This window comes from Canis lupus, chromosome 14, assembly GCF_003254725.2.
Source record: "Canis lupus dingo isolate Sandy chromosome 14, ASM325472v2, whole genome shotgun sequence".
In the NCBI taxonomy this organism is placed as follows: domain Eukaryota; kingdom Metazoa; phylum Chordata; class Mammalia; order Carnivora; family Canidae; genus Canis; species Canis lupus.
The window spans coordinates 57,648,808-57,792,986 of record NC_064256.1 but is presented as its reverse complement, the minus strand read 5'-3'; the positions used below and the strand labels follow the sequence as shown (position 1 = coordinate 57,792,986).

At 35.4% G+C, this 144,179-nt stretch overlaps 1 long non-coding RNA gene across 1 annotated transcript; it reads left to right on the top strand.

Moving 5' to 3' along the window:
* Nucleotides 1–56,072: 56,072 nt before the first annotated feature.
* On the top strand, nucleotides 56,073–127,164 carry LOC125752501 (uncharacterized). Its single transcript, XR_007402144.1, has 3 exons — nucleotides 56,073–56,212; nucleotides 57,107–57,257; nucleotides 127,028–127,164. It is a non-coding gene; the product is annotated as an uncharacterized LOC125752501 (long non-coding RNA).
* The last annotated feature ends 17,015 nt before the right edge of the window (nucleotides 127,165–144,179 follow it).

Here is a 144,179-nt window from a genome sequence, read left to right as displayed (position 1 = left end):
AAAACTGAACAGACAAGCAAGGAAAACCTTGCTTATAGGACAATAGTTTATTGCAAGAACATATGGATATGTTCTTGCTTTGCTCCTAATAATTATCTCCATGTTATCGAAAAGCTTTGGGCTGAGAATATTCAGTAAGTTGTAGTGTATTGAAATATACCCACCACTCATTAAAAAAAATGGCAGGCTCATGGTTTTGCTTTTGTGAAATAAGTAGTAAAATAAACCACAAAATAAGTAACACCTCAGATCTTTGATATGTAACAATCATTAGGTACTTTAATGGATTGCACAACTGAAAAATAAATAGGTAAAACAGAGTCAAAATTAATCATTACTTTAAGTCCCTTTCATCAACAAAAGATGTCTGCTAGAACGATCATCTTGATTCCTAGTCATCTCCACCTCTTTCCATAGTTTTCCATATGCTTAAATTAAAGATCACAGATTTGGGATGAATACACTCCATTTGCTTTGACGTGGATGGAACTGGAGGATATGATGCTGGGTGAAGTAAGTTAGAGAAGGACAATCATCACATGGACTCACTCATATGGGGAATATAAGAAATAAAGGGATTATAAGGAAAAGGAGGGGAACTGAGTAGGGAAAATTAGAGAGGGAGACAAACCATGAGAGAATCCTAACTCTGGGAAAGGCACAAAGGGTTACAGAAGGGATTGGGGGGATGGAGTAACTGGGTGACGGGCACTGAGGAGGGCACTTGATGCAATGAGCACTGGGTGTTATATGTTGGTAAATAGAACTTAAATAAAAACAAATGCAAAAAATTAAAAAAAATTCTCTTGTTAGGAGATACTTTATATGAAACTTTTAAAAAAAGAACACATAAATTTGACTGAAAAAAATATATACACTGTCCTCCCACTCTCTAGATTTCTATACACATGTAGTTTAGAGAAAATACCATATTTTCATTAATCTTGTCATCTAATTTCTATTTTGTTCTTTAATCATCATTAGTCGCTGAATTTAGACAAGAACATGTGACTCTTGATTTGTCTAGAAGTTATCACACAAATATTGTCCTAACTCTACAGCAAAACCAAACAGGAAAAATAAGATAAGCATCACAATTATCCTTCTAATTAGTTTTCAAAATAAAAACTGTTGATCACCTACATACTGCTGAAGTTAATACTTGCCACTGATATTTCAGATCATGGTTCAGAGAGGACTGAAATGTTTAATAGATGTTTTGCATTAAAGGCAATGAGACAGTATCCTAAAAACATTATTTCTTTACTGAGACTCTGAAGTGGTAATGATCTGCATGTTTGGATTTTCAGGTACAATGGCAAAATATCATCGTCAAAACCAAGTGAAACAAAAAATAACCAAGATTGCATACAAAAATGGTTTGTCATCTCAAAATCAGTAACATTTAATGACTAATAAATTTTTTTAATTGATACAGCTTGCCAAGATTTTATACTCTCCAAGTTTTGATTGCCAAAGTAGAGCATGTTTTACAAATTAAAGTCTAGATTTGCTGCCTCTTATACATTTCCTTCATTGCTCTCCCCACCAGTCTCTACCCATAGTGTGGACAACAACCAGGCTATTCTTAGTTTAAAGCAGATGACTTGATGCAGCCATAGTCCAGTCCTGTGCCTGCCCATCGCTTTCTCTTTCTCATCAGTGTCACAAAGATGTGCTCTGTTCTTTGAAGCTACTTTATCTTGTTCTGTCTCCATTCCTCCTATTGCTTTTAATGGTTTGTATCTTTATCCTGCATTAAAATATCCTATGAAAACTATTACAACCTTAGTATTGAATTATTTTAAAGCATATTATTTGAGGATATGACCAACCATATTATTTATAGTTCCCTTTATAACAATTCATAAAATAAAAAGTTTTATAGACTTAGATAACAGGGAAATCTTTCCTCTTGTCTAAATACACTTTGTTTTTTCTTTTTCCCCTCAGGCAATGGAACTGAGATTCCCCCTATTTTCCTTTGTATACCAGAAGACTACAGAACCAGATTTGCAGCCATATTTTAGGATACTTGTAATGTCCACATCCACAAACTGTCTTATTCCTGGTATCTTCTTTTTTTAAAGATTTTTATTTATTTATTCAAGAGAGACACAGAGAGAAAGAGAGAAAGAGAGAGGCAGAGACACAGGCAGAGGGAGAAACAGGCTCCATTCAGGGAGCCCCACGTGGGACTCAAACCCGGGACTCCAGGATCACGTCCTGAGTGGAAGGAAGAGGCTCAACCGCTGAGCCACCCAGGCGTCCCATTATTCCTGGTATCTTCTATGTACACTTCTCCTGCACCTATTCTGTATTGGTATTTTTCAATTTAATTGGCCATATTTAGATAATTTTGTAAATGACTTCTCCTCTCTGGTGTAATAAGGGGATTATATATAAAGAAACTACACAAGGATCCCTCTTGAACCACTGCTATTCAATGTCATATAAGGAATTTCCAGCCAGAACAATTAGGAAAAAAGAAAAAAAGTAAAAAACATTCAAACTATTAAGAAAGAAGTAAAATCATCTCTATTCACAGATGACATATTCCTATATATATATATATATATATTCCAATGAATGCAAAAGAAAGCCACTAGAACTAATAAACAAATAGAGCAAAATAGGCAAGTATGAGATTAACACGCAAAAAGAAATTATGTTTCTATAAGCATGCAGTGAATAATCGAAAATGATTAAGAAAGCCATTCAATTAATAATAGCATCTAAAAGAACAAAATACCTAGGAATAAATTAAACCAAGAATGTGAGTTGTACACTAAAAACTACAAATCATGGCTGAATGAAATTAATGACCTAAATAAATGAAAAGACAACCCATATCCATCTATTACAAAGCTTAATATTGTTAAAAAGGTAATACTTCTTAAATGATATATAGACTCAATTAATCCCAATCAAAATTCCAACAATCATTTTTTTTTCAGAAGTGGAGAAGCTAATCATCAAATCCATATGGAATCCAAAGGGATCCCAAATAACCGAAACAGTCTTTAAAAAGAAGCACAAGTTTGAAGGCCTTATACTTCTTGATTTCAAAACTTAATACAAAGCTACAATGATCAAAACATGTGGTACCGGAATATGTAAAAATGCATGGGGAGATGGAATTCAGAAATAAATGATACATCATTTATTACAGAATTGTTATATCCACAGTCAATTAATTTTCCACAAGGATGCCAAGAGCACTCAATGGGGGAAAAATTGTCTCCTTAACAAATGGTGCTGGGACAACCAGGAAACTACTTGCAAGAGAATGGATTTGGACCTCAACTTCTAACATATACAGAAACTAATTCCAATGGATTAACAGTGTAAGTATAAGATATAAAACCATAAAAATCTTATAGGAAAAACTAGGGGGTCAAAAAAAAAGAAAGGAAAAGAAAAACTAGGTGTCACTTTTTAGGACCTTGGATTGAGCAATGGACTTTTTAGGTTTGAATAAAAAAGTACAAGCAGCAACAACAAAAAAAGTAAATAAATGATTTCATCAAAATTAAAAGCTTTTGTATATCAGAAGATATCATCGAGAAAATGAAAGACATCATACAAAGTAGAAAACATTTGAAAAACATTGGTCTAGGATTCATTTTATCAGTTTACAACTCAATGATAAAAAGACAACTCAATCCAAATGTGTAAAGAACGTGAATACTCTGTATTTCTCCAAATAAGACACACAAGTGGCTAACAATATTTTAAAAGGTATTCAACATTTTAGTCATTAGGGAAGTGCAAATCAAAATGACAGATACCACTCCATGCCTACTAGGATGACCATAACAACAAACAAACAAAAAATCAAGAACTTAGCAAGTGTTACCAAAGATGCTGAAAAACTGAGAGCTTTGTACATTGTTGTTGGAAATACAAAATAGGGTGCCTGGGTGGCTTAGTGGTTGAGGGTCTGCCTTTGGCTCAGGGTGTGATCCCGGGGTCTTGGGATTGGGTCCCACATCAGGCTCCCTGCAGGGAGCCTGCTTCTCCCTCTGCCTGTGTCTCAGCCTCTCTCTCTGTGTCTCTCATAAAAAAAAAATAAATAAATAAAAATAAATAAATAAATAAATAAATAAATAAATAAATAAATAAATAAAATCTTTTTAAAAAGAAGAGAAAGAAAAAAGGAAATGCAAAATGGGATGCAAAATGATTCAGCCATTAAGAAAGCAGCTTGGAGTTCTCTCAAAGTTAAGGGTGGAATTACAAACGACCCAGTGATTCCATTCTGAAGTGTACATTCAAAAGAACTGCAAGTCCACACTCAAACACGTACAAGGGTATACAAGTTTATAGTAACACTATCCGCAGTATCCAAAATGTAGAAGCAGCTCAAGTACCTGTCAGCTGATGAATGGATAAACAAGTTGTTGTACATGCCTGTGATGGAGTACTAAGCATTCATAGCGAGGTACTGATACAATTATAATTTAGAGTTCCTCATTGGAAGACAGGAGTAGGAATCTGGTTAAATCATAAATAGTGTTCAGGGTAAGCCTCCATGAAGAATGTCCAAAGATTAGCAGATCTGAAAGCTCTGGGAGAGACTTCAGCAGGAAGTCCTTCCAGGCAGGAGCTCTCCAGGCAGAGGGGACAAGGAGAACGAGGTTGACACTTGCCTGGCATGTTTTCCATGAAAGCCAATGTGGCATAAAGATGCATTTAAAAAGGAGAGCAGTAGGAGATGACATCACAGAGTGCCTGACAGGCCAGGATATGTAGATAATTTGGGGCCATTTTAATATATATATATTTTTTTTTCTTGAGAAAAGAGAATCACTGTAAGGTTTAAACAGAGGATGGAAATGATCAAACTGATATTGTAAATGGACTATTCTACTGATATCTACAAGACAGATTGTAGAAAAGCAAGGAAATAAAAATTAGGATCCCAGCTAAGAAAAGATGCTAGTTTGGACTGTGTTAGAAGCAGAGAGGAAGTGGGACATGGTCAGATTATGGGTAGTTTGTTGGTAGCATTTATTTTGTGGTGTGAAAGGACAATGACATCAAGAATAATTTCATTATTTATTGGACTGAGCACCTGGATGGTCTGAGTTGCCATGAACCAAAATGAGAAAAGTTGTAGGTGAAGCAAATGGTCTAGAGAATACTAATATTTTTTAAAGATTATGTTACTCTACACTTCATAGACTTTTCCCTCAACAATTTATTCCTTAAACAAGTCGCCGTTATTTCTTTCACTCTAGAAATTTTGTATCGTTATGCTGTTTCACTACTTTTAGTAAGATCTTCAATATATGCCATTCCATCTTCCACAGTAATACCATATTGAGGGATTTTGAATAATGATGTTACTTTAATTTGTTGCATATTTGAAGGTGTACACCCTTCTAGATTTTGTTTTCCAAGTAAGAGTAAAGAGTGTTCATTTGTATTCTTCAGACTTTTATAGGTCAGTATCATGACCCAATGTTTGTGGTGCAGCCTTACGCCATAAAACAGTTTCCTCTTGGGGGGGATACAGTTCTAGTTTACCGTCTTTATTAAATCCTCTTCAACCATCTATTAATCAACTGGTCTCTACTACAAACCTGTTTAGGAAAATACATTGGCTCACATTTTATATTTCCTACAAGAGATCTCCTATAATACAGTCATGTGTATATTTTGTGACTATAATGATTTGGGGCCTAGACAAATCATAAAAAGAAAAAGTTTAAAAATATCTAAAATAAATATACTCTATTAGCACTCCCAAGGGCATTTTTTCTTATTTCAGTGACCAAACATGCATCCAGGAATAGAGCTCTGGGGCTATTTCAGCTGAGAACCTAGTTTGTGGTGTTTACTCAACCACGGATAAGGCTTAACTTGATTTGAAAAGGGAAATAAAACATAATTGTTTTTCTCTCATATATATCCTGGATTGAAACTTACAAAGATCAAAAGTGAAAAGAATTAACTGAATCTGCTACTGTAAAAGAGAAGAAAAAATACTATTTTCATTGGCTTTTTTGTTCTTCATTATGCTAACTTCAAAAGTTACTGAACTGTTTTCAAAAATTACTTTAAAAGATCAAATATAGCAGCTAAGTAGAATAAAGATTACTCATTATGAGAGTCAAAAATTCAACTGAAATGAAAATGTAGATTTGAGTAAAATATAAATATTATTGTATTTTCTCTGACAGGGAGATTAAAGAAGTGAAAATTCAATGCAGAACTGAAAAATAACATACTGATTCTCATGGTTTTTAAAAATAAACTTATATTACAAAACTCTGTATATAATAATAAATGATATTTGCATTTTTATTATCTCTTTCACCACATGCAAACTTAAGAGAACCTATTCAGAAATATCAGTACTATATTTACACTTTATAACTCTTTACTCCTCCTCCATTTACACAGAAAGCATTTTAGCAAAATTCCTCAGTGCATGCAAGGTGATCAACAAGGATGCAAAAATAATATAGTTGTAACAGTATCTGGCACCACCTTTCCACACGTATAGATCAAATGGGTTCCCTAACCACAATTCTGACAGCGGCTGAGTAGCCTGTGATTCAACTAACTTCTGACACTATCCATGCAGAGATAACATCAGATCCCACAGTTTAAGGGCTCAGTCCCCCAAGACTCTCCTCCGCTCCGGACCCCAAGCACAAGCCTAGGTTGCTACATGCGTTTCTAACCAACTGGCTGTAATCAGAAGTTCCAGCAACTCCCTCCTTGGGTTCGATTAATTTGCTAAAGTGGCTCACAGAACTCGGAGACGCATCTTACTTACCGGATTACCAATTTATTATAAAGAAATATGATTCAGGAACAGTCACATGGAAGAGATTGCATGGGTCAAGGTAAATAATGAAAGCTTCCATACGCATTCCTAGTGTACCACTCTTTCTCATGTGTTCACCAACCTGGAAGGAATCTGTACCCTGTCTTTTGGATTTTAGAGAGACTTGATTACATAGGAATGATTGACTAAGTCACTGGTGATTGATTCTACCTCTACCCCCTCTCTCATCCAGAAAACCAGGGAATGTGACCGTTCACAATTGGTTCGGCTGGCAACCAACTCTTGTCCTTAGGTGCCTTTCAAATGTCACCTCATTCATATAAACCCAGTTGTGGTGGAAAGGAACTTGTTACAACTAATGAGATACCTATGTTTCACTATTATGGCACTGAAGAGATTTCAGGAACTGAGGGCAAGAGATCAAACATCCAGATAAAAGAGTCTCCCAACTGGCCCAAGTGTTTCCTAAGGGAAAATCCCAAGGGTTTTGGGAACTATAAGCCATGAACCATAGATAAACACCAAATATACATGAAACTTGTACTTAGTCATCTCAATGACCAAACATACTTTTCTCATAAATCACAATATCACAATTCTCATTGCATGTAGAGTTTCATTGTCTAACAATAAGAAAGAAATGTTTGAAAATTTGAATTACCACTAACAATAGGAAAGCTGACACTACCCTGTATACTGTTAAAAATGATTAAATAAAACAATTTAGGTGATGTATATTTTGTGACTATAATGGACACTTCATGAAATGGACAGTCTCCTTTCAGAGAATTTTAAAATAGGAGCGAAAGAAGGAGGCTTTAATAGGATAAAGGCTTAAAAAAAAGGAAGAAGAAAGTAGAAATCCTTAATTGGCTGGGGTCATAGAATTAACTTTGTTTTGTATAAGAACAAAAAAAGAAATAAGTATAAACCCCAGAATTTGGTTCATACTTGACAATTGGTGGACTTGATAAATGTTGTTTCTGGTCAAGTAGAACACTTAGTAGGGGCATAAAAATTACTTAAGTTCTGTTTGTGAATGTGACATCCTAGCAAAGAGTGGCTCCATCTTGGACCTAGAAAGTTAGTTGAAGGTCCAAAAGATTTCATTTAAAATTGGGGAAATTTGGGGATCCCTGGGTGGCGCAGCGGTTTGGCGCCTGCCTTTGGCCCAGGTGCGCGATCCTGGAGACCTGGGATCGAATCCCACATCGGGCTCCCGGTGTATGGAGCCTGCTTCTCCCTCTGTCTATGTCTCTGCCCCTCTCTCTCTCTCACTGTGTGCTTATCATAAATAAAATTAAAAAAAAATTTAAAAAAAAAATTGGGGAAATTTGCCAAAAATATCCATACAACCAAAGTGACAAAAATTTGAAGGCAAATATAGAAAGCTACATAGTTGTGAAGGAAACTTAGCTCTTTTAATACTTAGAAGACAGTAAAAGGAAGCCAAATTTGGATAAATATATGTTCAGTAATTGATGCTTCAGTATTTTATCTTATTTGAAAATAATCTGGATATTCAATGACTATTCATCATTTAACTTACCTCTTGTAATTTTAAGGTTTCAAGTTACCAAAAGATATTGGAAACTATTTTTACGTAGGCATACCATAAAGCATATTTTTTGTTAAAAACTCATTTATAAACTTTTATTTTACTAATATCTATTTACTTGTTAACAGTTATGTTGAGGTTAGAAAATTTCATGAGACATTAAAATATCTAACTATATTCAAGTTATCCTTCTTGCAGACAACTTATGTAACAGAGGTCACAAAGGATACTAAGATACTATCTCACTAAACTCCAGAGCCACTCCTAAAGATAGCCCAAAGGAGTGGTGGGGAGGGTGCCGGGCACACACCCAATTCCCCTGAGAGCTGGCAATAATTAGTAGGACTCTAGACACAAATGAAGTGCAACACACATTCTTCATATTCTTGACCAGCCATATTTTTGGATCTTCAACCTCACACCTGAGCTGTCTGCATACACCACAATGGACAATCTGTAAACCTGACACAGGCAGAAACCCAAACAAAGTTCTCAAGACACAAAATAAGACAAAATACAGGCTTCTAAGACAATGGGGTTTAAAAGAGAGAGTGTAGTCCCAGTGAGTGTACCAGGATTTGGCAAGGTTTTCCATTAATTTTAATTTTTAGTTTTCCTTTGGCTGGTCAAAGGAATAAAAGATGGCAGTTTGCTGGAGAATCCTTTGGGGTTCTATCAACTCTGGGAAGGGGTCTATATGGAGACCTCTGGTCCTCCTGTGAGAGTATAAATGCAGGCATTTGAGTCAGTGTCAAAGGGTTTGCACAAAACCTTGGAAGAAAATCTCTTTCCCAGTATCTTAGTTGATTGCAAGTAAGACACCAACTTCCAGGACAGTGTTTTAATGATGAGCCTCCTCAGAGGGTGCAACAGGGGAGGCGCAGGTTTTGCATTAGGTTTCTGGTCTTGGAGCTGCTACAGTTGGTAAGCCACTAACTTGGGAAATTTTTGTTTACAGTTTTCAGAGGAAAAGGCAACTGAGATAAAGGATCAATAGACTGAGTACTCAACTAATACAGGACAGAGTGGGGCAGGAAGAATCATTAGTCTTATAGTTTGGGTGGGGGCATTAGGTGTCTCATATCTTTAATTTTTCAATAAATTTTTTTCACTAAATCTTCAATTAAGCTAGCTTGGAATACTGATGACTTTTGGATCCCTCTGCATGCCAATTACAATTGGTACCCCATTCTCTTTGTTTTATTTATTGGCCTTTGCTTTCAAGAGAATTTTACAAATGGACAATCTTACCTAATCAGAATGTTCCCCATAACCACCACTATAATTCTAAGTAGTCTTAGTAAGATTCTACCATTTTTGTAAATGTCTGCAGCTTCTGAAATGACAGTTCTTAGACAAAGAATACACAGGTATTCTAGAACGTGGCACTGTCAATTCTCTGAAATTGAGGATCCCATGTCTTTAGCTAAACCGTGGGTATTTCAGAGCCAAATTGATACCTAAGACAGATACGCCTGTAGGTTGGAAATTTTGTGGTGTTTATAGTGTACCTCATTGCACAGAAATTTTCTTGAGATTGGCAGGTGACTCGGTGTCAATCTAACCCATTCTGTGTTCAACGTATCCTAGGACAGGAATCTTAAAGTAGGTGGTAAGCATTCTAACAGCTTTTAAATGCTCCATCTATGTCTAGCAATTTTTCAGCTTTGGCTTCTGAGATTCCCACTAGGGATACATCTATTAGCCATTTCACTAGAAGATTTCTTTACAGTGGCTGATGCTCTAATGGCTTTTAATAGTTCAAATTGTGCCTATTTCGATTTTGAATTTGATGGTCAAAACAATCCAAATTTCTTGTCTTTATTTCCTCAAGTTCCCTGGGTGCTTATGCTGTAGACTTACCTTGAGATTGTGAACGTCCTCTGATGTTTGGCACCATAACAGGCTCCCTATATAAGCACCTCAGAAGCTTTCCAGGAATAACAATTTTCAAATAAAGTTTCTTTGGATCAGAGAGCTGCACACTAGGGAGCTCAAATCTGAGACTTGACTTACCCAGCACCCTTGGTAATGATGAGAGGAACAGGGAACTCAGGAAGTTCAGTGGACGCCTTGTGTGTATATCTCTTGTTGGGAAGGCCTTCAGATCCCATACACATCACCAAATACTGTTAAAAAATGGTTGAAGGAGGGATCCCTGGGTGGTGCAGCGGTTTGGTGCCTGCCTTTGGCCCAGGAGACCCGGGATCGAATCCCACGTCGGGCTCCCAGTGCATGGAGCCTGCTTCTCCCTCTGCCTGTGTCTCTGCCTCTCTCTCTCTCTCTGTGTGTGTGTGTGTGACTATCATAAATAAATAAAAATTTTAAAAAAATGGTTGAAGGAAACAATTTAGGTGATACAAACAAACTTTAATACTTCATGAAGTGGATGGTCTCTTTTTGGAGAACTATAACATGAGGTAAAAGGCAAGGAGCTTTTGTAGGATAAAGAATAAAAAACAAGGAAGAGAAAAATAGAAAATATCTGATTGGCTGGGGTCACATAGTCAACCTTATTTGGGGTGAGGAAGAACAAGGAAATAATTACAGAGCCCAGAGCCAGCTGACTGGTTATTCATACTTCTGGTCAAGTGGAGCATTTACAGGGACACAAAAGTTTCCCATAGCTAATGTGGCACCTCAAGCATAAGCAGTTCCACCTTGAGTATAGAGTTATTTCTATTTGATATGTGGTGGGTAAGCTAAAGAAGAATCCTCTGAAGGGCATTTACATCCTAATACCTGGAAATTGTGAGTATTACCTTATATAATACCATTTTTGTGTATATGATTAAATATTTTATGGTAGGGAGATAAGCTTTGATTACCAGTGTGGGCTCTAATTGCTGTCACATGCTTCCTTTTAAGGAAAGGCCATAGGGTGATTTGACAACACCCAGAAGAGAAGGGGATGTGAAGGTGGAGTAGAGAGATTTGAAGATGCTGACTTTGAAGACTGGAGTGAAGCCAAGGAATGCTGGCAACCACTTGAAACTGGAAAAAGCATGAGATGAATTCTCCCTTGAAGCCTCTCAAAAGATGGAAGCTGCACTAACACCTTGATTTCAACCCTCTGTTACTGATTTTGGACTGGCTTCGAGAACTGTGAGAGAATTAACTTCTTGTTTCATGTCATCAGATTTGGGGTAATTTGCTGCAGCACCCATGAGAAACTAATATAAGCTGCTATCCAGCCAAATCTGGATCTAATTATATCTGACAAAGAGTCAATGAAGTTTCAAAGTTTTCAAGAAGGTAATTATATCCACTATTATTTATGAGGGATCTCATCTTCATTAATATTGTGAATCGAGTTAAGTGCTCATATAATATTAAGTAATTAAAACCTGTAAAACCTGTAAACCATTTACTTATAAGCATCCAGAAAATAAATAGAATCTTCAGCACTTTTTTTTCAGGATTTTAAGAATCATGATATTCAATTTCATATGTTACAAAATTTCATTAGGCTTATTCCTTTTTAGATTTTCAACTTAATCATGGAGAAGTGACACATCTCTTGAGAAGCACTTGTACTTTCTGTCAGAGTAAAAAATAGCCCTAATGACACACGCACACACAGACAGTGTGGATACAGATCAAAATACATTCTTTTGTTAACAAATGTTGTTGGAAATTGAAAAAACAAACATTTGAAGATATCACTAATTAGAACAAAACATGCAACATGGAAAGTGTGCTATGCAGATTGCTCAAAAATGTAGATACTTAGATTGCCACAGGATTTTTAAAATGGAATACTAAGAGTTCCTCAGGAATATTTTCAGCCTCAAACTCATGCACACACAGATTGCACAACATATATGTGCATGTGTACAGGTGCATGTGATGTGTGTGTATTTATGTATATGTACATGTACATATGACAGGGTAGATACAGCTGAAGAGAGAGTTAGTAAACTTAGAGCAGACGCCCAAGCCCACCTTCCGGCTCTTCCCCGACAATTGCTGTTGACCACAGATCACAGAGAGGGTCAGCTAAGACAGAAATAATTGCGGATCACTGTGAGGACGGCAGAGGAACAGGATCCCCAAGTCACCCGGTCCCACCGACTCACCTGGATAACTATCAAACCATCCTGAACACCTGCGAATCCGACCTGAGGTTTAGAGAGAGAACAGCGGGAATGCCACAGAAAGAAGAGTCTGTGCTTCTAACAAGGTAGGAAGGAGGAGAAAATACAAAAGAATCCAGAGGCGGAGGGGCCCCTGCGAGGAGCCTCGGGGACAGGAGAGCCCTGCCCTGGAGATGCGGGGATTTTAACACCCTCCTCTGCACCAGTTTCCTCCCAGACGGAAAGGCGCTCAGCAGGGAAACTGGGCAGGATCGCAGGAGGGGCAGTGGGGCTCCAGGTTCTGGGGGTCACTAACACAGGAGGGCGCCTGGGGGAGAGCACCCCACACCCCACTGGCCGAGCTCGGTAAAGGGCTGGAGCACGTGCCCTGTGGCTCTGCGTGGAAGGGGCTGCATGGTCCGGGGAGTGAATCCAGTAGCGCAGGCCCCAGATCCCAGGGCACCGGGGGACACAGCCCAGGATCCTGCGCTCCCCCGGGACAGGCGGAGGCGGGGAGGGCACAGGACAGCAAGGACTCCCCCAAGCTGTGCAGATCAGTGCCCCCCATCCCTGGGAGCATCCAGGCCAGCACACTGGGAGACTGTGGTGGTTACTGCAGGAGCTGACTCCAGGGCTGGAGACCTGGGTGCCATCAGTGCGGTTGTTCCTCTTGGTGTCATCCTGTGCCTGGGGGGAGGGGGCGGGGGCGGGCCACCAGGTAACAGGGGCCTTACAGGGTAAACAGCTCCCACTGAGCCATGCACCCAGCAGGGGCCGGGGCAGCTCCCCAGGTGCACACACCTGAGAACCAGCAGAGCAGGCCCCTCCCCCAGAGACCAGCTGGAAGGACAGGGGAAGAGCAAGTTCTTGACTGAGCAGTGCTGGAAAGCTCAGAGCAAGTCGAGGGATTTACAGTATATAGAACCAGAGGGTACCCTGCCTTGTTTTCATCCTTTTTCTAGCACAACTAGTTTTTATATCAAACTGTAAATTTCCATTTTTTTCCCTCTTTTCCCACCTTAACTACATATCTTACCACTCTCCATTTTTAAGATTCTTCCTTTTTGACTTTCATATTTCTACAATTACAGGTCATAGATATATTTACCACTTCCAGATTCCGTTCAACATACTCAACTTAATTTTGGGAGATGCATAAGATATGGTTTTGTTGTTGTTTTGTGTTTTCTCTGCCTATTTTGTTCTACAATGGCGGAAGTTAATACCTTCTAAACATGACCAGCATGCACCCAGAACCAGATGGAACACCATGCTGGTTCATTCTGTGAGATTATATTCTCTCTTCAATCCCATTCTGTCCCCCTCTTTTATCTCATTTATGTTTTGATGATCAATGGTGGGGCCTTCTACAAGTATTTCTGGTTTATATAAATTTGGAACTGAGCATCTTCTAACATACATATTAATATACTCAGAACCAAGAGTATCACCCTCTAGAACTCCTCAGGTAGACTACATTCTCGCTCCACTAGCTTTGTCATCACCACCATCTCTCAGTCCCACCCCCATTTTTTTTCTTTTAGTTTTTCTTTCTTCTTTGGGATTCTTGGCCTTTTATTTCTTATTACTTTGTTTTAAAATTTGAATTTCACTTTAGTGGTCCTTTTGTTTTATTTCATTCTGATCTTTGTTTTCAAATTCTGGTCTCTGACCTCGGCAGAATCATCTAGAGTGAAATTTACTTAGGTCGTTGTTGATATTCTTGACTCAGCCCACTCATACAGTCACTGCACTGAGCAAAATGACTAGAAAGAAGAACTCACTACAAAAGAAAGAATCAGAATCAGTACTCTCTGCCACAGTTACAGAATTTGGATTACAATTCAATGTCAGAAAGCCAATTCAGAAGCACAATTATAAAGCTACTGGTGGCTCTGGAAAAAAGCATAAAGGGTTAAAGAGACTTCATGACTGCAGAATTTAAATTTAATCAGGCCAAAATTAAAAATCAATTAAATGAGATGCCAAACTGGAGGTTCTAATGACAAGGGTTAATGTAGAAGGATGAGTGAGTGACATAGAAGACAAGTTGATGGCAAGGAAGGAAGCCAAGAAAAAAGAGAAAAACAATTAAAAGACCACGAGGAAAGATTAAGGGAAATAAATGATAGCCTCAGAAGGAAAAATCTATGTATAATTGGGGTCCTAGAGAGCACCGAGAGGGCCAGAGGGCCAGAAAGCATATCTGAATGAATCATAGCTGAGAACTTCCCTAATTTGGGGAGCAAAACAGGCATTCAGATCCAGGAGATAGAGAGGTCACTGCAAAAATGAATAAAAACCATTCAACAACTGGACATTTAATAGTGAAACTTGGGAATTCCAAAGATAAAGAGAAAATCCTTAAAGCAGCAAGAGATAAGAGATCCCTAATGTATATGGGGAGAAATATTAGATTAACAGCAGATCTCTCCACAGAGATCTGGCAGGCCAGAAAGGGCTGGCGGGATGTACTCAGGGTCCTAAATGAGAAGAACATGCAGCCAAGAATACTTTATCCAGCAAGGCTCTCATTCAGATTAGGAGAGATAAAGAGCTTCCAAGATAGGCAGAATCTGAAAGAATATGTGACCACCAAACCAGCTCTGCAAGAAATATTAAGGGGAACTCTGCAAAAGAAAGAGGAAGCCCAAAGAAATAATTCACAAAAACAGGGACTGAATAGGTATTATGATGACACTAAATTCATATCTCTCAATAGTAATGCTGAACATGAATGGGCTTAATGATCCCATCGAAAGATGCAGGGTTTCAGACTAGATAAAAAAGCAGGACCCATCTACTTGCTGTCTACCAGAGACTCATTTGAGACCTAAGGACACCACCAGCCTGAAAATGAAAGGGTGGAGAACAATTTACCACTCAAATGGTCCTCAAAAGAAAGCAGGAGTAGTAATCCCCATATCAGATAAATTAAAGTTTATCTCCAATATGGTAGTAAGAGATGAAGAAGGACACTATATTATACTGAAAGAGTTAATCCAACATGAGGACCTAATAATCATGAATATTTATGCCCATAAAGGGGGAGCCACCAAGTATATCAATCAATTAATAACCAAAGGAAAGACGTACTTAGATAATAATACACTTATACTGGGAGACTTCAACATGGTGCTTTCTGCAAATGACAGATTTTCTAAGCACAACATCACCAAAGAAATAAGAAATGATACACTGGACCAGATAGATTTCACAGAAATTTACAGAACTTTACATCCAAACACAACTGAATACACATTCTTCTCAAGTGCACATGGAACTGTCTCCGGAATAGACCACATACTGGGTCACAAATCAGGTCTCAATCAATACCAAAAGATTGGGATCATCCCCTGCATATTTTCAGACCATAATGCTTTTAAACTTGAACTCAATCAAAAGAAGAAATTTAGAAGAAACTCAAACACGTGGAGATCAAAGAGCATCCTGCTAAAAGATGAATGGGTCAACCAGGAAATTAGAGAAGAATTAAAAAGATTCATGGTAACTAATGAGAATGAAGATACAACCGTTCAAAATCTTTGGGATACAGCAAAAGCAGTCCTAAGAAGGAAATACCTCACGATACAAGCATCCCTCAAAAAATTGGAATAAACTAAAATACACAAGGTAACCTCACACCTAAAGGAACTGGAGAAAGAACAGCAAATAAAAACTACACCAAGCAGGAGATGAGAGTTAATAAAGATTTGAACAGAACTCAATAAAATGGAGACCAGAAGAACTGTGGAACAGATCAACAAAACCAGGAGTTGGTTCTTTGAAAGAATTAATAAGATATATAAACCATTGGCCAACCTTATTAAAAAGAAAAAAAAAGACAAATTAATAGAATCTTGAATGAAAGAGGAGAGATTACAATCAATACCAAGGAAATAGAAACATTTTAAAAACTTACTATAAGCAGCTATACGCCAATAAATTAGGCAATCTTGAAGAAATGGACGCATTTCTGGAAAACCATAGACTACCAAAACTGTAACAGGAAGAGATAGAAAACCTGAACAGGCCGATAACCAAGGAGGAAATTGAAGAAGTCGTCAAAAACTTCCCAAGACACAAAATTCCAGGGCCAGATGGCTTCCCAGGGGAACTCTAGCAAATGTTTAAAGAAGAAACAATACCTATTCTACTAAAGCTGTTACAGAAGATAGAAAGGGATGGAATACTTCCACACTCATTCTATGAGGCCAGCATCACCTTAATTCCAAAACCAGACAAAGACCCCACCAAAAAGGAGAATTACGGACCAATATCCCTGATGAGCACAGATGAAAAAATTCTCACCAACATAGTAGTCAATAGGATCCAACAGTACGTTAGGAAGATTATTCACCATGACCAAATGGGATTTATCCCCGGGATGCAAGGCTGGTTCAACACTCATAAAGCAATCAACGTGATAGATCATATCAACAGGAGAAAAACAAGAACCATTTGATCCTCTCAATAGATGCAGAGAAAGCATTTGACAAAATACAGCATCCATTCCTGACCAAACTCTTCAGAGTGTAGGGATAGAGGAAACATTTCTCAGCATCTTAAAAGCCATCTACAAAAAGCCCACAGCAAATATTATTCTCAATGGGGAAAAACTGAGAGCCTTTCCTCTAAGATCGGGAACAAGACAGGGATGTCCACTCTCACCACTGCTATTCAACAGAGTACTGGAAGTCCTAGCCTCAGCAACCAGGCAACAAAAAGAAATAAAAGGCATTCAAATTGGCAAAGAAAAAAAAATTGGCAAAGAAGAAGTCAAACTCTCCCTCTTTGCAGATGATATTATACTGTATATAGAAAACCCCAAACACTCTACCCCAAGATTGCAAGAACTCATACAGCAATTCGGCAGCATGGCAGGATACAAAATCAATGCCCAGAAGTCAGTGGCATTTCTATACAATAACAATGAAACTGAAGAAAGAGAGATTAAGGAGTCAATGCCATTTACAATAGCACCCAAAAGCATAAGATACCTAGGAACAAACCTAACAAAGAGGTAAAGGATCTATACCCTAAAAGCTACAGAACACTTCTGAAAGAAATTGAGGAAGACACAAAGAGGTGAAAAAATATTCCATGCTCATGGATTGGAAGAATTAACATTGTGAAAATGTCTATGCTACCCAGGGCAATTTATATGTTCAATGCAATCCCTATCAAAATACCATGGACTTTTTCAGAGAGTTGGAATAAATCATCTTAAGCTTTGCGTGGAATCAGAAAAGACCCCAAATAGTGAGGGGGCTATTGAAAAAGAAAACCAGAGCTGGGGCATCACAATGCCAGATTTCAGGTTGTACTCCAAAGCTGTGGTCATCAAGACAGTGTGGTACTGGCACAAAAACAGACACATAGATCAATGGAACAGAATAGAGAACCCAGAAATGGACCCTCAACTCTATGGTCAACTAATATTTGACAAAGTAGGAAAGACTATTCACTGGAAAAAGGACAGTCTCTTCAATAGATGCTGCTGGGAAAATTGGGCAGCCACGTGTGGAAGAATGAAACCAGACCATTCTCTTATACCAGACACAAAGATAAACTCAAAATGGATGAAAGATCTAAATGTGAGACAAGAATCCATCAAAATCCTAGAGGACAACACAGGCAACACCCTTTTTGAACCTGGCCACAGCAACTTCTTGCAAGATACATCTATGAAGGTAAGGGAAAGAAAAGCAAAAATTAATTATTGGGACTTAATCAAGATAAAAAGCTTCTGCACAGCAAAAGAAAAGTCAACAAAACTAAAAGACAACCTACAGAATGGAAGAAGCTATTTGCAAATGACATATCAGATCAAGGGCTAGTATCCAAGATCCATAAAGAACTTATTAAACTCAACAACAAAGAAACAAACAATCCAATCATGAAATGGGCAAAAGACATGAACAGGAATCTCACAGAGGAAGACATAGACTTGGCCAACAGGCACGTGAGAAAATGCTCTGCATCACTTGCCATCAGGGAAACACAAATCAAACCACAATGAGATCCCACCTCACACCAGTGAGAATGGGGAAAATTATCAAGGCAGGAAACCACAAATGTTGGAGAGGATGCGGAGAAAGGGGTACCCTCCTGCACTGATGGTGGGAATGTGACCTGGTGCAACCACCAGAGTGGAAAACTGTGCGGAGGTTCCTCAAAGAGTTAAAAATAGACCTGCCCCACGACCCAGCAATTGCACTGCTGGGGATTTACCCCAAAGATACAGATGCAGTGAAACGCCAGGACACCTGCACCCCGATGTTCATAGCAGCAAGGTCCACAGTAGCCAAACTGTGGAGGGAGCCTCGGTGTCCATCGACAGATGATGGATAGAGAAGCTGTGGTCTCTGTATACAATGGAATATTCCTCAGCCATTAGAAACGACAAATACCCATCATTTGCTTCGACGTGGATGGACCCGGAGGGTATGATGCTGAGTGAAGTAAGTCAGTTGGCGAAGGACAAACATTATATGGTCTCATTCATTTGGGGAATATAAAAAATAGTGAAAGGGAATAAAGGGGAAAGGAGAGAAAAATGAGTGGGAAATATCAGTGAGGGAGACAGAACATGAGAGACTCCTAACTCTGGGAAACAAACAAGGGGTAGTGGAAGGGGAGGTGGGTGACTGGGTGATGGGCACTGAGAGGGGCACTTGATGGGATGAGCACTGGGTTATATTCTATGTGTTGGCAAATTGGACTCCAATAAAAAATATACAAAAAATAGGTTGCGAGTCATAGAGGACTGAGGAGGCATTATACACATTTAATGTTTTTTACATAGCTAGAGATAATTGGGTAGTGAAAGTATTTGTGAGATATGAGCTTGACCTTTTCTTAGAAATAAAAAAAATTGTTTTCAGTTTTAAAAAGCCAAATTACTCCCAATTATTACCAATAAAAAAAAATTCTCACACCACATTAAGGGTAATACAACCAACGTGTTGCCATAAAAACGCAAATGAGCAAAAGCGTCCAGAAAAAAATGATTATAATCAAGGATAATATTCTTTGAATTCATCTTTAAATTGTCTTATTGAGGAATCCCTGGGTGGCGCAGCGGTTTGGCGCCTGCCTTTGGCCCAGGGCGCAATCCTGGAGACCCGGGATCGAATCCCACGTCGGGCTCCCTGCATGGAGCCTGCTTCTCCCTCTGCCTGTGTCTCTGCCTCTCTCTCTTTCTCTCTGTGTGACTATCATAAATAAGTAAAAATTTTTAAAAAAATTGTCTTATTGAGCTACAAGTGATCTGTAAAAACCTATATGTATTTAATTATACAACTTGGTAAATTCGGAGATAAGTATACATCTGTGAAACCATCACCACTATCTATGCTATTAATATCCATCATCTCCTGAAGTTTCACTCCACCCTGTTTATTATTTTTTTATAAGTGGAATTGTTTTGGTGAATGGTGGTAAAATTAAGATATTTTCAGACAAACATAGAATGTAGTACAATTATGAAAATAGTTTTCTCCTTTGTTAGGTTTATATGTCAATATCAAGAAGCAGAATAAAACTAAAATCTGAACAATAGCATATAATTCTGTAAAAGCAACTTAAAAGCAAAGACAAAAGAAACAATTAAAAATACATTTTAAGAATTAAATCCATAAATACCATAAAGAATTATTTGTGTAGATAAATGAAAATAAATGTAGTAAGTTAGATGCATTTCTTAAAGTTCTGCATATGTCAGTATATCTAAAAGATAAAGTTCAGAAAAGTCAAAGTAAATTAATAGCAATAAGAAGATGAATGAGGCAAAAAATCAGGAATATGAAGACAGTATATCACTATCAGATGAAACAGAGTTGAAGTAAAAAAAAGGTAATGATCCCATATATTTGAGAAGTGGTTAAATTGGTAAGACAAAAGATTTCTAAACATGTTATGTATCAAAAAGCAAAACATTAGTAATTAATATACAAGGAGATACAGAAGTATACAAAATAGGTGAAGGGAATTAAGATGTACAATCTTTCAATTATCAAATAAATAAAACACGAGGAGGGATAGTGCAATGTACAGTGTGGGGAATATATTCAATTCTATTCTAAAAACATGGTATGGTCACAGATGATAACTAGACACTTAGCGATCATATACAAATACTGGATCATTATATCGTACACCTGACCCTAATATAATATTGTATGTCAATTATACTTCAACAACAGAACATGCAATGGACCCTTGAACATCAAAGGTTTGAACTGCATGGGTCCACTGACGCGTGGATTTTTTTTCAATAAATACAGTACTATAAATATATTTTCTCTTTATGATTTTCTTAATAATATTTCTTTTCTCCAGCTTACTTTGTTGTAAGACTACAGCGTATAATACATATAACATACGAAATATGTATTAATTGACTGCTTATGCTATTGGTAAGGTTTTCATTCAGGTCAACAGCAGTCTATTGGTAGTTATGTTTTTTAAGAGTCAAAAGTTATATGCAGATTTTCAACCACACAAAGGTTGGTGCCCCCATCCCCTGTGTCGGTCAAGAGTCATCCTTATATGTAATGTTTGAATGACAAAAATATAAACTCGATCAAAATGTCAAGTGCATTACTCAGTTTGCAGTGCAGTGTCCATTATATTTTATTCAAATATGCATAAAATAATTACAAATATGACCAAATTCTTGATAATAGAATTTCAAAAAATAAAATATTAGAGCATTAATCTCCGATTACATTGACAGAATCATAATAGTCACAACAAAGACATAACAAAAATATGTTAACTAAGATAAAATCTCTAGTCATTGAGTCAATGAAAAAATTACAATGGTGATTACAATATACTTAGACTAAAAAATGATAAAATATAAAATTTTTCATTGAAATTTAATATTTAGAGGAAAAGTAATAGCTTTAAGGATTTTCTTTTTATCAAGAAAGAGCAAACAAAAACAAATGATCATAGTACCCAATTTATTACCAGATAATTAAAAAATTCTCATGGAAATGCTGAGGTCACTTCATCTTCAACTCTGTGTTTTTTGCCTCGGCATCCAACATTTAAGTTCCTTGTGTACTCTCGATGTTTGTCAAACTATATATTCTTTTTAAGATATTTATTTTCTTAATATTTTTCTTAATTATTTTTCTCTTAGTATTTTTCTTAATTATTTTTTCCCTCACAGATACTGTCCCAACCTAAATAGAAATATAATGTAAAGTTCCTATTACTACAAATAGAGGTTACATTCCACAGCTTTCTATGAAATTTCTTTGTACAATAAAATAGTAAGCTTTAAAAATATGATGGGTAAAAATAATTCCTTTATAATTATGCCTTTTTATTTTTATTTTTTAGAAGATTTTATTTATTATTTATTCTTTCTTAATGGCTGAATCATTTTGCATCCCATTTTGCACTTCCTTTTTTTTTTTTTAAAGGTTTTATTCATTTATTTACGAGAGACAGAGATTGAGAGAGAGAGAGAGAGATAGGCAGAGGGAGAAGCAGGTTCCCTGCGGGGAGGCAGCCCATAGTATGTGTCTTTTAGAACTGATTTGATTAGGTTCATTTATGGCTTCTAATTTATCTATTTACCTATCTATTTTAATAGCATTTTTTCAACCCAAAGTTATATCTTTTATTTTATTTTAAGTTATATCTTTTAAAATAAAGCTTTATCATTGAAAATCTACTAAAATTTCACAATGTCTTGCAAATCAATGCCACATAACTATTCTATTATTTTCTCTCTTCATAGCTTTTTGAGTATATTTTAATTAAGTTTAGTTTTCTTTCAGTCTCTCCTGAAAGCACTTCATCATTTGCTGTCTTACTTCAGTGTCATTTCCATTTCTACTTATTTGCTACTATCACCTTTTCCCTCAGGAAGTAGGCTGTGTGCAAAGGCATGATCTTCAGAGAACAAAGTTGGCTTTAAAATACCTTCTCTGCTACCATTCAATATCACTTGAGAGGCTTGTCGAATACTAATGTTTACTCAGGTAAATAATAAATAGTTAAACATTACTGGACTTGTTTCAAACATTTTTCATGGTTTTAAATCTTTTTACAGCATAAACATACATATTATGTAATCAAGGATTTGTACAGCTAATATAATGATTTCAAATTTTCAGCTACAAAATAAGCTAGGCAAAATTATTGGAGCATTTTTTGTTGTTTTTGTTAGGCTTTTAGACCGAATATATATATATATATATATATATATATATATATATATATATATATATATTATATATTATATATGTTTTTTAAAATTTTTATTAAGTGAGCCCTTGTATTTTAGGTTGTTGCATCCCATTACTATGTTTAGTCATGAAAATGTAGCTACGAATTAATATCAGCTATAACAATTTTTCTTGGACTAAATGAATCTCTCTCATTTCAAGCTTAGAAATACAACTTAATATGATAGTAATTTCTTTGACATTAAATAAAGGTATCTTAGAAACATTTACTGGTGGCTTTAAGGAGGGATATAATTCTAAAGCAACAATCTTTAAAAAAATATTTAATTAATGTATTTATTTATGAGAGACTTAGAGAGTCAGAGACACAAGCAGAAGGAGAAGCGGGATCCCTGCAGGGAGCCCGATTTGGGACTCGATCCCAGGACCCTGGGATCACCACCTGAGCCGAAGGGAGATGCTCAACCGCGGAGCCACCCAGGTGTCCCTAAAGCTGCAATCTAACAACGCTTAAAATTGTGAGAATTAAGCAGCTCATTTTAGGAGCCATTGGCCACTATGTGCGTGTGTGTGTGCATGTTAAACAGAGAAGAAAGAAACAGAGGTGACAGAGAGAAAATGTGAGGAAGAAAAAGAGAATGAGAATGTGAATGATTGATTGATGGTTCTGAATTTGAAGTGTGTTTTTGCCCCAGTCTTTCATATCTGATACATCTTATAAGAGGTTTTGAAGAATGTTCAAGGCCAAACTTTCATCAAAGTCAAGCACAGAACTGGTACTGCAGTTTGTCCTGATAAAGAGAACCAAGATGCAGAGGATGCTTTATTTTGGTTCCTGAATTATCAAATTAAATATCTTTAAATGCATGCTTATAAATATGAGCTCCTTTCATAGTGTATGTTCTTAACTTTTCCTATATGATCATGTGCTCTGCAATGTTTCATGTAAACACAATGATATATAACATTGCTTACTGATAAAAGAAGTGTTAAAACATATTTGCAATTTAACAAGTTTATTTGAGCAAAAATCAGCTTGGATTGGGCAATGCCAAACCAGAAGTGGTTACAGTCCTCTGCCCACAGGAACCAGGGAGGAACGACTTATATTAAGAAAGGTGGGGATCCCTGGGTGGCGCCACGGTTTGGCGCCTGCCTTTGGCCCAGGGCGCGATCCTGGAGACCCGGGATCGAATCCCACGTTGGGCTCCCGGTGCATGGAGCCTGCTTCTCCCTCTGCCTGTGTCTCTGCGCCTCTCTCTCTCTCTCTCTCTGTGACTATCATAAATAAATAAAAATTAAAAAAAAAAAAAAAGAAAGGTGGATACAAAGAGAGGAAATTATTTTATTGACTGAAGCTTAAATCCCACTTGGGTATCTGAGATTGGTTGTTCTTAGGTTTCCATTTTGTGACCTTGAGGCATCTATGGGCTTAGATTTTGGGTTACTTATGTGGATCAGCATGGCATCAAAGCCGCCTCAGTCTAATGACCTCCCTGATCAACAGATGTTAGTATCTGAAACACACTAATCATGAGTCTAGATTTTAGAGATGGCTGATGCCAAATTATTAAAGTATTAAAATATGTTGACATAAGAGTTAATTAATTGACATAGAATTTTAGAATAATTTTCCTTATTCAAGATATGTGGCTGTTCTGGGAAAAAAACATTCTGGGCTCCGGCGATCATACATATTTGAGGTTTATGAATCCAACAAAACCAAAAGCCTAATAAACTACAGAATAGAACTATAGTTTGACAGCATTGTCTGGTCCTGGGACTAATACCTCTCGGTTCTATTCTGATTCTGGAGAGAGACGCATTTTCTTACAGAAATGTGTTTTCATTTAACTTAGGTAGATTCCTAGGACTAAAAATTAGTAGGTTATACACTCATACTGATTTTTAACTTTTAATTTTTTTTAGAGGGGGGGAGGAGGAGGAGGAGGAGGAGCGGAGCCAGCCGCGCCCCCCTCAACTTTTAATTTTAAAATCACATACTTAGAACTTGCATTTCTGCTATCATTGTTTTGTAGTGTTCAATGTACAATCCCTGTAGTTCCTTTGTTAAATTTATTCCAAAATCTTTTATTCCTTTTGGTGCTATTGTGAATGGAATTTTTTCTTGTATCCTGTGAAGGTACTCATATGAAATCCTGAATCATGTCACTTGTGAAGTAAGCCAGTTTTACTTTTTTTTTTTCTTCCTTTCTTTTATGGCTGTTTTCATTTGTTTCTTTGTTTATTGTTTCTCCCTTTTTGCATTGGCTGGAACCCTTAGTGCAACATCAACTAGAGGCAGTGAGAGACTGGACCATCATGTTCTCTTTGGAACAAAAATCAGTTTTGTAAGTAGGATGTGAGCTCTAGGTGATTGTCATGCATTTTTTTTTCATTTTAATTTTTGTTTTCTTTTTCCAGTAGGTGGTTTTTATCCTAAAGATAAAGGATGAAGGCCTAAAACGTTCCTTCTTTTTTTTTCCTTGTTTCTTGAGAATATTGTCCCGAATAAGTTTGGGATTTGTCAAACGCTCCTTCATTTTTTTGAGATGACCATGTGACTTTTGTCATTCTTTTAAGCAATTTGATAAATGACATTAAATTACTTTTTATGTCAAGCCATATTTGCCTTCTTGGACTAAATATCACTTGGAAATGGTTCAAAAATTGTTATGTACATTGCTGTATTCAACTTGCTATATTTTATAGAATTGTTGATTTATGTTTATCAGAGGTCCCTGTCTGTATTACTTTTATTTTCTCATGATGTCTTGGTGTTGCACTGGTGTCAGGATAGTACTGATTTAGTAGAACAATGCAGGAAGTGTTCACTCCTCTTCTGTATTCTCTAAGACTTTTTATGAAGACTGCTATTATTTTTTCATTAAATATTTTATATATTCTAGCAATGAACTCATCAGGGCCTGGGACATTTTGTGGAGAGATTCTTAATTAGTAATTCAATTTATTTACTTGTTGTGGCTGTATAATAATATTCTCTTCTTGAAAAAAATCAGTTTCAGTAATTCCTATTTTTTTTAGAAATATGTCCAATTCATCAAGTTGTCTTGTTTGTTGACATACAATTGCTTATAGCTTCCTGTTATAATGCTTTTAATTTCTTCACAGTTCATTGCAATACCTTCTTTTTAAAGTTTGATTTTAGTATTTTTTCCCTCCTTTTCACTTTGTCAATCTGGTTAAGGTTTTTCAATGTTGTTGATCTTTAGAAAGTATTAAATCTTTTTTATTTATATTCTCTATTTTTTTTCACTTTTCCACTTTAACGATTTTAATATTTGTTTGCCTGCTTATATTGGGTTTAGTTCTTTTACCAATTTCTCAAGATTGCAATTGATTTTGAGTTAGTTCTTTGCTTTTACTATAGGCATTTAAAACATGTTATGAACTGAATTCTATCTCCCCCGAAGTTCATATGTTGAGCCCTAATACCCAGTGTGCCTGTATTTGGAGATATTTTTAAGAAGGTCATTAAGGTTAGATGACATTATAAGAATGGAGATCTAATCCAATAGGAATGGTGCCCCTTTTAGAAGAGGAAGAGACGCCAGAGATATGCATGCACAGATGAAAGGCCCTGTGAAAACAGCAAAAAAACAGCCTTGACAAGCCAATGAGATAGGGCACGGGAGAAACCAAATCTGCCATATCTGGTAGTCCTGCATCTCCATCCTCCAGAGCTGGGAGAGAAAAAGCTTCTAGTATTTAAACTATCCATTATGTGGCCTTCTGCATGGGAGCCTGAGCATACTCATACTGAGCTATATATTTTTCCTGTAAGTATTCCTTTAGCTGCATCCCATTTATTGTGATATGTCGTGGTTTTGTTTTCATTTAGCTCATAACATTTTCTGTATTCCCTGTGATTTCCTCCTGAACCCCGGCATTATTTTTAAGTGTGTTGCTTAATTCTCATCTTTGCTTGTCGATTTCCCTAATTTCCTGATTTTGTTGCTGTCTAATCTAATTCCGACTTGGTCGGAGAACATACTTTGTATGATTTCAAAGATTTTTACATTTATGGAGGCTTGTTTTACAACTTACCATACGGTCTATATTGGAGAATGTTCTTTATCAGCTTCAGAAGAATAAGTTTTCTCCTTTTGCTGGGTAGAGTGCTCTATAGATATTACTTAGGTCTGTTTGGTTCACAGTGTTTAGAAGTCTTCTGAATACTTACCATTTTTTTTCTGACTTATTTTTACTCATCCCTAGGAGACAGTTATTTATGTGTCTTAGTGTTATTGCTAATTTGCCAATCTTTCCAATCTATTCTATCAGGTTTTATTCATGTATTTGGGGTCTCATTTGTTAGGTGCACATATATTTATAACTTTTATATCTTCATGATATAAATTGGCCCTTTAACATTGTAAACTGTCTTTTATCTTAGGTATTTTTTTTCTTTTTGTCCAATGTATACATATTTTTTCAGATATTAGCAGTCACTCAAGGTTTTTTATGGTTACTGTCTGATAACATTTTTCCTATATTTTATTGCCAATTTATTTCTGTCTTCAAATATGTGAACTGTATGCTTCTTTTATTTATTTATTTTTAAGAAAGCTTTCCTTTTTTTTCTTAAGACTTTATTTATTTATTCATGAGAGACCCAGAGAGAGACACACACACACAGGCAGAGGGAGAAGCAGGTTCCCTGCAGGGAGCCCTAGCGGGACTCGATATCAGAACCCCGGGATTACACCCTGAGCCAAAGGCAGATGCTTAACCACTGAGCCACCCAGGGGTCCCCGTGTGCTTCTTTTAAACAGCCAGCATGGAGTTATATCTTGCTTTTTATTCAGTCAGACAAATATGTCTTCAGTTTACAGTGTTATTCCATTCACATTTAATATCATTACTGATGTGGTTGGATTCATGCCTGTCATTTTATTGATGAAAATATACATAAATTGTGTATGAATATATACAATATACAAAAATGTAAATTACATATAAAATATATACAAATCTGTTATATCTCCTTTTTACCAGCTCCCCAGCTTCTTTTATACTTAAGTGGATATTTTTAGTATACCATTAACATTTTTCTTGTTTCATTTATGCTTTATTCTACCCTGAGTTACTTTCTTTGAGGTTGCTTTAGGGATATATAAAATATATAAATATAAAATATCTATATATGTAACTATAACACCTATATCTATGGAAGTAATATATTTGAAAATGATAGTCCTAGGAGGGTGGTCACTATATATATATATATACATACATTTTTTCATATCTTTAAAACCAGTTCAGATATGAAGAGATTTCAGAAAAGAGAAATTATATTTATCATCAATTACAGAACTCTACATAATTACTATTTCTAGCACTCTATTTCTTCTTGTGGTTATGAGTTACTTACTGATGTCTGATGGTGTTTTTTATAAGCCTCAAAATATAATTTTATAATTATTGTTTCACACAATTTTCTTTTAAATTTGTTAAAACAGTAGTTATATTGCCTCTTACAATTATCTACATAACTACCTTTCTAAATGATCTTTATTTCCTTGAGAGGATTTCATTTGCCATCTAATGTCATTTTCTATTATCTGGAATAATTTCCTGTAGCACTTCTTCTAGAATAGTCCATTATGAAAGAATTATCGTCTGTTTACCTATGGATATCTTTATTTCACTTTTGAAGGATAATTACACTAGATATGAAACTATTGGTTGATACTTTTTTCTTTCTTCTGTGCTCTGAATATGCCATCTCACTGTCTTCTGACTCCCACTGCTATTTCCGGGCAGCTACTATTCTTAGCTCCCCATGCCTGTAGGACTTTGCTTTCCTCTTATGTTAAGGTTTCCTTCTATCCTGTGCCTTTACAATGTGACCGTGAGGAGTCTAGTTGGAAATCTCTTTCCACTACTTGAAATTTGCTGAGCTTATTGGAAATACAGATAAATTATTTTCATCAAATTTGGGAATTTTGTGCTTCTATATCTTCTTTCCTCTTTATCTCCATTATGCATATGTTTGTGGATATCTCATATCATCTAGGAGTTCCTATTTACTATTCTCCATTCCTTTTCTTTTCTTTTCTTTTCTTTTTTTTCTTTTTTCTTTTCTTTTCTTTTCTTTTTTTCTTTCTTTTCTTTTTTTCTTTTTTCTTTTTTCTTTTCTTTCTTTTCTCTTTCTTTTCTTTTCACAGGATAGTCCCTATAAAGACACTCTAGCTTGTTGATTCATTCTTCTTCCATTTCAAATCTGTTGATCTTCTCTGGTAAATTTATATTTCAGTTATTGCAATTTTTTAACTCTAGAGAATCCATTTGGCTGTTTTTAAAATGCTTATCTCTGTATTGATTGTTTTCTATTTGATGAGTCATCATTGCCATACATTCCTTTAGTTATTTAATTGTGGTTTATTTCAGTTCTTTGGAGATATTTCTAACTTCTTGATAATTTCAACATGTAAGACCCCTCAGACAATTGTTTTTTGTTGATTTCTCTTTTTTTCCTGTGTTAAATTTTCCTGTTTATCCTTTTGCACATCTAACTTTTTTGATGCTGTTATTGTTGAAAACTGGACATTTTAGATGACATGTCATAACAAATATTGACTCTGGCTTCCCATTCTAGGGTGGTGCCTGTCACTCTTTTGATCGTTGTTTCCTTAGCAACTTGCCTTGCTCAAATGTGTGTAGTCTATTACCCTCACAGTTTGCCTCTGTTTATTTTTTGTCCTTTTAGTCTTATTATTAGTCTAGCCAGTTTCCAGGGTTGTCGTTTGATTGGTATTGCTCAGTTGTCAGCCAATGATTCAGAAGGAATTCTGTTTAAACATCTTGAGCCAGTTAAGCGTTTTACCGCCTGCCAGTGGAGCTGTACATAGGTTAGGGAATGCATTACAGATTAAAAGAGAGTGTAGAAATAAACATTTTGCAGGCACTACCTCCTTCATTCACAAGGCTCCACTTTTATCCATAGATGAGGTGCTGACTGGTCTCTCTTGAGCATGAGTTTAGCTTTGTGCATGCACTAATTTTCCATAGAAACATGGATAAGTGGAATATTTGACACTATTGGGCTCTCTTTCTCCAGGTCTCCCTTCTAAATTCATGATTTGTTTGTTATTTGATGTTTTGCTCCAACTGGTATAGAAATATCAGTATAGTTATTATGGCCTACACTGATTATTTGCTATTATAATTATTATCATTTTTGGTAACATCTCTGGGAGTGAAATCTTCCATGCTTTGATTCCAGTAGAGTTATCTCCTTCTTCACCAGTTCTATCTGCCTCACCCTTGTAGAACTAAGAAGTCCTGAAAAGCTAGGGTAAGAAGTACTGGGAGTGGGCCAGACAAAACACTATATACTTCCATTCTCCTTACTGTAAATCAGATTTTAAATAGGTTCTTTGTCCTATGACTTCTTTCAATTTCCTGAGGCTTTATTTATTATTATTACTGTTTTTTAAAGGAGGTTCTACGCTCAGCATGGAGCCCAGTGTGTGGCTTGAACTCATGACACTGAGATCAGGATCTGAGCTGAGATTAAGCGTCAGACACAAAACCAACTGAGCCACCCTGGCGCCACAATTTCTAGAGTCTTTTAAATGGTTGTTTGAAAAATTCTGCCCAGTTTTGTCATTGTTCTTTTTAGACAGGATTTGCTAAACCCTCATTTAGCCATTCTGGAAGTCACTTATGCCCTTTTAATTTTTGTAATCCCAGAGTCTCTCATGGCGATGGTGGTAATTTACTATCATTCATCAGATTTGTAATTTGTAAGTGTCTGAGCCAGATAAACTTATTTTCCTGGTTTTTATTTATTTATTTTGTGTTTGTTTCTGGTTTTTTTTTTTTTTTTTTTTTGTTTTCATTGATTCTTTTTGAAGATGTAAGAAACTATGTTGTAATGGTCAGTTCTTTGTATTTAGATTTATAATATCACTTTCTAGAAATTATTAGTTTCTGTGTCTACAGAATGCTCTGTAGTTTTATTTTTTTTATTTTTTTTTAGTTTTATTTTTTAAACCTACATACTGTTATTCCAATTTGCACATATCTATGAAATGATAGATTTAAAGATTTTTTTTTTTGCAAAATACGAAAAACTGCATTGACTTAAAAATTATTTCTGTAATACAACATATTCACTCTCTCCCTTTTTAGAAAATATCTATCTCATGTTTCAATATTATATTTCTGGTTTTTGTTGAGGTGAGCCAATGATATTATTATCAGGAAATACACGATTTTGAGATGATCTGAAATCTGAGAGAGCCTTCCTCATCTAACAGAATCTAAAGTTTCTTTGTTACATTGATTTTCACAGGATGCAACTTTCCTCTTAGCTACTAAACCTCAGAATATTTCTTTTTAGCCACTTCATGAACATTTCCATATAAACTCATTTCACATTTTGGTTGCCACTCATTTGGTTGGTTATGATCTTTTTATTTTGAATCACATCTTCTTTTTTCCCCCTGATTGTGTGTGGAGAAAACATTTTAGAATGCAATGGCAAATCATTTTATTTATGTATTCACTTATTATTTCATCCAGGAATATTATTAGATATATACTATGTACCAGCATAGTGCTGTGCTCAGGGGCTATCCTGACAAATAAACACTTTCCCTGAATGTGTATCTATAGTTAAAAAAAAATGGGATGCACAGACATCTAATTTCCAGAAAACTGAAACAGGTTGCATTAAATATACATATTACTTTGTCTGTTATGAAGTTTTAATGTGCATCTGATATTAGCTACCTAAAATTCTTAGATATAATTGGAGATCAGCTTCAATTTTAATGCCAACTCTGAAAGGAAAAAGCCTAAATTTTAGTGCAGCCTAAGAAGTCATTTTTATACAGACATACAACTATAAATATTTAAGTCCATATGATAGGATAATGATGTTTATTAGATTTTATAAGATCTATAAGAATAGCATACTTGTGGCCTTTTCTAGAATTTTTTAAATGAAATCACTTAAATTCTGAATGTTAGGTTTTACATTGTCAAAACAGCATGGTATGCATTATGCTCTTCCAAGAGTAATATTTTGGGGGGAAGATAACATGAAAAAAATAAGCATTTAAAAACGAAGATAGCAAATTAATTTGGATTGTTACAAAAGTACCAAAGTCATTTTATTTATTATGTTTCTTGTCATCTCAATGTTAGGTATATTATGTACTATTTTTAAATTTTTAATATGATAACGAACTTTACAAATATAGCAATAACATAAACCAAACCCAGCTTTTGTATTAAAAATGTGTCTTTTAATTCTTTTAACAAATCACTCATTTCATTGTAATCAGTAAGTCTAAGTTGGACGCATCTTTTTTTTAAAAAATGCTTTCTAAGGAAAGGAGGAAGATTGTGGGCACTGTTATTTCAGGACAAAATATACAAAACCTCTCTAGTACTCCAAGTTTTAACTGTGGTCCTCTAATTTTGAGCTCTTCACTGTGATGACAGAGTCTATTCTTTCCAAAAGCTTCTGCCTTCCTCTGCTGCCACTTCTGCCCATAGTTCTTGTTACTCTGTCAGTTTCTCCTTTGCTAAATTTAAAACTGAATAATGAGGTCACCCACAGGGCCTCCTTCTCCTAGGACTTTTGAAAGCTAAGACTTTTTTAATGTTCAAACCGTGTCTCAAATTCAATTCTTATGATGACATCATGACACTGAATAAAAATAAGAATGGCTTGTCTGGAATTTTATTTTAAATTTTAATAAATGTATTTCATGGTAGTTTGATTTTTGTTTGGTGAGAATTTTTGTTAAACGGTGTAAGAAGTCTGATTTTTATTTGAGTACACTCTCTTTGAACAGATTATTTTTTTTCTTAGAGATGCTGTTTATTTTTAAATTCTCATATGGTAAGATTGGCCTTTTATATATATATATATATATATATATATATATATATATATATATATATACAGGCCTGTGAATTTTAAAACATGTATAAATTCATGTAACCGCCAGCACAGTCACGATACAGTATAAATTCCAACATCCCCCCAGATTACCTCATGCTGTCCCTTTATACTCACACCTGCCCCCCTAACCCTGGCAACCACTGATCCCTTCTCTATCTAGTTTAGTTTTGTTTTTTGAAGAATATCACATAAGTGGAATTATAAAGTATAATTTGAGGCTGGCTTTTTGTACTCAGTGTAATACCTTCTTGTACTCAGTGTACTACCTCTCAAATTATATACCATAATTTGTTATTTTATGTTTTTGGAATATCATAGTATGGTTGTACCACGGTTTATTAATTATTTTAATGGAAAATTTTTATTTTATTTTAAAAATGTTATTAAATTTTTAAAATTTTAATTCCAGTATCATTAACATACAATGTTATATTAGTTTCAGGTGTACTATAGATTACTCAGGGCTCATCATAAGTGTACTCTTAATCCCATTCATATATTTCACTCATCCCCCACCCCCCCACTTCCTCACTGGCAACTATTAATTTGTTTTCTATAGTTAAGAGTCTGTTTCTTGATTTCTCTCTCTCTCTCTCTCTCTCTCTCTCTCTCTCTCTCTCTTCCCTTTTGAACAGATCCTTAAATGGATTGGAATTGTTCTTGTTTTTAATAGTATGTGGGTCTTTACATTTTTTAAAGAGATGAACACAGATGTATTATTTCTAAGAGTTTACTTGAATTACTGTCTTATTTTTGGAAAACATTTCATCTTTAATTAAAGAAAACCTGGTATTTTTTCTGGTAATGTTCTAAATTTATATGCACAGTAAGATGACAAATGCCTTTTTCAGAAAGGATAATGAGCACATGAAGAAGATATAGACTATTCCCTTTAGGTTATATAGAAAACCAACATCTATAAACATAGTATCTGACATGTTTAGTTCAGGTCTGTTTCTGATAGGCTCAACAACACTTCCATTTGATCAGCCATCCTAGGAAAACACTAATTTTGTCATTTTTCAGAAATATAAGAGGCTTAAGCTAATGGATCTCTGCTTTCAGCTTTACCTCTGACTTCAAAGGATGTAGAAGCCCAACTATTGTCAATGTTTATTGCTTATGAAATATTGTAAGAAGACATAAGAAACCCCTTTAATTCAAATGAGACAAAGATGGAAATGTGGGTTATCTCATGTCTATTTTTTTCTTGGTCTCACTTCCAAACATGCATTCTCTTCTGTGTTACCTCAAGTACCAATATCCAGCTCTACAATAAAATATTTAAGGCTTTGTATGTAATAAAAATTAAGTAAATTGTTCTTTGTTATATATCTAGGTGGGTTTTATATGTCCAACAAACCCAGACCTACAGAAGATAATGAATTCGCTAGAGATTCCCCTGGAAGATTATTGTTGTCTTCATGAGATTTAAATCTGCATTTGTCTTTGGTGATTCTATTCCATTTAAGATGATGAAAGTCAAAAGAAAGCTATTTTTACAATTCTGTTTGAGCCCATAGTTATAGTTAATTAAGCTAAAAATGTTTTATATTGACTGAATAGTGCTTAGAATTATAGGTAATTATAAGTGGAAGGAGACACAGTCTTCCATGCAAGCTCTATATGATGTGTGTATTTATATCTATAAAATCATATGAATAGAAATTTGTTGACTTGGCCAATATCAGGAATCTAGATCCATAATCAGAAATCAAAGGATGTAGAAGCCCAACTATTGTCAATGAATTTAATTACATCTTCTTCCCAATAAACATCATTACTTTTTTAGCTCCAACTGCTAGTAATAGGATTATTGCATCTACATTTATCAAACATTCCATGTGAGCTAGCCATTTCACTATACAATATGAAGTGGGAATTTCTGTAGTTTAACCAACAAGAATTTGCTAGTCATATTTATGCAAGATTTACTAAACAGTATGTACACTGGTTAAGTAACCATCTCCCAAATGTAGTCCAGAGAAAACTAAAGATCCAACAGGAGGCCTATCCACTGATATAAATGAATGAGGATGCTAAGCATTTTTCTTTCTCTTCCCCTTCTTGCACTCAACTCTACCTCCAATCCAACTGAGATGGCATCAGAAGAACTCTTTGAAATACTGGGAATGGTAATCTCTAGGATGGAAGATCTGCATATTGACCCTGGGTCAATGATTGATAAGCATCAGAAACTTGTATATTAAATCCAGGCTGCTTCTTCAGTGGGGGGCACAAGAGCATTATTAATATAAACTAGCAAATGTACTTGGAATTTAGGATGCTTAAGACTGGTGTCTCACTATCTTCTGGAAAATTCAGAAGGGGTGGGCTGGGTTATTCAGTGGCACGGAAGGAAACGAGTATCTGAATTAATATGGCTTGCTCTTCCAGATTTTGATTTTTTTTGAGGCAGCCATATGCACAATAAAGAAGGTAGCCGAGCTCCCATCGCCCGTAAACGATTCTACAGGCTGGCTGATGGAGAAAGGCCACCTAAGGTTACAGAATCTGGTCAGGAACACAGCGAGTGTTGCAAGACTTCAAATAAACACTGTTTCTTTCATTTTCATAGGGAACAGAAATTACATTAATCTGTTCTATGAAATATAAATTCAAGAAATGGTAAGGGTCTCTTCATGTTTCTCTTGCATAAAGAATCGACAAGTAGAATTTAATTAAAGAATGGAACAAAGAAATCACCAATTGCACATTATTATCAATAAATGTTCTACCTCCCCTAACATTTTATTTTAGAACAAGTAGTTAAAATAAAAGAAAAAAAAAAGGATCTTTCTAACAGATGCTAAATTTGATCCAAAAGATTTTTCCCCCTTAACTTATAAAAAATCTTATACAAATACAGGATTTTTCTCCTGTTATTTTTTTCCCCTTTGTTGGGGCAAAAAGTATAAATCATTCAAGAAACAATTATGCAACATTGTGGAGAAAGCATCGTATTGAATAAAATTAGTTTAACAAGTCAATTTTAATTTAGTAATTCTTGTAATTTTTTTTGTTCTTGAATCAATTATTAAAGTTAGGAATAAGGTGATTTAAAAAAACAATGAAATAAATAAACTAGGAGAGAAGATAAGGTATAATATATATATTTCACTGTACAAAGTATAACCACTCTGAGATATATTTAAAATGTGAATATTCTTTAAAAAATGTGAATATTCTCACCACACACACAAAATGGTAATTATATGCTATGATGGAAGTGTTAGGTAACACTATGGTGGTCTTATATTGTAATATATGTATATCACATCAATACATTGTACACCTTAAATTCACACAATGTTTTATGTCAATTATACCCAAATAAGGCTGGAAAAATGTGAACATCTAGTAAAGGCAAGTATTCTGAACTATTTTTTTTTATGTCCTAATAGACTGCAATAATTCTTAGCACAATCCCTCATGATTTTAAGTGACAGAAATTTGAATTTGCCAGACAGCAGCTAACTTAGTTGAAGTTAAACTCTCTGGTTACATAATATAATGAGGTTATTTGGCACAAGAACATTAAACTTGTTATTAAGGTTTCATTGATATAGTATTAAATCATCTGATCAAAAACGAAATGCTACATAGAATATGTGGCCTGATATAAAAATGAAGCTAATGATGCAATCAGACACACCTCGGTGATTTAAACTTTCTCTAGTACTTGAGTAGATTTTTTTCCTGTTGTAGAAAACTTCTAATTTTTTTAACCCTTGCACAAAGGTACTACCTTGCAAATTATGTATTTCATATTTGTAGATTATTTTGCTCCAGTCTTCTTTATAAAGTCATTTTCCCCCACTTACATTAGAGAATTTATCACTGACTTTTTACTGTGCAATAAGACTTAATTTTAGGGGCACCGGAGTGGCTCCGTTGGTTAGGTGTCCACCTCTCGATTTCAGCTCAGGTTATGATCTCAGGATCATGAGATCCAGCCTCAGGCCAGGCTCCATGCTCATGCAAATCTGCTTGAGATTCTTTCCCTCTGCTTCTCTCCTCACAGGCTCACAGGTACTCTTTCTCTCTCTCTCTCTAACAAATAAGTCTTAAAAAAAAAAAAAACACTTAATTTTAAACAATATAACCTGTATTCCAGTCCATAAGTCTCTTGGTGGGCTCTGGTCAGCCAATGTAGAATCTGCCCTTGCGTTTGCTGTCAACTGGAAGTGACGATGTGATGCAGGATGGCCTCACTATTAGGTAGTTACCTGGCCCATAAGAATTTCTTGGCTCTCCTCTATTTGACCTCTAATCTTCCAGAAGTCTTGTTCAGGCTAGTCACAGCATAGTCTCAGGACTCTTGAGCTCAGCAAGAGAAGTCAAGCTCTCAGGAGCAAGCCTACGCCTGTCATATCTGATATTCCCATTGTTCAAAGCAGATTATATGTCCAACCCAAATGAAGGTGGAGATCTTAGAAGTCATATTTATTTTCCATCCCCCAATTCACTGTGGCATTTCAGATAGTACAGAGAAGCATGGTAACATTTCATTCATGTTATCATATGTAAGGCAAATTAGCCATTATCCTATTTACTCAGAATAGGAAAGCAGAAGTTCTTTTTGCAAAGCAAACTATAAAACTTCATTTATGTTTTTCTCATTTAAAGCGCCTGTGTTCAAATTATTTGTTAAGCTCGCTTTTTTTTTTTTTTTTTGTATTTTCTAGTTGTCATTCGGAGGAAAATAAAATGTTTAGTTGAGGGATCAAGTAAAATTCTACAGAAAAAAAAATCGCTTGTAAAACTACAATTTTAGTGTAGATGCTGCTGAAGCGAGCACTCTTTCATAAAAAATAAAAAAAAATTGCCACTTCCAGTGAATACATATTTACATCATTAAATAAAATGAATTAAAGGATTTGAATTCTCTATGTTTGTATACGAGTATGAGAAAATCCAAGATTGAATATTATAAGAACATATCTGCTCAAGCATAAATGACCTTATAACTCTAAAACGATAAGTAAAAGCTTCTATTACCGAAGTGAAAAGTTATATTGAGAAACTTCCCATTTGATGAGTAGCTCTAAAGCCATGAATTGAAACTGATATGAAAAATTTATGTAATAATGGTTTCTTTTGAAAATTTAATTGGCTAATTATGTTTCCACTACTCAAAGGAAACAGGTTATCAACAAGTAGCCTTTAAGTATCATTTCTGTCTCTTTTTTAAGAGTCTATACTCTTTATTGCATTCTTTCTCTTCCAGCTTAACTGAGGAATAATTGAAAAATTAAAAAAAGTATATATTTAAAGTGACTATTTGATGTTTTGATATATGTACACATTGGAAAAGACTGAAACAATCAAGTTAGTTAACATATCCACAACCTCACAAAATAGTAACTATTTTCTTCCTTACTTCCTTTTTCCCCTTCTCTCCCCCTCTTCCTCTCTATCTACCTTACTTTTCTCCCTCTTTTTCTTTCTGTGGAAAACACTTTCCAAGATCTACTTGCTTAGCAAAGTTCAAGTGTGCAATGCGGTATTGTTAACTACTGTGACCATGCTATCCATTAGATCTCCAAATTTCATTTATCTGTGTAACTAAAACTTTGTACGCTTTCATCAATATCGCCCCACTTCCCTCCACCTTAGCCCCCGGCAACCCCTGTTCTCCTCTCTGCTTCTGTGAATTTGACTATTTTAGATCCCACTATACGGGACATCATGCAATCTTTCTCTTTCTGTGGTGAGTTTATTTCATTCAGTATGTTCTCCAGATTCATCCATATTGTTGCAAAGGATTTCCTTCCTTTTTAAGGCTGAATAATACTCCTGTGTGTGTTTCTCACCAATTTTTTTTTTTTTTACAATTTATTTATTCATTCATCAACAAACATTTGGATTGCTTTCCTGTTTTGGCTATTAGGAATAATGTTGCAGTGAACAAGGGAATACACACATCTCTTCGAGATCCTGCATTCATTTCTTTGAAATATATACCCAGATATAAGATTGTTAGGTCATATTGCAGTTCTAATTTTAATTTTTCGAGGAAGCTCCAAACTATTTTCTGTAATTGCTATACCGAACTGACATTCCCATCAACTGTGAACAGGGTTTCCCTTTATTGAACATCCTTGTCAACACTTGTTATTTTGGTCTTTTTGGTAATAGTCATTCCAACAGGTCTGAAGTGATATATTATTGTGATTTTGATCTCCATTTCCATTATGACTAGTGAGACTGAGAACCTATGCATATACCTGATGGTCACTTGTATATCTTCTTTTAAGAAATGCCTATTCAGGTCTTCCACCCATCTTTTTAATTGAATTATTTGAGTTCCTTGTATATTTTGGTTATTAATCACTTATCAGAGATGCAGTTTGCAAATATTCGCACCCATTTTATAGATTGTTGTTCACTCTTATTTCCTTTGTTACGCAGATTCTTTTTAGGTTGATATTGTCTGATTTAATCTATTTTTCTTTTGTTACTTGTGCTTTTGATGTCATATCCAAAAAAAAAAAAAAAAAATCACTGCCAAGATCAACACGAAAAAGCTTTCTCCTTTGGTTTCTTCTAGTTTGATGTTTTCAGATATTAGGTCTGAGTCTTTAATCCATTTTGAGTCGATTTTCTGTATATAAAATGAGATAAGGCTCAATATCATTCTTTTGCTCATGGCTATTTAGTTTTCCCAACACTATTAGTTGATCCTTTCCCTACTGTGCGTCCTTGGCACACTTGTCAAATCATAAATGTGTGGATTTCCTGGCTCTCCATCCTGTTCCATCTGTCTATATGTTTGTATCTATGCCAGTATTATATCATTTTGATTACTTCAGCTCTATAATATATTTTGAAATCAGGAAGTGTGATATCTCTAGCTTTGTCCTTTTTGCTCAGGATTGTTTTGGCTAGTCGTGGTCTTTGGTATTTCTATATGAACTTTGGGATTGCTTTTCCTATCTCAGTAAAGAACATCTCAACATTTTAATAGGAATTGCATTGAATCTGTAGATCACTTTGGTCAGTATGGGCATTTTAACAATATTAATTCTTCTAATTCATGAGCACGGAAAGTTTTTCCCTTTAAATCTGTGTCATTTCAATTTCCTTCATCAGAATGTTTTGTTTCATAATTTCAATATACAAGTCTTTCACTTCTTTGGTTAAGTTTAATTCCTAATATTTTATTATTTTGGACATTATTATAAATGGGATTGTTTTTTAAAATGATTTTATATATTATTGTTTTTTTATATATTATTGTTTTTAATTTAGTTGACATATAATATTACATTAGTTTCAGCTGTAGTGACTTGATGAGTTCATATGTGAGGCTCTAAGCATAGCTACCATATGTCACCATACAACACCATTGTAATACCATTGTCTCTATCACCTATGCTGTACCTTTTCCCTGTGATTTACTCATTCTGAAACTGTTTTCTTAATCTCCTTTTTTGGATAGTTTGTTCATAATGTATAAAAATGCAATTGACTTTTGTTATGGTGATTTTGTTTTCTGCAACTTTACTGTGTTCATTGATTACTTCTAACATTTTATTTTTCCTTTTTTTGGTTATCTTGAGGGTTTTCTGCAAATATGATTATGTCATATGCGAAGATAGTTAATTTTACTTTTTCCTCTCTGACTTGGAAGCTCTTGTTAATTTTTTTAATAATAAATTTATTTGTTATTGGTGTTTAATTTGCCAACATACAGAATAACACCCAGTGCTCATCCCATCAAGTGCCCCCCTCAGTGCCCGTCACCCAGTCACCCCCACCACCCCCCCTTCCACCACCCCTAGTTCGTTTCCCAGATTTAGGAGTCTTCATGTTCTGTCTCCCTTTCTGATATTTCCTACCCATTTCTTCTCCCTTCCCTTCTATTCCCTTTCACTATTATTTATATTCCAAATGAATGAGACCATATAATGTTTATCCTTCTCCGATTGACTTATTTCACTCAGCATAATACCCTCCAGTTCCATCCACGTCGAAGCACATGGTGGGTATTTGTCATTTCTAATGGCTGAGGAATATTCCATTTTTTATTTAATTGTTTTGGGTAGAAGTTCTTGTATTATTTTGAATAGAAGCTGAGTATAACAAAATTCTTTAATGAAAGTTACACTTAAGTTATTATTTATCCTGATTTGTTGCTCACTTTTCTTTCTATATTCTTTTTAGAATGTATTTTTAATATCTAAACAATTGTCAGAGTTTAAAGACCGTCTATCACATACAGACATAATTTTAATAATTGATCTTGAAAATCACATTTTTAAAATACCTCCATCTAAAACGAGCAGTCTGAAAACTACAGTTTTTGGGAGAACAAGGCTTTATAAGACCAGAGTATAGGCTGTCTCTATCTATCATAATAACATGTGGATGGCTAAGCAACTTTTTAAAACACATTAAATCCACAGTAAAGTAAGTTGCTTTTTTACTTTACGGCTTCACCTGATTTGGTTTCTACTTTAAAGTGCCAAAACAGCTAGTAGAAAATAAAACTAAAATAGAAATATAAAACAATGTAGAAATACTCAAGCAAACTGAATCTGGAAGCACACAGCTTTTTCTATTTTTTACTCCTTAATTTACTGAAGCCATTTTTGAGTTAGACACGGTGAGCTTGATTCTCAGTGCCACGCATTGGTATATGGAACCCAAAGGTCTTTATAATAATGACAATCACTTCCACTTTTACTACTAGTACTACAAAGACTGTCTTCCTCTTTTGAAACCACCTCAAATACTAGTTACTGCACAAGGCACTTTTAAAAACAAAAAAATTCAGACAGTGACCTTGTGCTCTGGTTATTATTACTTTTCCTCCATTTTACAGATGAAAGAAGTGAGAGTCACACAAGAGAGATCACAAAAATGAAACAGAAACAGAATTTAAACTTCAAAAAAGATTTTCACTCAGACTTTTTTTGACTTTTATGTTTTATTCATTTAACTTTTAAAACACTCCTATAATTGAGTATCAACACAAAAACTTCAGGAGGTAGTGAGAATATTATTATAGTCTTTCACTCACTCACTACTACATATAAAAACGCCAGCAATGAGTATTATCCATTGGCCCCTATTAATTATGAGGGTCTGCCTCTCAGAGGATGTGAAGTATAGGACAGAAGAACCATTTGTTGTGTAAAGCAGTTTGGTTTGGTTTGGATCGCTTGTTTGTTTTTAACATCCTTGGTAAGATTCACGATTAGCAGAAATTTTCCCTGTTCTCACTTATGTACCTAATAACACAAGTTCACAACAGAAAAATTCTATTTGAATGAAATCCATAGTTAAACAAGTTAAGTAGCAATCAAAGCAAATGTGTCCTTAGGAAGAAGCTAACTCTAGGGATTTATTAGACATTCACATTTAAGTGATGTGAAATCACAGTCTATGTTGGCAAAGGCAGATGATGCTCCTGACACATCATCTCCAAAATGTGTGCAGTAGTAGTATAATAGTCTGGTGTGTATATGTAGAAAGTCACTTTTTTATTTCTTTCTATACAACAAACTTTGTGTATTAGAATATTAGTAGTAATAATCCATTTTCTAGATTATTGATATTATAAATTCATGGCTTTGTGGCCTGCAAATTAATAAACATCTGTATTTCTTCATTTCTGATATTTACCATTTTTTATTATTGTGTGCATGAGGATAACCACGATATTGATGAATAGCAGAGGTGATGATTTTATCACCTATCTTATGCCCAATCACAAGAGCAAATTTTGCAGTATTTCAAATGTACCGTGTGATGCTTGCTGAAATTTTGAAATTGTGCAAATGTTCTTCATCAGATTAAGGAAGCTCAGTTCTATTATTTTGTGGAATTGTTATTATTATTCTACACTAATTTTCATAACACCAAGTCAGATGCACACTTAATTTTCAACTTGTTAACATATACAATTGTAACTATTGTTTATATTGAATAAATAGACTGAATGAACAAATCTGTGCTTTTATTTTCTCTAATACCCAATTATTGTTATTTATTTTCATGCTTTCTACCATTATCTCCTTTCTTTCTTTCTTTCTTTCCACTTTCTTTGGATTTATTTTCAGTAGGAATGCTAGTCTTACTCCAAAAAACTATTTCACTACCATAAGTGGAAATCCTCTTCAACTTTGTATTTAAAATTTGAGGCAATCGATAAACCTTAGAATAATGAGATGAATTAAATTTTAAGACTGAAATGTCCTAACAAGAATGAAAATGAGCAAAATGTTTTAGTTGTTACAATTTTAGTATTAGTCATTCCAGAAATGTGAATGCCCCTGCGTGCATTCACATAGGAATGTTATTGTTCTTTCTAGATTTTTTTATGTATCCATCGTATCATATTAAAAAAGGATAACAGAAACTGAAAATTTATAATTTGAGTTTCTTTGTCATCTTTTTCTGAACTTTAGGTAAAAGAGAAAAAAGGGAAGAAATTTTGTTTCTATAGAAATTTGTTTCAGTTTCAGATAGATGAAGATACTCTTTGATAATGCAGAGAAGAACATCATTTTATTGTCAACATGTGGTGGAAATAATGTTTAAAGTCAAGACAATCTTCTCATAACTTCTGTGACCTTCTAATTAATCCTTTGTTGTGTGTTTTCTCCTGTTTTTGACAGGGAACTATTATCCAACATCTGTCCATGAAATCCATACATCTTTCATTGAAAGCTTTTGTATGTGTCTCATTATTAGTATCCACACTTGTTACACCACCATCATCACCTATGATAATTTTAAGAGCCATGTTAATCATAAAGTAAAATAAAAAAATTGTGATTGTTTGGCACTTTAATCTATTTTATCTTTCAATGTTCTTCTTTTCTATTCTAATTCTGGTACTCAATTTCAACATTAAATTTTGTACCTTGGCCCATAATTGAAGGTCTATCAACCTCAAAATTATAAACTCCAATACTATCATATTTACCTTTAACCACACATGCTACTTGTCCTCAATTATTTTTATCATTTTCATTTTATTAATACCCCGAATTTCTAAACTTTTCTCTCTTCCTAGTATATCATCACATTTCCGTGACTTTTTCCTTATTTATCCAGAGTAGATCACATAACACATGTTTTCAATTACCCATTTGAAGGTATTGGCAACATTATCATTTCATTATATTCTCCCCTTTCTTTCCTATCCACAAAAGCACTAATCACATCCTGTCTCTCTTCCAGCACTAACGTCTGCTGAGGGCTGCAGGAGAAAACCGCAGAAACATAAGAATAGTGGGACACCTGGGTGGCTCAGTGGTTGAGCGGCTGCCTTTGGCTGAGGTCGGATCCCAGGGTCCTGGGATCGAGTCCCACATCGGGCTCCCTGAATGGAGCCTGCTTCTCCCTCTGCCTGGGTCTCTGTCTCTCTCTGTGTCTCTCATGAATGAATGAATGAATTAATTAATTAATAAATAAATTAATTAATTAAAAAACTCCATAAGAATGGTTGCTTACAAAAAAATATGATCCATACACAGAGAGGCTCAGATTCATGCAGGAAATATTGAACACGGCCCTGTTCAACTCTTTCCAACTTTTCACAATAGCTCTCTTAAACTTTGACCACTACTCTCAAGTATTTTATTTTACCCATTATCCTTTCTGTCAGCAGGACAGGTAAAGAAATTTGCCAGTGAATTGGGAGGACATTAGTGATGAATTCCCTCCTTCATCCTCCTCCCCCTTCCCCACATTCTCAGAGAAAGGCACTTTTCTTTATCTTTAAGGCAAACTGAGTAATGACTACCACTGGTTGCTGCCCTTGTCATCAATATTCTCATCAAAAATTCACAACCTACCCATTTTCTATTTTTCCTGTAATGAAGAACCCGCTTTTTCAAAGGACTTCTTGCTGCATCCATGAAACATAGTCACACATTTTTTATTGTTAAAATACCCTTTCCTGGGCAGCCCAGGTGGGTTCAGCAGTTTAGTGCCTGCCTTCAGCCCAGGGCCTGATTCTGGGGTCCCGGGATCGAGTCCTGTGTCAGGCTCCCTGCATGGAGCCTGCTTCTCCCTCTGCCTGGGTCTCTGCCTCCCTCTCTCTATCTCTCTCTGTCTCTCTCATTAATAAATAAATAAATAAATAAATAATCTTAAAAAAAAAAGCTTTTCCTTATACTGTATTTCCACTGTAAATGCCCTTAGTCTCCAATCACAAACAAGTAAATTGATAGGACAATCTACACTTGTATTTTTAATTACTACTCACAATTATTTCTTCGATTTTACTAGAGTTTGGCTTCCCAACACATTGGAATCACAGACACAAAAGATATTAACAATGTCTTATTAAAAGTAATTAACAAGTTCAGTGGTCACATTAATTACATTCTCAGCATAATTTCTAATCAGTGTTTACAGCTATCTATGAAACTTCAACTCCCATGATTTTTTTCTCCTAGTTTTTGATTCTCCTTTTATTTTCCTGAGCAGTCTTTCCTACTTTCTTTGAGAGATTTCATCCTTTGATCAAAACTTAAATTTTGGAGTCTCTCATAGACACTTCTCTTATCATTGTATATCTCCATCTCCTTATCTCTACTTCTGTATTCTTTCCCAAATTCAAAATCCACACATCACAATTATGTACTGGCTATTTTTGGGATACCTCACATGTACCTCAAACTCATTACCTTTTCTTGAATACTTATTCATTTCAAAGATTCATTACCTCAGTAAAAATCGCCACCAGCCCAGATGCCCAGGCCAAAGGACTAGATGTCACCATCACCATTATATTCTGGACTCCGGGGATGATATTCTACTCCGTTAACAGCTTCTATGTCTTTAGTGCAGAAGTTTACAGTCACACATCTGTTTCTACCTGCCATTATGAACATCTTTTGAAAAATTAAGACCTGATAATGACCCTGTTTCCTTACAATTGCTCAATGGTTCACTTCATTATAGGCACTATGTCCAACTTCTTAGCATGGTACCTAAGTCCCCATAAGCTGAACCTTGCTCATCTCACCAAGCTTATCTCAGAAGCAGATTTACCAAGGACACCTAACACTTTCTCTTGTAAGCAGCCATTCATGATGAATACAGCTTTCACTATTCATCAATATACAGCTGAAAGATCAACCTCTCTATTGAGTCGTAAAGACATCCCTCTCCTACAGCCAATATTGCTGATTTAGGCATTCCCTCGTTCCTGGGCAAAGACTGCACATTCTTGTTTGTGTAATAATGACAGAAATGTGCTACTGCATTTTCCCATCTATGACCATTTCATCAATTCTTTGAGAGTGGGGAGCAGCTTGTAACTGTTTTTTTTTTGTTTCCACTCTCAGTAACTGATACTTTATAAATATTCAAAAAACATTGAATCAATATTTTTTTTGTGCAGTACAGAGAAGGCTTTTTTGGAACATTCTTAGTATCAATGGAGATAGGATCAGAAACCATGAATACAGATGGAGAAAATTTATTTCATCATAATTTTTTAATTTTCTGTAGGTAACATTAGAACCTCACTTCTTATGTGATTCCTAACTAGAAAAATGCAGCATAGATTCTCCCTTTTTAAAAATGTCTATATATCCAAATAGTAGTTACCATTGTTTTCCAAAATTATGAATATATGATAGGATGCTTTGTCAACTGAAAAGACAAAAACATTTTAAAAATTACCCTCTCCTTTTAAAATAATTATAAACTAATCTGTGGAGATATAATGAAGTTGTAGCTAATTAGCAGAGAGAAGATGAACTTCGAGTCCCTAGAATATGGATACCTTAAGTGATTCAATCACATGGCTACTCAACAACTTTCAGGCCAAAGGAATTATAGATAGAATAGCTAAAAAAGGACAGAGTAGACCTACGTGACCAGAATACGTAAATGACCATGTTCTGGCTTTGGTCATTGGTAGAAAGTAGCAAATGTGGAGAATGGTTTCATTTGATGAACTTTTGTGCTACTATGGTGGCAACACTTTCTCATCTAATTCCAGCTTAATTTATCTGAAATTATGATACTGAAACATTATGAAGTTTCTTTTTCTACAGCAATCCAATTGTCAGAAATGAATAACAGTAAAAACTGAGAAATATATAAACTAAATACTTGAATAAAAATAGCCAGTGATGAGCACCAAATTCTCCTATATCTTCTAAAATGTTTCATATAAACATAGTTTTATTCTTAATAATGATTATTAACAACTATATGATTTAAGGATTATTTTTTCACATTTGACTTTGTTTTGAAAGTGCAAGTTGTACATTCTAATTTTATTTTTTACTTGAGTTCATAATCTTACTAAGTCTAAGTAAACATAACCTTACTGTACTTACAGTACAGCTTCCATGATGCAAAATGGTTCTATGTTTCAATTTCTACAAAAAGAAAACAAAACAAAATCCCCAAAACCAAACAAGAACCTAGTGATAAATGTGTCAATAACAAGTGAATTCTTAAATACTGACGTCAGGGCATTCAGCAACAGATCTCCAAATCCATGTTTTCATGTTTAACTGAAATCAGCAAGTTAGATAAGAGTAAAGTTTCAAATACACTGAGATAAATTCTCTGGCAATGTAACCTGGCTGTCAACAACAAACAGGGTCACAAGTTGATTGGCTGAGCTACAATGTAGAAATGAGCAGCTGAGTTGAAAATGGAAATACTATTCTTTCTTAGAGACAGAAGCAAATATGACATGGTGATAAGCTCTGGAAGTGAGATCTGAGGAAGTACTGATTTTTACATTATGTACCTACGCTTCCCTCCATTCTTGACACGAAGTTATTATTCAGTATGAATGCCTTATGCCGTAAAATATGCCACGACTTTGAAGTCTCCTTGAAAAGCACCTCTACACGAGAATAGTGAATAAGGAACAATAACAACAAAAAAAAGGGGAATTTCAAAGATGAAAGGTTCTAGTGAATTGAGTATGTCCAGAAAGTCATCTGTAATTACTACTGATCAACTGTACAGACCATGAAAAAAGAAATGAAAAAGGAGACACGTAACAAAGTATTACTGAGGCATTGATAGTTTTCATATTTATACTTTAAAAAAAGGATTTTATTTATTTGAGAGAGAGAAAGAGAGCATGAGTGGGGAGCCGGGAGAGGGAGAAGTAGGCTCTCTGCTGAGCAGGAAGCCCATCGCGGGATTTGATCCCAGGATCCTGGGATCATGACCTGAATTGAAGGGAGACACTCAACCAACTGAGCCACCCAGGTGCCCCTCGTATTTATACTTTATTGCATAATGTTTAATATTGTGTTTATCCAAGATCATGTTATAATTTTCGAAATGTTATTTTTGGATTATGCCTAAACTACTTGTTGAGTATCTCAAATTCACCTAAAATATTTTTCCCATTGTGCATTTAAAAAATAATCCGTTATTTGACTGCATTCAGCTGTTAAAAAGATTCAAAAGCTTTCCAGGTGAGTACTTAGTTCTAAAGTACCTAATACACCATGAATTACATAGGTATCTTACATAATGACTTCCTAGTTGTTTGACAGTAGCTTATTTCAAAATCCATTAAAGGGTCTAGATAAAATTAATTTTGAATATTAATATTCTTGTAACATCAACATTCACAGTCAACTCAAGTGACCACTCTCATTCCCTATCTTTGGGTGCTTCACAAAACTACTATATGCTAAATTACTATGCATTACCATTTGAAATTAAATAAAAATGTCATATTCACATAACAATTGCATCTTAACCCTCACAACACTGAATAACCTAATAGAAATTGAATTTAAACGATAATTGAATAAAATGAATTTCATTAGGAACATTTTTATGACCAATTCAAATACTTCTGAAATTGTACTGGACAAAATGGCAAGTGGAATGGAAACTAACAAAATGATGCTCTGTTTAGTCCCTAGACTAGGAGACACTAGGGGTCAGATTTCACAACCCCCCCCAAATTGGAAATTGGAGATTTAATACATTTACGTAATAATACAAATTTAATATGGAGAGTTTTTAAAAATTTAGAAGAAAGCATTTTTCTTCGTCCTATAAATAAAAGTTCATTCCCAGCATCCTGTAATACATAAAACCATAAGCGATGCTTTTTTCTAAAAATTTTACCATTTGAAATTTTGTCAGATATGTATACTATACACATATTTTTTTTAAAAAGGGTATTCTGTTTTCTAAAATGTAGTTGATGTTCTTATAATGAATGAAAATGACTTCAAAGTGTCACACTTTTGGCCGTTTAGAAATTAGATTTTCAATGCAAGTATATTAATTTCTGTGGTGATAGTTGCAGTTCTACTTTTTATAGTATGTTCTTTACTAATTAAATTGAAACATAGTCCACACAATAGAGTTATACTGATAGTCTTGTGTTTACAATCTGTAGTAAATTTTTCTAGATATAGTACTTTTTTCATGCTAAGTTACATGCTGTACTATATTACATTAGTCCCCTTATCTTGTGACATATTATCTTCATTTATAATTTAGACAGGTGATTTCAGTGCATGATTTGCTTTCCTAAGTTTTTAAATATTAGTGATCTGTTGAAGAACACACTACCTTATTGAACAGAAATTTTAAGTAGTATCTATCCATTTTAAAACAGATACTTGTTATTATGTAAATAAGTAATATTTTTGTGGTTTCAAGTTTTTTAAAATTCCAGTTAGTCAACATAGAGTGTAATATGAGTTTCAGGAGTAGAATTTATTTATTTATTTATTTATTTATTTATTTATTTATTTATTTATGGATTTACTTATTTGTTCATTTATTCATTTATTTTTTATTTTTAAAGATTTTATTCATTTATTCATGACAGAGAGAGAGAGGCAGAGACACAGGCAGAGGGAGAAGCAGGCTCCATACAGGGAGCCCGACGTGGGACTTGATCCTGGGACTCCAGGATCACGCCCTGGGCCAAAGGCAGGTGCCAAACCGCTGAGCCACCCAGGGATCTCCTAGGAGTAGAATTTAATGACTCATCACTTACATATAAGACCCGGTGCTCATCACAAGTGCCCTCTTTAATCCCCATTACCCATTCACCCATCTCCCCACCATCTCCCCTCCAGTGACCCTCAATTTGTTCTCTAGAGTTACGAGTCTGTTTTATGGTTTGCCTCTTTTTTATTTTTTTTTAATTTTGCTCACATTCATCTGTTTTGTATCTTAACTTCCACATATGAGTAAAATCATATGGTATTTGTCTTCCTCTGACATATATTTTGCTTAGCAAAATATACACTAGCTCCATCCATGTCCTCGCAAATGCCAAAATATCATTCTTTTGGATGGCTAATATCCCATTTTATATATATGGAATAAATATATACCCCACTTTCTCTATCCATTCATCAGTCAATGGAAATTTGGGCTCTTTCCATAGTTTGGCTATTGTTGAAAGTGCTTCTATCAACATTGGGGTGCATGCACCCCTTCGAATCAGTATTCCTGTATCCTTTGGGTAAATACTTAGCAGTACAATTGCTGGGTGGTAGAGTAGTTCTATTTTTAACTTTCTGAGGAACCTCCGTATTGTTCTCCAGAGTGGCTGCCCCAGTTTGCATTCCCACCAACGCATAAGAGGGTTTCCCTTTCTCTGCATTCTCGCCAACAACCTATTGTTTCCGGTGTTCTTAACTAAGCCATTCTGACAGGTGTGAGGTGGCATCTCACTGTAGTTTTGATTTGCATTTCCCTGATGAACACTGATGTTGAGCATCTTGTCCTTTGTTAGTCATCGGGATGTCTTCTTTGGAAAGATGTCTATGCATGTCTTCTGCCCATTTTTTTACTGAATTTTTTTGGGGGTGTTTGATAAGTTCTTAATAGATTTTGGATACTATCTCTTTATCAGATATGCCATTTGCAAATATCTTCTCTGTTCCGTAGGTTGCTTTTCAGTTTTGTTAATTGTGTCTTTTGCTGTGCAGAAGCTTTTTATCTTGATGAAGTCCAAATAGTTCATTTTTGCTTTTGTTTCCCTTGCCTCAGGAGACATATCTAGTGCGAAGTTGCTATAGACGATGTCAAAGAGGTTTCTCTGGCTGTGTTTTCCTCTAGAAATTTTATAGTTTCAAGTCTCACATTTAGGGGCTGTGTGGGTCAGTATATGAGCGTCTGCCTTGGGCTCAGGGTGTGATCCCGGGGTCCTGGAGTCAAGTCCCACATTGGACTCCCCACAGGGAGCCTGCTTCTCCCTCTGCCCGTGTCTCTGCCTCTTTTCTCTGTCTCTCATGAATAAATAAATGAAATCTTAAAAAAAAAAAAGTCTCACATTTAGGTCTTTCATCCATTTTGAATTTATTTTTGTGAATGGGAGAAGAAAGTGGCGCAGTTTGATTCTTCTGCATGTGGCTATCCAGTTTTCCCAAAGCCATTTGTTGAAGAGACTATATTTTTCCCTTGGATATTCTTTCCTGCTTTGTTGAAGATTAGTTTTCCGATTACTTGTGGACCCATTTCTGGGTTCCCTGTTCTGTTCCATTGATCTATGTGTCTGTTTTTGTGCCAGAACCATGATGTCTTGGTCACTACAGGTTTGTAAAAATAGCTTTAAGTCCAGAACTGTGATGACTCCACTCCCTCCCCGCTTTTTTAAGATTTCTTTGGTTATTCAGGTTCTTGTGGTTCCACGCAAATTTTAAGATTGTTCGTTCCAGGTCTGTGAAAAATGTGGTATTTTGATCCGGTTTGCACTTGAACAGTGTAGATTGCTTTGGGTATTGTAGATATTTTAACAATGTTTGTTCTTCCAATTCATAAGCATGGAATGTTTTTCCATCTCTTTGTGTCCTCTTCAATTACTTTCATAAATGTTTTATAGTGTTCAGAGTACAGATTTTTAATACCACTTTGGTTTAGGAATCTTAAGATTTTGGGTGCAATTATAAATGGGATCAATTCCTTGAATTCTTTTGCTGCTATGCTGCTTCATTTTTGATGCAACATATTTCTGTACATTGATTTTGTATCCTGCAACTTTGCTGAACTTGTGTATCAGTGCTAGCAAGTCTGTGGTGGAGTCTCAGGTTTTCTACATTGAGTATCATGTCATACGCAAGTATTTAAAGTACATTTTCCTTGCCGATTTGGATACCTTTTATTTCTGTTATCTGATTACTGAGGTTTGGACTTCCAGTACTTTGCAAATGGTGGTGGAATAAGTGGTCATCCCTGTCATATTCCTGACCTTTGAAGAAAAGCTCTCTGTCTTTCCCTCTTGAGGATGATATTAACGGTGGATCTTTCATATATGGCCTGCATGATGTTGACGTCTGTACTCTCTACCCTTACTTGGTTGAGAGTTTTTTTTATCAAGAATGGATGTGGTGGACCTGCATGATGCAGTCGATGAGGTGTCTGACTCCGAATTTTGGCTCAGGTCATCATCTCAAGGTTGTGAGATGGAGCCCCATGTTAGGCTCCCAGCTCGGCATGGAGTCTACTTAAGAATCTCTCCTTCTCCCTCTTCCCCTCTCCCTGCATGCAGGCAAGCTCACTCTCTCTATAAATAAATAAATAAATAAATAAATAAATAAATAAATAAACAAACAAATAAATAAATAAAATCTTAAACAAAAGAATGGATGTTGTACTTTGTCAAATGTTTTTCTGTATCTGTTGAAAGGATCATATGGTTCTTATCCTTTCTTTTATTAATGTGGTGTATCACGTTGATTGATTTGTGAGTATTGATCCACTCCTGCAGCCCAGGGCTAAATCTTACTTGATTGTGGTGAATGATTCGTTTAATGTACTATTGGATTTGATTTGCTAGTATTTTGTTGAGAATTTTTCCATCCATGTTCATCAGGGATATTGGCCTGTAAGTCTCTTTATCAGTGAGGTCTCTGTCTGATTTTGGAATCAAGGTAATACTGTCCTCATAGAATGAGTTTGGAAGTTTTCCTTCCATTTCTATTTTTTGGAAATGTTTGAGAAGAATAGATATTAACTCTTCTTCAAATGTCTGATAGAACTCTCCTGGGAAGCCATCCAGCCCTGGACTTTAGTGTTTGGGAGATTTTTAGTTGCTGATTCAATTTCTTTGCTGCTTATTGGTCTTTTCAACTTTTCTGTTTCTTCCAGTTTCAGTTTTGGTAGTTTACATGTTTCTAGGAATTTATCAGCTTCTTCCAGATTGCTCACTTTGTTGCCATATGTTTTTTTTCATAATATTCTCTTATAAGCGTTTGTATTTCTGTGGTGTTTGCGATCTCTCCTCTCTCATTCATGATGTGATTTTATTTATTTGGATCCTTTCTCTTTTCTTTTTCATAAGTCTAGGTATGTGTTTATTAATTTTATTTTTTAAAGAATTAGCTTGTGGCTTCACTGATCTGTTCTACTGTTTTTGTTTCTTTCCTTTTTTTTTTTAGGATTTTATTTATTTGAGAGACAAAAAGAGAGATAGAGGCAACAAACGGGGGGAGTGGCAGGCAGAGGGACAGGGAGAAATAGGCTCTCTACTGAGCAGAGAAGCCTGATGTAGGACTCAACCCCAGGACCTGGATCATGACCTGAGCCAAAGGCAGATGTTTAACTGACTGAGCCACCCAGGTGCTATTTCTGCTCTATTCTTTATTGCTTCCTTCTGCTGGCTTTAGATTATATTATTCTATTTCTAGCTCCTTTAGGTGTAAGATTAGGTTGAGTATGTGAGATTCTTCTTGCTTTTTTAAATAGGCCTGTATTGCCATATACTTCCCTCTCCACTTTTGTTTTATCCTAATGGTTTTGGACCGTTGTGTTTTCATTTACATTTGTTTCCCTGTTTTTTTTTCCCCCATTTATTCTTTAATTGCTTAGTTGACTCATTCATGATATTCTTTAACCTCCATGTATTTGTGGTCTTTCCAAAGTTTTTTCTTGTGCTTGACCTCAAGTTTCATAGCATTGTGGTCCGAAAATATGCATGGTGTGATCTCAGTCTTTTGCATTGTTGAGGCCTGACTTATGACCTAGCGTGTGATCTGTTCTGGAGAATGCTCCATGTGCACTCAAAAAGAATGTATATGCTGCTGCTTTAGGATGAAATGTTCTGAATACGTCTGTTAAGTCCATCTGATCCAGTGTGTCATTCAAAGCCATTGTCTCCTTATTGATTTTCTCCTTCAATGATCTGTCCATTGCTGTAAGTGGGGTGTTAAATTCCCCTACACTTATTGCATTGTTATCAATGAATTTCTTTACGTTTGTTATGAATTGATTTACATATTTGGGTGCTTCCTAGTTGAGAGGGCATAAATATTTACAATTGTTAGGCCTTCTTGATCAATAGGATCTTTAATTATGATACAATGCCCTTCTTCATCTCTTGTTACAGTCTTTGGTTTAAAATCTAGTTTGTCAATCCAGTCATGAAATGGGCAAAAGACATGAACGGAGATCTCACAGAGGAAGACATAGACATGGCCACAAGTACATGAGAAAATGCTCCGCATCACTTGCCATCAGGGAAATACAAATCAAAGCCACAATGAGATCCCACCTCACACCAGTGAGAATGGGGAAAATTAACAAGACAGGAAACCACAAATGTTGGAGAGGATGTGGAGAAAGGGAAACCCTCTTGCACTGTTGGTGGGAATGTGAAATGGTGCAGCCACTCTGGAAAACTGTGTGGAGGTTCCTCAAAGAGCTAAAAATAGACCTGCCCTCGACCCAGCAATTGCACTGTTGGGGATTTACCCCAAAGATACAGATGCAGTGAAACACCAGAACACCTGCACCCCAATGTTTCTAGCAGCAATGTCCACAATAGCCAAACTGTGGAAGGAGCCTCGGTGTCCATCGACAGATGAATGGATAAAGAAGATGTGGTCTATGTATACAGTGGAATATTCCTCAGCCATTAGAAACGACAAATACCCACCTTTTGCTTCAATGTGGATGGAACTGGAGGGTATTATGCTGAGTGAAGTAAGTCAATCAGAGAAGGACAAACATCATATGGTCTCATTCATTTGGGTGATGTAAAAAATAGTGAAAGGGAATAAAAGGGAAAGGAGAGAAAATGAGTGGGAAATATCAGAGAGGGAGACAGAACATGAGAGACTCCTAACTCTGGGAAACGAACAAGGGGTAATGGAAGGGGAGGAGGGCGAGGGGTGGGGGTGACTGGGTGATGGGCACTGAGGGGGGCACTGGATGGGATGAGCACTGGGTGTTATGCTATATGTTGGCAAATCGAACTCCAATAAAAACATATACAAAAGAAGTCTAGTTTGTCTGACATAAGAATGGCTACTCTGGCTTTCTTCTGATGTTCATTAGTATGATAAATTGTTCTCCATTCCCTCACTTTCAAACTGCAGGTGTCTTTAGATCTAAAATGAGTCTCTTGTAAGCAACATAAAGATAGGTCCTGTGTTTTTTTTTTTTTAATATACATTCTCATACCTTGTGTCTTTTGATTGGAACATTTAGTCCATTTACATTCACAGTGATTATTGATAGATATGAATTTAGGGCTGTTGTATCACCTGTTAAGTTGTTGTTTCTGGAGAATTTCTTTACCTTTCTAGTCTTTGTTGCTTTTAGTCTTTTTTTTCCCACTCAAAAAGTCCTCTTTAACATTTCTTTCAGGGCTGGATTTGTGGTCACAAATTCCTTCACTTTTTGTTTGTCTGGTAAAGTCTTTATCTCTCCTTCTATTCTGAATTACAGGCTTGCTGGATAAACTATTCTTGGCTGCATAGTTTTCCTATTCAGCATTTGTTGAGGCCTGATTATGAATACGTCATGCCACCTGCTTCCGGTCTGCCATGTTTCTGTGTAAAGATCTCCTGCTAGCCTTATTTGTTTTCCCTTATAAAGTTAGAGATTTCTTTTCCCTTTCTGCTTTTAGCATTTTTTTTTCTCATCTCTGTATTTTGCAAATTTTACTACAATGTGTCTTGGTGTTGTTCTGCTTCGATTGATTTTGATGGAAGTTTTCCGTGTCTCCTGAATTTATATGTCTGTTTCCTTCCCCAGAGTAGGGAATTTTTCAGCTATGATTCCCACAAATAAAGCTTCTGCCCTCTTTGCCCTCTCTTCTCCTTCTGGGACTCCTATGCTATGGATGTTATTCCACTTTATGGAGTCACTGAGTTCCCTAAGTCTATGTTTGTGATCTAATCTTTTTCTTTCTCTCTTCTTTTCAACTTCATTATTCTCCAAAAATATACCATCTATATTTATTTGTTCCTCGGCTTCCTCCAGCCTTGTGGTCATTACATCTAATTGGTTTTGAATCTCTAGGATTTTTCATTCATTGTGGTCTGACTAGCTTTAAGGTCTTTTATCTCTGTGGTAAGAGACTCCCTGGGATCTTCCATGCTTTCCTCAAGGCTGGCCAGTCTTATGATTGTTGCTTTAAATTCTGGATCAGGCATATTACTCATACGTATTTCGATTAGATCCTTAGCCATGACCTTTTCTTGTTCTTTTATGATGAGTTCCTCTGTCTTGGCATTTTGTCTAGGTCTCTGTCCTCTCTGTTAGGAAAGCTTGTTATATTTCCTGCTCCTGAGAGTAGTGGCTTTTTAAAGAAGAGGCCATATGCTGTCCAGGAGGACACTGGCACTCCAGGAGGTGTATGCTGTCTGCACCCTGCTGCTGTGTTTAGGCTGCTCTTTCCCTCAAGTGAGTCTTCTGCAGAACTTCTCCTTGCCTGCAGTGGTGAATGTTTGGACCTTGGTCAGAGTGTGGCAGATTTTAACTAGGTGTGCTCTGGTCTGCTTATTAAAAGAGGCCTGATGCTATTTCCACTAGAGTGAAAGCTTTTCAGCGCTCTATGGTCACTAGATTTGGTGCATGTGTGCAGGGTGTGTGCTGGTCTTCTGGGGTGGGGGGAGCTCACTGCTCTGGTTCTCAGGCACATTTACCCTAGTAGAGAAGCATCTGCAGAGCACAGAGGGGTAGGGCTTGGTGTAAGCACCTCTGGCTTCCTCTGTTGGTGCTGCTTCCTGAGGTTAGTTTATGCTAAGGAGTGGGGAGAGACATGGCATCAGCCAGCTTTCTTGTCCCTGGAGAGGAGAGTTCACACCCACTGCTCTCCAGGAAGCCCTCCCAGAAGAGAAAACAATCTCCCCTGTGGGTCCCAGGCATCCCTCAGATCTCTGCCTTCTGCTCCCCGCCCCTCCCCCTCCAGCAGTGCTGTGCACCTGTGTTCTATTCTGCACAGGTCAGTTGAGTTTTAAAACTCCAAATTTTATGAACTGTGCTGGTCCTTTAGGGGGAGGGTGTCGTTGTACTGGGACTGATGCAAGTTTGTCCCAGAAGGACAGTCACATTAACGCACAGGAGCATGGGATTTGGAGTAAAACACAACAAAGAGCCATTGTCCAGTTTAGCAATACTCAGCAGGTGTCTCTGCACCTATGCTGGGGAGTGGTGGAGGGAAATGGTGCCCACCAGTCTTTTGTCCCTGGAGAGGCAATGCCATCTCTTCCAGATTCAATTTAAGAAGGTGGAACCGTGTCTCTGTCTCTCCCAGTACATCCCAGGGGATCCTCAGACTGTGCCATCTGTTCCCAGGCTTCTTCACTCCGCCACCGGAGCACTGTAGTGACCTCAGGGTTCCACAACAGCTACATCGTGGTCCCCTGAAACCTCAGTCTTTGAGCTTCACAGGTTGTAAAAGCTCAGGATAATCAGCCCCTCTCCTTTCCCCAGCCAACAGCTCTGGGTAAGTGTTTTCCTTGTGCAATCCCCTGTGTGTGCATCTCTCTCTCTCTCTCTCTCTCTCTCTCTCTCTGTTCAGGGTTCCCTACCAACCACAGCATCCACGATCCACCTCTTCTCTCAACCATGTCTCCACGCCTCCCAAAACTTGGCCTCTTCTCTCCCTCCAGTTGTGCAGGTTTTTTCTGTCAGTCCTCAGATTGATTTCTTGGGTATTCAGAATGATTTGATATTTATCTAGCTGTGTTTGAGGGATGAAGCAAGCCTAGGGTCCTCCTACTCAGCTGTCTTAGCTCCTTCAATTAAATAAGTAATTTTCATCTCTTTAAAGTTTAACGATGGATTCTTCACTTTCTTATTGCTCCTCACCCTTTGTTCTGTTAGCTGTATGTGATACATAATAATTCACCTTCACGATGTGTTCATGTTTATGGTAATGTCAATCAAAAGGTTTGAGTTAACATATAATGTTTGTCCTTCTCCGACTGACTTACTTCACTCAGCATAATACCCTCCAGTTCCATCCACGTTGAAGCAAATGGTGGGTATTTGTCATTTCTAATAGCTGAGTAATATTCCATTGTATACATAAACCACATCTTCTTTATCCATTCATCTTTCGTTGGACACCGAGGCTCCTTCCACAGTTTGGCTATCGTGGCCATTGCTGCTAGAAACATCGGGGTGCAGGTGTCCCGGCGTTTCATTGCATTTGTATCTTTGGGGTAAATCCCCAACAGTGCAATTGCTGGGTCGTAGGGCAGGTCTATTTTTAACTCTTTGAGGAACCTCCACACAGTTTTCCAGAGTGGCTGCACCAGTTCACATTCCCACCAACAGTGTAGGAGGGTTCCCTTTTCTCCGCATCCTCTCCAACATTTGTTGTTTCCTGCCTTGTTAATTTTCCCCATTCTCACTGGTGTGAGGGGGTGGTGGAAGGGGAGGAGGGCGGGGGGTGGGAGTGAATGGGTGACGGGCACTGGGTGTTATTCTGTATGTTAGTAAATTGAACACCAATAAAAAAAAAAAAATAAAAATAAAAAAAAAAAAAAATAAAAAAATAAAAGTTTTTATTAAGCATAAAAAAAAAAAAAAAAAAAAAAAAAAAAAAAAAAAAAAAAAAAAAAAAAAAAAAAAAAAAGGTTTGAGTTAAATGTGATTTTAAGCAGTCAATCTAAAGAGATGATCTTTGGGAGATGACAGTAGATACCTGGTCTGTAGGTTATTTGCTAGCTCATTGCAAAGCTCAGCAATCACCGTGAGGTTTTCATTTCACAAGGCCAGTACTTAAGGAGTAGTCTCATTTGTGTTTGAGTGAGAATGCCCTATCACATGGCAAATGTTATGAAAAAGGGAGACTTCCAAACTACAAAAATCTTTCCCAACAGGGCAGAAATACAATATTTGCTTACAAAGACAGCAGATTCATCTAAGGACAGGTGACAATATAGAGTTTGTCATACATTTTCAAAAAGTCATCATACTAAAATACAGCTTCTTAAGTAAATGTGAAGGTTGAGACAGATCATTTACATGCTGCAATAAATACTGTCCTATACAATATGTAATGATATATTCCTCCCACAATGGGATCCCTGTTTAAATTCATTCAAATATTGGATTTTAAACAATAATTAGTTCACAGATTTAACCATATTTTGCTCTTTTGCTTGGCTGGTGTGCAACTGTTACATTAGTGTAGACTGAAGTTTGCAAGTTTTATACACAGTATAAAGGTTTTACATAGAGATAATGCCTAGAGAAAGATCATTTTATTTGGAAGATTGCCATTGAAATAACCATGAAACCAATTTCTTTATGAATTACAACTTATAAACACTATCAATTGTAATTCCAAACACCATACGTTGGATAGCATTTGTTATATAAATAATGAATAAATTGCCTTGCGATAATTATTGTTCTTGGCTAATTGTTTAGTGTACAGAATTTGACGGGCCTCAATTTTTATGGGGGAATCTATTTCATTTTTTAGACACTATTATAATCTTACATGTTTCTATATTTATTATGTAACATGAACTTATCTAATATCTATTCTTTTAAACACTGAAATCCAACTTATGCATATTGAGCTGCGTCTCTATACTCACTAAAGTAGGCATTCAAATGCGTAAGAATGAGGACTTTGCCATCAAGGAGGGATCCTGGAATACAGATTGGAGCCACAATAGCATGTAAAAGGATACAAAGGAAAAAAGAAGAGTCCAATCCAGGTACTTATTAAATATTGAGGAGTGCGTAGTGTAGTAAGTGGATCCTAAAAATTTACAGTGAAAAAGAAAAAAAAAAAAAAAAAAAAGGCCAGAATGACTATTGATCCTATTGGAGCCTTTGGAGACTTTGAACCTATTTTCTAATTGTTATTGTTTCTACATCTGAACGTATTTACAAATTGAAGTGTGTTCTACACTGCACTGACCATTTCATAAGTGTCCTAGAGGATCACCATCCTCACTGGGGGAGAGAGCAAATATAGAAGTATGTCACTAAGAAAAATCCCCTGCCTCATTTCCCCAGTGAATGAATCAGTGCTTCTCACTATATTCGGCTTTTGGGGAACTGGAGACAGAGTAAGACTCTGAAAATAATTACAACTTTCCTATTAAAGCCTTTAGAAAAGGAGGCAGCCACCAAATAAAGGCATTCTCCAGACGTACCACCTTAGGATTCTGGATTTGGGGTTTGGCATGGCCACCAGATACAACACTTCTGATTTATCTAGCTCAGCTTCATACTGAATTCTTATTGAAACTGAATGCCTGATTCATAGAAGTCTAGGGAGTTTTCAGCCTGATAAGCCCATTTTTGAGGCTGGCTAAACTTACGCTGCTATACGAATAATACTGTAAGATGAACCTTAAAAGTCTTCCTTATTAAACTAACTACCTAACTAACCAAGTAACTAAAAAAACAAAAACAAAAAAACAAAACAAAACAAAAACAAAAACAAAAAAAAAAGAAGAAGAAGAGGAAGAATTCTCCCTTATAAAATGAATGTATTATATTGAAGAATTCAGCCAGCCTGGCCTCAGCAGCATGCTGGCTTTAAATGAAAAGATGATGGCTATTTCTATGGAGGAAAATACGATCTCCCATTGTGCTGCCTAAATCAAATTAGAGCCACTGACTTTTTTGAGGTCCCAGATTCAGAGTCTCCCCTAATTCCCTAGGCCTTGTTTACAGATAGTTCAGCTAAACTGAAAACTGATGATGTCTGCTGTGGCTGTTCAGCTTGAACACAAGCAGCTGTGCAAAAACAAAATTGGATATGGTTGCTACGCTCAGTGGGGAAAACTCAAAATTTTAGACTTGCAGATTAAAAAGGAAATACAGTGTAAGACCAAGAGCTGTGTTAGCAGATTGTGGTTGCTGGTCAAACTATCTGGATTATTTGCTCAGATGCCCAAGGTAAGGGCTCCTCTCTGATGAGACTAAACGGAATCATGCTTGCAGTATCTAAAATTGCCACAATGGTTGAATGGATCCATCACTGTATTGGACGTGGCAATACACACGCACCATTATAGCCTGGACACAAGGGAATGGACTCTGTATGTCTGTCACAGAGGAGGCTACTGCTTCTCAAACTTGTGACTGACCTGTTTACCTTTAAGTGAGAGAGTCCATATCATAGTAAGTGTGGTGCTGCTTACCCTAAAACATTGACTACATCGGATCTTTATCCTCATGTGGAGGCCCTGCGGTGCTTCATCAGTATTTACTTCTGACTTCTTAGGTGATTGATCAGCTATCTCTGGCCATCCCATTGAGACTCTTTTTTTTTTTTTTTTTTTTTTATTTTTATGATAGTCACACACACAGAGAGAGAGAGAGAGGCAGAGACACAGGCAGAGGGAGAAGCAGGCTCCATGCACCGGGAGCCTGATGTGGGATTCGATCCCGGGTCTCCAGGATCGCGCCCTGGGTCAAAGGCAGGCGCCAAACCCATTGAGACTCTTGAGACAAATATTTGCTGTATGTTCAATTTTTCTTATGGAAAAAGTCTCTCAACAATAGACTAATACTCTTACCCTACTTCCCTTGCACTTCCCGGGGGCACACACCTAAGTAAGGCAGTTCTGTTATTAAAGGCAGATGTTCCCTGAAAGAGATTATCTTATCTAAGCTTCTTACAGAATAATGATGGAAACAAAAAGTTAGGAGATTATAGAAGTCATAGGACCAGCATTAAAATCCTCCCTAGACATTTCTGACCATAGCTCTTTTTTCTAACTTTGACATACCCAGTGGGTGGCACTCTATCTGGATGGAATCCTGGGTAAAAGTAGTTCTCAGGGATTACAACTTAATTCCAGTTAATTTTCATCAAAATGCTTTTCCCCTCTTGCACCTGATTCTTCCAGATAAATTATTTTGGTGCCAGTAGGGGATGACTGGTAAAAGATGAAGTTGTATCTTCTGGAACTGGGCACCCAGACTTTATGCCTGTGGAGAGAGAACCCAAACCAAGAAACCTAAAGAGGGAATGCTTTAGGTTCTGGGAAGTGTGTGTGTGTGTGTGTGTGTGTGTGTGTGTGTGGTCAGGGGATAGCACTGATGTTCGTTATATTTCAAACATGTACTGGGAGGTTTCATCTGAATAGTGTCTTAGTGCAGCTTTTTCAATTTGTCATAAATGCCTCTGAATATAGCTCAGTCGGCTTTCTATCTCAAGTCAGTTCTGACCCGAGACTATGGTGGATGACTTCAGCTCCTGAAAGTCCCAAGCGTAACACCTCAAGATGCTTCCGCATATTGATTTGAGATGAAAAATGCCACCTTGCTGATAGTGTAGATAAGCAGGACCAACTGAACTGGCTGTACCCGGAAAGTTCCTCACAAAACAAGGGCTGGGAAAAAAACCAAACAAAACAAAACACAAGGGTTGGACTCACTCATTACTCAGACTGAACTAGGAACTAGGAACTACAGCTTACTGACCAGCTATGAGGCCCCATGAGAGACCCGATGAGATGCTACATTGGAGGCATTATCAAACCATATCCCTTATTGATATATGTCCCACATGGGGGTCTAAGCATTATAAACAACTGTTTTTAAGAGACAATATATATACCCTCCTATTTAGATGTTGGGTATTATCTTGCCTTCCTCTCAACACATTACGACTTGCACCTTAGTGGTGGTAATGAGCATTTAAGGAAACGCCACTATGAATTAAGGTAATTCTTGAATCTTTTTTAAATTTTTTTAATAATAAATTTATCTTTATTTGTGTTCAATTTGCCAACATACAGAATAACACCCAGTGCTCATCCCGTCAAGTGCCCCCCTCACTGCCCGTCACCCAGTCACCCCCACCCCCCGCCCTCCTCCTCTTCCACCACCCCTAGTTCATTTCCCAGAGTTAGGAATCTTCCATGTTCTGTCTCCCTTTCTGATATTTCCTACCCATTTCTTCTCCCTTCCCTTCTATTCCCTTTCACTATTATTTATATTCCCCAAATGAATGAGACCATATAATGTTTGTCCTTCTCCAATTGACTTATTTTACTCAGCATCATACCCTCCAGTTCCATCCACGTCGAAGCAAATGGTGGGTATTTGTCATTTCTAATGGCTGAGGAATATTCCATTGTATACATCTTTATCCATCATCTTTCGATGGACACCGAGGCTCCTTCCACAGTTTGGCTACTGTGGACATTGCTGCTAGAAACATCGGGGTGCAGGTGTCCCGGCGTTTCATTGCATCTGTATCTTTGGGGTAAATCCCTAGCAGAGCAGTGCAATTGCTGGGTCGTAGGGTTTCTTCAGCTGGCTAGATCCAGGACCCTGGGAATCATGGCCAAGGTCATCGCTGGAATTTGGCTTCATTCAGATGCCAGGATTCCTGCTGACAGTAGCTTTGAGTGCCATATAAACAAGCTGAATGAATTTTGTACTGGCCAGTGTTAGGTTAAGCAGAGAATCTGATGCAATAGTATTTGCATGGGAAAATTTACCAAAGACTTTAACAGTGTGGAAACCAGGGGTAAATCTGTTGGGAGACAATTTGCCTTGAATATTTGTGCTTTTCTGCCTGGTTCAGATCTTTGAAGCAAAAGCACATGTTTAAACAGTAAATATACCTTAGAAGATTGAAAGAATGTTTCTATAAATACCTCTGAAGAGATCTGAAAACATAAAGAATTCTCTTCCCCTTCCTGGGGACTTGAGTATACATTTGAAGGTAGAAAACCAAGAGATGCACTTCTCTGCTCCTCCAGAAGAAATGCGCCTAGGTAACCAATCTGTCTTACTCACTAGTATGGACAATGGCGATATGTGTCAGCAGTCTACAAAACTCAGAGTTTCTTAAAATTTGGAATCACATAGTTGGGCAATCTATTGTATTTACCTAAGTTGCCCCATAAGGATTGGGATGGAGCCCTAAGCACTAAGACACTCTGGCTGCTCTAAGAAGTGGCCAGTGTCTCTGACCCCAGGATACGGTATCTTCTGTCAGTATGGGTCTATAAAATGATAGCAGGCTTACTCATTAGCTTGCAAGTAGGGTAAATCCAGTCACTTGACAGTTTCTGATCTAACTCTTGGAAATCTAGATTCGGTGTCATTGTGAGACTTTATCTAAGTCTAGTGATTTTGTGCATGATTATGGAAAGGAATACTAAGTGATGAAATGCACAATGCCATCATTCAAGGATATAAACACATTGTACAGAAAAATGTATATGTATTCTAAATCACTGGTGAAAGCTGACATGGAGACACAATAAGCAATTACTATAGATAATATAATGTAAGACAAAAGTGCTAGAATGAGGAGAGGTGGGTGGGTGAATGGGTGAAACAGGTGAAGAGGATTGAGTACACTTATCATGAAGAGTCCTGAGTCATGTATGGGATTGCTGAATCACTATTTTGTACCCCTGGAATGAATATAACACTGTGTGTTAATCATACCTGAATTATATATATAAATAAATAAAAGTAAGTGCGATGATAAAACAAGACATCAGCTTAAGTGAGGAATCAGTAGAGTACACTTCAAGGATTGGCTTGGGAAGTAGGATAAAAGAAAATGGGACTGTGAGTTTTTACAGACACATAAAGAATCTCTAACTTAAAGGAGTCGTTAATCATGTCATATGCTTCATAGACCATGTAGTTGTGTAATTGGCTATAGGACGTGAACAGGGGGAAGCGATTAGTGACTTTGGTAAATAAGGGATTTATTTTTGAATGAATGGAATAAAACCCAAGTAGAATGGGTAAGTGGAGGACATGAGGCTAGAAAGTAGAGACAACACTTTTAGCTAGCTCGTCACAGATATTTTACTGTGAGAAGTGATAGAGAAATGTAACAGTGGCAGAGGAGAACATGGGACCACGAGAATGTTATTTTAAAGATGGACAACATCAAGTGTTTGAATGTGGCAGGGGTGCTCAGCGGAAATGAAGAAATTTAAGATGAAGGAAGTGAGAGATTAAAGGAAAGAGTGAAATTGTGTACACAGGACATGAACCTGAATTCCAGAGTTTATATATATACTATATGTTAAAATTGTATGTAAAATAAAATATATGTTATACACACAGAGATGTAAAATACGTATACATATATATGCTCAATAACTCTGGTTGTGTTTCTGTGAAGCCGACTTTCCATTATATTTATACAGTCCCCAAACATGTGTTCATAGGTATGTTACCACCTTACTTTTAATCAGGCCTGGTAGAGAATAAAGAAACAAGTATATATGTATTTCTTTCTCTAGGAGCAGAGGCTGAAGTTGACTAACGCTTGACTGAGGTAGTTCAGAAAGGCTACTCGCTGAGTAATCTTTCTTAATTCTAACATAATTCACAAAATAAATTAGAACACAAAAATTAATATATTAATTGGAAGTGTCATTTAAAAAACTAATTATTTTAATTATTTTTAAAACATTTTACTTATTTATTTAGGAGAAGAGAGAGGGAGCATGAGCACGAGTGGGGTGGGGAGGGGCAGAGGCAGAGGGAGAAGCAGACTCCTTCGTGAGCGGGGAGCCCAGCATGGGGTTCCATCCCAGGACCCCAAGATCATGACCTGAGCCGAAGGCAGATGCTTAACTGACTGAGCCACCCAGGCGTCCCTCATTATTGTAACTATTAAAATGTACTTAACCAGTGGTTTTATTCAAAATGACCACTTGTATTCAAAACAACTGCTGGTTTCACAAAATCCAATATTTTATTATTAAATCTCCTCTGATCAGATACCACCATCCTCTCCCAAATGTGTAAAATCTAGCCCTTTTTCTCCCCGCCTCCCCATGTTCATATTCTCTACTTTTTCTCCCTTTTACAGGGTCATGAATTACTTGTCCTGCTAATTATTTGTACTTTTCCTATTTAACTTCCTTCTTTGTCTTTATCTCTAATCCATGAAAATGATCACAATGTAAATGGCTTCATGCTGGTAGTTATTGTAATATTGTACCGTTTTGTGGTTAAGTTGTAAAGATCTACATGCTAGGCCTAAGTCACTGGTAGCAGGTCTCAAGTGACCAGGCAGGCTGATCTCCAATTTAAATGGCAATTCAAAATGTCTTCATTTGACTGACACTAGAATTATGATTGGCGTAATTTGATTTTTCTTGGCTAGAATAAGCACTTAAAACTAGCATACAACACAAATCAAAGTTAGTTACTTCATCACCAATATGAAGGTGACGATTATTGAATGCACATATTAACACTAGTATAAATCAAACTATAAATACAGTATTATATAATAGAAATGTCCCTTAGAGACTATGTTTGTGTCAATAAAATATAGCGGAGACATAAACCTTCCACACAGTGGAGAAATGATTCTAGATTTAGAACACCATTTTCATTTTTCATGTTCTTTCTGCTGGGTGAAAGAAAATTCTCTGATTATCCAGATGGTTCTCCACATTTCACATGAGATGAATATTAAATGAAAAGGCAAAAATCATGTCTGTCAGACTGCAGTCCTGGATATTTGGACTCATGAGATTATTCTGAAGCATCCCAACTGAGTAAGCAAAAATTAAACATTGTTTTGATGGCTAGAATGAGCTTTCTCATTATGCTTTTATGTTACCCTCCATGTCGATACTGTGCTTTTTATTTGATAACAGATTTTCATAACTGAAATAATATAATGTCAGATGGCTACGGCATACAAGTGGGGGAAGAAAGAACACACATGTCCATGACATTTGAACTATCCGGGACTGTAGAAAACTATGTTGTTCAAAGTTGAGAATTTGTTAAATCCAATTAATAATTATTTATAGAGATTAAAACACAATGAGGAAAAGCAATGGACAGACTTTGTTCAACATTAGCATGCAGGAACAAATTTCATGTTCTAAATAAAGCTGTTAGAATAAAAAAATTAGTTAATGTAATGCTGTTTCTCAATTCTTAATTTAAATATCTAATTACATTAAATATCATTCTCTTTCTTGGAAAAATAAATGTTAATTTGTATGCACTTAATGGAATTTCTATTAAGTTTCATTTTCCAAGCTCATATGAAATGTTCTAGTTATCCCTGAAACTTAAGCCCAGCTAAGATAGAGTAGAAATGATAGCTTGCTGTGTTCATTAGAGTACTTAAGGCTCTTGTTGTATTTCCTGAGGCACATACTCACATGCATATGTATAGGAACAGCATGTGGGGAGAGATATTGACAGTATGGTTAGTTTAAGTTTAGGATTTCTTGTCATGCTTTCTGTGTTTCTGCAATGCACTGGATTTTGGAAATGATTTATGAGTCATGTGCATGATTGCTTAGTGTTGAAATTACCACTGCAAGAATTCACAGTCTGGCTTGTTTGCTGTTACTGACAGAATTTGTGGGTTCAGGTTTGTCATACAAAGCAAATTGAATATCAGTCACTGATGCTTTTGTGATGCTTTCGATATTTAAAGAGGATCTTACCATTATTGTTTAATTTTATCCTCAGAGTAATTCTTTTTAGGTACTGAAAACATCCCTACTCTTATTATAAGTAAAGAAATCTGTGGTACTTGGGGGTTGTTGATTTTTATGAGCATATTTTTAAATTAGGAAATAATTTAATTGAGGTTAATTGAGGAATATTAGGGGGATACCCAATATCTCTGGCAGAAGGAAGAGTTTCTGAGCTTCTGTTTGGGAAAGAAAGATATATTCCATTGACTTCCATTGATTTTTCTCAAAGACTTATTTTTGCTATATGTAGACTATTTGACTACATGAATGCCACAATATTTATATTGTATTAAGATAATATTTACTACTGAATCTGCAAGAAGTACGCTAACAAACATAAAATACTGGTATTGTATTTGCAATTCATCTGAGAAGTCATGTTCTTCAGAACAGAAATTGTATCTGGGTGACAAGGTCTAGATGTGATGCTCACAAAAAATCATTCTTCCTTCTTCTTGACCCAAAGTGTCAAAGCTGTCTAAAAATATGTAATATGGGCTAGATGCTAGAATGACAGTTTACATCAGGAGAAAAGCTAAGATACAGGGGAAATATGCACATGAAATATACTTGAGAGGTTGTGCTAGCACACTGGGAAATTAGCAGAAGATGTCTCAGGCAACATAGGGACAGACAGACATTACAATCCCAGGAAACAATTAGATATAATATAATATCTGTATTTGTAAACTTGTTTATATTAGAGTTCTATTTTCTCCTGCATTTAGTGATTCCATCATCAAGCAAATATTTTTCAGTCCTCTTACATATAAGATTCTATTCTAGAAACTGTAAATACATCTATAAACAAAATAAATATAACTCTTTGCTTTAATGGATCATTTCCAGTTATGACTGTATTCTAAATTTTTCCAAGCTCTTCTAGTTGGGTTAGTTGAATTAAAAGAGCTTTTCATTTTGTTTTTTGCTTTGTTTTTTCCTCTCCATATTTGCAAGGGAAAATGCAGTGATAATCACTGATAGAAACAAAATAGGAGGAGGGATATATGGGGAGCAACTAAGCAACTGCTCAGCTACCTCTTTTTTTTTTACCTAATTAGCTGATTTTTCCCAGTTAAGAACCTTAGAAATTCTGGATATTGCTTAATAATGCAAATTTCTTTTGTCCCTCTAGGGACTGTGTTTGGTTTCTAATTCTATATCATCCTTTTAGAAATCACCTGCATTTTCTCCAAGCATTAAGTAATGGGGGCCTTCAAATGTACATCAATATACATTTAAAAATGGATACATAAAATATCTATTGGTTTTCCTATATATATACACACACACACATACTTGCATATGTATAGTTGAGTGTGAATCTTTAGTTTGGCATGATTTTGTGATAATAGTTGTTTTGTGTTTTGTTCTGTTTGGCTGATATAGAGTCCATAGCATAGCTCCAGGAATATAATCATCCCTAAATATTTATATGGTTTTATTACTCACATATACTTTCAAGGATTATTCTAGAGGATATGAATAGTCTATAGGTGTATTTGACTTCTATAGCTGTGTAACAAATTGCCACAAACATAACTGTTTAACTAGCATGCATGTATGAGAGCTCACAGTTCTGTCAGTCAAAAGGAGTTCAGGTACAGCATCACTGGATTCTCTCTTTTCAGGGTCTCAAAAGGCTAACACCAAGGCATCTGCCAGGTTACACACTCATTTAGGACTCAGGGTCTTCCAACTTTATTGATTTTGGCCAAATTAATTTTCTTGTGGTTATTGGACTAAGATCCTCATTTTCTTGATGGCAGTAGGGAGAGGATGTTCTTAGCTCTGAAAGGCCATGCACATCCCTTGCCACAAGACTTTTTCATCTTTAAAGGTAGCAATGGAAACTCTTCATGCTGGATTCCTCTTGTAACTTAGGATACCTTTCACTAGGAATATCTCACCATTTTTAAGGATTCTTTTGGTCAGGTCAGGGCCACCAAGGGTAACCTCTTTTTTAAAAGTCGACTGTGCCATATACTGTCATGTAGTCATGGAGTGGCTAGCCCATCACGGAACAAGAATTTTGTGACCATCTGAGAAATCTGCCCACTCTCAGTATCACTTAATATGTTATAAAGTGAAACTCATCTGTGCTCTCACAGCATGGCTGGTATGGATCAAGATAATAATGAATTTGTGTTTTGTAGTATATGCATAATCTTTTTTTGACTATATATAGGAAGGGATACATTCTTGCTTTGAAGCTATCATTTTAGGGGTGCCTTGGTGGCATGGTGGACTAGTTGTCCGACTCTTGATTTTGGCTTGGGTCTTGATCTCATGGGTCATGGGATCTATGGTGCAGAGTCTGCTTGGGATTCTCTCTCTTTCTCCTCTTGCTCCTCCCCACCCCTGCTTACACACACACACACACACACACACTCAAATAAATCAATCAATCTTTTTTAAGAAAAGAAAAAGAAACACTATCATTTTAATGTAATTCTATTTCATCCAGGAGGGACTTGGAATTCAAAGTCCAAGTCATAATAAGTTATCATTATGTGCATCTATTAAATGGAAGTACCAGAGAAACACTTAACAATCTGAGATAAAGAGTTGTTTTAAAAAAATAACTATCCTGATGTCACCAACTTGATTCATGAACATAAAAGGAGTTGAATCCAAGAACCCAGAATCAGTTTCATATTTCCTTTAACACTAGATTTTAAGTAAAACATCTAAATTACTTTCTCTAGTTAATAACATAAAGTTTCAAATGGCAATAATTAGAAATGCTTGACATTATTTCTAAACTTACTTAAAATCGATATAATAATGTTCAGATTCTATTTAGAGTTGAAAAATACAAACAAGTTCATATGTATATATATAATTGAGTATTTAGAGAAATTATTTAGAAGTACACATTTGGGATACTTTGATCAATGACTGATCAATAAAAGGATGTGTGTTAAAAAAATCACAAATCTTGCATCTGTATGCTTGAATCACAATCCATGTTATTGACACTTATATTTGATTTGGGGGGTTAGGTTTAATTTAGAACCCTAAACAGACTCATTCATTTTTTCCAGTAAATATATTTTTAGAGCTTGGTATCTGCCAAACATGTACTAGGTTATGTGGAGGGCAATGGGAAGAGGAAGAGAGAAAAAGAACAAACAACAGAGTACTGACTAGATGAAGAGCAGAAGGGATTGTGGGGAAGAGAAACAAAAGAGCACAGAAAAATTAATTAATGGAGGAATCAAGATGACCAAAGAAAACACCAGCAATGGAGAAATAGGAGGAGGAAGAGAAAATGGATTGGCTGGAAAAAAAAAAAAAAAAGCTGGTAGAATTAAATAAGTAAACTTCTAATTTTGGCTTCACCATCCTTTGACTTGAGCATATTGCCTTGAGATGACATGATGTCTGAGCCTTCAGTATCACATTTGTATACCAGACAGATAAAAGGAGACCAATAGAGTATATGAGTGGATACTGACACTTGGATAACCATGCAATAACTTTCTTTTACATCCATTGGTAAAAAACTATGACACATTATCACTGCTAACTACAAGGGCCCCTGATAACTGTTAGCTGGCACACTGGTATCTCATCCTCCACACCCTCAAAATCAAGGATCTGTCAGGAAGGCAAACATAGTAGGAAAATAAGATGGTGAGTAACAACACACTTGATCTCTGACCCAGAAGATGGAGATGCAGGTATTTTGGAAATGGTACAAAGACAGAAATTTCCTCTGTGAAGGCCTCCTTTTTAAAACAAGATCCAATGCTTAAGATCAAAGAAGTGCTGGTAGGGTAAAAGTTGAAGAACTGAAAAAGAATTGTAAATAAGAACAGTAAAGAAGGCTTGTTTAATAGCCACAAAGAAACTAGGTATGTATGGAGATCATGAGTCTTTCGTGACAAATAAAAATTTTTAAATGTTTTTCTAATGGTTAGCAACGTTGGTGTTAACCAAGAAAGACAGACATTTGTATTAACACAGGGTTGCTATTAGGGAGTTAAAGTTATTGAGGAAATAATGTGTTTTTTTTTTTATTTTTTTGAAATAATGGCTTAAATAACATAGCATAGAAAGTAAGCAGAGTAGCAAAAAGAGAAACACCCAATAAGACTACTGGAGTTAAGGCTGCGGATTTCAAGTAATGGTAAAAAGAATTATATTGTGAATAATTGAGTTGTGACACCTATAAAGATAGATAGGTAAGGTCAGATTTTGAAATAAATTTCTGATTTCAGTGGGGGTAATAATTTCAGTGTTAATATGAGAGAGACATAATGGCAATGAACAACTCAATGTCTAAGGTCTTGATGACTGAAGAGGTCAACAATCTAAAAGTCTGGGTTATTGGACAGATCACAGATATGGACTCTGAACGTATGTGGATAACTGCATTAAACTATTTGGACAAGAACAGGAAGACTATAAGCCAGTGCTAAAACAAATAAAAGGGAATAGATAGAAAAGGCCTGAAAACTGAAAGTTACTATCATAACAGAGTTGGATTTCCTTTTAGATATTGATATCGATGAAAAATGCAATAATCGCAAACTTCCATTTGAGATAGAAAGCAAGATTCCAGAGAAGACCAAGTTGGTGAACATATTGGGAAATGTAAGAATATCTTTTAACCTCAGAATAGTCTTCTACAGAAGACACAAAGTGAATGGAAAAGGAGTGAAATATATACTAAAAAATGTAGACAGCAATGAAACAATAGTCCTGGTAAGAAAGAAGCAAAGGTACCAGGACTGTAAGATATTGAAATTGGTGCAAGCTGGAAGGACATTTTTGACTCATATTTTTTTCCGGTATGCAAAAAGAATCTGAACTAAGATGCTAGAAATACAAATGCAGAATTAAGTGCACACTGGTTAGTGTGAAAATAACAAAATCTGTTGATAACTTCTGTCGCCAGGCTATGGATACAGGGTTCATTATACTGTTCTGCTAACTTGTATAGAACATTGTAATACCGGTTCTTTCCATGTCTATGTGAAGTCTACAGAGTCAATGTTATGAAGATTTTATAATATACATTAAAATTTTATAGAATTTGGCTTCCATTAATAATGGAGTCACTTGTTTAGATTGGCCTACTCACATAAAACCATTACAGAATGTGATAAATGTAGTAACATTTTAACTATTCAAAGGCATTATAGAGTAACTAAAGCAGAGGAGAGGGGAGGAAAGGAGAGGGGAATCTCCTCAAAGTAGAATTGGAACACTTTACATCTCAATTTGCACAGGACTCAGATGGCAAAATCCTCAGCCTTCCATAGAGAAATCTAAAATTAATCAGAGGCAATAAAAGTAAATCTAAAATTGTAAATTTTTGAAGGATTTGAAGAATATCATCATGATTAAGGGACAGGTAAGGATTTATTTAGTAGAATGCATAAAAAGATTCACAAAAGAAATAAAGGAAGATTAGATTTCATTAACATTTTAAAGGTCTGACAATCAAAGTTACTTTCAATAAAGTTAGTAGGATAGTCAATTACACACTAAGAGAAAGTATTCTCCAAAAGATATATTTTAGAAAATTATATTGCCTAAAGCTCAATAATATAATGATGCAAACTGATTAAAAATGGGGGAAATCATTTGAAAAGATACTTTAAAGTACATAGCCAGTGGTCAATATGCCCATGAACAGTGTTAAAAATCATTTAGTCATCAGGAAGTATAATGTATATTGGCAATGAGATAACATTACATAGCCACTGGAATGACTAAAATAAAAATGTAAAAATGATAACAATAACAAATGTTTGCAAGGATATGGGATAGATTTTTCATATTATCCTGATTCAGTCCTTTTGATAAAAAACATATGTCAGTTTCTTATACAGTTAATTAGGCAACTACTCTTTCATCCAGTGATTTCATTATTAATTCTACATTCAAGGGAAATTTTGTAAAAAGTACATTCTTTATTCACAGTATTTCAAAACAGATAAAAAATTGTCTATGATCAGGATAAGAGATAATTTGTGATATCTTCATATAATAGGATGTGACATCATTAAAAAGAATGAACTACTGATATACGCAACATGGATAAATGTCACAGAAATTTTGCTGGGAAAAAATAATACCCAATTTTGATTCAATTTATGGGAAGTTATGTAACAGTAATGCAACATTAAAAAGAAAACCAGAATGGTGGATTTCAATTGTATGTTGGGTTGAATATGAAGTAATATATGAAAATTTGGGGGGAGATGTAAATCTTCCATATTATGATAAAGGTATGCTTTCTAGAATCATATGCAGTTTCAAATATGTATATATAAGATTCATATGTTTCAAGTAAATTAATTGCATTAAGAGTGATAATAATAATAGCAAGAGTGAAAGTTTGAAGGTACAGGTTGCAAATAATGGAAGAACGTTGATAATTGCTGAATCCACAATTATGAATATCGAGAAGATTATTATACTATCCTTTTACCAGTGAATGTTTAAATTTTGCATAAAAAGTAAACATCTATTGACATGGTAAGCAGATTTGCACTTCATATTCTTAGAAAAGAAGAACAAAAATGTAGAACTGTAACTGAAATTAATTGCATTAAAGAGTTTGAAAAAATATGTATGATTTGGAATGAATCCTTATTCTAATTTGGCATAGGACAGGTTCAAGTAAATGTAAATATTTACCAGGAATTCATTTTAGGTGAAGACCTAGGTTTGAGAAATTTAGTGTCATAGGTTTGAAAGTATCTTCCTAAAAGTTCACATTAGCAATGAGATTTGCAGAAATAAGGACTGCACAGGAATAGAAGGCTAGAGGGCTGCCTACACAATGTTGAAGGTGGTCTGTATTTTGAGATCTGCAATAACTGAAACCGGAGAAAATTCACAGAAAAATAAATGAAAAAGAACTACATGATGACTGAAGTGAGGGAAGAAAAAAGTCTTTAAAAGAGAGATGAACAATTGGCTAAGCCAGTAAAAGACTAAATACTCATATGGGAACACTAGATTTTCCTACTGTTGAGTGATCAGCATTGCATAATTTTCTTTTTTCTTTTTCTTTTTTTTTTTTTTTAAACTTTGAAAGAGTCTCAGTATCTCTAAAAAGGAAAACTGACATTTCCAGTGCCTGGATTTTCACTGAATGAAACAAACTCCTTTAGAAGAGAATTAAAGAACAACATAAAAACACCCTTTAAAAACTAGTTCTGAAAATATTTTTGCTTTATTTTAGTCTGAAAAATTGGCCAATATTTAAAACTTTGGGATTTAGTTCACAAACAATGAATATCCACAACACAGTTCTATTGGTGATGTATTCACTTGGGTAATTTTTTCTTTAAATTGTTTATAACATGCTCATTTGCTTTTAAAAGCATATGAAGATGATTCTCATTATTTATATAAGGACAATTCACTCATATGTCAACTGACTTTTGACAGAGAGTATGCTCAAAGTGCTAAGTATACTATAAAAAAAAACCCTCAATACTTCTCTCACTGTCACACTTTACACAAAACTAACTTGAATTAAATTATAGACCTAAGTATAAAACAACACTGCAATAACTCTAGAAGAAACTATAGAAGAGCATTGTATCAACTTGGAATAGGCAAGATTTTCTTAAGCTAAAAAGAAGCAATGATCATAGAAATAGACAAAAAAAGTTTAGTAATATGAACTACACAAAATTAGAACTATCAGGAAAAGACACTTCAGAAAATGAATGTGTAAGCCCTATACTTGGAGATATTATCCACAACACATATACCTGCAAAGGAAGTATACACAGATTATTTAAAAATACAACGGAAAATGAGAAAGATAAAAAACAATTAGAATATGCAAAATACTTGAACATTGACAAAAGTAAACATATGAATGGTTAGCAAGTATATTTCAATTTGGAGTTCCAGATTCAGCTTCAAAATAACAAGAACTTGTGTCACTTTCATAATTACAGAAAATCTGGAGAAACAGGCGAATACAGAAAATCACAGCTATGATCTGCTTACCTGGAGCAAAACCGCTAGAGCCATGCAATAAATGGTAACTTTGATGAATTGCTGGAGGCAGAGTGTCGACTGCTGGGAGAATGAGAAACTCAGAGGGTCCTATTTTCAGGAACGTACAACCTCAGAAACTACAACAGGATCTCCTGTTGAAAGCAAAGGAGAAACGAAACAAAACAAAACAAAATAAAACACCCAAAAAACTCTTCTGTTTCTGGCACGGGGAGAGGGAAATTAGCTATTTTAAAATATGTCTAGAGTGTACTCCATCATAAATGCTTTCTTAGCTGTGGAAAAGAAAGACTTTGGCAGAGCCACATCCAACCTCACAGAATAGAAATTACTAAATTCTTCACCTCTAGCCTACCTGTCTCATCCAAAGGGGGGAGCGGGAAGCGGGAAGCTGAGACACACTTCATAAATGTCACAGATCAGGGACATAGGCTCACTAAAAGATGGCTGCTTTTCCTTTACAGCAGGGGATAAGACAAGAATGCTTCCTTTCATCAAGCCTGTTCAAGGTTGCACTAGGATCACTAGCTAGGGTCTTAAAACAAGAAAATTGAAAAAAAAAAAAAAAGTAGACATATTGGAAAAGAAGACATAAAACTGTCTTACTGATTGCTTGACTTTCTACATAAAAACATGAAAGAGGCAACTAATAACTGGTTATCGTAAGGTTTCAGAATACAAGATTAATATTCAAAAAGTCAACTGCCTTCTTATACACTGGCAGTGAAAAATTGAATTAGGCCTTAAAAACATAATACTGCTTGTAATAGCACCCAAAATTAAATACTCAGGTATAACTTTAATAACACAGATTAGAGGATCTATTTACAGAAAACTGGAAAGCTGTTAAAAGATTTTTTAATCAGATTAAATGGAGATATTTCATGCACATTGACTGCAAGGCTCAATTTCTATTTATTATTCTCAACTGGATCTAGACATTCAACACAATCCAATGAAAATCCCATCAAACTATCTTATGAATATTGAGAAACTCATTGTAAATTTGTATGGAAATTCATAATAGCCAATTCAATAAACAAGAAGAGCAAAGCTGGAGGACAGACTTTATCCAACTTTAAGGTGAACTACATAAATGTAAAATAATCAAAACAGTGTGGTATGGCAAAAATACAGACGTAGCTCAATTTGCTCCAAAGAATACTGAGTCCAGAAACAGAGCCACACTAATATATTCAATATTGTCAAATGAGTCAGTGGAGTAAGGACCATTTAATGAACAAAGAATAATCTTTTTTATTTTTATTATTTATTTATTTTAAAGATTTTATTTATTTATTCATCAGAGACACACAGAGAGAGGCAGAAACACAGGCAGAGAGACACACAGAGAGCCATATGCGGGGCTCGATCCCAAGACCCTGGAATTGTGCCTTGAGCTGAAGGCATATGCTCAACCACTGAGCCACCCAGGCGTTCTGAAAGACACTTTTAACAGAAAGAAAAGCCAAGTCACAGAGTGTGAGAAAATATGTGTAAGACACTTATCTGATAAAGGAAATATATCCAAAATATTGAGAGAATTCTTAAACTGAACAATAAGAAAATAAATAACCCAATTAAAAAAAATGGGCAGAAGATCTGAATGAATAACTCTCAAAAGAAGATATAAAGATGGCAAATGATTATATAAAATGACGACCAACACCATGTCACCAGGTAATTGGAAATTAAGATAATTAGTTAAAATACACATTCCTATTAGAATGGCTAAAATAAAGAAGATGAAAACCCTGAAAATTCAAAATACTGGCAAGAACGCTGAGCAACAGGCCTCTCATTTGTTGCTGATAAAAATGCAAATGTATAGAGCAGCCAAATTAGAATGTAACTTGGCAGTTCCTTATGAAGCCAAACACAGTCTTACATACAATCCAAGTTATCACACTTCTAGGTGTGCTCCACTGTATTTGAAAATTTATGTTTACACAAAAGAACCTGAGCATGAATATTTATAAAACATTTATTCATAATTGCCAAAACCGGAAATAACAAATATGTTTTTTTCCATAGAATTAATAAAATAATGTGTTATACCTATACAAAGGAATATTACACTCAGTGATAAAAAGATCTGAGCTATCAAATAATATTCCTTTTTATTTAATTACAAAAGGAAATTTATTTCAAAAGCATAAGGGAACATTTATTTACATTTGGATAAAGTGATAAGAGGTGTCACAAAAACAAACTCATGAGCTGAAGTTTTTCATTCAAATTTTTGAAGCAAAAATAACCTAGGTTGTGCACTATTGCCTTAGGAAAGGCAAGGGGAGCAATGAGGCGGTAAAGCAAGGAACACGATCAACTCAATATCGAACTTGAGAAAGTAAAGTCACTTTTGCTCAGCTTTGAGTTTGCAAATACGATTTAAAAGAGAAAAAGAGAAAAAGTTATACTTAACATTCAAATTTAATTAACTGTAGTCCCAATACAGTATCTGTATTTGAAATGGCTTTAGGCCACCTCAAACCATATTCCTTAGTGGAAGAAGCCTAGTTTGAAGATCTATGATTCTAATTCTAAACAATTCTGGAAAAATAAAAGCTACAGAGACAGTAAATTAATCAGTGGTTGCCAAGGTTTGGGAGAAGGGCTCAGATGAAGCAGAGAGTTGCTGTAGGGTAGTAAGGATGATCCTATGAGGGTGGGCGCATGGCATAGCACATTTGTCTAAACTCGCAGAACTTTACAGCACAGAGTATGAACTTGAATGTACATAAAATTAAGGATAGAGGAATTTAGAAGGTCAGGAGATTCCAGGTGCGAATTCCGACCATGACAAAAGAATCTTAACTGCATTACGAGTGTATGAAACAAACTCACTGAAGGTTGTTGCTGATGTAAATAACTTTGGAAATGAGTAACACTGTGAGATGAAGATGGGAAATAAAACCTGCTCATGAGCTCTGTACCCAAAACGGATAAAGCTGTTTTCTGGGGCTGTATGAGGTTAACAATTCTGATACTGCTATACTTGTTTCCTTAAAGAACCATTACGTACACGGATTACAGAGAGTAGGACCCAGATTTCTCACTGTCGCAGTAGGAATCCAGAGATAAAGAAGGGAAACAAGGCTAAAATGACCCAGATGGCAATGGTTTAGAGTTGGAAACATGAGGATAAACTCATGTTTGGCTTAGCATCGATACAGGACACTACATATCGAAATAGAGATGTGTACATATACATTGGTTAGTATGCCACATATATTTATTTTTTGCATTAAATGAGAGGGCCTAACACAAATGACACCCCAGTAGCAATGAGCCTATGTAGGGTCCAAATCTGGCTCTCTAGTATCATTCTCCAAGAAAGAAATTAGGGCTCCTTAGAGATATGACTAATCCTAGAAAGAAAGAGATATTCTAGGTGAACCTGCTAGCATTTGTAATGCTAAAAAGTAAACAGAAAAAAGCATCAGACTTATAAATACAGAGAACAAACTGATGGTGCCTGGGGGTGGTGCAAAACCAGTATAAAGGGGAGTAGGAGATACAGGCTTCAGGCTAAGGAATGAATAAGTCATGAGAACAAAAGGTACAGCAGAGGGAACACTGTACCACTGTTCTCAGTCAATGGTATGGTGACAGGCGGTAGCTACGCTTGTGGTGAGTATACCAATAACCTATGGAGTTGGTGAATCACTATGTCGTATACCCGAAACTAATGTGACATTGTGTGTCAGTTATACTAAAAAAAAGAAAGAAAGAAAAGAGAAAAAAAAAAAGAAAAAGTGTGGGAGTATAGCAAAAGTACATAAGAGCCAAATGAAAGAGGTCCCAGTAGCCAAAGCTGGAACAATTTGAACAGAAAAATAAATAAATTAGTATGAGATTGTAACCTAATAAATGTCCATGAGTTTATTATGACATGAATAATTAACTGAATAAATTAATAAATGGGATGAAAAGACAAATCTCCCAGGCTGAGATTTTAAATAATTTAAGTGCACACCACCCCAAAGGAGTGACAGCTTAACTCCCCATTACTTCTGGTTTGGCTGAGTTTATTAACTCCTATTCAAAGTTGAGAGCAAGGGAAAGGGAGAAGGAACAATAACCTTATAGCCGAGGAATCTGAGAAGGACTATCTGAACCAGGTGACAACCTGGTTGTCAAAACCAACACTCATAAATCATGCTGATAGTTTTTGCCTTTCATATGATGTAACGAAAATGGCATTTTCCCTCGGTGCTCTCTTGCTCTCTATCCCAATAACTCGTATTACCAGTCTCATCATAATATGATATCAGATAGATTCCAATAATGGGTATCCTACAGCATACCAGACCACTGCTCCTCAAAATAGATAAGGTCATCAAAACCAAAGGAAGTCTGAGAAACTGTCATAGTCAAGAGGAATCTAATGAGAATGGCAACTAAGTAAAATGTGATATCCTCGTTGGGATCGTGGAACAGAAAAGGGATGTTAGGCAAAAACTACGAAAATATGAATAATGTATGGACTTTAATGATGTGTCAATATCCTTTTGCATAGTAACAAATACCACATTAAGGATCCCTGGGTGACTCAGTGGTTGAGTGTCTGCCTTCGGCTCAGGGCATGATCCTGGGGTCCCGGGAGTCTGCTTCTCCCTCTGCCTGTGTCTCTGCCACTCTCTCTCTGTGTCTCTCATGAATAAATAAAATCTTAAAAAAAAAAAAAAACAAATACCACATTAATGTTAGATAATAGGAGAGACTGTGTGCAGTAATAAGGTAACTCTATACTATTTTCACATTTTTTCTGTAAATACAAAATTGTTCTAATATAGTGTTTATTAAAAAAATATATTCAGCATCATTAGAATTCTAGGGGATGAAAACTGAAGCCTTTAGGATGGCTAAAATGTGCAGGTTTCACCATATCAAGGGCTAGCAAGTATGCAGAGCAAACCAAGCTACATTGTTGGAAGCCGTGTCCAACTTGCAAGCGCTCTGGAAACCAATTTGGCGATCTTCCGTAATTAAAATTCACCCACCATGATTTACTCCTAAGCATTTAGTCAAGAGAGAGAAGGTACTATCATGAAAAGCTTTTCACAATTGCTTTGGGCTTCTTTAAAATTGATAATCGCCCTAAACTGGGAACGATGAGCATGTCTCTTAATGAGAAGAATAAGCAAATCTAATTGTGTTCTACTTATGAAAAGCAACACTACTAAGAAATAAAAAGAAACAAACATAGGTAGTAGAAACGAGAGAAGTAACAAAAGTGGTCCCAGAATGATAGATTCTGTATACCACTATTTATTTGAAATTCTAGAAATGACAGACTATTTATAATGCTAGAAATAAGGCTATTTGTTGCCTGGGCTTGGGTATCCTACAGCATACCAGACCATACCAGACCACTGTGGGTGGGTAAAAGGTATTGACTTACTAGCACCCCAAGGGGACTTTATCTGAGGAGATAAAAATATTCTTATATTGATTGGGGTGGTAGTCATATGGCTGTGTACATTTGCCAAAGTCACTGACTTATTTACTTAAAATGTGTGAATTTTAAGGGAATCATTTCACAATAAAGTTCATTTTTAAAAATGGAAGGAGTTAAATGTAAAAAAAGTATAATTTCCCGAGTTTCTTATATTTTGGCATCCTTTTGTATTGCTTTCATCCTACAACTTTTATGAAATATCTGATTCTTTCAGATTGGAGTGATATATTGATATTTTTTCAATTTTTTTTCAAGTGATCATTTGCTTCTTTGCATATCAAATTTTAATAGCAGATCTATATCTCTCTACACATATATATTCAGAGTCAGATACTTAAATCATCATGTAGAGGAATGAAAAGACACTAAAACCTCTCATACATTAGAAACATAATGGTACACACAGGATCGAGACTGCATAAATGATCATTAGGTGACATTATTTTTTTAAGTAAAAGCAATGTATTTGGTTCTATAAAAGAGCTGCAAAATGGATTAATATCAAAATTTCTTCAATTCTCCGCTTTGTAATCCTGACTTGAGTTCATATGTTTGTCATGCTTGGCTACTGTAGGGAATGTGTTTGGAGATTAATGTAATTCCCATTTCTTAAGAAAATAAATGGATTCCTATTGCAAGTCTCTAACTGATTTCCCACATCTGTTTCCCCTTAAAGTACTTATCTTAAGGGGTTTCTGAGCCTAGAAAGTGGGAGTTCTGAGGTTAGATCTATGAGCATCAATTTGCAGTTTTATTTATTTTTTAATATGCAATTAAAAATTGCACAATGTTGACCTTTTTAATACCAAATCTCCTTAGATCACATGGTATGTATTATATGACACAAGTATGTGTAACAGGGGCGCCTGGGTGTCTCAGTAGGTTAAGTGTCTGCCTTTAGTTCAGGTCATGATCTTGGGGTCCTGGACAGAGGCTGCTCAGCAAGGAGTCTGTTTTTCCCTCTCCCACTGTCCCTCCCCCTCACTCCTGTGCATGCGTCTATTTTCAATCTCTCTCAAATAAATAAATAAAATATATATTTTTAAATATGTGTAACAAAAATGTGAGAGAAGGAATAATATCAGACGATACTTAACACCGTGATTTTGTGATTTTCCTGAATAGCCGGGAAATGATACAATTCAGTAAGACAGGCTTTACGGATGCAGGGAAGGTTCACGAAGGCTAAAGATCTTTACATGTCACAAATTGATCTTCCTATTGCACAGTTGTGGGAATTGTGGCCATGAGATATTGGAGAGGTTGAGAATATTCCTGAGGTCACATCATTATTCGCTGCAAATTTTGGAATTTTAAATTATTCATCTGTTGCTCTTTCTGCTCTATTCTCAATGGACACATGCAGGCACGATCATTACCTCATCTACTCCCCAGAGATTCTAATTCAGTACTTTGGGATGAAATTCAAACATGTGTTTTTCAAAGAGAATAGAAAAAAGAACGTCGGCAATGTTGGCATGCTTACCAGGTTTAGAATGGCTGCATTGTACTATGTAAAATCATCTAACATAAGAGTGTCTATCTCTTAAAATAAATGCATTTAATATTCAACTTTATATTTATTCGGTATGAAAAGTTGGATCTTTCATCATATTTGGCTCTTTTTTTCCATTTAAATAACATCCTCACATGATTTAAAGGTTACCATAAAATCAGAAACATGATTCTCCTATGTTACCAGACCATATCCATTTTTTTCAGTCCCACAGCTTTCATTTACAAATAGAAAAATATTCCTGTCTTAAAGAAGAATGAAATACAAAACCCTTTCTGTAATACTCCTTTTATATTGCCCTGAGAATGAAGGTGAAGAAATGTTAACAAAAATCAGAAACCATCTTGTAATAATGGAGAAATTGGAAATATAACATTCGACTTTAAAAATGAGAAGAGCTGGTGATGGAAATAAATCCATTTTAGAATCTGATTTTTTTTTTTAAGTCAGAGATCTTTGGGTTGCAAGGAAAGAACCTCAACTAAGTTGACTCAGACAAAAAGAGGAAGATGAAGTAAAATAGATCTCAAGAATAAAACAAAGGTCACTGAGTGAATGAAGCCAAGACCTGTGTTGAGCAAACAGTAGGCGTTGGTAGGTTAAAATTCCTTTCTCACTAGGGTTGTGTAACCAACCAACCCCTCTCTCTCTCTCTCTCCTGTTTCTCGCCACAAGAGTGGCCACACTTCTCTCTTGCCTGGCTATGCCAGTTTCCTCAATTCCCTCATCTTCTTAATGGGTCGCTGTAAACCTCCAGCCCCAGCTCAGCATGATGAATGTCCAGCTGCACTGTCCACGGCCACCGATAGCCCCATGTCATAATTCAAATTTTTGAGTACAACAGTGAGAGGAGGGCCTGGGTTTTTGTGTGAGACAGACTAAGATGGAAGAAAAGAGGGAATTATTTGGAAGAAGTACGGTTAGCTGTCTCTTATTTCCATTTCTCAGTGGTGTACCGTCTAGGCGTTAGTACGGGCCTACCAGGACATGCAGAATCCGGCACCGCCTCTTCACTAGTTTCACATCATGATGCTCTGCACCTTCTCTATGTGCCTTCCCATCCTCCTCCTCTCCTCACCACCCCCCCCCATTTTTTCCCCATTTCTCAACAATATGCTCTTTTTTTTTTCAGCTCAAGGCCTTTAAACAGCTACATTTTTCTTCCTGGAATGCTTTTCATACTTCTCCTAGTTAATTCCTACTTATTCAGATTGATTTGAAAATGTAGAAAATAATAGTTAATGGCTGTTTCCATTTTTAAGAATAAAATCACCTGTTTCAATAGTCAACGGAAAATAATGTGTTTTCTTCTTTGAGTATAAAAATCAAGATAAAAGGGATCATATCTTTCTTTTTAAGTATTCCTAAAATAAGTATTCAGTAAGCATCTACTGAGTTGATGGATTGGGGCATAAATGAACAGATGAGTGGATGAATGAACACATTTTACCCAGTAAAATTCAGTTGCTGGAACCACATTCTCAGAACGTGATTGTTTGGTTTTATTTAGTGTTTTCCTTTGGCTAGTTCCTCTAACAGAGGTAGTTCATATAGTTTACCTATGAAGTCCAGCTCTGGACGTGTAACCCACAAATAAATCACATAAATTGGCACAATATAGCTTTTATTCTCGCTGTATGTGCAGTTCTGGTAAGAATAATAAAAGAATTAATAATATTTTGCTGAATGCCACTGCCAAAATCCAGATAAACATGTCCTTAAATATTGGGATTTTTCACAATTTGTGAAGGTGAAATTGCCGTTATCTTCCTTAGATACATTTCAGGGGGTCTAGGTGAATATTACAGTTTCTGTGCAGGTCCATCTTTCCCATTGTTAGGTGAATTCTTCCTGCCAGACACAGGGTCATGCAATCACTATCCCAGCTCTCTCTTGAAGACTGCAAAACATCATGTGGGGTTACCTGAAGGGGAAAGAAAAATTGTTTTCTTCAAAAATAAGTATGACCTAGCTGGCTTTTCTACACCTAAACTTTCCAAGTTATACTGATTGCCACAACAGTGGCAGTGGGGAAGTGAGGAATGAGATGCTGTCAAGTGGGGTCTGAAACAGTGTTTAGGGATACTGTGCCGGGAGGAATTAAGTTGGCTGACAGCAGGCACATGAAATCAAAAATGTCTATCTGAAAATACAGGTTGAATATTGCATTAAAGACAAGCAATGAGTAGAAGTAAATCCAAAAAGTAGAATGAGATGTAAATTAGCAACAAAATTACTGATGAGTTTAGGCACAAGTAGGAACTAATTCTGACACAGTAGCCTATTCATTTTCTCTGCCATCGCTCGCTCTTTGGTATTGATCATTAGGAGTCAATGAGCAAGGGACAAATGTCCATTGGGAGCCAACATGTCTATAAGTGACACAAAATGCGCCTCCCAATTGAGAGACACTGAGAATTGGTTTCCAGGTTTATCATTTAGCTGGAGTTAGTTTCTACATTTTTAAATTCATCTAGGATTTTTTTAAGATCACTTAAATAGTTGCTATTATTAATACATTACTTAAATCTTTGTTATTATCAAAAGTAATGATTTTATTTTATATTATGCATCTCAGATATTTCTTAGAGACCACACCAGAGCAGCTCAAGAGAACTCTAATTAGAAACAATCTCCATGCAGGAAAAGAAAATTGGGATTAGAAATTATACACAAGTTCATGAAGATAATTTAAACCATGACCAAATGGCATTGATAATTAATCATATTGGCAAAATTCCTTTGGATAAACTGATCTAGTTTGTATTAGTAATGATGAAGTGTTTGTACTTCACAATGTGATACATTGTGAGCACAATGGCCTCAATTCTTCCCTAGATATTTTGCTCTTTCCTTTTATTCACATTTATAGCTAAATGAAATAATTTGGTCCAGCTGATGATCCATTGCTATGAGCTTGAAGTCCTTTTCCTTCCATCAGCATCTGGCCTGACTAGATTCAAAGTAAAACAGAAATTCTTGAGGAGCAAGGAGCCAGAGGCCAGCTTTCCTGTGCCGTCTGACCTGCCTCCAGAACTGTATGGAAGTAAAGGTCGGCCATGGGTTTGGAACATTCTTTATAGCAAAGCACCAGACACACATGGGAACATGTGGGTTCCCTCCTGAGAATCCTACAGCATGCGAAATGTAGGTGTAAGATGTCATGCCCCAAATGTTACATGTTCTTATTTGTACTAGATGTTCACCCTTAAAGTTGTATCTCCACCCCTAACAAAACTGCATAGGTCACTCTTGTGAACATGGATGCTGGTTATACTTTTAATGGTCATTAATAGTGTTACTAAAACATTAATTTTCTTAATTCACTTTGTTAAGCTTTGGAATGAAGACTAGCAAACTTGACAATACTAAGAGAGTATGTAGGCATAAAATCATCCTCAAAAGAATGTATTGTAGTAGTGGTAGATAAGAGTAAGTAGAATTAAATCAATTAAGTAATTTAAAGAATTCAAATGAGTCAAGCTGGAAGATTACCATTACCTGAGTTCTCATTTTTTTCTTACTTGAATATTAAGACAGAGGACAACAGAAAACAAAGATATCCAAGGAAAATATTCATTTGTAGCTATCTTTTTAATAATAGCATATGTCAGTGCCTTTGATAACTTATTAATGGGGACATCTGGGTGGCTCAATGGTTGAGCGTGTGCCTTCGGCCCAGGGCATGACCCCGGCATCCTGGGATCGAGTCCCACATCAAGCTTCCTGATGGAGCCTGCTTCTCCCTCTGCCTGTGTCTCTGCCTCTCTCTCTCTCTCTCATGAATGAATAAATAAAATCTTTAAAAAAATTAAAAAAAAAACACATTTCTATTTCATTAACAAGTTTTCTTTTTTTTTAAATAAAGATATCAGTTCTCCTGGCTCTACAGTGTGTATAATGCAGATCTCCGAATTTCTCAGCCTCCGTAATCATTGGGGGCAATTCCTCATAATCTGTCTCTCTCTCCTTCTTCCTTTATATATCTGCAGATAGATATAGATATAAATATTGATACATATCCTATTACTTCTTTCTCTGAAGAACTCTGACTAATACACTCTTAGCTTTCTCAATTTTTTTTTCTCATCACAACTCTCAGCTTTCTTCCCTTGATAGGATGCTGCTTACATGACACGAACACTAGCAGTAAAAATAACGTGGTACAGGACACACTTCTTTTAGGATTCCTTTGTTCATGACACTGCCATTCTGTGTTTGAAAGGCAATATTTCACTCTTAATAAAGGAATAGGAAGTTATCAATAGGGATTCCAATTTTTTTAAAGAAAAGTAAGAATACTGAAAACTACTTCATTTCTGAGAGTCCCCATAATCCAATGGAGAAATAACAAGAGATGCTACACTTTCAATAGAGGCAAATCTCAAAAACAATAAAGCACCTACTCTTATTTGTATCTGCTCAGGACCACTTTCTAAGTAGAGGTAGTTTCTTGCTTTAAAACTACGAAGTGCATGGGATGCCTGGGTGGCTCAGCGGTTGAGCATCTGCCTCTGGCCCAGGTCATGATCCCAGGATCTAGGACAAAGTCCCACATCCAGCTCCCTATGGGGAGCCTGCTTCTCCCTCTGCCTGTGTGTGTGTGTGTGTGTGTGTGTGTCTCATGAATAAATAAATAAAACTTTAAAAGAAGAAAATAGAATAAAACCACAAAGTGCAAACCTCTTCATCCCTTTAAGAAAACTATTTCCCTCCCTTTGGATGTGGTCTTATCCTTCAATTCATCAGTCAGCCTAACAAATGATGCATGTGATGTATTATTAGTTACAGTCTTATTACAGTTATTAAGTGTAAACTGACACAATAGGAAAACTTTCTAAGGAGAGTTTGAGGTGAACTATGGAATAACAATGACAGTCCCTTCTGAGATCTCCCCATCAGAGTGAGAATCAGAACGAGTGTTCCTCTGGTAATCCAGTGCCTAAACACTGAATGAGACCCTTGCCTAAGAGGAGAGGACATTCATTTTGAGGGAAAATTAACCCCCCACTTTATTATTGAAGAAAGAGAAAAAAATCCTTGAAATGAACATAACTCGACGGTCTGCAGTCTATGGCAGATCTAGGTTTACCATATTATGCAGAGCAGGGTCAATTCAAAATCTGCTTCCCGCCCACACTTCCTACAGACAGCTTTAACTGCACCAATGGTTCTCAATCTCGCCTGCTCATTAGAACAAACAAAATGTAAAAATGAAAAAGTACTGAGAACAGACAACCCAAGACATATGGAGTAGGGCTTACTATGTAATAGGATTGTCTGAGGTAGGACCTGAGCATCAGAAAGCTTTCAGCTCCCCATGTATATTCTCGTGTATCAACGGAATTGAGAACTAGTGCTCTAAATTTAGTTTCAAGGAACTAAAAAAATAAAAAGTTCTAAATAAAAAATATACAAAGTCCAAGAGGTACATTTGTATAACATTAGAAAACATCACAAGTACAGTTTATTAATATGCCAGAGGGAGAAGAGAGAGGGAGAGAGAACATTTTTATATACCAAATGCTGTTCTTCCTATCATTTCAGTAAATAAGCATATGCCCCAGAGTGATGTGAGATGAAGAAATGGATGTACTGTTCCTTCAGTAGGCTCCGGTTCCCACAACCCTCTCCTACGTGGAGGCCTGTCAGAGCACTGAGAGTAAATATTTACATTAATATTAAATAGATTGTTCTTAGGACGTGGCTTCTAAAATTAAGCCAACAGCCTTTCTGGTGCTCAGCCACGGAGTGATGATCTGTCTCAACAATGAAGAGAAAAACTGTGATACTGACTATACTGAAAGATATTACGTTCTTAGCAGGTACTTTCTGAAGGACTCTGACTGCAATTGGAGGTCAATTAGCCTAAATTTGCTCCACGTGTGCATGTGATTTTCTCTAGGTGAGGCCAGGTCATACTCCCCGGCAGGATCTTTTCTCTCTTCTGAGCTATGTAGAAGGGAAGCAACATATCCTTACTATAGTGTGTGAGCAAAACCCACAAGGTAAGTGAGGTTACACTCATAATTCATCAGCCATAATATAACTTCTTGTTTTATCTATAGGACAGACACCAACAGATTCAAAGGGGGAAAATTAAGAGTTATTAGTATATTTGTCAGTGAGGTGTTACAATGTTTTAGCCTCAACTCAAATCTCTGGGACAGCTTTTAAGCCATGTTACAAAACACAAATGGGTTTGAGCCCAGTGGGTGAAGTTTAGAATTGTCACCTGAGGGCAGCCTGGGTGGCTCAGTGGTTTAGCGCCGTCTTCAGCCCAGGGTGTGATCTTGGAGTCCTGGGATCGAGTCCTACGTCGGGCTCCCTGCATGGAGCCTGCTTCTCCCTCTGCCTCTTTCTCTCTCTCTCTCTCTGTGTCTCTCATGAATAAATAAAATTAAAAAGAAAAAAGAATTGTCACCTGAGAGGTGATTGTCATTTGTATTGGCCTTGAAATTTCTATTTCTAATATTAGGCAAGGATGTTACATTTCTAAATTGATCAAACAATCTTTTTGTTTTTTCTTCAAGGCTTCACCACAACTGATCTTAAATGCTAAGAAGAAAAGCTTTCTCATACTTAGTGCAAATAAAATATCAATCTGTCATGTTTTAACATTGCTGTTGATCATATTGACCAAGTGCCATCTACTCCATTTGGTGTCATTGTTAATCACAGGTTTGAAGTGATACTTGTGGAAGTACAAGCCTAGATCACCGCAGTAGTGGTTTTATTTCAGATATACAAAGTAGGATATATAGGATATTCAAAATCAAGTGTTCTTAATTTATACCATCACAACCAATAGTAGTGAGATATGGGGAAGACAGCTAAGACTGAGAAACTCTCCTAGATTTCTGGTTACTCCACCAACGAAGCAACTCATAACAGTTGAAATTTAGGTAAAGGTTAAATCTAACCCTGAAGTAACTAGTGTAGGAGGGAGAGTCAAATATCAGATATCGATCTAACACCATCTGTAATAACTACAGTTACGGTTCTACTGAACTTTTTGTTTCATATCTTTGTAGACAGTGTGGATGGTCATGGCTTTGCTTGGGAATCTATAATGTATTGGCTTTAATGGAAGCTGCATGGAAAGTGCACAATCCCTTTGTGTGATTTATTTCTCAGTCTCAGCACTATCTAGAGAATTCTTTGCTGTGAAGTACAGTCCTGTACATTGTAGATTTAGCAGAAGTCATATACTCTACTCACTGGATACCAGTAACTCTCTTCCAGTTGTGACACACTTATTCTCCCTCCACACACATATGAAGAGTCAATGATATTTATGAGTCTACAAATTTTGTCTTACCTTAGATCAGTCCCTTCCGATATTTCCAGTTGTGTTAACTAATTAGTTTCTATTTTGGCTTATGCTACTTTGATTTGTGTTTTTGTCCCTTCACATGAAAGAGTCCCACTTTTACAGTGATTATCCATGGAATTTCAGAACTTTATAAGGTAAAGGGTGGTATTTAAGAGAAGACTGCCAGGAAAAAAGGTCTATGAAGAACAAAGAAATAAAATACACAACAGGTCAAATCTAAATGTCGAGGTGGGGGGAGAATCTCAATCATAAGGAGAAGAGCCCCATGTTGTCAGGTCAAAGAACCAGAAAGAATGAGACAAATAATGATAATGGTCACAATTTTTATAAAGAACTACAGAGTGAAGAAGTTGATTGTTTTCTAGGTGAGCTTCAGTTAAGACCACAATCATACCCAACATCTTGATTACAGGATTGCAGAGGACCAAGCTATAGCCATATTTAGACTCTTGACCTGCAGAAAATAAATGTGTTTTTATCTGCTAATATTGTGGCAATGTTATTATACAGCAGTAGATAACTTATACGTGTTGGGAATAGCATAGATGTGGTATTCTAAGGCATAGGGAAACTGAAATATTAGAGAGAATTATCTTATAAAACCCACTTACCCACCAGAAAGGTGGCAGAGGACATACCTTTCACCATAGCTGTGATGGAGGACCCGGAATTCTTGAAGGACTATATGGTGCCTCTTCATTGTAGGTAGAAATTATAGAGGGAAATTCTACTAGTGAAGTGGGGTATCTAAACATAAAGGGAATGATGGGATCATGATGGTAGGTACTGAATGAAGGAAACTAAATCATCAAAGCAAGACAAGGTTATTACAAGAGCCTGGTTATTATAATAAACAGGAGAATCAAAACAGTGAATATCAGAATATTCTGAGTCACAGACACCCGAGGGACTGGCTAGTTGGTCACAGTGTTCCTAGCTATAAAGTTGATAAGCAGACTACTAATTTCTTACTGGATCTACACAAATAGAAAAGCTCTAGGTCCAACGAACAAAAGTCTGACTTGAGTCCCTAACATAGGGAGCCACAGTACCCTCAACCAACCCCCAGTCTTGGGTCAGTAAGCATACAAAGTAAGCTTGGTCCTCTTGAATAAGGGCTCTACTATTATGTCAAAATTATACTTTCAATCTTTCTCATTATCTTCCTATAGATATTCACCAGGATCACTGCGCACAGTTTTATAATATTACTAAACTATGATTGACACAAGTCTTGAATGACCAAAATACCACTATGGTCCAATGTTCAGGGAAGGATTTATGGAGGTCAGGAAATCAAGTCCATTTTTAGCTTAAGTCTACTTCATATTAGGCTCAGTGAGTCCTCAAATCTACCTTGTACTTGCTTTTCCAGGTCTGGAATACATAATTAGAGCAGACATACTTAGTATCTAGTAGAATCAACAAATCCCTACATTAGTTATCTATTGCTGTATACTGATATTACCGTAAATTTAGTGGCTTAAAACTATTTCATAGCTTTCTATCTCATAGCTCTTTTGAGTGTGGAGTCCATGCAGACTTAGCTGGATTACCTAAAACACTGCAATCAACATGTAATCCAAAGCCAAGTTCTCCTCAGAAGCTCTATTGGAGAAAGATCCCTTCCAGGCTGTTATTGCAGCATTCAGTTCCAGTAGGTTTCCAGACTGAGGGTCACAGTTCCTTGTTGGATGTCATGCAGATTGCCCTCAGTTCCTTGCCATGTGACCCTCCTAAACAGCAGCACACAACATGGCAACTTGCTCCTACTAGGGGTAAAAGGGATTAGGAGTGAGAAGAATAAAATAATATGAGTTTAACCACTATCATCATCCAGAATATAAGGAGAGAGAAAGAATTTCCCAGGCAAACAAAAACTAAAGGAGTTTTTAACCACTAAACAAGCTCTGCAAGAAATATTAAACAGGGCTCTGAGTGGGAAAGAACAGACTCCAGAAAGGAAAAGAAATTCTCCAGAAACAACAACTTCACAGGCAATACAATGACACTAAATTCATATCTATCAATAATCACTGTGAATGTAAATGGACTAAATGTTCTAATCAAAAGACACAGGGTATGAGAATGTATTAAAAAAAAACCCAAGACCTATCCTTCTGTTGCTCACAAGAGACTCATTTTATTTTATTTTTAAGATTTATTTATTTATTTATTTATTCATGACAGATATATATATATATATATATATATATATATATATATATATATAGAGAGAGAGAGAGAGAGAGAGAGAGAGAGGCAGAGACACAGGCAGAGGGAGAAGCAGGCTCCATGCCAGGAGCCTGATGTGGGACTCGATCCCAGGACTTCAGGATTGCGCCCTGGGCCAAGGCAGGTGCTAAACTGCTGAGCCACCCAGGGATCCCCAAGACTCATTTTAGATCTAAAGACACCTGCATTTTGAAAGTGACGGGATGGAGAACAATTTACCATACTAATGAACATAAGAAGAAAGCCAGAGTAGCTATTCTTATGTCAGACCAACTAGATTTTTTTTATTTCTTTTTTTTTTTTATTGGTGTTCAATTTACTAACATACAGAATAACCTCCAGTGCCCGTCACCCATTCACTCCCACCCCCCGCCCTCCTCCCCTTCCAACATCCCTAGTTCGTTTCCCAGAGTTAGCAGTCTTTACGTTCTGTCTCCCTTTCTGATATTTCCCACACATTTCTTCCCCCTTCCCTTATATTCCCTTTCACTATTATTTATATTCCCCAAATGAATGAGAACATATTTTAAAGACTGTAATAAGAGATGAAGAAAGGCATTATATCATAATTAAGGAGCCTATTCATCAAGAAGGCCTAACAATTGTAAGTATTTATGCCCTCTCAACTAGGAAGCATCCAAATATGTAAATCAATTCATAACAAACATAAAGAAATTCATTGATAACAATACAATAAGCGTAGGGGACTTTAACACCCCACTTACAACAATGGACAGATTACTGAAGCAGAAAAATCAAAAGGGAGACAATGGCTTAGAATGACACACTGGATCAGATGGACTTAACAGACATATTCAGAACATTTCATTCTAAAGCAGAATACACATTCTTTTTGAGTGCACATGGGGCATTCTCCAGAACAGATCACACTGGGTCACAAATCAAGCCTCAACCAGTACAAAAAGACCGAGATCTCACTGTGCATATTTTCTGACCACAATTCTATGGAACTTGAAGTCAAGCACAAGAGCAAATTTGGAAAGACCACAAATACATGGAGGTTAAAGAACATCCTACTAAAGAAGGGATGAATGAGTCAGACGGGAATTAAAGAATAAATAGAAAAATACATGAAAGTAAAACAAAATGAAAATACAACAATCCAAAGGGCCCTAGGATGCAGGAATAAAAGGGAAGTATATAGCAATATAGGCCTACCTCAAGAAGCAAGAAAAGTCTCAAATATACAGTGGATTCTTCCATCTGAAGGAGTTAGAACAGGACCAGAAAATAAAGCCTAAAGCCAGTGGGAGAAGGGAAATAATAAAGATTAGAGCAAAAATAAATGATATAGAAACACCAAAACAGTAGAAGAGATCGATCAAATTAAGAGCTGATTCTTTGAAAGAATAAATAAAATTGAGTAACCCCTAGCAGACTTGTCAAAAAGAGAAAGGACCCAAATAAATAAAATCACAACTGAAAGAGAGAGATCACAAGCAACACTACAGAAATACAAACAATTATAAGAGAATATTTAAAAAATATATGCTAACAAATTGGGCTGTCTAGAAGAAATGAATAAATTCCTAGAAACATAGAAACTACCAAAATTGAAACAGAAAGAAACAGAAAAGTTGAAAAGACCAATAACCAGCAAAGAAATTGAATCAGTAATCAAAAATCTCCCAACAAACAAAAATCCAGGGTCAGATTGCTTCCTGGGGGAATGCTACCACACATTTAAAGAAGAGTTAATACATATTCTTCTCAAACCATTCCAAAAAATAGAAATGGAAGGAAACTTTCCAAACCCATTCTATGAGGACAGCATTATCTTGATTTCAAAACCAAAGACCCTACTGAAAAGGGGAATTGCAGACTAATATTTCTGATGAACATAAATGCAAAAATTCTTAACAAAATACTAGCTAAATGAATCCAACAATACATTAAAAGAATTATGCACCATGATCAGGTGGGATTTATTCTTGGGTTGCAAAGGTGGTTCAATATTCACAAACCAAGCAATGTGACACACCACATTAATAAAAGAAAGGATAAGAACAATATGATTCTCTCAACAGATGCAAAAAAGGCATGTGATGAAATAGAATAACCATTTTTGATTAAAAAACCCTCAACAGAGTAGGGGTAGAGGGAACAGACTTCAACATCAGAAAGGCCATATATGAAAGACACATTAGCTAAGATCATCCCCAAAGGTGAAAGACTGCGAGCCTTTTCTCTACAGTCAGGAATCAGACAGGGATGCCCACTCTCACCACTGTTATTTAACACAGTACTGGAAGCCCCAGCCTCTGCAATCAGACAACAAAAAGAAATAAAAGGCATTGGATCAGCAAAAAGAAAGTCATATTTTCACTATTCGCAGATGACATGAGACTCTATATAGAAAACCTGAGGGACACCAACAAAAAAACTGCTAGCACTGATATACAAATTCAGCAAAGCTATAGGATACAAAATCATACAAAAATCTGTTGCATTTTTATACTCCAATGATGAAGCAGCAGAAAGAGAAATAAAGAAATCAATCCCATTTACAACTGCACCAAAAACCCATAAGGTAACTAGGAATAAACCTAAACAAAGAGAGAAAAGATCTGTACTGTGCAAACTATAGAACACTTAGGAAAGAAATTGAAAAGGAAACAAAAAAATGGAAAAACATTCCATGCTCATGGATTGGAAGAAAAAAAAAACTGTTAAAATGTCTATACTACTCACAGCAATATATGCATTTAATGCAATCCCTATCAAAACACCACCAATATTTTTTTTTCACAGACCTAGAAGAGACAATCCTAAAGTTTGTATGGAAGCACAAAAGACCTCAAAAGCCAAGGTAAGCTGGGAAATGAAAGCAAAGCTGGAAGCATCACAATTCTAGACCTCAAGCTATATTACAAACCTGTAGTGACCAAGACATCATGGTCCTGGCACAAAAACATATAGGTCAATGGAACAGAACAGAGAACCCAGAAACGAGTCCACCAGTAAATGGTAAACTAATCTTCAACAAAGCAGGAAAGAATATCCAAAAGAAAAAAGAATACAGTCTCATCTACAAATGGTGTTGGGAAAACTGGACAGTGACATTCAGGAGAATGAATCTAGACCACATTTTATACTAGACACAAAAATAAATTCAAAATAGATGAAAGTCCTAAAGGAGAGACAGGAAACTATCAGAATCCTAGAGATGAACACAGGCAGCAACCTCTTCGACATCAGCCATAGGGAACTTCTTGGTATACATGGCTTCTGAGGTAAGGTAAACTAAAAGGGTCGGGGGAAGCCTTAGGACTTCATCAAAATAAAAAGCTTCTGCACAGCAAAGGAAACAATCAACAAAATTAAAAGGCAGCCTACAGAATGGAAGAAGATATTTGCAAAGGATGTATCTGATAAAGGGTTAGTATCCAAAATCTATAAAGAAATTATCAAACTCAACACCTCCCAAAATAAATAATTCAGTTAAGAAATAGGCAGAAGACATGCATACATATATTTCCAAAGAAGACGTCCAGACGGCTCACAAAGGACAAGATGCCAGCATCACTGATCATCAGGGAAATGCAAATCAAAACCACAATGAGGTATCACGTCACACCTGTCAGAATGGCTAAACTTAGCAACACAGGAAACCACAAATGTTGGCGAGGATGTGGAGAAAGGGGAACCCCCTTCACTGTTGGTGGGAATGCAAACTGGTGCGGCCACTTTGGAAAAACAGTGTGGAGGGTCCTCAGAAAGTTAAAAGTAGAGCTGCCCCAGAGAACCAGTAAGTGCACTAATAGGGATTTACCCAAAGGATACAAAATACTGATTCAAAGGGGTACATGCACCCTGATGTTAATAATAATACAGCAGCATTATCAACAATAGCTAAACTACGGAGAGAACTGAAATGTCTATCAACTGAGGAATAGATAAAGAAGATGTGGCATGCACACATGCATGCGTGCGCACACACACATACACACACGCAGTGGAATACTACCCAGCCATCAGGAAGAATGAAGTCTTGCCATTTGCAACAACGTGGATAGAGCTAGAGTATGTTATGCTAAGCAAAATAAGTCTGTCAGAGAAGGACAAATACCACATGATTTCACTCAAATGCAGAATTTAAGAAACAAAAGAGAAGAAAGGAAAGAAGAAGGAAAAAAAGAGAGTGAGGCAAATCATAAAGAGACTCTTAACTATAGAGAACAAACTGAGGGTCACTGGAGGGGAGGTGAGCAGGGAATGGGCTAAATGGGTGCTGGGGATTAAGGAGGGCACCTGTGATGAGCTCCCTGTGCTACATGTAGGTGATGGATCACTAACTTCTATTCCTGAAACCAATATTTTATGCTTATGCTGTCATTATAATTTAAACAAAAACTTATAAAATAAAACTAATAATAAAATCTGACACAAATATCATAAAATATTATAATTAATAAGTTCTCATTGGTTAAATAAAAAAGAACAAAGAAATAAAGCAATGGTACATATTAAGAAAAAAAAAAGAGTTTAAGCCCTTGCATCAGGATCTTGAATCCACTCCTTTGGATTCTTAAAAGGGTTGAGATTCTTGTCTACCAACTCTGAAGATGATCCCTACATATGATTAATGATTCATAGGATTTATATTGAAGAAGAGACAAGAGAACATTCTACACAGCCTAGAGTAGGTGGCAGTTTGGGAATACAGTAAACAGTATGGGAAGGACTATCACTGGCTTGTTCAAGAACAGACCATCGTGGGATGCAGATCTCTTACTACTATGTATACAAGGATGAGGTTGGTTATACGTATTTGTGCTTGGCTCTGGAAGGCCTCAGGTGCCTGTATAAGCAATTTCTGAATTTCATCTCACAGTTATTGTGAAATCAGTGCCTCTGAACAGAGAAAAATATGAATTAAACAATATGGCTATTATAAATATTCAATAAATCATCGGTAGATACAGTAATAATCATTATTACATATACATGCTCCAATGTCCTCTTGAACAACTTTGAATCAGCTGTAGACTCAAATAACACTGGTAAATTGTTTTTGACTGTTTTCAATATATTAATATGTCCCCTAAAGTGCAGCTTTAATGCAAATAGGTTACAAGTATATGGGGTTCTATTGTGACTAGGTTGCTAATTCCTCCTTTTAATGGACATTTTATGTTGTTGAAATGGAGATAATCGATTCCGTTAACCTCAATATCTACCGGTATGCGATGCGATGGAAAACAGCTCTTACCAGTTCATTGTGAAAAACACACTGAGAAGCTTTTCAACAGTCACCGATCAGGTAGAATGAAACACACACTTTGGGAGAATGACTTCAAATAATTATACCTGACACGTCTGCCAACTAATGTCAATATGGCATTAAAAATTAAAAACGGATTTCTGTGCATGAAACATATTTTTGTGACACTTAGTATATGAAGGAAATAAATCAAGCAACTCTCTTCAATGTTTAACACTTGTCAGTGCGGGGATGCCTTGAGGTTGTGTCAGATTCACCTCTAGTTAAGATTTATCATTGATGCCATCTTCTTGCATTTCAGTATGAAAGCATCTAGTAAAGGAATTATTATTTGTCAGCACTTAGGTACCAATGTGGGAAAAATTAACTAAAAGATAACATCCAGATCTTATTATGATAATAAAGGTGATTTAAACTTTGGTAATATTTCTATGATGCTGAAAATGATGACAGCACATGATGACTTCCTCATGATGAGTACTGAGAAAAAAAAACTGTTTCTCATGTAATAATAATAGAAGAAGCAATGTAACCAAATTTTAAACATGAAAATCAAGAAAATGAAAGTAAAATTATTTTATTTTGAAGGTGATCTTTACTCAGTATCACTAGTATTTATTGATTATGTATAATGTGCAGTAGAGTAGTTGCCTCCCCTACTTTATTTTTTTAGTCATCTGCTCTATGTTATAAGTCATTTGAGAGCTACAAGAATGTGTACTAACCTTGGTATCACCAGTTTAAATATGTAACTCAATAATGATTTGATAAATTCATAGAGAATTTGAATAAATTGACAGAAAAATTGTTTTCAGGATTGTCAATCATAAAATTGGGATGCTAACTGCCACCTCTTATTCCCTCATAAAGAGAATTTTTAAAATGAAAGTGGTTTTATTATACAAAATATAATAGGTTTCTTCTATAATACTACAAAAGGATATCATTGATCTAGTTTTTAAAGAATGCCAGCATTTAATAGGAAAATATGCAGCTTTATACTTGAATGGTCTATGCGTGTGTGTGTGTGTGTGTGTGTGTGCATGTATATGTTGGAAAATGAGAAGACGGATGATTGAAGTTAATTTTGTCAAGTAGCCGAGGAGCCCTTGATCAGCAGGCAATTGCTAGATCATCTCTCTCTCTCCACATTTTGACAGATTTGGCCAGGGAGGGTAACAATATGCACACATGAAATTAGACTAGTATTTGTGTAACAGCAGCATGCATGAGCTTCATTTTTGTATCAGTTCCCCCTTTGCCCCCAAGTCCCATAAAGGCAAAGCCAAGTGAGCTCATAGGAGGGCTGTGCACACTGAGATCTCTGGCACGGCTAAGGAGACGCGAGCTTAAGCAACCCCCAACCGGATGAGGATGCTACTGATACACCTACCCGGACTTTATCCTAGAGGGACCCATTATGTTATAATACTAGTTGGGAGACACATTTTCCCTCTGACCTAGAGAGAGATAATATATTTAGCTACCACAGCTATTTGATACGAAATTATGTCTCGACTTGAAAAGACAGTTTGAGATAAAACTTATCTTAAGCCATGCAGGAACCCTAGGAGGAACTGTCTCACCACAATGATAAGCGCAGGCTCAAACCAGCAGGCCCAATACTCTCCAGTTATCACTTATTAATGAAGGTACCTTATCTCGTCTAAGAGACCATAAAACTGGGTATGACTGCAATTGTTGGTTGTCCAACACCTTTGTACAAAATCTGAAGGCTCTCTTCTATAGCTGACCCTTTTGAAAGAACAATCACTGGCCAAGAGCTAGTGCTGTGCTCTGGTATGGATTATCTATGTGTATGTATATATATTTTTTTAAAATTAGTATCTTTATTGTAAAGAGGTTTTAGATTCACAGTAAAATTAAGCAGAATGTATAGAGTCGACATGTACTTTCTGTTTCCACACACAAAACCTCCCCCACCATCAGGGTCCCTCATCACAGCACTATATTTGTTACGGTCAGCGAACCTACACTGACATGTGATTTTCACCCAAAGTCCACAGTTTACATGGAGGTTCGCCCTTGGAGTTGTGCATTCTATGGGTTTTGACAAATGTATGAACTATGTATCTAGCATGTGTGTGACACAGAGTGGTTACAGTGCCCTAAATATCCTCTGTGCCAGGCTTATTTCCCTCTCCCTTCCCTCCTACCCACGGCACCTTACTCTTCATTGTCTCCAGAGTTGGGACTTTTCCGGAATGCCATATATAGTTGGAACCAAACTAGCCTTTTCAGACTGGCCTCTTTCACTTAGCAATATACACTTACGTGTGCTCCACATCTTTTCGTGGTTGGATAGCGCATTTCTTTTCACATCTGAATAATATTCATTGTCTGGATTTACCATTCGTCAGTTCACCTACTGAAGAGCATCTCCATTGCTTCCAAACTTGGAAATTATGAGTAAAGCTGCTATAAACATCTATGTGCAGGGTGTTGCATGTGTGTGTGTGGGGGGGGTGTGTGTGGTGTATTAAGTTTTCAATCTATTTCGTTCAATTGAAAGTGAGGGCAATTGCTGGATCATTTGATAAGAGTGTGTCGGATTCACAAGAGGCTGGACCCTGTTTTCTAGAGGGGCTGTACCACGGTGCATTCTTGGCAGCAAGAAATGAGAGTTCCCGTTGCTTCACATTCCCCTCGCCAGCATTTGATGTCGCCAGAGTCCTGGAATGTCGTGCTCCACTCCAAGCTGTGTTTGGAGAGGAGTGTGCCAACGGGAAAAGAAGAGGAGTGGGTTGCGGGGAGATGGAGGGAGGGAGGGTGTGTGTGAACTCCAGCTAGCAGGTAAACAGTGCTTAAAAACCTTCTTACGTCTTACGTTACAGTAATCTTTGTCTTTCACTTACAAATATCCTTCCAGTTATGAGAAGTAATGAGAGTAAAATACAGTTAACATGAAATGCTGTTTCATTGAAGCTTTTCTGGTTGTGTGTTTCCCGTCCAATTTCTGTCACAGGAGAATGAAGGCTAACATGCAGAAGATGGTCGTGCTGCTTGTACCCTCGAATTTTTTTTCCACCTGCTACAAACTAAAACGAATGCCAGAAAGCATAGCTTCTTGTAACGCACACCTCTAACGCCTGTATCCTTGCTTCATGGAAATACCATGTGCTGGGGGAGGCCTCTGTGAGCCACGGGAAGCACAAAACTGATGGGAGTGTGAACCCACACTCATTTTTCAAGCAGGAAATGCTCATTCTCTGTGTTGAACTTTCAAATGAGATTTTGTTTGGATGACATGATTCAGATGCTAAAAACAAATTCCTTAAAAAAAAAAAAAAAAAAAGAAACAACTGCTGTAGCAAATAGGGGCATCCGATGTGTTTGTTACTAAAATTGAATTTTGGTAGGGGGAGAAAGATCTATACCTTAAATTTATACAGGATCCCACTGTTTTTTCCTTTATGTTAAAGTGAGGAAAACTCATTTTCCTAGAATTAAAAAAAAAAAAACAAAAAACAAAAAAACAAAAAACAAGGAAGGGATTCCATTTTGAAATAACCTGAATTTGCATGACTGGATAACAGAAAAACAAATGAACAACAACAAAAAAACACAAAAGAAAAAGAAAAAGAAGGTTAAATATACCTCTGCAGTGACTTTGCCACTTAGCAAGATGAACCAAATCTTTGACATTATTTACCATGCAGGGTGTTTTTCTGATAAAATCCTTTTGAAGGACCTTCACCATTTTATCTTTCACACTTTTCCCAGCTTAATGTGACAAAGCGAGAAAATAAAATTGTGAGACATATACATGATTACCAAAGCTAACGGCGTCCCCTCCTCTCAAGGTTAAGAGTAGAAGTAGCAGAAAAAATAAAATAATAACATTTCTAAGGTAGTCACTAATATATCATTTACTTTTAGTAGTAGTCAATATTATTTCTAGGTTATCTTTATAAACATGAATGCGTAACTATTTTTTGCCTGCATTCAGAGAAACAGCTCAAACTTTGAGATATCCTAGAAATGAGGCTCGGGAGAAAGAAGGCACAGAGAAAACTCTTAAAGGAAAAAGACTCCTCCTGGGAGAAAAATAAGACACCTGTGCTGTAAAATAATTGATCAGAAACTTCAATGGATTGCAAAGGCTAATGTGGTAATTTTTGAGACAAAAATCGAAAACAACAACAACAACAACCCAACAGCAACCACATTCCATTGTATTAAAAAATGAAATTTCTAGAAGGAGAAATGTGAGCGAGTCATAGCTCAGGGGAAAGGTTATCTTCATTTCCTATCAGAATTAACAAGTGAAATGGATGTCAGAAGACGCGCAGCAAAGTCACTCTCTAGGTGTACCCTGAATGACAAGCGAGCAGGTTCATTCCCAAAGGAAATCAGTGAGCAAAATTTATTTGAAGGAGTAATTATCCAAAGTAAGAAAACCTTTGAAGCTCTTTGAGCCCTGAAATGGGCAACTCCTCTGTCAAAGATCTGATAGAGGTAAGGAAAAATAAAGTACGTTGCATTCTGTCCTTTTAAAGGAGAAAGTAGTTGCTTTCCTCAACTGAAACTTGAAATAATTTAATTGTCCTTGCCAGCACAGTCTTAACTAAAATCCGGCAAACATGACACTATCTCACTTACAACATAAAATACCCTATTCTTCTAAAGAATTATCCCTCCTCTTATGGCAAAATTCAAGCTATCAAACAGATTTGAAGACAGATGAAGCTCTAGGTGCCTAGATGATTGATTTTAAAAAGCCCCATATTAACTGGGAAAATGAATGTCATCATGAAAAGGAATGATGGTAATATTGATCATCTAGAATTAAATATTTCTTTTTGAGTCTAATAAGCCAAACGAAAGTAAAAGCAAACTTGAATATATTATCCAATGAAATGTATAGATCTTGGGGAGGCTGGAGATTGTAGGTAAAGGGCAAGACTCATTTTCTATGGTTTTTCTGTACGTTCTATAGATTTATTTTCTATGCTTAATTTACTGTAACCACGGTGACACTACTGTAAGCAATGTCGAACTGAACATTTTAATTAATTATTGTTTTTAATGAATTTTGTACCTGATGCCTACCTGGTGCATTATGAAGTCTGACCCAGATAGATAAAGTTACTAATATATTTGCTTAGTGAAAAATTTAAATTGGATATTCCTTTATTCTGAGCCAATTTTTTTGAATACTTGAGTATTATTTTCATAATAAAATAATTTATATCCTTGCAATTCACACTTATTACATCATTTTGGATGTAAATTGAACATATTAACAATGTTGTGTAATCTTGCTCAAAACCCCCTAACTGCCCCTCTTGCCAGAAGTGAGGACAGTGGGGGTAAGGGGTGTTAGCTCAAAAGTCAGCTTTGTCTTTTCCATGGCTCCAGGTAGCATCAGGAAGTCCCCTTCTTACATGACCATCACCTTGCCTATAACCCCTAGTCCAAGGGATAATGGCATTTCACAATTGCTATTCTGTGGATTGCCTGACGTTTCCTACTTTTTTCTATCTCTTGCAATAATTAGGACCCAGAATTTTAAAAAGATTTTTATTTATTTATGCATTAACATGAGAGACCCAGAGAGAGAGGCAGAGACGCAGGCAGAGGGAGAAGCAGGCTCCCTGCGGGGAGCCCAATGCGGGGAGGACCCTGGGGTCACGACCTGACCCAGAGGCAGATGCCCAACCGCTGAGCCACCCTGGCGTCCCAGCACCCAGACTTAAATTCTTTGAACCTCACAACGTAACAGAGGCCTTACTTCCCAGACTGCACAGCCAGCCGTGTTTCTGGGACTACATGCTGCCGAGGACATTAACTCACGTTTACATCAGCAGCTCTCTTTGAGAAGGTACATTAATAAGGTGGCTTTTTTGTATTAACATTAGACTGCAGCTACTCGTTTAACCTCAGATATGGGTAATACAAAATGTTCTACTTCAACGATTCTCTAACACATCTTTGGAGTTTGTGGTGCTCCAGGCGTCTCTCTGACCTTGAACCTCATTCTCCCAAGGGCAGTGTCTTTATTTTTAATTAATGATCTCTAAGTACCTGACCCTAGGGTATCTCATTTCCTAGGTTTTATTTCTTGATAAGAATGTTGTCATAATTCTAGACGTTAATAATAGGTCTGCTGCCTTCCATTTAAATTCTCAAGACTCACATGTCTGTTCCCATCTAGTCTGATAAACTGGAGATTATCACATACTTCTACTTTATCTATTGTAATTGCATTTTAGTTATCATTTCTTTCTGGTTTGATCTCCGGATATTATATGACTCCATTTACTTCTCCCCAGGTTACTGTTGCCTTGGTTACCCATCACTGCTTCGGCACTTCCATAGCCACCCCTCACCCAAATCCTCACACCTAGGTGTCCACTGCCAGCCTCAAGTTGGGACCATTTGGTTGCATCACAATTCCAGTTATGGCAGAAGGCTGTGATGGTTTTATATTTCTACCTAAATATATGAAAGAAATTCAATACAATAATTTTGCGAGGCACATTCTATTAACTTTGCTGATAGAAAAATAACTCAGGTTCTGCCTCAAAGGCTTTTCCAAGGTATCTTTAGAAAGTCCTAGGACTAAAGGACTTAACTGAGTTTAACGTTTAAGGAATATATTTTTTAATACTTTTTTTTCCCACTCCAGATAAGTGATAAAAAACATTTTGACATTTGAAAAATGGAATGGTTTGAGCATTTGTTTTAATTGTAGTTCTCTTATGTGACTCCAAATTTGTATTGGGTCATTTATCCATTGCAGAGTAAATGGTATATTAGTTCATTAATTAAGCATACTGTAAGTATCCACATGTGACAGACATCACTCTGACTGAACATGATAATCATCTTCATTTTATATGAAACATACCATAAAGTATGTTTGGAGCATCCAGAGAATGTTACAGGAAAATCGTATCTTTCTCAGGTGACCATGGCTTATCGCCTGCGTTGCCCCTTGGCATTCAGTAACTTTAATCTCTTTTATCTGGTGTTAAGGCAACTGCCACCTAATATTTTCATATCACTTCCTGTATTTTATTTACACAATATCTTAACAGTCAACAAAATGATTGCCCTCTATTCTCTGAACCATGGCTTAACGTTTACTATCCTTTTAGAGATTATATTCCTTTTTTTGTTGGAAAATATTCACCTTCTATTCAAATCCTACCTACTGTTTAGGATCCAACTCCTGTTTTTGCACCATGAAAATTTCCCATATTACTCTTGCCTATGAATTAACTCAGAGTATTTGATCTTTCCCTCATTTCCTCCCTTATTTGTGCCCCTGTAACACTTTCTAGATCCCTCTATTACAATATATGAAATATCGTGTTATGATTTTCTGTAGTAAAACCTGAGCCTCTTCTGTACAGCTTCTGTAATAACCTATAAACTACAATAACTGTGAGGTTCTCCAGGACAAGACATATGTTAAGGCCTATTACAGTTCTTAGCACATAATAGAAAATAAGTATATGCTTTGTTTAATAGAACCGCATTGCTCACTGGATACCCTGTTGTACTATAAATTCCTTCACATCCGTGGCTTACCTCTTCTATTGCAAACAAAATATAAACACTAGGAGGAAGGAACCACGTCAAGTTGAAGCTGATGTAAACTAAGCACCTTTCAATAGTGCACAAGAATAACTGTCTACATAGGAGAGATTCCTTCAAGAACATTGTTATGATGTTTTTTTTCAATACAAGTCTGGGAGAGGGGTGTTATGAATCATGAGAAAATTAAAAATATTTACACGTTTGGCATATATAATTTTGAACAAAATCTATCTTGCAATATTTTGGGATTAATTTCTTCACTTCAGAATTACTAAGCATTACTTCATTAAGAAAAGCATCTACTCACTAAACATTAACGAGCACCTATTATATATCACCCATGGATATTAATCATATTATCGCAAGCAAGAGAGAGTTTCAAAAAATGGAGTTATTTAAAGAAGGGAACACCACTGTGTGAAAGACCATAATAAAGAAATTTAAACTGGAAAGGAGTGGATCACAGATCGATGCCCTTAGCTAGAGACCTTGAGATATACCGGAGAGAATGAGTAGTGGTTCCCCCTGCAAGTGGGAAGTTAGCAAGAGTAAGCAGGTAGAATGCCGTCTGTGTAAAGTATTCAGGCTCAGAGGCCTGAGAGAGACCCCCCAATGATGACACTTGTCATGGAATATGAAAAAATAAGATATTTTATGTTGCTATAAAGAATAAATATATATTTAGAGAAAAGTTTTGTGATCAAGCAAAGAGAAAACAGTGGCATTATGTGAAGACTGACTAGCAGAATGAGGAGTTTAATGGGGAACCCCAGGGGGTTGATGGTACCACTCCTTGATCCTTTGTGAACCTCTGGAATTGTGGAGTGGGAACATGAAGTGATTCGGACCCTATTTGTGACAGGCTCTATTGTAAATAGAGCCTAATAGAGAAATCAAAATCACGTATAGGGAACAAAAGTTTCAGAAAGTTCTTTCTTTTCTTCTTAAAATTGTTATTTCATTTTTACATACCCTGAAAGAGGCTGACTTTTGCTTATTTAGGCAGTGTTTTCTAACTGCTTCAGCTCCTTGCCTTTCACCCTATATTGCTACAGTAGTTTCAAAGCCCAATATAAGAAGGGCTGTGGTCTGAGGAGAGACACTGCTTTGTCTGTTATTTATGCCATAAGGAATGGGAATCTGCAAACGTGAGATCAGAGCTAGAAGGTTCACTGAGCATAAAGGTATAGGGGTGTGTGGGTCATATAGGATGTGCAGGTGTATGGGTCAGCATGTGGGGTAAATTTAATTTGAGAGGTTGATGTAGTTAAGATAGACTAGAATAAAACATTCTGCCTACATTCCCCCACGACCTTTGAATACCCATGACCCCAATGGAATAGTGACAAATAAACATAAATAAATAATCCCTCCTAGAGGTTTCCATTTTACTTTATCCATCAATGTGTGCATTTCAGTTTAAAGCAAAGGCTAGGGGCAGCCCGGGTAGCTCAGCGATTTTGCGCCGCCTCCAGCCCAGGGTGTGATCCTGGAGACCCGGGATCGAGTCCCACGTTGGGCTCCCTGCATGGAGCCTGCTTCTCCCTTTGCCTGTGTCTCTGCCTCTCTCTCTCTCTCTCTGTCTCCCTATGTCTCTAATGAATAAATAAATAAAATATTAAAAAAAAAGCAAAGACTATACTGTGTTTCTGGGTGTGCTATCTATATGTATGTATCTATATCTATATATCTATATCTACATACACACATATGATGGAGAACTAAAGTGCCTAATTTTTAACACTGTATCTATCTTAGCTTTATATTTTATTTTTAAATATTTTATTTATTTATTTGGGGGAGAGAGAGAGAGAGCGTGTACTCAGGCAAGGAGGTAAGGGGAAGGGGAGGGAAAGAGAGACGTTCCAAGAAGGTCTCTGAGCATGAGTGTGAGCTCAACTCAGGGTTTCATCTCACACGACCTGAGCTGAGAGTCAGACCCTTAATCGACTGAACTACCCAGGTGTCCCCTGTCTACTTTAGTTTTGTAGTGTTTGATAATTGTCTACCCTTAACCACATTTTTTTCATGTATAAAATAAAGATACCTCCTCAGATTTTCTAAGTATTAAATATTTCTATGAAACATCACCTAGCAGAGTATATATCACATGTGCTCAATAAACACTAAAATGACCTAATGTCACACCAATGCATATTGGGGCGTGGGGGTGATCTTTCCTGCCTTTGTTTTTTTTTTTTGTTTTGTTTTTTTCATTTTTTTTTCTTCTCTTTCCTGCCTTTGAATGGAGAACATCTTCCCAAGCCTCTTCTTTAATCCAGGATTTCCAAACCGTCACACATAATTTGGATTATGTTTACATGTAGGCATAGGAGCTGCAATGATATCCTATCTACTTCACTAAAAAGAATATATTTGAATATAACATATTATTACAGACTATTGAATCTCTTACACGTTTTTAAGTGATTCATTCTTATATTTATGTCACCACAGAGTACAAAAAATAACATATACATGCAATACACCTTATAATTGACCACCACAAAGATAGCAAATAGGTTTGATCTCACAAGATAGTTCTAACCGACGGGTAAGGACTATCATGATTTCAGTGTGGATGAGGAATGGAAGCTGGCACATGAGTTCATTCAGAGGGTACTCTAATTGATTAACAATATCCAGTATTAGGATAAGAGGGAGAGGTAGTGGCTCTCTAGGGATGGTTATTTTCCATCTCTAGATTATTTTGTTTAACTTTGTAATATATTAATAACCAAGACAATACCATATTGCAATAATCTTCATTAAAAGTTTTATTTTTAATAAAATTTTAATGTTTATCTTCATTACAAGTTTTATTTTTTAAACTATGTAGTCTAAAACTTACTCCAAGCCATATTTAAAACAAAAGGAACCTAAGCAGCAAGCAGGCTTTTCATTCAAAATGTGTGTTAGCAAACCTTTGCCTTGGTAAGAAATACAACAGACTTATTACTTTGCAGTGCCCTGTAGCACATAAAGAATTTGATTAATGCATTTGCAAATGACATTGAAATAACTTATATTTATATATGTGCATGAATAAAATGGTTTTAATTTGAAAAATACAATATTTATGATTGAGGCTATTTATCTTCTTAAGGGATAGAATCAAGAAATTAATTATGTTCTCACAATGATTAAAAATAGAATTTCACCTAAATGACCTCCCTTGTTTACCTCTGAGAGAAGGATGAGTCTCTATTTGAATAGTTTAATGTATCCACTCCTCATTAGCTTGGATATAGTGAATTCTATTATTTTCTAACAAATACATAATATGTGAAGAGCAGCCTTTAAATATCTTTTTTATTCAATGAAACATCAAAAGAAAATTAATGCTTCATAGTTATTTAAAACATTAAAGGAGACATTATACTAGAGAATTAAATATTTAAATTAAAATGGTTCTTAAAATAATTGGCAGTAAGAAATGTTACCAGTAAGTATCAAACAGTAACTCTGTAACAGCTATTTTATTCATATTAAGGCTTTCTAAAAAATGGTTATATGTTAGCAAATTGAACTTCAATAAAAAATAAATAAATATTTAAAAAATAAAATCATGAAAAATTAAAAATGGTATAGACTAGATTAAATCATAACTCAAAAGTCCCAAGATAGGTTTTTTTTCCTTCATTACAACAATTCAGATAGGAGACCTAAATGGTTTCAAATTGTGCCATACGTTTCTTTTGTTGCCCACGAAGTCCAATGCAATTTGAATCATAACTTTCAGGATTCTTTTGCAATGTGCCTATCCAATTTTCCTAGCACCATTTTTCAGTACTATCTTTTCTCCATTGAGTATTCTTGGCTCCCTTGTCAAATATTAATTGACTATACATGCATGGGTTTATTTCTGGTCTCCCAGCACTATTCCATTAGGTTATGTATTTATTTCTATGTCAGAACCATACTGTATGTTTCATTACTGTAGTTTGTAGTATGGTTTGAAATTAGGAAGTGTGATGCCTCTGGTTTTGTTCTTCCTCAGAATTGCTTTGGCTATTCAGGATTTTTTGTGTCTCCATGCAAGTTTCAGATTTTCTTTTCTATTTCTGGGAAAAATGCTTTGTAATTTTGATAGGGATTGAAGTAAATCTGTAAATGGCTTTGGATAGCATGGGGATTTTAACAATATTAATTCTTCTAATCCATGAACATAGGATACCCTTCCATTTGTGTCTTTTACTTCTTTCTTCAAAGTCTTGTAGCTTTCATTGTACATCTTTTACTTCCTTGGCTACATTTATTGATATTTGTATTTTTGATACTACTGTGAGTGAGACTTTTTTTTTCCAGATGTCTTCTTGTTAGAGTATAGAAATGCAATCATTTTCTGTATGTTGATTTTATATCCTGCAGCTTTACGGAATTTGTTGACTAGTTCCAACTTTTTGGCTTAGTCTTTAGTATTTTCTATACCTAAGATCACATCAACTGCAAATAATGACAATATTACTCCTTCCTTTTTGATTTGGATGCCTTTTATTTCATTATTTTGTTTGACTGCTTTAGCTAACTAAGACTTCCCGTACTTTTTGAATAAGTGTATTGAGAGGGTACTTTTTTCTTGTTCCAGATCTTAGAGAAAAGCTTTTGATCTTACACCAATGAGTATGATGTTAGCTGTGGTCTTACATGTATGTAATGACTTTATTAAGTTAACATATGTTAATATATTTTATACACAATATGTTGAGGGTTTTTAAAATCAGGAAACCATGTTTTAATTTGTCAAATAATTCATTTCTGTATATACTAAAATTATCATATTGTTATTATTTTTCATTCTATTATTGTGGCATATCACATTGATTGGTTTACTTGTGCTAAATCATCCTTGTTTCCCAGGAATAAAACTGGCAATATTTAAATAGAGGAAATGAGAGAAGCAAGATTCCATGTTGTGGTAGAATGGGATTTGCTTACAAGATCAAAGTAATTTGTTTTTGAAGTCATCTAAGGCTCTTAAGAGCCAGTGCATACATCGTTTCCCAAGTCTTCATTCAGGGACATCATCTTGGTAGCTTGAAATTGAAAACGGCAGGTATATTTATGACACAGAAATTCTTAAACATTACAAATCAGTGTCTCCCTCTCCACCACCAAAATGAAGAACAGGATTACCTGCTTACTACTCAGTCAGACAGCTTGGTTCAAAGCCTATCTTCCTCCTAACAACAGTGTGATCTTGGATGTTTCTCAGACTCTACAATTATGACCTTTGTCTCCTTAAAATGAGGATAATAGTAAAAAGATGGTTATCTTTTAATTTTTTACAAGTATTTTATCAGATAATCAACCTCAAGCATTTAGAACATCGCCTGTTACCTAATGGGCTTGATAAATGTGTGCTAAAAATATTTATTATTATTTTGCTTAAAGATTTTCAGAAGCTGGAATGCTACATTGTGAAATAAGGCAGTTGGCAGCAACATGGTTTAGGAAGATTAAGTTGGCCTGGGTGTGGAAAGTTCACTGGAGTTTGCAGAGACCCAGGGTTGTAAAGTTTAGCAATTTGTGTACAACATAGCCAACAACCTTTCTTAAGGTTATTCTGAGCAGTATGCAAGGGCGGTCATGTGTTACGAAAGTTCTATCATTCATCCGCCAAAAGACAAAATGGTTGATTTTGATGGAAATGTATTTAATGGCCCATAGATTTAGTCATGGTCACAAAGAGTAAAGACCTACAAATAAAACCTGTTTCCTGGTATGTAGTGTAGCTCTGACTAGTCCCTTAACTTCACTATAAGCTGAGTTTTTTCCTGAAACAAAACCTGAATAGAGAAATGATATTTTCAAACATCATTAGAAATTAAAATCCAAATAAATTAGATTTGCATAAGAGTCTAAATAATTAACTGGATGTCTAAATATATTCAGGTATTATTCAAAGATTTAGGTGATTTAAACATGAATATAATAGTCTTTATTCTGAATAGTCACTGTATTTATGTGATGTGCATATATACATATAAATTTTAAATTAAATATCTATCTTCAAGCCACAACAGAAAATTCTAAAGATTCATAATCAGAAAATCAGCTTGCATAGTAAAGACATTTTCTTAAAATAGGTAAAATTTGATAAAAAATTTGTAGGTAGAGAAGAGAAACAAAGAGATAATGCACTATGTGTCATATCTCTAAATCATGAAAAGCCTGAGGTTTAATGGAGAAAAGGCTACCAAAATATAGGACAAAAATAAGACCGCAATACCATGTAATAAGCAGAGCTATAAGTATTTGGAATTAGGAATCAGATAATTCATATTATCACTCCACAAGATTAAGTAAAGTTTTATAAGAAAAATTGTTGCCTAAAAGATTAGTTATAACTATTTTTCTACTCAGCAATGTAAAAGCATTTAATTTTGTATCATCATCATCATTATTATTATCACGAAATTAATTACATGGCAGAGAAATACTGCCTTTAGGTGTATATACAACCCTTAATGTGAGTAGTAACATGCCCTTTTGGTTTTCCCTCCTCGGAGTACATCTCAGAGTCAAAAGTAGATTTTATGTTGTCCTTATGAGCAGTTGACATTTTGTAGAGCTGATTGTTTTGTATCTAGTGTGTCTATCTTGTGAGTTTATTATGAGTTTTTTTCTTGAGTAGATACTTTTCAAAGAATACGGAGTCTTCAAAGGTCAACAGATGTAAGTCTTGACAAGAGAAAGAAACACTGATACAGCTTGTCTCACAATCTACATCAAAGCTAATAAGGGAATTTGATGAAAGTGGAAAAGCAAGATTATCTTTATAAAAAAAAAAGATGAAAGTAGCAGGTTCATTACTCTTGCTCCTTTTGATTTAAACTATAAAATTAAATAAATTACAATGCAAAATCCATTATACAAGCTCCATTTAGTTCAGTAAAATTTGGTACAGCTGGGTAAAAGAGCAGATGGTGATATTGTGATTGTGGACAGCACTCTCCAAAACCTAACTGAGAATGCTTGAGGGGGGGACAAAAAGGCAGGTGTAATATATAGGTACTCATATTTACATTTCACCCTAGATAGCCATCATGCACATCTGTTCTTGGATGTCAAAGAAAAACATGATTCCTTTAGCTTTTTTATCCAGGAGGCTCATCAAATGCTTTGGAGATTGAGGTGGGATATTGTGAGAAACGTGTTCGAGTTTGATGGTCTCTTAATCTATAGTTATTTCAACCAAAAAGAAATAGCTAACATAACTAGAATTTTATCATCTCAGATGCAGTCTTCATCAGAAATTTGAGGAACTATAAGACCATAATATATTTGATTCTGAGGAATGGAGGGAAAAAATCTGTAATTTGCATCATAAATTGCTCAAGTGGTTCACAAAAGCTTCTTCTATGCATACTGATTTTTATTAACAAAATTTGATCATTGTGTCTACAGAACACATTACATACTTTTGTGTTGGGATGGGTAGGCTAAATAATTTTACAGTTGAGTAAACCAAGCCTCAAATAGAATTCATTATTTTCATACAGTCATGCAATTTATGAGAGAAAAATCTAATAGTTAAATTTAGTCTCAGTATCAGGAAGATTTTCTACATAATTATCATAATTTCTGACTCTATCAAGCTTAAACAGTAGATTAAGTTATTATCCCACCTAACAAAATCTTCAGGAAAGAGGGCAGAGAATCCAGGGTTGGTTACATAACCAGCTCAACAGTGTCACTAACAATCGAGGTACCTTCCATATCTTCACTGTGCCACCTTGTGACAGACAAGACATATTTGATCCCATGGTTAGTTTCCCACATGGTCACAAGACATCTGAGCGGCAGGTGGCCTCTGGGGAAAGCCGATTCCTTGTTCCACCTAGTGTAACAGAGAGAATTTTCCTCATCAAGTATTCAAGCCATAGCCTTTTAATCTAGACCGGACAACTTAAGATACTCTATCCATCTTTTGTCAAATAAGAATCAACAAAATGTCAAGTGGAATGGTGATGATGATGATGATGATGATGATGATGATGATGATGATAGTGATGTGATGATAATAAAACTGGCCTCAGTATTTATTATGGGTCAAATTCAGATGTATTATATACCTTATATACATCTAATACATTTAATATATATGGATGCATACATATTCATGTAGAAAGATGACTTTTGGGCAAAAAATAGCACTAACTACAGTCTCTAGTATTCAACACCATTCGGTATGTGTAATGAAAACTCTCATTTGTTGGTTAGTTTGTTTTTTTAAATTTTTATTTATTTGAGAGAGAGAGAACATACATGGGCTGGGGAGAGGAGCAGAAGAGGAAGGAGAGGGAGAGAATCTCACGCAGACTCCACGCTCAGTACAGAGCCCAATGTGGGGCTCGATCTCACAACCCTGAGACCATGACCTGAGCTGAAATCATGAGTTGAGCCCTCAACTGACTTTACCACTCGGGTGCCCCAGGAGAACTGTTATGGAAAAAAGCCCCAGGAATTATTTTGTTACTGTGTTTTAAGATTAATTAATTAAATACAGAAAATTAGGTTGATGGAGACCTTAAAGTTCATTTAATCAAAACACTTATCTCATTCTTTTTTTTTTTCATTCATTTTTAAAAAGATTTTATTTATTCATGAGAGACACACAGTGAGAGGCAGGGCCATGAGAAAAGGGAGAAGCAGACTCACTGTGAGAAGCCTGATGTGGGACATGATCCCAGGACCCCGGGATCACAACCTGAGTCAAAGGCAGACACTCAACCACTGAGCCACCCAGGTGACCCCTACTTCATTCTTTCATTAAAAATCTACCCCACTTTTGAATACCTGATGTTGACAAAAACTTGCTATCTGGTAAGCCTATAGAGGCCTATAGAGAAGATATTGCTGCAGTTTATGTAACCACCAGTAGCGATGGATTTTTCCACATTCTTTGGTAACAATATATTTAAATGTCCGTGGGTTACTGTTACTATTTCTAAAAGATATGAAAATGTCCTTTTAAATAATTTATACTATTTTTCCTTTAGATTGGAGACTGATTCCTAAAAGTATTTTTTAAAACTCTAAATTGAAGTGTAATCATGAATTTTCACAAGTTTAACACAACTACACACCAACATCCAGATCAGGAAATAGGACATCAATAGCATCCCAACTACCAGTAATTACATTGGTTTTATTTCTTATGTCTCATATCTTTTATTTATTTATTTTATTTATTTTTTAAAGATTTTATTTATTTATCCATGAGAGACAAAGAGAGAGAGAGAGAGAGGCAGAGACACAGACAGAGGGAAAAGCAGGCTCCATGCAGGGAGCCCGATGTGGGACTTGATCCCTGGACTCCAGGATCACGCCCTGGGCCAAAGGCAGGCACTAAACCGCTGAGCCACCCAGGTGTCCCTGTCTCATATCTTTTAAATCTTATTTTTGGCTATTCTCTCTTCTCCCTCTCTTTGCAAACATGGAATCTAAGCAATATTTCCCACAGTGTGAATAATGGAATTCAACCTCTTGTATATGAGAGAGTGTGTGTGCATTGTAGGTTAAAATTCAGTAAGAAACTTTACACAAGCTATGATGTTGGAGTCTAGAAACAACTGTATTAAGCAGATGAAGAACATTTATTTTGCAAATAATCTATTACTGTATTCATTTGACAACTTTAGCTGGCACATCTCCAGAACTTTAAGAAAACGATGATGAATAATATATCCTGAATTCTCTCAATTTAAAATATCTACTCTTTATTTATGTCAAATTATATAATATGCAAAGTTTAGGTTTACACTCTTGTATAACACTAACACTTATAGTAGGAAGACCACTGTAAAGCTGGTACTGCAAAGTACTGGTGTTTCTCCTGTGGCTTTCTCAAAAAATAGTGTGCCATTGATTCATTTACCAATGGACAGTTAATGGTTAATATTTAATCTAAAAAAAAAGGTTTTTTTTTTAAGGTTGTGTTTTACAACCTGTGGTATTCCTCAATTGGAATAATGAAGTAAAAGAATAATTTTATTGACTTTCAAAGTTTATGTATTCAGAAGTTATATTTCAATGGCTTTTGGTCCTATTTGTGTTGTTTTCAGTTTTCATATGCCAGTTTCTCTACAGAAAAATGACAAGAAATTACATTTTCCCCCAAATAATAGCAATGCAAAAGGTTCTAAATAACCAGCTAACTTGTTTCAAAAAATAAAACAAAACAAATTTTATTGATTTTTTTTCTAAATTAAATTATAAAATTTCTAAATTAAGCAATAACCCAGTTAAGGAGTCCTTTATACATACACTGTATTCATACATATATTGCATTTATATCCATAAGGTATAGATTTTCTAATCAAAGTTGTTAATCTATAGCCCTGTGAAAATGAGTTTAAGGTAATCCTCATTGGTAATCTCTGGTTAGTGTAAACATACTAATTTGAAATCATCAGAATGTTTCAGGAATCTCTAAGAATCATAACTGTTACTGAACTAAATTAGAATATTAATTGTAGTAGCTTTTAGATGAAAAGTTTAAAAAGTATACTACTTTTTGTATGAGTTCTTCAAGTGTGTTTGCCTAAAATTTCTTAACTATGAAATGTTATGTAATTTAATGCTTAAATGTTAATATAAATGTTGTAATGAAATTGTATACATATTAATTATGCATTTTATATATTTAAGCTTTTTTTAAAAAACTTCGGATGCTTTATCTCCTTTTACCCCATAAATAGATTGAGTTTTTGCTGCTCTGGGAATTAAAAGTGTGTGTATATGTGTGTATGTAAATATGTAAATATACATATATATATAAAATCATATCTATTTACACATTTATACATATTATACATACATTCACACATACATATATATCCTTCAAAAATAATGGGGCTATATTTGTTCTGTGTTACTGGTACATTTTGGGGAAATACATTTATTTAGAATACATTCACTTCCATGTAACTAAAATCTTATTGTACATTAGCTATTAAAATACAAGTAAATTCTTAACAGTCAAAACTTAGATAAAGGTAAGTTTAGGCCAGACATCTGAGATGAAAGAGGATGAGTGGAAAGGGAAAACCTACATTAGTATGAGAGGTATAACTCGGGAGGACTTCTAAAAGTATATATCTAAATAACATATTTAGCCTAGAGGATTTTACAAAAATAAATCTGCAACAGAGACAATGTCTTCCAGAGAAACTTATATATTCACATTTAAAAAATGGGGGGAAAAAAAAGCAGTGACTTCACTGAATTAAATTGTGTTTTATATTTGCCCCTAATGACTCAGGTCAAGGTAAGCAGGGAAGCCTATAACCTAAGAGCCTCAATAAAAAAATCAATCATCTCTAGGTCTCTTTGGACACTGTCTGATAATTGTTGGCAGAGTTACTCTGCATAGTGTTTTTATTATTTTAGTAACAACTCTTATTATGAGATCTATCCTTTTAGCAAATTTCTAAGTGCAAAATATAGTGTTAGTCATAAGCACAAAGTTGTATAGACCTCCGTGTCATTAGTGCCAAAGATATTAGACAATTTAAAATTGAAGGATCAGTCTTTTATTGTCAACCATTTAAATCACACTCACACGTGGACACATATACAATTCACATGCACACCAAGACTTAAAGGAAAATCTGTACAAAATTTTCCATTTTAGATTTATCTTTCGGGTTTGACAGTAACAAAAGTGCATATAATCACTTCGCCAAAACATTCAGGTTTATAGAGCAGTTAACATTTGTACTTAATTTGTATTTCTCTAGTCCTCAGTAATTCAGACACCTGCTCTCAAACTGATAAGCAATTTATCTCTTAATGTTTCAACAACTTCAGATTTTATGGAATGTTTTGAAGACTTAGAGAAGCTTTTCAAACGATTAAAATGTTTTAGACTAAAAAGTAATCTTCACTGTAATGCTAAAATTTGACAATAAGCTCTTTGAGAACCCCTTCAAAATAGTTCTTTTTGAACGTTCTGAAATAGGCCCATTAAGTCTTTGACTCTAAAGTCATCATTAAATTACTAATAAAATACTGAAAATCCTTTGTCATAAGTTTGATATGTGGATGTAAATGGACATAAATTTGATCATGTGAGTATAAAATTATATAATTTTCATATTCATTATACTAATATATCAAATCTATTTCATCTCACAACTGTATCTATGCATTCTAAATTAAACATTGAAGCCATGATCTGAATAGCTGTACATATTTATTGTCTTACTCATCTATATTGCAGGAATATACTGTAATTTGATTAAAATTATTCAGAAATTTAGACAAATTCTCACTTAAATTATGCTCATCAATGTATATTGAAATCTTGTTCAAGTCACCATCATTTCTCCCCTTTATTATCTGAAAGGCTCACTAACATGTCTCTACACTATCATAACTGTTATCCTTCAGTCTCCTCTTCACAAAGCAGCTAAACCATAATCCAGACCGTGTAACTCTTCTGTTCTCCACAATATCTCATTTTCTTTCTATCTGAAACCTGATTGAAAAACATTATAAGATTTTGGGATACTATGCATCATCTGTACTATCCTGAAAATAAATCAATACAATGATCAAGATTAATTAAACACATTTTCACAAAAGTATGTTCAAGCCTCCTTAATTAATTGCTAATAATAGAACGACTTTCAACATTTTTAAAAATCTAGTGGAAACAGTGTGTTATTTACAGATTTTTATTCATCTTTATCTATTCCTTTTATGACACTGAGCAAAAAATTAGTTTTAATATTCTAATATTTGTTTTCCAACTATAGAGAACAGCAGGTGTTACCAGAAAGAAAGTAGGTAGGGGGATGGGTGAAATAGGTGAAGGGAATTAAAGGTATACTTGGAGTTCAATTTTTAACAAAATAATATTAATTTTTCAATCTCAGAATATTGGAGACTATTATTATTGAATATGTCTTTATTTATTTTATTAAAGTTTACCTTAAATGTTTTACATTAAATTTTTTGCATTAAATTTTTTAATTGATGGCTGGGTATGCACGCTTAAAGTAGAATGATAGGCGGATTATCCCATGGTACTCAAATAAACTAAGAAAATACCACAAAAAATATGGTCTAATTGTGGAAGACAAAACCACAGCATTTCTGATCCTTCTTTGTGCATGAGGAGAATTATAGTTTTCTACCTCCAAAGTTAGTTGTGGTCATGCGACTCCTATGACATGTGAGCAAAAATGATGTTGTTTTTAATTTAGATTGGAAGCAAGGTACTAAAAATGAATTAATCAAAATATTACATCTCTGAGAAAAATGCATAAAAAGAATTGGACAGAATCAGAAAACAAGTTTAAACTGGTTATATCCAGGCTGTTGTAGGGGGTTGAGAAGAGGTGGAAATATTCATTTTATGTTTAAAAACAGATCCTTGGAACAGGGAAAGTGAGAGAAAAATTCTATGAAGATAGAATTTGGTGAGTGAGAATTAGGTGTTGGTGCAGCTAATCATTGTAACTGTTCTGTGGAGATTTTTTAACTTTAGTCTTGCTTATTTTCACCAAGACTATGTTGATAGAATAAAATTTCTCAGACATTGCTCTCCACATATCCTTTGAAATCTATTTTAAAATGTGAGGATCTATTACTAAGACAGAAAGCTAGACTGTGTATTGGTTAGACAGTTAGCAATTTATGCTACTTGTCTCACAACCTCAGAATACAACCAGCTGCTTAGATTCAGTAAGTTGGAGTCTCATCTTTTCACATACGGACTCTAATTTGTTAGGACAAACTACTGATTCTGTTTTAAAAAATTATGTCAAATCCAAGCATTTCTAGTCTTTTCCATTGTTACAACCCTAGTCTAAGTCGCTGATCTATGCCACTTGGTCTTTTACAACAGCTCCCTGACCAATGTCTTTGCACACCATGCATGCTCTAACATTAGGCCCTTGATTTTAGCTCATTCTTTCGGCTAAATACTGTGCACTGGAAAATAGCAAGTCTTGGAATCCCTTCCAGTTCCAAGTCAGAGGTAGAGACGCCTCCACCCTTATAGATTTTCTTTGGCTTTTCTCTTAGCACCAGACTATTTGTCTCCAAAATACAGAATAACAGAATTCTTACAACTTTGTCTTCCTTCTTTAATGTTTTTCTCGAGGGTGGTCATCAAGCAGAGCTATGTGACTACAGCGGAACAAAATGTTCTGTCTCTTTATCTGCTTTCATTTTCTTATATTGATCATACTAATTTATTCTTCCTTCTTTTGTTCTTCCTGACACAATTCTGGAAAACACTACTAGAGTTTGGTACATAGCTAGTTGCATAAGTGTTGGCATTACACACACACACACACACACACACACGCACATTTATTACAGGTAGTATATAAATGTTTATTATGTATATTTATATATACATATAGAAGTATAAATATGTGTGTGTGTGTATATTTACACACCTGCAGTTTCAAAGTGTTAGGGTCTGTTAAGAGTGTATAGTGTAGCTGAAATCTGTCATTTGTTTAATTACCGAAGAGTTAGCCAGGCTGGAGTGTGTTCTAGGCGGAGGGAAGACAATGTTCAAAGGCTGTATCCTATTTACAGTAATGCAAGTGGCTATATTTGTGTGAGGCAGACAGAGCAAGTGGAGGAAGAGATGTGCTAAGAAACTAAGATGTTGATGGAGACGTCAGCTCTCAAAGAGTCTTCTGAACCACGCGATTTGAGAATAACAGGGCATTGCTAAAGGGATCTGAGCAGGAGGCAGAAATGGGGAGAAGATGTGTTTCTTAGCAGCTATGGCTTGAAGGGTTTTCTGCGGGAATTTAACAGCCTTTCACCCACTTCAAATAGTCTCCTCTATTCTTTGAGGGAATATTTAATATTTTTGAAATCTTATTACAAACGTAATACAAATGCAGTTTCACACACAAGTTCTCTTGTTATCAAGCATTTTGAAACTATAAACCAGTCTCAGATAGCCATTTGCTTAGAGCCTCCACAGTTCCTTAGAATAACTTACTGCTGTTGTGGAAATGAAACAGACAGACAAAATTGAAGGCTAAGAGCTCAACTAACAAGTTTTCACAACAGTTAGGGGGATCTGGCCCCAGGTGGTAACAGTAGGGAAGGAGAGAAGAGCCTGCTTTAGAAAAATGATCAGGAAATATAAGACAGGGGTTTTGGCTCATTTGAAATGACATCTGAGAAAGAGGGAGGAATCAAGGATAAGAATAATATTTTTGGTTTCAGCATCAAAATTTTAGGTATTCAGAAATATATTAGACATCACAGATTTTTGGGGGGGAGCTGTCATTAATTAAACTTTAAGCATGTTGAGAAGAGTAATGTATGGGACATCTAGATGCAAAAGTTCAGCAGTTTTGAGCTTTATTGTTGTTGCCACTGTCTAGTTAGCTGTGTCCTTATCCAGAGACTAGTTTAATTTCTACACTGTGTCCTACAATGAATCTGAAATACTGTGACAACAGAGTTCAAAACTGAAAACATGCATCTATCTTTGGCATCTTATTAAATAGAAGTTCAAGTATCCTAAAAATATTTAATTCCCTCCCCTGTGCAAGGTAAAACACTAACTGACTCACCAAACATCATTCTCTTCAATATATTGATGGTACGGTTATAGCTGTGTGTGTTAAATAGCCCACCTAGATACCCTATAAATCAATTTTAGCCACTACAGTTGAACGATAATATTAATTTACATTTGCATGTAAAATTTTAAACTTGCAGCTTTTCCTATATATTTATTTTCCCCCACCCCATAAGTCAAGAATGGGAAACAAAAATAAGCCTGCACAAATACAATCCTACACAAAGATAATGAGAGGATATAGATTAGGACTTATTCTTAGACTATGGATGTGAGATGAGAATCAAAATGTAAGTTTTTATATTGTAAAATAATTAGTGAATAGTCATAAACAATTAGTTATTTTGGCTTTTTACCCAGTTGTATGAAAATGAAACAAAGAAGAAAGCATATTTCATTTAACAACAATAAGGATGAAAAAAAAGAAAAAAAAAAGGACAGGAAAGATAGGTTCCCAAACTCCAAAAGAACACAGGTTTGCATAACAAATCTTGCAGAACAATCTGCCTCAGCAGATCTCACTGCTGTCATGATAGTATCTGAATTATTGAAGAAGGTAATTCAGGTGAAGCATTATCTGCAGAGATTTTTTAACACTGATGAATTTCTTTTATTTTGAAGCACATTCTTCTTAGAACTAAAAGTAGTAGCAAATGTGTATGTGTGCGTGTGCATGTGTGTGTGTGTCTGAGCTTAGTATGCAGGGCATAACATTTTGGATTTTCACAGACTTCTTTTTCCTCTCCCCACACTTATCTTTAGTCCCAAGCAAAGCTACAAAGAAGGAATCTCATTTATTTAAAGGATTTATTCTCATTTATTTAGAGGATGATGCATGAAAATGCAGGTTGTGTGTGTGTGTATGTGCGTGCGTGTGCAGGCAATATCCCAGATATTCAGATTTCATTGAAAAATGGTGACTGCAGAAGGAGAAGTGGAAGAAGAGGAATTAGGATCAGGGAAAAGAGTGGTTGCCAAATTTCATCATTAAAAGAAAGACTTCATCTGGAGTAAAAAGTGAGAACCTTCCCAAGGTTTCCAAGTGCTTAAAAATAGGAAATACAATTACTAAGTGAAATAAACCAGTCAGAGAAAAACAAATACCATATGATTTTACTCATATATGGACCTTAAGGAACAAAACAAACAAGCAAAGGGAAAAATTAAGAGAGACACCTCAACAAACAGACTGTTAATTATAGAGAACTAATGGTTATCAGAAGGGAAGTGAGTGAGGGATGGACGAAACAGATGATGGGGATCAAGGTGTCCACTTGTGATGAGCACAGGGTGTTGCAGGGAATTGTTGAACCACTAGTTGCAGGCTGGAAACTAATACAACACTGCATGTTAACTAACTGCAATTAAAAAATTTTTAAAAGAACATGTCTTCTGCCCATTTCATGATTGGATTGTTTGTTTCCTTGCTGTTGAGTTTAATAAATTCTTTATAGATCTCGGAAACTAGCCCTTTATCTGATACGTCATTTGCAAATATCTTCTCCCATTCTGTAGGTTGTCTTTGTGTTTTGTTGACGGTATCTTTTGCTGTGCAAAAGCTTCTTATCTTGATGAAGTCCCCAAAAAATACAAAAACAGGATCTACACTTTCAAACTGCTATTGTCTCCCACAGAGAAAGAACTGCAAAGAACAAAATTCTTGAGCCTGTGGGAAGCCTGATGTGGGACTCAATCCCAGGACCCTGGGATCTCAGCCTGAGCCAAAGGCAGACGCTCAACCATTGAACCACTAAAACAAAATTCTTATTTGTTCACTAACCATATAAAAACTACCTGATGCAAGTTTTAGAATGTAGGAAATTCTGATTTCATAAATGGTACACCTATTTTTTTTTTTAATTTCCCAATCCAAAATTTCCCATGTGTCCTTGTCTTGACTGAAACAGTTTTATCAACCTTCCATCTTTTAAGGCACTTCAAAAGATCTTCATAGAAAAAGTCCTTGGTATTTGAGTCTCAACACTGGATTTGTTATTATAAAACAGGCACAAGTCAAGGCTTTGTGTCCTAATAATAGAACCTGGGTGGGTCACTTTATTTTTCTGATATCCCTTTGTCATCTGTACATAAGAGATTATAGTGTTTGGTTCGTAGGATTATTGTTAGAACAATTAAAATGGTAACTACGTTTATAAACTTAAAGCACCAAACATTTAGTACATTATTAATATGATCAATTCATTTCATAGCCAGTATTTTTATTTGATATTGTTTTATTTTTCATTTTGTGTTTTAAACATCCACAAAGAATGTTAGGAATTAATTATATTTTAATTTTGAAATGAATTTAGTATTTTTCTACTTAAAATAAATCTAAAACAAAAATTGATTTTCAGAAATATAAGTTCCATTAATAACAAAATAAATTATATCTAATTAGCCTTTCTCCAGAGATAATAAACTATATAAACTACAAATACATATTATTTCATATGTTATATATGTCATGACATACGTGTAATATATACAATATGTAATATGCTATATCTTAAATATAGTACAATGCAATATAACAGTTTGAACACTTTAATGAAAAACCGATGAAAGCAGAAAATCAGAGTGAAACCAAGCTTAAGAGAAAAAAATATTTTATAAAGTAACATAATGGACAAAACTTTTCAATTTATACAAGATACTTTACTGGATTATGGAATCAGAACTTGAAGCTGGGTTTCCAGAGTGGCTGCACACTAAGAGAGGAGAATCTCAGCTAAAAGAAACAGAAGGGTGAATGAACCATCCAATCAATACACAGTTTCACCTCAAAACTATGGTTGACTTTCTAACTGTGCAAAAGGAGGCTGAGAGGGCACCCTGCAGGAACACAGCAGGAAACCACATCAGGAAGTCTAAAATTGCTGAAAAGAGATGAAAGCAGCTACCCAGAGCTGTATAGACAGGATTAGGAGTACAAAACCTGCTGAGTTAAAGGATCTTGGCAAAAACCTCTTAGTGTCAGCGAAAATCCAGAAATCATGCCTTAAGGATAAGGGTTGCATAATAGGATTAAGGGGTATAGTTTAAGACTAAAGACAGAACTGAAATAAACTCACCAAAATAAAACCTAAAACCAACTCTACTCTAGATCAAGGCAATTCACCTGAAATTGTCTGCCTACTAGTATAAAACACATCATTTTTGGAGGCCAATAAAAATTATCTAAACTGAACCACACAGAGAAAAAAATACTAAACACACCTGCACGCGCACGCATGTGCACACACACACACACACACACACACACCCCTAGGCAAATCACAAAGAAACTGCTAAAACCAAAAATAAGATGCAATAATGAAAACAGTCAGAGAAAATGAACATTATTAAAATAAATGCAAGATAGGAAAAATGTCTGGTTTCTTATCAGTAACAGTAAAAAAGGCAATAAAAGAAACTAAGTTGTTTAAAAATATGTACTTTGTTAACCTAGAATTCTATGTATAATAAAAATACTTTAGAAATTATAACAAATGAAAACATTTTAACAAAAAATAGAACCCCACAGTACTGAAATAGCAAGGAAAATTCTTCAAGATGAAAAAAAATTGTATAAGGTGGAAACAAACATCTCAAGAATAGAAGGAAAAATGAATCACATCACAGCTATGGTAGATCAAAATCAATGAAAAAAGGTGAACTTAAACACAATTGTATACATAATTATACTAAAGGTAAAATGACTAAGTACCAATAATAAAAGCAAACATTCTCAGAATGTATTAAAATCAATAAACAGATACCATCAATTTATGCTACAGACACTTTAAGTCTAAGTACATTGGTGAGGAGATATTATGTAAACCCTAAGCACACTTAACTGTATTAATGGTAAACTAAATAGACTCCAAGGTAAGGGATATTATCAGAAACTAGAGGATTTCACAATGACATGTAAATTCATCAAGAAGACAAAATAGTTCTAAAAGTATAATAAAGTAACTTAAAAAGATATGAGACAAAAATAATGAGCTTAAAGAGAAAATAAAACAGTGCTCCTTCGGAATTGAAGAATTAAAATGCTTACCTCAGTAATGAAGAAAAAGGAAAAAATAATTTAAATATAGAAAATTCAAAAAACACTATCACAAAACTAATCTAACACAGATACGTATAGAACACCGCAACAAAAAACTGCAGAACGCCTCTATTTTGTGTATAGGGAATGTTCATGTTTCTGGACTACGCAATAAGACTCAGTAAATACCAAATGGACAAAAAGGTATAGACAGATTCTCTAACAGAAATAGAATGAAATTAAAAATAAATAACAATAAGACCTCTAGAGAATGTCCAAAGGTTTTGAAATTAGTAAACTTACTACATAAGTCAAGGATTTGTCGATCACAAACAACATTAGGAAATACTTTGACCTGGGTGGCTCAGTGGTTGAGCCACTGTCTTCGGCTCAGGTCACGATCCCAAGGTCCTGGGTTTTAGTCTTACATCGGGCTCCCTGAGGGAACCTGCTTCTCCCTCTGCCTGTGTCTCTGCCTCTCTCTCTCTCATGAATAAACAAAATCTTTAAAAAAAGGAAATACTTTGACCTAAATGATAATTAAAGCACAACATGCTCAGTATGTGGAATAAATCTAGAACAATAAATAGAAAATGTATGGCTCCCAATGATTAAACAAGGAGGATGTATAATAAGTGACCCAAATTCCACCACAAGCTTGATGAAAAAAAAAAAAAGGACAAATTAAACATAAACTAGAAGGGAAATTTAAAAGAGAATTAAAAACTCTATGAAAGAGATTTGCAGGTAGACAATAGAGAGAAAATCTTTAGAACCAAAAAATATTTCTATGAAAAAATTAGTAAAACCAACAAACCTTTAGTAACTGTCCCTAAGAATGAGAGAACACACAAATTTCCAATGTCAGGAATACGAGAGGATATCTCCTATATCGTAGGATATTGTAATATGATATATAACATACGTATATATGTATATTATTCACATACATACATCATTGTTCTAAATAGATAAACCCTAAGGAATTTATCAAAAAGGAAAAGTATTAATAATGATTGTTTTTAAGTTAAGACTATTACTATGTCACTTTGGGTTCCCCAGGACTAAATCAATGAGTTATTACTATATTATTATCTTGGCTAGGGCCACTGATGATCGTTTCTAAGGAGAATTGTGCCACTGTACCAAAGAAGGAAGGAAGACTGTGTCGGGGACACAGGAGATTCTTTGGGATGTCTCTTAGTAACCATGCCGTGATCTAGGTCAATGGAAAACCACAATAGACTAATTCAGGCAGGACGACGAATGGTCCAGACCCCAAAAGAAATGAATGACTGAGTCTCCTGACCGTGTAAAGAACCATGACCAGCCAAGGTAATATGGAATGGTAATACTACCAATGAGGTATTATGCTGAGAGCAAAGGTAATTTGGGATGGGCACTAAAATTTCACCTTAATTAAAAGCTGAATTTCGGGGCTCCTGGGTGGCAGAGTCGGTGAGCCTGACTCTAGGTTTCATCTCAGGTCATGATCTCAGCGTCATGGGATTGAGTCCCATGTCTGGCTCCCCACTCAGCGTGGAGTCTGCTCCCTCTCCCTCTTGAGTACCGGACATATATGAGGTGACATAATATGACATAATGACATAATAAATGCACTAATCCCCAGGACAACTTTTCTAAATAAAAAACACCAAACTTTGCAGAGCACTGAATTTTATATTATCTATATTTGGAGAATAAAAGATTTTGTCCATAAAAAGGCTGAAGCCTTTACATGTGACATTTCATTACTAAAACTAGGAAAATGCTGATAATTTTTTTTCTTTTTTGTTAAGTAATTCTGTAATCAAAGCATTTGTTAATCTACTTAAAGTATAAAGGTATTTGCAGTAAACTCACATATACAATATGGTACTTGTATACATACTTACACTAATTTAAATGTAAAATGAGAAGGAAACAAATATGGTATCTATTTAGTAAAACACTGATATAGTTGAAAGCATATTTAGTCACTGCATTCTGGTATCTAAAGTAAATAAGGGAAACCTAACAGGTTTCATGAATTTCATTATTAAATAAAAACATTTCATTTTTTGAAAGGAAAAAAATATTTTCCCTGGAAAAAATCTGAATCAATCAAACTGGTTGTTAAGAATTTCCCATATAGGATTTTGATTTCTATTTTCATCTTAAATATTAAAAGACTTCAAATTAAATATATTTCAGTGAAAATATTTCTGTGAAACTATAAAGAGTTTTGACTTTAGCTTTTAACTTTAACTTTATTATAATGGGATTTTTTTCCCCTGAAATATCTTTTATCACATTCTTTGAAGTATAATTTATATACAATAAAATTAATTCATGTTAAGTATTAGGTTCAATGAGTTGTGACTAACATAAATCTTTGTGCATGCCTTCTTTCACTCAGCATAATGCTTTGAGATGAACTCAAGTTGTGTGGTTATCTTCTTTTTTCTTTTTCATTTCTGTGTGGTATTCTAATGTACGTACATCACCAATCATCTATAAATAGACATCCAAACTATTTCCAGTATTGGATATTATTATTATTAATAGGTTCACTATTAATGTTTCTGAAAAATATTTTTGTAGGCATACAGTTCATTTATCAAATGTAAATGCCCGGGATAATTGCCTGGCCTCATGGAATGTCTCTGTTTGACCATATAAAAATGTGTGTTGTATAATCTTTGTCTCATTTAGCCTCCCTACCAGCTGAATAATAATTTCCACATATGTTGTGACATGATGATTGAGGCCGATTTTTTTTTCCCTATGGCTACCCAGTTGTTCTAGCATTATGTGTTAAAAATACTTTATTTTTCAGGGCACCTGGATGGCTCAGTGGTTGAATGTCTGCCTTCAGTTCAGGACAAGATCCTGGGATCCTGAGTCGAGTCCTGCATTAGGCTCCCCGAGGGGAGCCTGCTTCTCCCTCTGCCTGTGTCTCTTGCCTCTCTCACTGTGTCTCTCATGAATAAATAAATAAAATCTTAAAAAAAAACCTTTCTTTTCCTCTATGGCATCATTTAAAAACATAAATTGACCATTTAAAGTGTAGGTATATATTTTTTTTCAGCTTAATTATGATATAATGGACAAATAATGGGTCTGTTTCTTGATTATCTATTCAATGACATTGTTGTATATATTTATCAATTACCAGTATCATTCTTACTTATAGTAAGTAGCTTTATAGCTGGTCTTAGAATCAAATAGTGGTATTTTCCAAAATTTTCTTTTGGCTTTTTCTAGATCCCTCAATTATACAGATGTATATAATATATATGTATATTATATAATACATATATTTCTTTCTATCTTTACTTCTAACTCTTTCTCCATAAACCCTTCAATTTTCTACAAAAAGTACTAGTGGATAGGGATTTGTTTGATTGAAAGTATGTTCAATCTGTAGATCAATTTGGGCACAGTTAACTTACCAATAATAAGTATTCCAATCCATGAACATGGTATATTTTTAGGTATTTCCAATATCTTTTAGCAATATTTCAGTTTTTTTATTGTTCCAATATTGTACATATTTTATTTTATTCTAGCGTAAATGTTTTTAAATATCATATTTAATTGTTACTGCTAGCATATATAAATATAACTGGATTTTTATATTAATCTTTTATCCTGCAACCTTGTTAAATCCACTTATCATTCTAGACATAATTTTGTAGACACATAAGGACTCATCATTTGCCTGGACTTACAGAGTTTCACTCTTTTCATGTGAGGCTTATTATTTACCCACAGAATCATCAGGATCCTATGTACACTTCTGTGGTTCTCTCCTTCCTTTCCAATTCACATTTCTCAGATTCCAGACACATAATTTCTTCTATTCTGATTACTGTCTCTACAACTGGGTGTTCTGCTAATTATATCATTCCTTAAAATTTTGCCCATAATACTTCCAGGCAGAAACCCAGTGTGATAATAGAGTATACATCATTTACTTTCCTTCTTATGGGACTAACATCCCATGACATCCCTACCTTTAGCTCAATATCTATAAACAATTATAACATATGTTTTTTTCATTGTTTTCATTATTTACAATGAGGGAGATAATCCAGTACAAATTAGTATCTCATGGTAAGAAACAGAATATAATTTGTTTAATATTCTATGGCTCTAGAAAATAAATATTGTCTCCTCTAAACTGCTGGTTTTCAACTTCTTTGAATGTCTGATAATCTTTTGCTGAAACCTTCAAATTTAAGTAACATAACACATCAGTTCTGGAAATCAGAATCTCAATCATCTCCAGGGCATGTTGTTATTCTTTGCTTAATATCTTTTCAGAGCTAATTTTGTAAAGTCAATATTCCTTGCCAGGTTTGGCCACTTGAGCCTCTGCTCAGTTAGCTTAGTGGTCAGTTAATGATTGCACAGAGATGTCCTTAACCACCTGTAATCTCTGTGTTTTACAACCTCTTATGAGAGGCTGTGTGTCTGTTTGTATGTGTGTTGGAGCACATCTTCAACACTCAGCCAGTCAGGTAACAATTCTGCCTCTGTCTTCATTTCCTGCTTAAGCAAAGCCTCAATGTCAGGCCAAGAAGAGCATTTAAGGCAGTCTCAAATCTTTCCTAGGCAAAAACATAGACCTATATCCAAGTGTTTGGCCTTACAGCTCCCCAGGAATATGCTGGAGCTTTTTAGGATTCTATGGACATCTTATTTTTCAATGTTTCCTTTCAAACATTTTTGGTTTACCTACCATTTGCCCCAAGTCTTATTTTTAAGTCAGGGGACCAAAATTAATCAGTTCCCTATAATGGTTTTTCACGATCATTCCTGGAGAGAGAAGTTTATTCCTCTATAGGAGTTCCATGTCAGGTCAAATACAGGCGGTCTTGGAAGTGGTGTTGTACGGAGAACTACCAGATTGGTCAAATAATAGCATCTTTAGGAATAAGACTTTGAAAGACCTATAATCTTACTTGACTCCTCTGGTAGCTGCAAAGCTATTGGCTTCACCATGATTGTCGCCATTGGTTTTTTAAGTGTATTATAGGGCTGGACAGAATGATATAGGGAATAGGTAAATTAAGACATCACAAAGCTCTCTGTTCTTATCAAAATTCAGCCTCCCATCACCCTATTTGAATAAACACTCCCTGAACTGCTGTAAACCTTTGGCTAATTTCCAGAGTTCTGAAGAAGTTGATTCTGACATTTTATTTTGTCAGTTTTATCATTGCTTTTATGTAGGAGAGAATTTGCAGAGGTCTTTACTTCACCACTTATACTAATGTTTCATGGGGATTATATTTTAAATTGCTCCATTTTATCTCTTTTATTTATGTGATAGACATTTCCATCATCTTTTTTAGTGGAGAGAATAAACCATTTTATCGCTTTCCTAGTGGCAAGGCTCAAGATTGACAAATAACTTCACCCAATAATGTATTACAAAAGAAATAAATACAAACTAGGGACAAGAGAATGACAATTTCACAGCTCTATGATGATCACTCCTACAAGGGAAAATACCCTGGTAGTTGTTTAGGTCTACTTGACATTTATTCAAAGGCAATGAAAGCATGTGTTAGTTTTATCTTTATCTATTTCTGTTTAAAGTAAAAGAGCATCCTAGGTAATTACAAATATTGTATTAAGTAGGTTTGCAATATGCGTATGTCAAAAGTGGAAGCAAAGGGTAAGAGAACTTTGAAAAATATGCCATTTTAGTATTTCATGAATATAAAGTAAGTTAGTTTGTCCAGTCTAAATGGGAAAGGCCAACTTTCTGAGAAAATAGCAAAGTGATGAAATTACCAAGGATTTAATATTTTTACATTATAATTATTTAGCTTATATGTCTTTCTTAACTCCCTGATAAATATCCTAACCCCCCAAAAAGCATGCAAATTTCAGTTGAATTAAGATTATGGATATAGCAAAAACAATAATCAAAATAAGGACAATAGTTGGGATGCCTGGGTGACTCAGTGGTTGAGGGCCTGCCTTCGGCTCAGGGCATGACCCTGGAGTCCCAGGATCGAGTCCCACATTGGGTTCCCTGCATGGAGCCTGCTTCTCCCTCTGCCTCTGTCTCTCATGAATAAATAAAATATTTTAAAAAATAAAGACAATAGCAATATTATGTCATATGGCTTATGAGTTGGGTTGCCTAAGATAGTCCTAGTTTGCACACAATGTCTTTAATTAATTGTTAATATCTTCCTTGACAGTAAAAACATGCATATGGTGTGTGTGGGGGAGTAGAATTGTATTACATGGTTTTATTACAGAGTTAAAGATAGACACAGAGACATAGAGACACATCAGGATAAGAATGTAACACCCCTTTGGAATCTGTCCTGTGCTCACTTGTGCAGAAGCATCTTCTATCACTCTCTCTAAACTAATTTTACTCTAGATATTGTGAATCAACTTGAGTTTTGTAAATGCCCTCTGACATCAGCTTTTTTCTCTTTCAGAAAGACCCTTCCATCTGAGTACTAGCCAGGGTTTACTCCTCTCTCAGATTCTATGTGAAACTACTTCCTATGGCTGCCCAACTGTCACTGAGACTGTCACTAGGTCCCTTTTAAATATTCTCATAACTCCTGCACTCTCCGATCCCTTTTATCCTTAATATCAATAAGTTTGGTAATTCTGACTTTCCAACAGTCAAGGCTTTAGTATATTCTATTCTTAATGAGTGGCAATTAAGATATCACTGGTGAAAAAAGGAATATTTTTTCATATATGAGTATGATAATTTTTCTTCTTCCTTGTTAGCATATAAATGACAACTTTCTTTTACATCTCCATTTTTTTTCTATCTTAAACCATATTAAATTGTTTTATCTTTTCCTCTAGCCCAAAAGCTTCTTAGTAGTTTATCCTGTGAACCAGTGATTAACAGCATTTCATATAAATAGAAAATTAGTCATTACATTTTAAAATAGGAAGGCTTTTATTATTTGCTAAAAAGAAACACTAATATAGATGCTATCTGTCAACAAACACCCGTAGACATGAACTGGAGTTTTGGAAGTATATTAGAGAAACCGATAATCATGGTAGCATTTAAAATCACTGTTTAGAAACAGAGCTTAAAGTATAAAATTTCTGAGAAGTACACAACCATACTTTTTTACACAAAAGCTGTTCCTCCCTTTCTTAAGCACCTGGTTTCCATAATTTTGATTCAATTATATTCATGCAATCAAATAAAACAAGTAATTTAAAAGAGATGAATCATTGTCTTAGAGCTATTATAAAAATAAATGTTACTTAAAATGCCAGAAGATATATTATTCATAGGTATATTATAGTCTATCACAATGAAGAGAAAGGTAATATTCATATTTAAATTTAAACTAGAGTCTAATAACATGACTATTTACATTAATGTAAAGCAGAAGTTTTCAATTTATGGTATGGGGACTACAAGAAAACTTCAGTCTTTTGAATTCCCTTTTCTCATAAGTGAACAGTAGAATCTTCCACAAGTTATAAGACACTGTGATTGGGTCCCTGCTCTGCCAACTATTGAAATGTGTGCATGTGTATTATTTTCTTACCTCAAAAACTATTTAAATTCCAACATGATAAATATGTATAGATATAAAACCAAATTCTTTGTGGTCCAGAATATTTTTTTCTAGAAGGTAAAAAAGTATTTGGAAACCATACAGTTTGAGAACCACTGATTTAAGAGAGTATGTATTTTAAATTTCACATTTATATTAGGCAAAAGATATTTAAAGCTCTTTCTTTAAAATTGACTTGATGTTTCAATTATTTCACCTTTTTTGAAAGAGGACATCATTTTGGTTATATTCAATGATGACAAAATTTATTAAGTGGTATATTTAGTCTTTCTCACAAAAAGAAAAAGTCATTAAAATTCAAAAGTATAAAAATACACATTTAAAATTTTGAGAAATAAATTTACTAACTTAAAATAGATAAATTATCTATTAAATCCAGAAAACATCTTTTTGGATATATAGTTTTAGATACTGATGAAATTAACCAAATATGAAGAAAAGTAGCATTATAATAATTTTGACAATTTCATGTTGAATGGCACAAATTTAATCTTGTGTGTCATTTATTAAGGCTCCAGTATTTTGGCAAAAGCTATTTTAAATTAAAATAGAATACCCAGTGGATATAATTACAAAACAACTCAAGTTTTATTCTAAACTGTAGTAATTGATCCTACAGTGAGATTTATTCTGTAATCATGGAAGTCAATGGCATTTACAACTAGAATAAATTAAGGTAAATGAAGAGGAAAATTGTATTCTGTATAACATTTAGTTCATTATAGGCTTAAACAACTATGTCAATCCATGTTCATCAATAGAAATTACGGTGCTTGCTGACATAATTGAATCAAAATATTATCTCCAAGAAACAGCCTATGTTACACAGCATAAAAATTATTGTTTTGTGTGTTTTTTTTTTAAACTGATCTGCTTTTCAAGTCCTTAATAAAAGGGATAAAAAATGTGGATAATTTGCAACACTATTGTATATGATCTCTTTTGTATCTTAATATAAAGAGAAAATCTGAAATTGTACCCTGTAGCTCCAGGGGAACTTGTTCCTTTAGGATTCTTTTTAGAAATTCTATTATGCTTATCTTTACTAGTTATTTTAATTAGAATCCCCATGATTAATTCGAGATTGAATATAGATTCTTGTAAAAACCATCCCAATGAGATCTATAGATTCTGCTTCTGAATGAAACATTATTACTTACTAAGAGATGAACCTTATGTTTACAAGAAATAATAATAATTACAGTAGTAGCAGCAGTAGTAGCAATAATAGTAATAATGATATTGTCAACCATGCAAAATTTCCCATGAAATAAATGAGAGAATCGCTTCTTTAAGAAAAGGCAGAATGGGGTAATAAGCCAGCACCTAATTGGGCAGTACTCTAGTGTTCAATTATTATATTATCTTTAATAATTATTTAATACTTAATATATGTACTCTTCATTGAACTGAAGCATGACTCCCAAAGACAAGGTAGACCGTGCTTTTTTAAAAAAAATTACGTATTTCTTGCTTATCAACTCAAATTCCCACTTCATTTTGAGAACATACTTCTACTACTACTATTATTATCATTATCATTATTATTATTATTATTATTAACTTCTGGAAGTTACATTTGATTCTTTATCATACACCTTTGATTATCCTATACAGACTACAATTTCATGTGGAAATAGTTAAGCAAGTCTATTATTACATCATATATAATGGAACTCCATTCCTGGAAAAAGGTGCCAGGTTGAATTTAAAAATTGCTAAATATGAAAAACATTTCAGAGAGAAGTCTTTTAAATAGAACTTTAAACTGAGCATGGAAGAGAAGGCAGCTCTTTCTTCTAGGACCTCTAAAATGACAGAGCCAAAGAATCTGAATGTATGCATAAAACCTGGGTATAGAAACATGCGTGGAAATATTCCCATATATTAACATTTTTATCTATATTTATCTAAACATTGGCTCTTAAGGATATCTCCAGTCCTAATTCATTACCAAAATGATCATTCTAGCCTCCTTAACTTGCATATCTGTAACCTCCCGCTCTGTGAGAAATTTGGCCCTTACCATCTGACATGATTGTTTAATTCCCATAGGAAACAGCTTTGTCAACTAGAAGACAGGGTCGGGTGAAATCATTTTTGCCTTTGGTTTTATAATGTCCGTTCATTTCCAAGGTTATTTGGGCCAGAACCTTTTCTCTCAACTCACTCATACATTAGTAATACATCTAGAGTCTTTTTTCGCATATGGCGCCCCACCCTGAGATTCCCCAATGCATTTTTAAATTTGCAAATGGTACAGTTTAATTTTTGTGCGGTAAAGCTCTATGGAATTTGGCCATTGTGTCATAGCTTGTATTCACTACTACAGTATTACACAGAATAGTCTCACCAGCCTACAACATCTCTTTCGTTTCCCCTCTTAAGTTCTCTCCCAATCTCAAACCCCTGATCACCGCTGGTAATTTTATATCTCTATGCTTTTCCTCCCCCAGAGGCCTTTCAAAGTATGTAGTGGTTTTAGACATACTGGTTTCACTCAGTATTATGTCTTTAGGATTCACCCACGGCCTTCATTGTTTGGCAGCAGAGTGCTTTTCAGTGCTAAATACACCATGTGTGGATACACCACAGTTTATTTATACATTAACCTTTTGAAGGTTACTGTTTTAATTCTGTGTATGGGTGATTACGAGTAAAGCTTCTACAAACATTCATATGCAGATTTTCGCATGGAAATGATTTTTAAATCAGTTGGATAAATACCTAGGAACACAATGACTGGATTGTATGATAAAACTATGTTTAACTTTGGAAAAACTGTCCAATCATTTTCTGAAGTGGTTGTACCATTTGGCATTTCCTATGAATAGATTTTTGTTTCTCAGCATTATTGCCAGTAGTTGGTCTTATTTTTGCTTTTTGCCATTGAGATAGGTATTTAATAATGTCTCATTTTTGTTTTACCTTGCAATTGCCTTAAGACAAATGATGTGGAGCAACTTTTTTATATGCTTGTTTAGCATTTGTAGATGTTCCTTATTTAGGTGTCTATTCAGATCTTTGGCCAGTTTTTATTTTTTTACTATTGATATTAAGTATTGTGTATTTTGGATCAAATTGTCAGATATATATTTTGCAAACATTTTCTCCTAGTTGTGTGATGTGTCTTTCATTCATCTTACAGCAACTTCTGAATTGCAGAAATTTGTAATACAGAGAAGGTCTATCTTATCTTTTCTTTCACAGAAAACTCTATCATTATTGTATCTAATATCTAATACATATCAGATACATGTCTTGTCATTTTTTGTTTCATTCAAAATATTACAGCTTTTCATTTTATATTTAGATCTATGATCCATTTTGAATTAACTTCTGTGTAAGTTGTAATATCTGTGCCCAGATTAGTGGTTTTATAAATCAATATTCAATTGTCTCAAAATGATCAAATGATAAAAATGACTAAATGATAAAAGTCAGTCATTCTTCATTGAATTGCCTTTGTTTCTTTAGTGAAGAAAAGTTGACTATAATTTCAGTTTAAGTATGGACTTTCTAATTTGTTCCAATAGCGCATGTCTATTTTTTCACCAGTGCACATAAACCCAGAGTAAGCCTTGAGATATGTTAGTTCAAGTACTTCACCCTCACCTCTTTGTTTCTTTAGGGTTTGTTAACTATGCTAGGTCTCTCACCTTTCCTTTTTTTTTTTTCTCTCACCTTTCCATATGAAATTTAGAATCAGTTTATTGATACCTATAAAATAATTTTTATTGAGTTTCTGACTGGTATTGTATTGAATCTATAGATCAAATTGAGAAGAACTGACATCAAAATAATACTGCATAACCCAATCTGTGGACTTGGAATGTATCTCCATTTATTTGGAATGTCTTTGAATTTGAATCACTGTTTTATAGTTTCCCACATCAGCCCTGCACTTATTTCATTAGATTCATACTTGAGTATTCCATTTTACTGCATGCTACTTTACATATTTTTTTAAATCCCAAATGCCAATTGTTGGTATGTAAAAAAGCATTCTGTTGTATATTACTTTCTTTTGATCTTGTTACACTCACTTATTAGTTACAGGTTTTTTTTTTTTTTTTTTTTTTGGTCAGGTTTTTGGAATTTTCTATGTAAATGATCATGCCATGTACAAATAAAACCAGATTTTTTCATTCCAATCTATACATTTAGTTTCCCTTTTTGGTCTTATTTCACCAGCTAGGATTTATAGTATGATACTAAATAGGTATGCCGAGAAAATATATTTGTTCCTTATCCTTGATCTCAGGAGTTAAATTTCTGGTTTATTATTTTATAAGATTTTTGTAAATATTCTTTATCACATGGCAATAGTTCCCTTATATTCATAGTTTGATGAATGTTACTATAAATCAGTGTTGGATTTTGTCTAATGTTTTTACAATTGATATGAGAATATGATGTTTCTTTCTATTTTGATATGGTGGTAGCTTCTATTGATTGATATTTGAATGTTTAACTAGTCTTGCATACCAGAAATAATCCCACCCAGGCATGGTGTAAGATGATTCCACTTTTATGACATTATTGCTTTTCATGTGCTCTGTAGGTGATTTACAGCATGTCCATTTCCATCCTCTTATCCTTTGTTACATTTCTGTCATACATTTCACTTATTGATATGCTGTGATTCATACATTGATTCAATTGTTACTTTCAAGGAGCTGTTATTGGGACACCTGGGTGGCTCAGTGGTTGAGTGTCTGCCTTTGACTCAGGAAATGATTCCAGGGTCCTGGGATCAAATCCCACATCAGGCTCCCTCTGGGGAGCCTGTTTCTCTCTATGCATATGTCTCTGCCTCTCTCTCTGGGTCTCTCATGAATAAATAAAATCTTTAAAAAAAACCCAATGACTTGCTATTTTATAGATTATCAAGAAAAAAATCTTTAATCAAAATTAAAATAAAAAAAATTTAACTTATCTTCATTTATTCCTTTTATGATGCTCTTTCTTTCCACAAACTACTAAATCATTCTGAACACCTTTAAACCCAACCAGAGATCTAAGAAAAGAATAGCTGCAACTTTACAAATAGAAAATGACTACTTTCTGCAAGGTAGGGGGTGTGGAGAAGTGAATACCAAGTAATATATTGGAAGATAAACTTCGGGGGAAGGGAGCCTCCATTAGCCAACTATTGGAAAGTGATACAGCTGTGGAGTGCAAAATTGAAACTTTTAGAAGTCTGCTCTGGTGAGGGATATCTCTGACTGAAAGGTGCTCAGGTGGTGAAGTAGAGGTGCAATCCTAGGTGGAATAGTGTATTTAGTCTTTCAATTTTAATTTTTTCTCTTTCTTTTTCAACCAATTTCTTATTTTATCAACTCTTTTTTTATCAATTTTTTAAAAAAAATCTTTCTTTTTTGATTTTCATTTCTACAGTTGCAGTCTACCCTTTCATTGTCTTTAATTTATATATTACATAAATTAAATATATAAGTGAGGAGAAAGCCCAAATTAAACTTATATAAATTTATATATTAAAAATTAAATATAAAAATATAAATCTATCTATATATATAAACATTAACCTAAAATATATACATATATAATTATTTTACTTTCCTTACAATCTTGGGATGCAGTTTCTTCAAACAGATCAAAATATGCCCAGAATCTAGTGTATGGCTCTATTCTCGTTACATAATATCCACATTCCTTTTTTTCGCTTCTTTTTTTTTCTGTTTTATTAAAGTCTTTTAAATTTTCATCTTTACAGTTACAATCTATCCTTTCAATGTGTTTTAGTTATATATTATAATTATGAATATACACACACACACACACACACACACATATTTTTCTTTACAATTTTGAGATGTAGTTTCTTCTAACAAACCAGCCGAAATAAACTCAGAACTCTGTTCTGTTCACCTGTCTGCTTATATTCCCTTTTTTGTCTTTTAATTTTTATTTTTACAGTCACATTCTATCCTCTCATAATTTTTGTACATATAAATTTTTCTTTCATTATAATTTTGGGATCTCGTTTTCTAACAAATGGACTAAAATACACACAGGATCCAGTGTATTGCTCTATTCTGTTCATTTGTCTGATTATATTTTTCCTCTCTCCTCCTCTCTCTCTTTCTCTTTTTCAGTTTCAGGTCTCTTCTGATTTGTTTAGTGTAGATTTCTCTGGGGTGATTATTGCCATTTTAGTACTTAGCTCCTTCATTCATCTATTCTTCCCTGAGTAAAATGACAAGACAGAAAAACTCACCTCAAAAAAGGGAATAAGAGGCAGTACTACCTTCCAGGGACCTAATCAGTATGGATATAAGTAAGATGTCAGAAATAGGGTTCAGAATAACGATTATAAAGAAACTAGCTGGGCTTGAAAAAAAAAAAAACATTAAAAAGACCCTAAAGAATCCCTTTCCAGAGAAATAAAAGAACTAAAATATAATCAAGTCAAAATAAAGAAGCTGTTAATGAGATGCAATAAAAAACGTAAGCTTTAATGGCTAGGATAAATTAGGCAGAAGAGAGAACTAGTGATATAGAAAACTAAATGATGGAGAATAAAGAAGCTGAGAAAACTAGAGATCATGAAGGGAGAATTCAAGAGATAAATGACACAGTAAAGTGAAACAATATAAAACAATTGTGATCCCAAAAGAAGAGGAAAGAGAGAGGGGGGCAGTTGGTAAATTGGAGCAAATTATAGCAGAGAACTTCCCTGATCAGGGAAGGAAATAGGCATCTTAGTCCACACAGGAGGCACAGAGAATCCCCCTCAAAATCAACAAAAATAGGTAAATGCCCAGACATATAATAGTGAAACTTGCAAATCTCAGAGACAAAGAGAAAATCCTGAAAGCAGCTGGGGACAAGAGGCCTGTAACATACAAGGGTAGAAATATTAGAGTGGCAATAGACCTCTCCACAGAGACCTGGCAGGTCAGAAAGGACTGACATGATATACTCAGGGTGCTAAATGAGGAAAATATTCAGTCATGAATATTTTATACAGCTAGAATGTCATTCAAAATAGAAGACCTGATAAAAAGCTTCTAGGTCAAACAGAAACTAAAAGCATTTGTGATCACCAAACCAACCCTACAAGAAATATTAAAAAAGGAATCCTTTAAGTGAAGAGAAAGCCCAAAGGTAACATAGACCAGAAAGGAACAAAAACAACATACAGAAACAGTGACTTTACAAGTAATCCAATGGCACCAAATTCAAATTAGTAACTCTGAATGTAAATCAAAAGTCACAAGGTATCAGAGTGGATAAAAAAGCAAGCCCCATAAATATTCTGTCTGCAAGAGACTCATTTTATTTTATGTATTTAAATTTTTTTTTCATTTATTTATTCATGAGAGAGAGAGGCAGAGACACAGGCAGAGGGAGAAGCAGGCTCCATGCAGGGAGCCTGATGTGGGACTTGATCCCAGGTCTCCAGGATCACACCCTGGGCTGAAGGTGGCACTAAACCACTGAGCCACCAAGGCTACCCAAGAGACTCATTTTAGACCCAAAGTCACCTCCGGATTGAAAGTGAGGGTGTGGAAAACCATTTATCATGCTAACAGACTTCAAAGGAAAGATGGGGGCAGCAATCCTTATATCAGGAAAATTAGATTTTAAACCAAAGACTGCAATAAGAGATAATTAATTAAAAGGTCTATCCAACAAGAAGACCTAACAATTGTAAATATTCATGCCCCTAACATGGGAGTAGCCAGTTATATAAGCCCATTAATAACAATATTAGAAGAACACATTGATAACAATACAATGATAGTAGGGAACTTTAACACCCTACTCACTGCAATGGACAGATTACGTAAGCAGAAGATGAGTAAGAAAACCAGGGCTATGAATGACACACTGAAACAAATAGACTTCAGAACATTCCAACCTAAAGCAATAGGATACACCCTTCTTGAGCGCACATGGAATACTCTCCAGAACATATCACGTATTGAGTCACAAATCAGGTCTCAACTGGTACCAAAAGACTGGAATCATTCCCTGCATATTGTTGTACCATAATGCTTTGAAACCAGAACCCAATTACAAGAGGACATTTGGCAAGAACGCAAATACATGGAGGCTAAAGAGCATCCTACTAAAGAATGAATGGGTCAACCGTGAAGTTAAAGAAGAACTAAAAATTCATGGAAGCAAATGAAAATGAAAGCACAACTAACTGTTCAAAACCTTTGGAATGCAGCAAAAGCAGTCTAAGAGGGAAGTATATAGAAGTAAAAGCCTGTATCAAGAAACAAGAAAAGTCTCAAATACATAACCTAATCTTACACCTAAGGAAGCTGGAGAAAGAACAGCAAATAAAGCCTAAGCCTAGCAGGAGAAGAGAAATAATAAAGATTAGAGTATAAATCAATAAATAGCAACCAGAAGCAGAGTAGAATAGATCAGTAAAACTAAGAGCTGGTTCTTTGAAAGAATAAGATTGATAAAGCCATGACCAGATTTATCAAAAAGAAAAGAACTAAGACCCAAATAATGAAAATCATGAATGAAAGAGGAGAGATCACAACCAACACTGAAGAAATACAAACAATTAGAAGAACATATTATAAGCGAATATATGCCAACAAATTAGGCAGTCTGCAAGAAATGGATACATTCCCAGAGATGTATAAACTACCAAAACTGAAACAGGAAGAAATAGAAAATCTTAACAGATCCATAGCCAGCAAGGAAATTGAAGCAGTCCTCAAAAACCTTCCAATAAACAAGAGTCCAGGGCTGCATGGCTTCCCAGGGGAATTCTGTCAAACATTTAAAGAAGAATTAACACCGATTTTTCCGAAGCTATTTTAAAAAATAGAAATGGAAGGAAAACTTCCAAACCCTATGTGGCCAGAATTACCTTGATCCCAAAACCAGACAAAGACCTCACCAAAAAGTAGAATTTCAGACTAATATCCCTGATGAACATGGATGCAAAAATTCTCACTGAAATACTAGCCTCACCAAAAAGGAGAATTTCAGACCAATATCCCTGATGAACATGGATGCAAAAATTCTCACTGAAATACTAGCCAATAGGATCCAAGATATATTAAAAGAATCATTCACTATGACCAAGTGAGCCCTGGTCTTCAAAGGTGATTCACCATCTGCAAATCAATGTGATACACTACATTAATAAAAAAGGGGGGGGTGGCAAGAACAATGGGAGCCTCTCAAGACATGCAGAAAAAGCATTTGACAAGCACAACAACCTTTTTTTTGATTAAAACTGCTTACAGTGTAGGGATAGAGGGAACATTCCTCGATATTATAAAAGCCATATGTAAAAGCCCACCTCAAATATCATTCTCAATCGGGAAAACAGCAGGATGTCCACTCTCACCACTGCTGTTCGACATAGTACTGGAAGTCCTAGCCTCAGCAATCATACAACAAAAGGAAATAAAAGGCATCCAAATTGGCAAAGAAGAAGTTAAACTCTTAGTCTTTGTAGATGACATGAAACTCTATATAGAAAACCCAAAAGACTCCACCCAAAATTTCTAGCATTCATACAGGAATTCAGCAAAGTGGCAGGATACAAAATCAGTGCACAAAAATCAGTTGCATTTCCATATGCTAAAAATGGGACAGAAGAAAGAGAAATTAAGGAGTCAATCCCATTTACAATTGTAGCCAAAACCATAAGATACCTAGGAATAAACCTAACCAAAGAGATAAAAGATATGTACTCGGAAAACTAAGGAACACTCATGAAAGAAATGAGGAAGACACAAAGAAATGGAAAAATGTTCCATGCTCAAGGGTTGAAAGAACAAATAATGTTAAAATGTCCACGCTACCTAGAGCAATCTATTTATTCAATGCAATCTCTATCAAAATACCATCAACTTTTTTCACAGAGCTGGAACAAATAATCCTAAAATTTGTGTGGAATCAGAAAACACTGGAATAGCCAAAGGAAAGTTGAAAAAGAGAACCAAAGATGGTGGCTGGGGAGTTGGGTTGACAGGGTGATGAACATTAAGGAGGGCGTGTGATGTAAGACCACTGGGTATTATAAAGACCAATGAATCACTAACCTCTACCTCTGAAACCAATAATACATTACTTGTTAATTAACCAAATTTAAATAAAATTAAAAGAAAATAAAAAAGATCTCTTCAGGCTATGTGTGTGTATGTGTGTGCGGTACATATTCTGTGTTTTGGGATGTCTTGTAATATTTCTCTGGAAAGCCAGATATGCTTTATTTGGATAACAGGAACTGAGGCAAATAGGGCCCTAGTGTGAGCATTCATGTTAATCTCTGTGTATGTTATCCCTTTACTTATGATCGCTATAAATGCCAGAATTGGAATTAATCTAGTGCTCTTGTTCTGTCTCCCCCTAGACACTGGACCTGTGTTACTACTCAGAGAGAGCCTGTGTCTTACACCTCTTTCAGCTGCAGTTTGCTGTTACTCTCCTGGAACACTCTTGGTACAGTGGTCAGCGGGGAGGAATGAGATGTGTTATATAATCTTCTCATTAAATCTCACTCTTTCGGTGAGCCTGTGTCTCTGGCCTGTGACCTTCACAAATGATACTTCTCTTGGATAACTTTCCCCCCACATCAGTGATATAGGAAAGTGAGAGGGGCTGAAGTTACAAAATGCCCTTTCTGCCTTCATTATACAAAGGTTTTTTATGTTTTGCATAAAGATTACTCAGAAGATCCTTCTGAAGGGTCCTTTCGTAGATCTTTTAGTTGAAAATCTGCTATAGGGTTTTTGGAGTTAAATCCCACAAAAATATAGGAAGCTGCCTAAGACTCAAGTTTTATACTTTATGCTAGTCCACATTCAGCCTCCAGGAATTTCTCAAAATTACATTAAATTGTCCTTACCGGTTTATGGTTCCACTATCCTCTGCTCCACATCTTGGCTAGACTTGAAATTGGCCTGTCTTTCTAGATTATAGTATGACAATGACAATTTGCCCTGTAAACTAATTTCTATTAAATCTTTTCTCTTTTCAGTCTGCTTAGCTTTTTCTTGTCAGGCAAGAAGGACTACTTGTAAGTTCTTTACATGTCAGAATTAAAACTAAAACTCTTGCTTTACTTTTGAAAAAATCTAGACACTAGTTTATACAATGGAGTAGAAAACTATTAAAATGTTAAATGTTGTAAATATTAGGTCTCTTAAAGATTTCAGTTTTCGATGATTATAGGTTGTGCCATTTAAATTATTATGGAATTTTAATCTGCCCTGCATCATAAAAATCTTGAGATTCAGATATAATCTATCACTGTTGGTTCACATAAAAGAAACACGATAACCAAAATATGAATACTTGGACTGTTCTTTATAATAGAGATCTTTAGTTTGCTAATAACCAACCAAATGTCATATAACATACTTTATTTGAAAGTTTTAAGTTTAAGAACTTCTTAAAAATGTGTCTTATCCATTGTCATTATTTACAATTATCTTTAATTAGTAGTACTAAGAGTAGGGATAGAAATATAGTGTATTTCTATGTAAGATCTGTTAGAGACATTCAATGAAAATATGTCATGTTACCTATAATAGACCCAAAATGCTATGTAAATAATCTGATTACTCTCGGAGTTTCTGATTAATTGATAAAATAACCATATTTAAGGTACTGACTTCTATGTTTTCTTCGCAAGGAAACATTCAGCCAATTTGTTTGAAAATTTATGTTAAAATTTCTGGGAAATACTTGATGCTCTGGAACAAATACTTGACTATATCATTTAAAAGTTATACTATTCCATCTAGAGAATAGACAAGAAAAGGGAAAATGCAATGTTATATAATTATTTATAATATTTCAATAGTATTGTTAAATACTGAGCCCTTACTATATATTCCCAAAGAAAATTATAAACACTTTAAGACTTAATCATGGCTTTTTTTTTTTTAAGATTTCATTGATTTATTTGAAAGAGAGCATGAGTGGGGGTGGGGCTGGGAGGAGAGGGACAAGCAGACTCCCCACTGAGCATGGAGCCAAGTATAGGGCTCCATCGCAGGACCGTGAGATCATGACTTAAGCCAAAGTCAGATGTTTAACTGACTGAGCCAGTGCCTCTAATCATGGCTTTTTTTTTTTAAAAAAAGATTTTATTTATTTATTCATGAGAGACACAGAGAGAGAGGCAGAGACACAGCGGAAGAAGCAGGCTCCCTGTGGGGAGCCCCATGTGGGACTCGATCCTAGGACCCCAGGATTATTCCCTGAGCCAAAGGCACATGCTCAACCACTGAGCCCCTCTAATCATGGCTTTTTTTTTTTAAATAAAATATTTGGGCTTCTTGATAACTTGAATGGACTAGATAACTGAGGATATAACTTCTATAATATCTTATTATTACAGTGTAAATCTTTATTCTAAATATTTTTACACCGTGAAAA